Source organism: Heterocephalus glaber, unplaced genomic scaffold (genome assembly GCF_053883595.1).
Source record: "Heterocephalus glaber isolate CG9 unplaced genomic scaffold, H.glaber_assembly_v1.0 deba00000071, whole genome shotgun sequence".
NCBI lineage: Eukaryota > Metazoa > Chordata > Mammalia > Rodentia > Bathyergidae > Heterocephalus > Heterocephalus glaber.
Genome location: NW_028258137.1, coordinates 18,148,983 through 18,284,469, shown reverse-complemented (window position 1 = coordinate 18,284,469; position 135,487 = coordinate 18,148,983). Strand labels below are relative to the sequence as shown.

The 135,487-nt window shown below is 48.9% G+C and overlaps 10 protein-coding genes and 2 long non-coding RNA genes across 20 annotated transcripts; 6 read left to right on the top strand and 6 right to left on the bottom strand.

Moving 5' to 3' along the window:
* Positions 1-9,697: 9,697 nt before the first annotated feature.
* On the top strand, positions 9,698-15,466 carry Nutf2 (nuclear transport factor 2). The gene is made up of 4 exons (XM_004843009.3): positions 9,698-9,825; positions 12,797-12,868; positions 12,954-13,052; positions 14,958-15,466. Exons 1-4 carry the CDS (start codon positions 9,727-9,729, stop codon positions 15,069-15,071), a joined length of 384 nt encoding a protein of 127 aa, XP_004843066.1. The 5' UTR covers positions 9,698-9,726; the 3' UTR covers positions 15,072-15,466.
* A 1,718-nt stretch (positions 15,467-17,184) lies between these two features.
* On the top strand, positions 17,185-28,912 carry Edc4 (enhancer of mRNA decapping 4). Of its 3 annotated transcripts, none has more exons than XM_004843003.4 (29): positions 17,185-17,464; positions 20,255-20,411; positions 20,796-20,907; positions 21,179-21,278; positions 21,630-21,819; positions 21,918-22,065; positions 22,151-22,255; positions 22,527-22,636; positions 22,723-22,806; positions 22,899-22,994; positions 23,094-23,196; positions 23,315-23,495; positions 23,607-23,679; positions 23,781-23,872; positions 23,951-24,138; positions 24,225-24,370; positions 24,458-24,614; positions 24,942-25,375; positions 25,458-25,562; positions 25,645-25,797; positions 25,879-25,915; positions 26,044-26,221; positions 26,336-26,491; positions 26,606-26,721; positions 26,807-26,972; positions 27,059-27,245; positions 27,334-27,553; positions 27,953-28,116; positions 28,349-28,912. In XM_004843003.4, the coding sequence occupies exons 1-29, from the start codon at positions 17,383-17,385 to the stop codon at positions 28,539-28,541; spliced, it is 4,233 nt and encodes a 1,410-aa protein (XP_004843060.1). In that variant the 5' UTR covers positions 17,185-17,382; the 3' UTR covers positions 28,542-28,912. The 3 variants fall into 3 exon arrangements, with proteins under 3 accessions (XP_004843060.1, XP_021112490.1, XP_087061225.1); XM_021256831.2 differs by having other exon boundaries at positions 23,939-24,138; XM_087205099.1 differs by having other exon boundaries at positions 26,044-26,491.
* Positions 28,913-29,094: 182 nt separating this feature from the next.
* On the top strand, positions 29,095-32,241 carry Nrn1l (neuritin 1 like). Its single transcript, XM_004843002.3, has 3 exons — positions 29,095-29,343; positions 30,064-30,196; positions 30,347-32,241. Exons 1-3 carry the CDS (start codon positions 29,268-29,270, stop codon positions 30,630-30,632), a joined length of 495 nt encoding a protein of 164 aa, XP_004843059.1. The 5' UTR covers positions 29,095-29,267; the 3' UTR covers positions 30,633-32,241.
* A 4,009-nt stretch (positions 32,242-36,250) lies between these two features.
* On the top strand, positions 36,251-85,165 carry Pskh1 (protein serine kinase H1). 2 transcript variants are annotated; one of them, XM_087205126.1, is made up of 4 exons: positions 36,251-36,386; positions 54,233-55,259; positions 56,157-56,265; positions 68,882-85,165. In XM_087205126.1, exons 2-4 carry the CDS (start codon positions 54,294-54,296, stop codon positions 68,890-68,892), a joined length of 1,086 nt encoding a protein of 361 aa, XP_087061252.1. In that variant the 5' UTR covers positions 36,251-36,386; positions 54,233-54,293; the 3' UTR covers positions 68,893-85,165. The 2 variants fall into 2 exon arrangements, with proteins under 2 accessions (XP_087061252.1, XP_004843058.1); XM_004843001.4 differs by lacking the exon at positions 56,157-56,265 and having other exon boundaries at positions 36,253-36,386.
* On the bottom strand, positions 71,532-73,528 carry Ctrl (chymotrypsin like). The gene is made up of 7 exons (XM_004843000.3): positions 73,477-73,528; positions 72,655-72,758; positions 72,484-72,563; positions 72,290-72,371; positions 71,990-72,170; positions 71,780-71,913; positions 71,532-71,693 (listed from the first exon to the last, which is right to left on the bottom strand). The coding sequence occupies exons 1-7, from the start codon at positions 73,526-73,528 to the stop codon at positions 71,532-71,534; spliced, it is 795 nt and encodes a 264-aa protein (XP_004843057.1).
* On the bottom strand, positions 75,635-78,502 carry Psmb10 (proteasome 20S subunit beta 10). Its single transcript, XM_004842999.4, has 8 exons — positions 78,326-78,502; positions 77,922-78,009; positions 77,736-77,833; positions 77,483-77,623; positions 77,116-77,231; positions 76,950-77,008; positions 75,926-76,077; positions 75,635-75,809 (listed from the first exon to the last, which is right to left on the bottom strand). Exons 1-8 carry the CDS (start codon positions 78,379-78,381, stop codon positions 75,698-75,700), a joined length of 822 nt encoding a protein of 273 aa, XP_004843056.1. The 5' UTR covers positions 78,382-78,502; the 3' UTR covers positions 75,635-75,697.
* On the bottom strand, positions 79,717-82,906 carry Lcat (lecithin-cholesterol acyltransferase). Of its 2 annotated transcripts, XM_004842998.4 has the most exons (6): positions 82,726-82,906; positions 81,890-82,046; positions 81,700-81,815; positions 81,503-81,598; positions 81,196-81,420; positions 79,717-80,310 (listed from the first exon to the last, which is right to left on the bottom strand). In XM_004842998.4, the coding sequence occupies exons 1-6, from the start codon at positions 82,871-82,873 to the stop codon at positions 79,736-79,738; spliced, it is 1,317 nt and encodes a 438-aa protein (XP_004843055.1). In that variant the 5' UTR covers positions 82,874-82,906; the 3' UTR covers positions 79,717-79,735. The 2 variants fall into 2 exon arrangements, with proteins under 2 accessions (XP_004843055.1, XP_021112488.1); XM_021256829.2 differs by lacking the exon at positions 81,890-82,046 and having other exon boundaries at positions 81,700-81,865; positions 82,726-82,877.
* On the bottom strand, positions 83,089-106,506 carry Slc12a4 (solute carrier family 12 member 4). Of its 5 annotated transcripts, none has more exons than XM_004842992.3 (24): positions 106,312-106,502; positions 101,240-101,334; positions 99,570-99,701; positions 95,632-95,778; positions 95,479-95,533; positions 93,998-94,128; positions 91,556-91,797; positions 91,157-91,371; positions 90,488-90,652; positions 90,306-90,404; positions 90,012-90,069; positions 89,496-89,670; positions 89,093-89,211; positions 86,932-87,030; positions 86,556-86,675; positions 86,125-86,229; positions 85,709-85,877; positions 85,283-85,478; positions 84,995-85,164; positions 84,776-84,907; positions 84,588-84,695; positions 84,064-84,248; positions 83,805-83,938; positions 83,089-83,667 (listed from the first exon to the last, which is right to left on the bottom strand). In XM_004842992.3, the coding sequence occupies exons 1-24, from the start codon at positions 106,424-106,426 to the stop codon at positions 83,576-83,578; spliced, it is 3,258 nt and encodes a 1,085-aa protein (XP_004843049.1). In that variant the 5' UTR covers positions 106,427-106,502; the 3' UTR covers positions 83,089-83,575. The 5 variants fall into 5 exon arrangements, with proteins under 5 accessions (XP_004843049.1, XP_004843053.1, XP_021112487.1 ...); XM_004842996.4 differs by lacking the exon at positions 106,312-106,502 and adding an exon at positions 104,842-105,052; XM_021256828.2 differs by lacking the exon at positions 106,312-106,502 and adding an exon at positions 101,840-104,497.
* LOC147830638 (uncharacterized) lies at positions 106,504-109,821 on the top strand. The gene is made up of 3 exons (XR_015448889.1): positions 106,504-106,712; positions 108,616-109,189; positions 109,710-109,821. It is a non-coding gene; the product is annotated as an uncharacterized LOC147830638 (long non-coding RNA).
* Dpep3 (dipeptidase 3) lies at positions 109,286-113,643 on the bottom strand. The gene is made up of 10 exons (XM_021256824.2): positions 113,350-113,643; positions 112,675-112,801; positions 112,086-112,215; positions 111,849-111,990; positions 111,518-111,587; positions 111,238-111,414; positions 110,854-110,938; positions 110,291-110,366; positions 109,720-109,855; positions 109,286-109,617 (listed from the first exon to the last, which is right to left on the bottom strand). Exons 1-10 carry the CDS (start codon positions 113,616-113,618, stop codon positions 109,390-109,392), a joined length of 1,440 nt encoding a protein of 479 aa, XP_021112483.2. The 5' UTR covers positions 113,619-113,643; the 3' UTR covers positions 109,286-109,389.
* Positions 113,644-113,773: 130 nt separating this feature from the next.
* On the top strand, positions 113,774-135,001 carry LOC110348784 (uncharacterized). The gene is made up of 4 exons (XR_002394326.2): positions 113,774-113,954; positions 117,286-117,431; positions 120,989-121,100; positions 127,070-135,001. It is a non-coding gene; the product is annotated as an uncharacterized LOC110348784 (long non-coding RNA).
* On the bottom strand, positions 120,595-124,208 carry LOC101699075 (dipeptidase 2). The gene is given in 9 exon segments (XM_021256826.2): positions 120,595-120,904; positions 120,999-121,134; positions 121,673-121,748; positions 122,330-122,414; positions 122,750-122,926; positions 123,037-123,106; positions 123,484-123,625; positions 123,710-123,839; positions 124,084-124,208. Coding segments are annotated over 8 exon segments (966 nt in total). The 5' UTR covers positions 123,756-123,839; positions 124,084-124,208; the 3' UTR covers positions 120,595-120,670.
* Positions 135,002-135,487: the final 486 nt, after the last annotated feature.

Below are 135,487 nucleotides of genomic sequence, written 5' to 3'. Positions count from 1 at the left end.
GCCAGCCTGGGCTACGTAGTGAGTTCACGGCCAGGCTGAACTACATAGTGAGACTGTCTCACAAAATAAAAAACCAATTCAGCTCATTTTCACCAAGGCCTCTAGCACTGGAAAGGAGATCCAAAAAGTTTTTCATAAGGGCTGGGGATGTAGCTCAGTAATAGAGTGCTTCCCTAGTATGCATGGGGTCCTGGGTTCAAGCCCCAGTACTACAAAATAAAATAAAATAAAAATTAAGCTCTGTTTGGTGGCACATAACTATTGTCCTAGCACTTGGTAGGAGGATTGCCATTTTGAGCCCTTCCTGGGCAGTTTTACAAAACCCTGTCTGAAAATAAAAAATATCCAAAAACCGCTGGGGATTTAGCACAGTGGTAGAGTGCCCCTGGGTTTGGTTGCCAGTACCACACACACACACACACACAGGCAGGATTTCTTTGGCTGATTTGAGCCTGAAAGTTGTGCTGGACCTTTTGTTTTGTTATGCTGGACTTTTTGTTATGTTAATTTTTCAGATGGGCCACTAGAGGATGAAATTTGTATGTTTGGAGTCCAGTTTGAGCTACCTGTTGCCCAGCTTGAGAGTTCTGGGATTCTTGTTTCCATCATATGTGGTAGGAATTCTTGAACCCTTCCTGGAAGAGTGACTTCCAGGCCGTGTAAATGATTATTTTGGTCAGCGCCCTGGCCATCAGGCCTGTGTGGCACCGTTTCCCTTCTCTGTCAGCTAGAGTGTGTTCTGGGCAGAAAGCTTTGCCCAGGTCTGGCTGTGACTGGGGAAGTAAGTGTCTTTAGCAGCACAAAAGGCAGACTCAAAGACCAGGGGTAGCCTTACTTATAGGTAGATGTGGATGAGAACTCGTTTCACTGCCCTTGGTCTTACTCCTTATAGTTGCTGGTACCTGTTTATGTTCCAACTCCATAAGTCCCCAGGCTGGAGATAGTGCTACTGTAGAGATGGAGAATCCCTTCCATTAGAGGGTGTGTCTTCTCTTTTTTTTTTTTTTTGTACCAGGATCGAACTCGGGTCCTTGTGCTTTCGGAGCAGGCGGCGGCACCACTGAGCTAAATCCCCAGTCCTTAGAGGGTGTGTCTTGAGTGCCTGGGAGCTGAGGGTTGTCAGACTCAGTATCCTCAGTAAACTGAAGAGAGGGAGACTGGAATTGGGAGAGTGGTCTTGTCATAACTTGCTGCTTAGGCTGGCCTCAAGCTTGTGATCCTCCTGCCTCAGCCTACCAAGTAGCAGAGATTACAGGCATGCACCATGAATGTTTTTTTCATTAAAGTCACATATATTCCCATCAGCCACTGGGCCTCACCAGGGTAGAGACCTGAAAGCCTGCTGCCCTCTGGAAGGATCTCTATAGAGCCATTCAGCTGGCAGGTAGTTCAGGTCTAGGAGAATGTAAGTCATCAGTTGTGTTGTCCTTGGGGTAAACCTGCTGACCATCTGCTTAGATAATTTGCATCTTGCGGTGCATGGAGCTTGCTGTTTTCAGAGGGGAAGGAAAGGCTTGAACTCTGGTTCCTCAACACCTATTTTTGCCAGCTACTGAATTTCTGCTATTCCACATTGGCTCTCAGCTGTTCCAGCCCTTTTGTTTTGTTGGTGGTGGTTTTCTGGGGTTTTTGTTTTTTTCTTCTCTAGTACAAGGGATTGAACCTAGGGCCTTTGCACTGAACTCCTAGCCCCTTTTTATTTTGTATTTTGAGACAGTGTCTCCCTAGAATTGTATTTCTACTGCCTCAGCTTTCCAGAGGAAAGCTGGAATTTCAGACATATGCCACCACACCCAACTCAGTCCTGGTCACCTTACTGGACGTTCTAATGCTGGCTGTACCAGGGGCCTTGAATGTGTGTTCTTGAATTCCTTTTCTTTTAAAATTTTTTTGTTGATCCCATGAAAGGGATGGAACCCATGGCCATGCACATGCTAAACAAGCCCTTTCCAGATGAGCTGCATTCTCAGTCCTTGAATTCTGTCTAACTCAGGACCTTGTGCTTGTGAGGCAGGCGTGGTGCCACTGAGCTAAATTCCCAGCCCCCTTGAATTCTGTCTTAACCACTTGGAGCATTGGCTTCCTCATTTACTAAGTGAAGGTAATCATACCAGTTTTACAGGGCTTGGTTTCAAGACTTATATAGTGAGAGGACCTGTAGAAATGTTTTGAGTCACAGGAAGCATTCTCTCACCCTCTGTGAACTCTGTTAGTGAGCTCCTGTGTTAGAATAATACATTTAAAAAGGACTGGGGATGTAGCTTTTGTTCCTCTACTCTCTGTCACATTGGCCCAGTATGGTGGTGGCAGACCACAGGAGTGGTTGGCCACTTAGGGGGTCTCAGACCCCTACAAGGAAAATGAAATCCCTATGTACCTGACCAGCAAGTTCATGGCTTGAGGCTCAGTTCACAAATGGTAGCTATTTAGAATTACTTGGGCCCCAGAGATCTTGTAAGCCACCTGGGAAAGGGAGGTTACTGAGGAAGCAAATACAGAGCTAGAGTGGAGAGACCAGAATGCAGGTCTCAGGATTTAGCTTCCAGGTTAGTCAGCACACTAACCTAATGGCTCTGAAGGGGGCGTATGATGTAGGGGTGATATAGGGCTTCCAAATAATCCAAATAATATGAAGGAAATATAACTCACCCTGTTAATGTCTTATATGCCGAATTCATGTTCTCTAAAATTGAAGAATGAATTCTAGGAACAATGGAGGTTAAGAGTAGAAATATTAAATATTGAGAGGGAGAGGTACAGCTCCTGCCTGAGAGGGACTAGAGGGGACACCTGGAAAGTGGGTTGCCCATGGACCCCACTTCTCAAGTTTTATAGAGCAAAACCGCAAGGTGAAGTGGGTATAAGGTAGAAGAAAACTATGGTCAACCAAAAAGTTCATGAGTGTAGTCAGTTAGGTAATATTGATCAAATGGGGAAGCAAGTCATGTCATAAGGGAACACTGAAAAAAAAAAAAAGGATTTTCCAGGACAGAATGGGCTAGGGAAGTTTTGATCCCCCACCCAAGATGATTGATGCATGTTTAGAATATCAAATACTGCTGCTCATCCTTAGGGGAAATATGTGGGTGTAGTTACTTCTCTTTGTCTTCAAGCCTGACCTTCAAGGAATGCACCTCCAGCCACAGTTGTAATTCAGTAAGTTCTTATCTTCTGCATTGACTCCAGGGCCCAGCCCTGTCTGACTGCCTATAATATTTTAACTTATCTGTCTATAATAATTCTTGTAGTCTTCAGATATCAGCCCCAGGAAAAGGTTCTATCCTAATCAGCCGTCTGATGTCTCTCCAGAATTAGGCAGAGGAGTGGAGGACTGTGTATGCCCTCCCTGCAGGAATCTGAGGTACCCACCTTCTTCCTAGTGTTGACTAGTATTCAACTGGGAACTGACAATAACTCCTTACAGCTGGATCCTGCTCTTGATGCTCACTTCATTTCCCCTGAACATGTCCACAGTTACTGATGAGACAGAGGTCATACCAGAAGGGAGGTTTAGCAGGCTAAAGGCCAGGTCTTCCAGGGTGTGACTGCTTACTGAGAGTGGGTTTAGGCCAAGCCTCACTTGCTGTACATCACAGGCAGACAACTAGGTGAGTGACAAAGGGTTGTTTCCTGGCAACTTGGATAGAAGGTGGGTGGAGAGGAAGTAGGTCACCGGGCCACTTAAATTGAGCAAATTTTGTTTAGAGCTGACTCCTCTTCTAGAAAAGAAGGGGTGACCTTTTGGCCAGGCTCCCACACATTGATGCACTTAATAAAAAGTTATCAAGGTGGGCCCGGGGATTTAGCTCAGTGGTCCCGCCGCCTGCCTCGAAAGCGCAAAGTTTTGAGTTTGATCCCCAGTACCAAAAAAAAAAAAAAGTTATTAAGGGCTGGGCCAAGCACCATGGAAACAGGGATGACTAAAGGATGCCCTGCTCAGGGAGAATGACCATAAACAAATGTGTGAATGTGACAGTCTCACATGGTGATGAGTGCTGAGGAAACAATACAGGATGTAAAATGAATAACTGGACAGCTAGCTGAGAGTGCTTATGAGAGATGTTGGTGAGAGGTGACATTTGAGCTGACCTATATGACGAGGTCTAGAAGGAACAGTGATCCAGGTAGAAGTAATAGTTACAAAACACTCAGGTGAGAAATAAGCTCATGATGTTCCAGAAACAGTAAAATGGCCAGTATGGATGGCGTAGGAGGGCCAAGTTACTTAGGATCTTGAAGGCAAGATGAGTGATTGAGACTTTGTTCCCAGTACCAGGGGAAATCACTGGAGGGCCATGGAACAGGATACACAACTTCTCTCTCCTTGGACCATGAAATCAGAGAGGCATTTTTTTTCCTGAACGATAGGCATCCTGCAGTATCTTCCTGTCTTATGTTGCTGTCCTTCTGTACAACATTTCCTATGCTTTAGTCTTGGGCCTCAGGGGCTTAAGCTAGGTTGGTTCTCAGTCCCACCATTAGAGGAGTCCTTCCTAGGCTCTGTGCTTCTGGGCTATGTTTGGTGCCCTGCAGACAGTGAATAAGGGAAATGGCCATGACTGGTACCCAATTTCAAGGGCTCCACTGCATGCTTGGCTTGTGTAGCATTCATTCCCCATGGGCCTTGGTGATGGGCCCTCAAACATGATCATCTTTCTGCATGCTGTTCTGGTTGCAGTGATATCATACTGTGCCCCTGTGCTTGCCCAAAGTCCAGCTAGGTCAGTCTCTTCTTTGTTGAGGTGGTAGAATAGGGTGGTTACTTTGAAGGCCTGTGAAGACTGAGGTCATTCTCCTTTAATAACACTTATTTGGACTTTTGGGTTTGATTGTGGAAAGTTTTTTGCCCTTGATATGGAAATCTTGTTTGGAGGTGGAAGCCCCAGTTCAAGCCTACCTTGTCCCTCTGTGAGAGAACTAAGCTCAGGGGTTGGAGTTTTGCAGGGTTTTAGCCCAGTGTGCCTAGGAACAACTCTGATCCAGACCTAGGTTGTGGCTAGGAGTCCTCGCTCTGGAATCCATTAAACATGGTCACCCGGGCCAGGGATTTAGCTCAGTGGTTCCGGCACCTGCTTCACAAGGATAAGGCCCTGAGTTGGATCCCTGGTACCAAAAAAACCAAAAAAAACCAAAACATGGTCACTCAATTCTACCACCTGTCAGCTGCAGACTTTGAGTTGGGGAACCTTCCTGAGTCTCAGTTTGCTCATCTCTGAAGGAATATTGACTCATAGGTAAAGTTAAGAACAAATGTGCATAAAGCTCTCTGTATATTTCTACACCTAATATACATTAGTAAAAAATAATTTTTAGCTGGAAGCTGCCATTTTGTGTTTTTTCTTTGGAAAAGTCTAAAATTTGCTAGGCATGGTGGTGCAAGCCTATAGTCCCAGCACTCAGGAGGCTGAGGCAGGAGGTTCACTGAAAGTTCAAGGCCAGCCTGGACTACATAGTTGAGACCCTGTCTCAAAAAAGCTGAAAATTTGAGCATAAATATAGTTTTTCTGTTGCTTAATGGAACTTCTTCTTTTTTTTTTCCTTTGTACCGGGGATCGAACTCAGGACCTTGCGCTGCGAGGCAGGCACGGCGCCACTAAGCTAAATTCCTGGCCCCTTAATGGAACTTCTTGAGCCAGGACTTTTGTCTTTTTTTTTTTTCTCAGAAGAGCTGTAGGAGAAGCCATCGGGATGAAGGTCAGTCTCCAATCTGATGTGAGGCTGCCTCTGAGCCTTGGCATTTTGTTTCTTTCCAGACTGTTATTTCCGCAATAAATATGTTGGGAACAAGTTGAGGCCTTGCTGGCTATTCTCCTTCCTATCCTGGCTTGGACCCTTCCCCTGTAGTGTGTGGGGATGGGAGGGAGACTGCATTCTGCTTGTTTTGTTTTTAAACACGGTCTCACTATGTAGCCCAGGCTGGCCTCGACTCACAGCAATCCTCCTGCCTGCCTTAACCTCCTGAGTGCTGGGATTACAGGCGGGAGCTACCACATCCAGCTTGGACTTTGCTACTTTTTGGACTCAGGAATGCTGCCTCCCAGCCATGAGTTGTAAGCTTTATGGGGGGTTTAGAATAAAAAACTATAAAGTATATGGTTTGCTATATTACATTTTGTGCTGGGAGATGGAGTGTGTGTGTGTGTGTGTGTGTAAGAAATGCCCTACAACCTCTAAAGCTCAGAGCCATGGTGATTTGGGCAGCAGAGCAGAGCCTGGGTGAGTTGGTGGGGGTTTGCATATGGGGTGAGGGTCAACCCTAGAGTCAGAGAAGGAGTCCCCAAATGGGTGGGGACTTGGAAGGAAAGCAAGAACTGATGAAGTAGGTGAGGATATCCTAACAGGGATTCACCCTGGTGAGCAAGCACAGGACAAGTTGTGGTTGTGTGTGTATCCCTGGATCTAAGGAGAGGGAAATGGCTGGTGAGATGGGGACAAATATGGATGGCCACTCATGGAACTCTTAGGCAAGGGTGTTGTAGGGAAAAGACATGACCAGTTTTATGGTTTAGAGTTCAGGAATGGAACTCCCCCCCATCCACATAGATGTGAAGGTTCCTTTTAACGCTTTCTGGATGCCCCTGAGCTGTCATCTTCCTCAGAAACCTCACTGTGCTTCCCTGGACCTTCTATTCCTTTATTCCTCCACTACTGCTTCAGCCAGATAGCTGTGTTTGTGGTACTGGAGATGGAACCCAGGGACTTCACATTGAACTATACCTGCAGCCTTTTTTATTTTTTACTGTATTTTGAGTTAGTCTTACTAAATCACTAAGTTGCCCAGGCTTGGCTTGAACTTGCCTTTCTCCTGCTTCAGCCTCCCAGATTGCTAGGATTACAGATTGGTGCCACTATCCCCAGCTAAGCCAACTAGTTTTTGTATTAGAAAGTTATCATGCCATTAAGAAAATACTGCCAGGTGTGGTGGTGCCTGCCTGTAATCCCAGCACTGGGGAGGCTGAGGCAGGAGGATTGCCAAGAGTTTGAGGCCAGCCGAGACTACATAATGAGTTCAAGGTCAGCCTGAACTACATAGTGAGACCCTGTCTACATGTCTGCAGTACATAATGATTACATTCATCATGGGAAGTTCATACATGTACATAACACATTTTAATTCTTTCTACTTCTCTTTGTTTTCGTGCTCTCTGACATCTACTAGTGCATACTTACAGTGGTGGCGAACATGTGGCACACATGTTATTTTTCTTTTAAGGCAAAAGATGTTAATATATAAATTTTATAAGTTAATATATAAGTTTTTTCTAAACTAAGACCTCAGTATTCTGGACTTTTGGGGAGGTATGTTGTTGTTGGTTTGAGACAGGGTCTTGCTATGTAGTCCAAGCTGTCCTTGAACTCACTATGTATCCCAGGCTGGCCTTGAACTTGCAGAAATCCTCCTGCCTCAGCCTCCCAGAGTGCTGGCATCACAGAAGTGAACCACCACACCTGGAAGTATGCAGGGTTTTTTTTGGGGGGGGGGCACCGGGGATCGAACTCGGGACCTTGTGCTTGCAAGGCAGGCGCCGGAACCACTGAGCTAAATCCCCGGCCCCAATGCAGGTTTAATTACAGTATTGGCACTGTGATAAATGAGTGAGTTTGAGGTTGTAGTTTGGGCACTTGTCTCTAAAAGTTTGCCTGTCACTGGGAGCCTAAGACATTCCCTGATGGGTGCCCCACCTTGCTATGGGCTGAAGAGGTGGCCCTCACAAATTCCTACAGCTTTCCCCCTGCCTCAAGCACTCTCAGGGCCTGGGCCAGGCATGGAGGGGGTGTGGATTTGACACATTTAGTGAGCTGAGCACAGTGTGTAAGAGGGTAGAAGGGGCAGAGACTCAGGGTTGGGGACCTGTGTTCTGCCTCAGGTACTCCATATTTGTGTGGGGGTACAGCCAGCCTAACTCTTTGGAAAAGTGACTGAGACAGCAGCTGAAGCTAGACGTGGGTCCTGAACTTTTCCCGGTTGTTAATTTGTTTCTTGGCAAAGTGTGACCTGCTATACACTTGTTTTCCTATGTATAAACATAGCTGGATCCATGCTTTCTCCTCTGCTTGTTTTAGACTTTCCTGGACGTTTCTTAGTCATCCCAGCAATGAGCTTCTATTTTTAGTGCCACTACCTCCAAGGAGACCTAAAATAAAGTTGGCTTAGTTTCCTGGCCCTTCATTGGCTGGACTGTTGGTCATAGGCTGGGGGATTGGCTATCCTCTACACTGCCCCTCCCCAGTGGCTGCTCTGGTGTAGAGTTAGGCCACAGAAATGGAGTGAGTTAGCACTTAACCATATAGAGCAAGGACTTCACCTGGTTCTTTTAGTGCCTATACAATCTTAGGCAACATCATCAGGGTTAGAGTCCCTATTTTACAGAAGGAGGAGGCTGAGGAGGGGGTCCCTTTAGGCAGTGACCTACAACAGATTCAACCACTGCTAAACCTACCTCCTCACTGCTTTAGCTCAGAACAGAGCAGGGTGTGTGTTCCTCTATACTAGAGACAACTACAAAACAAGCAGTACTGAGTCCTCAGGGAAATACAGGCCTCTCTTTCTGGGAAGGGCCTAGCAAAACCAGAATGGCTCTCACCTGTGAGTAAGGGTTTGCACTGAGTTCTTGGAGTCTTGGTCTCTAGCTGGCATAGGGACTCCTCTCAGAGAGCCTGTGGCAATGAAGGTAGTACTAGGATGGAGGATGTGGTGAAGAAATGACATATTTCATTTCCCCACATCTCTCAGCTGTACTCATCTCCCCAGCTCTGCAGTAGGGAGGGGTCATCCTCATCAATGAAGAAATGTCCCAGAAAGGGCCAAGTCAAGTATCACCTGACCTCAGAGATGTCAACTGCCTTCTTGAGACTAAGGGAGCCACTGACTGTCAGAAGTGGGAACTTGAGGATTGAGGATGTAGCTCAGTGGTAAAAAACACTTGCCTAGCTTATGCAAGGCTCTGGGTTCAATCACCATCCCCCCCCCCCCCCAATGAGGCCCTGAGCCTTGACCTGTCAACAGAGACCTTGGACAGTGTTGGGAATCCAAGGGCTAGAATAGAAATCAGTAGTTTTCTAATCTACAAAGTGGGAAGAATAACAATAACTGGCCTTGCAGGTCGTTGAGAGAATTAAATGAAAAAAAAATCTGGCTGGGGCAAGTGCTTAACTCTTCCTTCAAGGCCCTTCTTATTGGACATTGTAGGGCCTGCTCTGATTTTCTTTTGTCACAGCTCCACCCTTAGCACCCATCCTGTATCCTTCGAAACCTTGGCACTCCTCTATCTCATGGACCAGGAGCTCCTCAAAGGAAGGGCTGAATCTGATCCTCTGCTTCCCAGAACTGTTTCAGCTCCGGCACCAGCCAGGTGTGGTGTTGCATACCTGTAATCTAGAATCTGAGCATTTGGGAAGCTTTGGCAGGATTGCCACGAGTTTGAGGCCACCCTGGGCTACATAGTGAGTTCAAGGCCAGCATGAACTACATAGTGAGATCCTGTCTGAAAAACAAACAGAAAAAAGAAAGAAAGAAAGAAAGACCCATTTAAAAAAGACTCCTACCAGATCCCCAGGGCCTGTCCCTGTTCCTGAGACAACAGACCTGAGCAAAGGACCCCTGAGCCTAGAGGTCAGGAAATAGTAGGAGTCAGTGGGTGCTATCTCCTGTTCTGCAGTACCAATGCTTTCCTCTCTTGTCTCCCTGGTTTTACAGGTCTCAGTGACACCGGGTGACACTCCAGAATGGGAGACAAGCCAATTTGGGAGCAGATTGGATCCAGCTTCATTCAACATTACTACCAGTTATTTGATAACGACAGAAGCCAACTAGGCGCAATTTATGTAAGTCTCTACCACTAGGGTCAAAATGGGACCCTGGAGCATAAATTCAGATGTTGAGCTGCTGTATCCAGTTCACAAGTTCTGGCTGTCCTTGCAGGATTGACTGTGCCCCTCTACCTGAGTTTCTGTCCACAGGACAGGGGACTGAGGCCTGAGCCAACTACTGTACTTTTCCACGCATTTCCTTCTATCATTTTCTAGAATAGGCATTCTGGTATCCTGAATGGAGAGTTCTGGACCTGCTATTATATGCAGCCTGAACCTTATCAGAATACATGGTTCTAGCTGGGTATGGTGGTGCACACTTACAATCCCAGCACTTGGGAGGCTGAGGGAGGAGAATCTCAAATTCATGTCTAGCCTGAGCAACTTAGTGAGACCCATCTCAAAATTTTTAAAAGGGCTGAGAATGCTGTTCAGTGGTAGAACATTTGTCCAGTATGTGGGAGGCCCTGGGTTCAATCTCCAGTACTACCAAAAAAAAGAAAAGAAAAGCCACTTAAAAAAAAGGAATCTTATTAATGAAAGACCTAATCTAGCACAAGTAGGGCTGGGGATTTAGCTCAGTGGTTTTGCCGCCTGCTGCACAAGCGCAAGGACCCGAGTTTGATCCCCGGTACCAAAAACAAAAACAAACAAACAAAAAAAATCTTGACACATTTCGCCGCCTGCTGCACAAGTATTATTTGATTGTTGTTATGAGTAGATTTTTCCAGTGCTTGGCTTCATGTATACAAGGAAAACAAGCAACCACTGAGCTATACCCCCAGCCCCTCTCATATTCACACACACATCCCCATTATGGAGAATTGAACTCAGTGCCTCATACATGCTAGGCAAGTGCTGTAACATCAAGCTACCCCAGCCCTATTTGTTTGTTTAGCAGTACTGGGCATTAAACCCAGGACCTTTGCATTGGCTACATCCTAATAATTTAAAAATTATTTTTATTTTGAGACAGTTTCATTACATTGCCAAGGCTGTGTTCAAACTTGGCAATCCTATCTCAGCCTCCCAAAGTGCTGAGATTACTATATTACTATGGTCTCTTTTTTTTTTTTTTCTTTTGAGACAGGGTCTCACTATATTCTAGGCTGGCCTTGAACTCTTGGCAGTCCTCCTGCCTCAACCACCCAAGTGTGGGGATTATAGGTGTGCACCACCACATCCAGCTATGATTATCTCTTAAAGCAAGCCTAATTCGGAGAAGGAAGTTAGTAAGGTCCTGAAAGAGCATTTTGTATTGTTTCACAATCCTCAGCATATTTTGTCTTTGAAGATTAGGAAACAGACTCAAAAATAAGTAATTTGCCTAATGTCATCACTGGAAGTAGTAGAGGCTCTTGTTTTGTTTTGTTTTGTATTGTTGACTCAGGGTCTCGCTGTCCAGTCTGGCCTCCTCATGGTTATCCTCCTGCCTTAGTCTCTGGAGTGCTAGGATTACAGGCGTCCACCACCATGCCTAACTGTAGAGACTTTTAAAGAGTTCTGTCCCTGAATGCTGTAGAAGGGAAGATTTGGGGGGCCAAAGAGCTAAGCTAATGGGTTGCATGTACAATCTTGTCTGGTGGTAGGAAGGCCCCAGACTAGGCATGGGGGGTTGGGGGTTGACAGCTTTCATCCATCCCTAATTTCGTGGGTACCTAGAAGGACCACAGTAGATCTCAGCCACAGCCTTGAAGATGGTAACAAATTTTTTTGCTTTTTGAGACAGGTCTCCTTATGTAGTTCAGAGTGGCCTTAACTCTCACTTTGTAGCCTGAACTGGCTTTAAACTCATCCTGCCTCAGCCTCCTGAGTGGTGGCCTTACAGGTGTGCACCATCACACCCAGCCCATTATTTCTAATGATGTCTCTGGAACTAATGCCTACTATGCAACAGGATAGGATGTCTTTTGGCTGAACCCTGGCCATATTGGACCCTTCTTGGGCCCATGCATATAAGAAGCCATATGGTGAATAACAATGGGAAAAGAATCTGGGTGTGGTAACACCCCACTTGCAGGACTCTGGAAGGCTGAAACAGGAGGATCACAAGTTCAAACGCAACCTGGGCAAATAAGCAACTTAGTGAGAACTTATCTCAAAACAGAAAATAAAAAGGACTGTGGATGTAGCTGAGTACCTAGGTCTTGGGTTCAATCCCATATAATGCAAAGGGAAAAAAAAGGAAATGAGCCAGGAGTATCAGTGCATACTTGCAATCCCAGGTGATTGGGAGGCTGAGGCAGGAGGATCTCAAGTTCCAGGTTAGCCTAGGCAACTTAGTGAGACCCTGTCCCCCAAAATAAAAGGGTTGGGGATGTAGCTGAGTGGTAGAGTGCCCCTGTAGTTTTAATCCCCAGTACCCCCCCCCCCAAAAAGACAGGGTTGAGGGGGTTAAGCTTGTTAAGTGTATTTTATTAAATAGTCTTTCAGAGCCTGGACTCATGGAACAATGGGGTGTAATTAGAAAGTTGTTGATAATGTAAAGTTTGAGAGCTACCTTTAGTCCCCCTGTTTACAAACAGGGAAACTGAGGTGTTGTATTGGCCACTTTTCCATCTCTGGAACAAAATACCTGATATCCACAGCTTAAAGAGGTTTATTTGGCTCATGGTTTTCAGAGGATTCAGTCCATGGTTGGATGATTCCAAGGCAGAAAGCCATGGTGGAAGGGTAATGGCAGATGACAGCTGCCCCATCCCATGGCAGCCAGGAAGCAGAACAGGAGGTGCTGGGAACAAGAATACACCCTTCCAGGTCACAACCCCAGTGACCCACCTTTGAGCAAGCCCCAACTCCTGATAGCACGTTTAGCTACCCCATGATCCAATCCCCTTCCAAACACTTGGAACATTGTTTTAGGGGACATTTTGGATCTAAACCATAACAGATATAGACTCATTTTCCCAAGAATGTCTCTTTTCAGAGCCTTAAAGATAATCCTTGTGGTGAGGGTCTGATCCTGGGTTTTCTGTACATTTTTCAGATTGATGCATCATGCCTTACTTGGGAAGGGCAGCAGTTCCAAGGAAAAGCTGCTATTGTGGAGAAGTTGTCTGTAAGTAAGGGCCAGAGCTAGGGTGTGGGCTGCTTCTTGCTCACCTTTTCTGACCTCAGCCCACTGCCCACTTTTTCTTTTGCAGAGCCTTCCTTTCCAGAAAATCCAGCACAACATCACAGCGCAGGACCATCAGCCCACACCAGATAGCTGCATCATCAGCATGGTCGTAGGCCAGCTCAAGGTAATAGTGCTGGGGAGGAATGGGTAGGTGGGGCAGCACCCTAGGCTCCTTCCTTCCCTGTGGATGTGACATGCTTATCAAGGGACACCCAAAATGACTATCTAGACCTTCATGCTGCAGTATAATAGCCTTTACTCACTTGAGGCTTTTTGTTTGTTTGCTGTGCTAGGATTGGACCCAGGACCTTGCACATGCTAAGCAAGGACTTTATCATCAAGCTATACCCCCAGCCCTGCAATTTTTAATTATATTAATTAAAATTAAAATTTAGTTCCTCAGTTGTACTAGGTACACTTATTAAGTGCTCATGGTCTAGTATATGTGGATACTTATTGGGCAGCACAGATACAGAACATTTCTGTGACTGCAGAAAGTGCTAATGGAAAACTCGGGTTTAGATCCTTTATGGAAAAAGGATAAGAGGCTGGGGATTTAGCTCAGTGCCACAGAGCCTGCCTCGCAAGCAAAAGGTCCTGAGAAAAAGGGGGATAAGAGGTATAGGAGGAGGATTTGGCTGTGGTCCCAAACGCTTAGGCCCCCATTCTGCCCTGAGGGACAGTCCCCTCCTGAAGCCCATGCTGTCACTCCTCAAGCTGGCTCCTCATCTGCCAAAGAAAAATTTTTGAACTCCTGTCTTTCCTTGCATTTTTCTTTCTTCTTTTCAAGACCTGTCATCCTCAAAACCTTTCTGTGGCCCCTCAGAGCCCCCAAAACTCTCAAACATGCTGTGCTCCAGCAGATTAAAGCCAGATTCTGTTTACGAAAAGCCTCTCTTTCTTCCCAAAGTAGGAAACATTGGCTTTCCCCTTAGATAGGGCTCAGCATCCTGGGAATATATCACAGCAACAAGATTCACGTGCTTTCTCTCTAGGCTAGCTGGGATAGGGCTTCCTGCATTCAATGTGAGCACGGAGGGAGGGTCACCCTAGACCCCTGAAGTGGACCCAGAGGGACCTACTTTCTGGCCTGGACTTCTCTTACCAGTTTTCTTCTGCCTATTCAAGATGCTTTGTCTAGATAGAGCCTATGCCCAGTAGGCCCTTAGGATTGAGTAGATCTCTCAACTTTCTTAGGCTGGAGTAGTAAGCAGTGCTTTTTTCCACCTGGTTTTAGGTTCTTCCTGGTATTTGCATCGAGGCTAGAGCTCAAACAACTCATTTGGCTCCTTGCTGACATTAATTCCCAGAAAAAAAAAAGTAACAGTGGAGACAGTTAGCTGGGATTCTGCTTCAACTAGGCCTCATTCTTGTTTACTTTTCCTTTCTTTTTTTAAGGAGAGACTTATTGTACCTCAAGCTGTCCTTGTTTCCTGCATTTGGGCGGGAGGCTTTTTGCCTTTCTTTTTTCATTGCAATAATGTATATTGTACAACAGGAAACAGATTATTCAATATTATGCTGTTTTTTCCCTTGTAAAATTGTGATCCCATTGTGAACTCAGTTTTGAGCCTTTCCTCACTTATTGGCCAGTCAGCATTAGCAGTAGCTTCTTTTGATTGGACTGACTGGCATCAAACACTAAGATTGTTTACAGTTTTTTATATTGTACATTACATGGTAAGTATTACAGGATACTTTTAGAATTTTGATCACATGTGCCCAGCGACATGGGTTCAAAGGCAGGCATATCCTCTTCTCTGTTGCTATAGCAAACTGGTGAATTATGTTTTAAGCGTATAGGCAGAGCAAGCTGCCACCTGTTGGTCTCTATATGCCCAGTGTAGTGTTTCATACATAATATCAATTCACACTCACAAGTACCCTTGTGGGTTCTGTACTGGATGTACTGGGATTGAATCCAGGACAGAGCCTGATCCCAAACTGCATTCTCTGCCTCATTCCCCTTCCAGTGAACTCTTTCCTATTCCTTGGCCCCCTTGCTGAATCATTTTCTCTCTCTTCACAGGCCGATGAAGACCCCATCATGGGATTCCACCAGATGTTCCTATTAAAGAACATCAACGATGCTTGGGTTTGCACCAATGATATGTTCAGGCTTGCCCTGCACAACTTCGGCTGACCTCCTCCCAGCCAGGCACTCATGCTGTTTCCTCCTCCCTCCTCTTCCTGATACTATCACACTCCTCCAGATGCTTCAAATATCATACACAAGTGAGCAGGGCCGTGGTGGAAGTAGGTGCAGTGCGCTGCTGCTGCCACGGTGTTGTGCATGATGTTTGGACACTAGACTAGTTGCATCTGACAGGAGAAGTTTGTGTTGTACCAGCGCATGCCTTGGAAAGACTTAAGTAATGCAAAAGGTTGTCCTTTTTTTTTTTTTTAAATCTACTGACAAGTTGCTCTAGTAACCCAAAGAAGTGAAGGAGAAAGCAGCTGCCTCACCACCCAAATATTGGTTTGTTCAGATGTTTCAATGCCTCATGATACAATAAAACCACAAAAATTTTCTTAACAGTTTAAATTGTTTTAATTAGTTTAATAGTTGGATGGACATCAATAAGTACCCTGCCCAATTCTCTCATGTCTCACCCCCCACCTCTACCCCAATTCAGCAATACCTGCTTCAAGGAGAAAAGTGGCTGAAGCACCTACCAGCTAGCTTCCCTCAAGCCCAGTAGGGCAGAGTTCTCCCCAGGCTAGCTGGTCTTGGAAGAATAGACAAGGAAAGCTCAGGTTTGGCCTGAATCTTCCCTTGCATCGAAGCCTCTCTGCAGTTCTGATGCCTCCTGCAACCTCTGCCCTGGGGAGGATCAGGGCTCTAGTAACAGTGATGATTATAAATCCTGTTGCAGTTGGAGAAGTCTGGGTAAACATAGCCCAACAGATTTGGGCTCACTGAGTCTGATGGAGGAACCCAGTTTATCCTTAGAAGGGTCAGGATTATATCCAAGGTGCCCTACATTCCCTAAGCCAAGCAGAGGGCAGCTCAGACTCTCTACTACCTGCTTGGGATATGATTGCCTAAAGAGCAAACCTCTGTTGGATTTGGGTATGGACGATTTGAATCTATGGATGTCAGGAGTATGAGAGATTTCATGCTGTAGGAGTTCACACCCCTCAGCCCTCAGCAGGACATGTCTAGTCCTCCCTCCCTTTGCTTCTCACCACATACAACTATACTGTCTTTAAATCCCAGGAAGTCTTAACTATTAGGGCAGTTTCTCCTCCTCAGTTTTGGGGACAAAGACCTTGCCCAATACAGATACAGCCCCTCAACCTTGAGACCTCTGGATGGTAAAACAAGCCAAGTAGCAACTGCAGGCCAGAACCAAACCCAGGATTTGGGCTAATTAGAGGTTTTAGGATTGGTGAGGGCACCCCAGCTCAGGCTAATCTGTACCCTCCTGTTTCCCACTATGAGGAAAGGGTACGGGTTTTTTCAGACCCCACAGGTTGCCTGTCTTTACTGGGCACAGGGCTGGATGACGTGCTGTTTGGGAGGACAGCATAGTCAGATTTCAGTGGAACTGATATCTAAGCTGCTGTGTGTTTGGGGTGGGGGAGAGGTAGATGCTTGCTGCCTCTTAAACCACCCTGTATAAAAATCTGCAATATAGCTTCTTCCATGTACCTATGCCTGAAATGTCTGCAATAAAGAGGTGTTTGTAAACTGTGGTTTCTTTCTTCCTAACCTGACGGTGCTGTGGTGGGACAAGGGGATGCTGGGGGCCAGTAGGGAACAATGACTGATACTTGTGAGAACATCTCCCCTTGGAATTCCTGGGGCCTTCGCAGTCCTTTTTCCAAAGGGGAGATAAGCTACCAGTTCAGCTTATTCCTGCCAGTCTTAGTTACGGCATCTTGGTTGATTGCATTCTAGGACTGTTGAGAATTTATCATAGAGGGTCAGGGATTTAGCTCAGTGGTTTCGCCACCTGCTGTGCAAGCGCAAGGACCCAAGTTCGATCCCCAGTACCAAAAAAAAAAAAAGAATTTATCATAGAGTGGATAGGGACTGGGTGGGATCTCTGGAGACGGGTACAGTTTTAGGTGTCCCATTCCTGAGCACAGAAGGCATTTGCTCTGCCTGTCTTGTGAAACTGCCCTGACCCTGTGGGCACGCGCAGGACCACGAAGGAAGGGAGAAGGGACAGGATCCGGGCAGGAGTCATTCACTCCCAGCCCGGAACCTTTCTCCTCCGGCCTTCGCAGGTTCCGGGAGTGCAGGCTCGTGGGGCCGGAAGTGGAGGCGGTTGGTGGGGTTGGCCCGGCTCAGGGACTCGGCACAGGCAGCAGTTTGCAATCAGTCTGTGCACCCTGTGTGGTGACCCGCGTCCGGCTGTCTGGAGGGTCGCGGCTGGCTGAGGCTGGGCGGTGCGCGGCAACCGCAGAAAGAACGCAGTGCGGGCAGGGCGCCCGCGGCCAAGCCCATGGCCTCCTGCGCGAGCATCGACATCGAGGACGCCACGCAGCACCTGCGGGACATCCTCAAGCTGGACCGGCCCGCGGCGGGTGAGCGGGGATAGCCCGGGTGGGCCCTCGGCAAGCAAAAAGAGGGGTGGTGTGGATTTGAGCCGTCGTTAGGGCCTGCAGATCTCTGCTCGCGGCTGGTGAGGGCGAACACAGGAATCGTAGATCCTTGAGCATACTTCACGAATGGCGCAGACCCCTGGGTGTGACCCCTCCCCATTCTGGCGCCGGACCGTTCTGTCTTGTCCTTCAGGGTCTCCGCTGGAGGTGAGGCCCCTTTTCTGAATCCTCCAGGTTCTCATGGTTTTCTAGTCCCAAACACCCAGTGTTCCTGGAACTGGCCCAGCGCCACTATCCTTTCGCCATGGTTCACACGCCCGGCGCGGGCTTTTTTTTTTTTTTAACTAGTTCTGGGCCTAGAGTTTAAGCGCAGTGCTGAAAAGCATCCTGTCCCTCTCTACAACTTGCACTTTCCACTGGAATGCAGACTCCAGGCCTACTGTTGTTTCGAGATGGTTTTTCTGAGGAAGGGATCCCTCTCCTATTCTGTATTCTTTCTGAGATGAAGACAAATCACAGACTGCACGGCCATGATTGGATTAATCTTCAAATATTTGCAAGCCTAATTTGTTCCCATTCAAATTTTACTTGGGCTCTTAGTGATACCCTAAAGCTGCTTTTGCTGGCAGGATACAGAGATAACAGCGTTGTAACATAATATTATCGTTGTAAAAGAGGATTGTTTTGGTACTATGATAAGGGGGTGGATATTGCGGGGCGCGGGGGGGAGGACTGGAAATGCAGAATACAGGACCAAGAGAGGAGGCTGTTTAGGCTAGGTCTCAATACGGACAGCAGTTAGGTGTCAAGAAAACCACCTAAGGCACCTATGTAGAAGCCATATAGTATGAAGACTAAATAGCACATGTCAAGGCACTTAAGAGTCTCCTGGCAGATTAAGCCCAACATGAAAAGTGGTAGTGGTTGAAGGGCTTGCTTGTGGTGATGTGAGTGTGGCCACAGCTGAGAATTAATGTTTCCTCACAACTTTTGGGTTTTTTTGGTACCGGGGATCGAACTCAGGACCTTGCACTTGCCAGGCAAGCGCTGTGCTGCTGGGCTAAGTAAATCCTTGACGGGCCTTCACAACTTTTCTTAAACCTACTGGGAGACCCAGATTGTCTGCTTCTGAAGCAGGCATTGCTGCTCACTCTGAGTGGAAATAACTAACCCATACTCTTTGAGAAAATCCATCTATTCTTTGACACCATGGACCCTTTTCCCACACCTGGAATGTGTGCTCCCTTAACTTATCAGTGTGGCTTCACTCTTCTTCCCATTGTCTGTTGAGCAGACTACACACGAGCATCTAGCATGGGCAACCATGTACACTCTGAGCCTGCTGTTTGTTTATCCTCATAGTAGGCTTCCTGGAGGGGAGAGGATGTCAGCTTATTTTTGAGCACCTAAGTTGGCTATGACCCTAACAAGTGGCCTAGAGGCTTTCCTCAAAACACCTTTGTTTATTGATTGGCACTTGATTCTCTTTTACTGCATAGGTCTTGTTCGTCTTCTCTCACTGAAGAACCAAATCAGATCTCATACTGTTTTTTTCTTAACACTGTTTTATGACTGCAAACTTTCTATGTTCCTAAAGCCCTAGCCTCCATGCTACCTGCAAGTTTGCACAGTGGTTTCTGAGCCAATGAGAATGTTTGAAACCCAGCCATTGGAAACAACTGAAATCCAACGTTTCCTAACTTCACACCCTACTCTGTAGTTTCTCTCTTCTTTGTCCAGCTTCTTCATGTGCATTTCTTCTGAGTTTACCTGCCCAACATGGCTTCTTCTGAGCCATTTCTGTGTGAGGCAGGTCCCTTCCTTTCTTATTTCCCCATCTTATCTGTGCCTTTTCATGCCTTAGGAGCCCCTCTTCTCTCCAGGCTGTTACTACCATGGTCTAGGTCCTGAGATCTCTCTCTCAAATTCTCAGATATTCTGTATGCTGCCTTAGAGCAGTCAGTCCACTCACCAGAGCTGACCATGTCACCTCCTTTAAAACTCCTTTGTGAGGCTTAGGGGTGTAGCTCAGTAGAAGAGCATTTGCCTACCATGTGCAAGGCCCTTGGTTTGATCTGTAGCACAACAACGACAACAAAGAAAGAAAGAAAAAGAGAGAGAGAGAGAGAGAGAGAGAGAGAGAGAGAGAGAGAGAGAGAGAAAGAAAGAGAAAGAAAGAAAGAAGGAAGAAAGCAAGAACTATCATGGATTGCAATATCCACAGGGAGAGTTTCAGCATCATACCTGAGGCCTCTGCAGCTTTGTTTTCCCTCCATTCTTTCTGTATTTGTGTGTTGTAAATACAGTGCCTATGATGGTGTCTCTTTTTTGAAAGCTTTCCTGACTCTTTCTATGCCCTCCCTCAAGTACACAGAGTTCCTCTTTGCTCATCTGTGGTATTAACAGGCCTCAGAGGGGCTTTTTTTTTTTTAGTGCTAGAAATCGAACCCAGGGCCTCATGCATGCTAACCAGGCAGTCTACCACCAAGCTATATCCCCAGTCCCATCAGATTATCATTCATGGCTTGTACCGCTCTCCCAGGTAGAAGAGCTTCATGCTTATGTTTGGTCCTAACATATATCAACATTTATGGAATGAGAGATAAACAAAGGACCCTCCTCCCCACAGATATACCATGCTCAGTTGAATGTTTCTCGAGCATCTCATGGTCTGAAAGGAAGCCCTGAAGGAGGAGAGCCTAGGGGACAGGTGAAACAACCTTGGCAGGTGGTGACATCCTTGTCAAGATGTCTCTCTCTCTGTGTCTCCAGGCTCCAGTGTTGAGAGCCGGCGGCAATCCAGTGCCTATAATGGGGATCTCAATGGGCTCCTGGTCCCAGACCCACTCTGCTCAGGTGATGGTACCTCAGCAAACAAGCCTAGTCTTCGGACCATGCCACCAATTAACCTACAGGAGAAGCAGGTCATGTGAGTATCTGGGAGATTGCATTGGTGGTAATAGTGTCTTTGGGGCATATGCTAGCCGAAGGCATGAGATGAGGGGTGAGAGGAGCCAATACCCTCTGCTTTTCTCCCTCTGGATGACCTGGGGCAAAGTACTTTTAACCACACTGAGCTTGCATTAGAATGAGAGGTGAGGACTACCTAAGTGTTTGGCTGGGTGCCTGATGCAGAATGGAAGTAGGCTTATTCCTAAGCAGAAAGGTGTGCAAGGATAGCTGGGAACTGGACCAAGCAAAATTGGGCTTCTGGGACTACATATCCTTACCAAATGGGTATGTCTTCTCTTCTATTCCTGTCATTGAGCCTTTGGATGAAAAAGAGATAACGTTTATGCACCCCTCTCTCCAGCTGCCTCCCTGGAGATGACAGCTCTACCTGCATTGGTATTTTGGCCAAGGAGGTGGAGATTGTGGCCAGCAGTGACTCCAGCATTTCAAGCAAGGCTCGGGGGAGCAACAAGGTAGGTACCAGAATGTCGTGGCCTGTATAGTGTATGGGAGCACACCTAATTTCTCTCATGCTGCCAGGTCCATGTCACAAGTAGTGTGCCTCAGTTTTAGGAAGCCAGGGTTGGCTGGCAGGCCTCTGTGGGAATCTGGTCCAGGAGATTGCCATGAGTGCCTGGGCTTGCGCCTGGGACCTCTCCTATCCCTGGGGTTGTTGGAGATTTCCTAAGCCTTAGGAAGTTACCTCAGTCTACTTCTTCACCCTTCCTTACTCTGGGTTCTCAGGTGAAAATCCAGCCTGTTGCCAAGTATGACTGGGAGCAGAAGTACTACTATGGCAACCTGATTGCTGTGTCTAATTCCTTCTTGGCCTATGCCATTCGAGGTGAGTAGGGGCAGGATGGCGCAGGAAATGTTCTATATTAGAAGCCCCAAAGATTCAGATCCAGTGGTGGTCCACTTAGCCCACTCAGACCTTAGAGGTGCAACAGAAATCTTATCTGGACTTCTCCACCCTCTGCCAGGTCTGGTGGTAGCAGTGAGGCAGGGAAGGGCAGGGCCTGTCCTGACTGGACCTGGCTGCCTACTCATGGCCCCATACTCCTTTTTTTAAAAAAATTTATTTATTTTTTTTCTTTTTGGTACTGGGGATCGAACTCGGGTCCTTGCACTTGGGCAGCAGGCAGCGAAACCACTGAGCCAAATCCCCGGTCCCCCCATACTCTTCTCATTCCAGCTGCCAATAATGGCTCAGCGATGGTGCGAGTGATTAGTGTCAGCACTTCGGAACGGATTCTGCTCAAGGGCTTCACAGGCAGTGTGGCTGATCTGGCCTTTGCACACCTCAACTCTCCACAGCTGGCCTGCCTGGATGAGGCAGGCAACCTGTTTGTGTGGCGCTTGGCTCTGGTTAATGGCAAAATTCAGTATCCATTCCTGGGGATGGGAACTGAAAAATGGTGGGCAAAGCAGGGGCTGCCAGACATACCTTATCTATCTATCTAGCCCTTAACATCCTGCTCAGAGAAGAAATCTTAGTCCATATCCGGCAGCCAGAGGGCACAACACTAAACCACTTCCGAAGGATCATTTGGTGCCCCTTCATTCCTGAGGAAAGTGAGGACTGCTGTGAGGAAAGCAGCCCAACGGTGGCCCTGCTGCATGAAGACCGGGTAAGGAGGCTGGACACGGTGGAAGAAGCAATAGAGCAACCATACTGTATGCTTGGGCTGAATACTCACCTCCGTGTTCCTCTAGGCTGAGGTGTGGGACCTGGATATGCTCCGTTCTAACCACAGCACCTGGCCTGTGGATGCCAGCCAAATCAAGCAGGGCTTCATTGTGGTAAAAGGCCACAGCACGGTAGGCCTAGAGCTGAGTGCCTCTCTGCCCTCCCTTTCTTCTTTGTGCCCCTCATCTATTCCTTATATCTACTTAGCACAAAATGGCCCTTTCCTGTGGAACTCACTCCTAACCTAGTTGTGCCTTGCAAGTTTGGTCTTCTCTTACTCATTCAGTTAGTCATGCAAATGTGTGAGTCCACTGTGGTCAGCCCAGCTTATTACCATCTTCATTTGGGAAGAGTTTGTCCCCCACTCTAGTCAGGTAGTAAAACTCTTTGGGTTCTTCTCAGTGCCTAAGTGAAGGAGCCCTCTCCCCCGATGGGACTGTCCTGGCTACTGCGAGTCATGATGGCTATGTCAAGTTCTGGCAGATCTACATTGAGGGACAGGATGAACCAAGGTAAGCCAAGGGCTGAAGGACCCAGATCCACCCAGAAAGGAGACCAAATAGATCACTCTCTCAAGCCCTTCATCTGCTGCTTGTAGGTGTCTCCATGAGTGGAAACCTCATGATGGAAGGCCCCTCTCCTGCCTCCTGTTCTGTGACAACCATAAGAAACAGGACCCTGAGTGAGTGAGTGGGCAGGCAAGTGGGTGCTAGGTGGACCATGGGGTCCTAGCTGGGGGTCTAGCCAACCACTCAATGACTTACTGCCTTGCAGAGTCCCTTTCTGGAGGTTCCTCATTACTGGTGCTGACCAGAATCAGGAGCTGAAGATGTGGTGCACAGTATCCTGGACCTGCCTGCAGACCATTCGGTAAGCAGTGGCTGGGGGATTGAGAGGGGATGTGGTGGGTGTGGCGATATTGCTTCTTTGAATTCTTAGCCTCATTTAGTCTGCCTCTTGGCTCCCTAGCTTTTCCCCAGATATCTTCAGCTCAGTGAGTGTGCCCCCCAGCCTCAAAGTTTGCTTGGATCTCTCAGCAGAATACCTCATTCTCAGCGATGTACAACGGAAGGTAGGCTTCCATGGGGCATGCTGGGCAAACCCAGTGTCATTGGAAAAAGTTGGAATGTGTAATATATCTGCAGCCCTCACAGCCTTTGAGCTCAGGTAGGAATGTGCCACCTGTACAGGTCCTCTATGTGATGGAGCTGCTACAGAACCAGGAGGAAGGCCGTGCCTGCTTCAGCTCCATCTCAGAGTTCCTGCTCACCCATCCTGTGTTAAGCTTTGGCATCCAGGTTGTAAGTCGCTGCCGGCTGCGGGACACTGAGGTGCTGCCTGCTGAGGAGGAGAATGACAGCCTGGGGCCTGGTAAGCTACCTTAGGGTCAGGACTGTAAATTATTATGTGTGGGTGTGTGTGTGGGGGGGTGCTGAGACACAAAGTGGGCTAGGGACTTAATTATCCATGCTGTCCTTTCAGAGGGCTCCCATGGAGCTGGTGCCATGGAGTCTGCAGCTGGTGTGCTCATCAAGCTCTTCTGTGTACATACTAAGTGAGTGTGTTGGGGAGGCCTTGCACACTCTCTGTCCCTCCCCTACTCTACTGACCCTGGCCCCTTTGAGCACTCTATTCTCCTTACTTCTGTTTCTGTAGGGCACTGCAAGATGTTCAGATCCGCTTCCAGCCACAGTTGAACCCTGATGTGGTGGCCCCACTCCCCACTCACACTGCCCATGAGGACTTTGGTGAGTAAGGGGTGTGAGGAAAGCAGGTTGGACTGAGTGAGGTTAGAGATCTGAGTCAAGTGGCAGCTTTCCTCACAGCCTTTGGAGAGTCTCGGCCTGAACTAGGATCTGAGGGCCTGGGGTCAACCACTCATGGCTCTCAGCCTGACCTCCGACGAATTGTGGAGCTGCCTGTACCCGCTGACTTCCTGAGCCTGAGCAGTGAGACCAAGCCCAAGTTGATGACCCCTGATGCCTTCATGACACCCACTGCCTCTCTGCAGCAGGTACTCCCCACACCCCCACCCGCTGTGGGGGGACTTGAGAATGCCTTCCCCACAGGCCACAATGCTCATTCTCTGCATCTCCCCAGATCACTGCATCTCCTAGCAGCAGCAGCAGTAGCAGCAACAGCAGCAGCAGCAGCAGCAGCAACAGCAGCAGCAGCAGCAGCAGCAGCTCTCTTACAGCTGTGTCTGCCGTGAGCAGCACCTCAGCTGTGGACCCCCCTTTGCCCAGGTGAGGGTCAAAGCTGGGGAATAGCAGAGACTAGTGCCAGGTGATGCCAAGCTCTGGCTGCTGACTTCTCAGCCTTCCCACCACCAGACCACCTGAGGATCTGACCTTGAGCCCAAAGCTGCAGCTGGATGGAGGTCTGACAATGAGCAGCAGCAGCAGCAGCTTGCAGGGAAGCCCACGCAGCCTCCTGCCTAGCTTGCTCCCAGGTCCAGCTGACAAATTGACTTCTAAGGGGTCTGGACAGGTATGTGTGTACATGTATGTGAAGTGCTGGGTAGCTGGTGGGTGGCAGCAGGGAAGGTTGGTAGCATTTTCCTCCCACTCACTTTTTCTGCTGACCCTTCTCTGCCTCAGATGCTCCATGTTTCCCCAGAGGTCATGTCAGCCTTCCATGATTCCTGGAGGGTACATCCTCAGCCTCCCCATCCCCACCTTCTGTCATGGGCTGTGGCCTTGTTTTTGACCTGCATCTCCTGGCCACTATCTCATATCTCATCACGAATAATATCAGTGCTTTATCTCTGGCCCCCTACCTCCTAATACCTAAGCCCCTGTCTTTGGCCCACCTCAGGTATCTACTACTGCCTCTGCACTGTCCCTGGAGCTGCAGGAAGTGGAGCCCCTGGGGCTCCCTCAGGCCTCCCCCAGTCGCACTCGCTCCCCTGATGTTATCTCCTCGGCTTCCACTGCCCTGTCCCAGGATATCCCTGAGATTGCATCTGAGGCCTTGTCCCGTGGCTTTGGTTCCTCTGCTCCTGAGGGCCTTGAGCCAGACAGTATGGCTTCAGCTGCCTCGGCACTACACCTGTTGTCTCCACGGCCCCGGCCAGGGCCCGAGCTTGGCCCTCAGCTTGGCCTGGATGGCGGCCCTGGGGATGGGGATCGGCATAGTACGCCCTCCCTCCTGGAGGCAGCCTTGACCCAGGAGGCTGCAACCTCTGATAGTCAGGTCTGGCCTACAGCACCTGACATTACTCGTGAGACCTGTAGCACCCTGGCAGAGAGGTGAGGAACTTAGGAGGGAGAAAGTGTGCTGGTGGGAGGGGGCCTCAGAATCATCCGATGCTGAGTTGACCTGTCCCCTCAGCCCCAGGAATGGCCTTCAGGAAAAACACAAAAGCTTGGCTTTCCACCGACCACCTTACCATCTGCTGCAGCAACATGACAGCCAGGACACCAGTGCTGAGCAAAGGTGGGCACCACCTCATATGAGTTCCTTCACAAGAGAGGGTCAGCAAGTGGATGGGCTTACTCCCTTTCTCCCCTTCTCACAGTGACCATGATGATGAGGTGGCCAGCCTTGCCTCTGCCTCAGCAGGCTTTGGAACCAAAATTCCCACTCCCCGGCTGCCTGCTAAGGACTGGAAGACCAAGGGATCTCCTCGTACCTCACCCAAGCTCAAAAGGAAAAGCAAGAAGGATGATGGGTATGGGGGTTTCTGGGGCCAGGGACAGGGGTGGTGTCTAGGCTGCCTGACATGGCCTAAGGTTCCTCTTGCCCATGGCAGGGATTCAGCTGTAGGATCCCGGCTCACAGAGCACAAGGTAAACAAACACCTTTCTACCCCTGGGACTCTACCTTGTGAGGGTGGGAGGGGCTCTGGGCCATTCCTTTGTCTAGTGGCTGGGGATGGGCAGGTTGGCTATCATGTGACTGTCAGTGCTACTGACAGGTGGCAGAGGTCCCTGAGGACTGGCCAGCACTAATTTGGCAGCAGCAGAGAGAGCTGGCAGAGCTACGCCACAGCCAAGAAGAGCTACTACAGCGTTTGTGTACCCAACTTGAAGGCCTGCAGAGTACTGTTACAGGCCATGTAGAACGTGCTCTTGAGACACGGCATGAGCAGGAACGTATCCTTCAGGGTGATGGCAGAGCATGGCAGAGAGGCAGGGACATTCTTGGAAAGGGCATACCAGGAAGGGGTAGGGGAGATGCTTCAGGCCTGTTCCTTAGCTATAATGCAGAGAGGCGGCTGGAGCGGGCACTGGCTGAGGGGCAGCAGCGGGGTGGGCAGCTACAGGAGCAGCTGACACAGCAGCTATCCCAGGCACTGTCTTCAGCTGTAGCTGGGCGGCTGGAGCGTAGCATACGGGATGAGATCAAGAAGACCGTTCCTCCATGTGAGTTTTTTGTGAAGACTTCGTTTGGGTGGGGTGGGTGGGCCAGGTGGGAGAAGGGGGTACCTGTCAAGCTTCCTTTTCTAAGTGTGCCTTCCTCTCCTCCCCCTGCCCCAGGTGTCTCCAGGAGTCTGGAGCCCGTGGCTGGCCAATTGAACAATTCAGTGGCTACCAAGCTCACAGCCGTGGAAGGTAGTATGAAAGAGAACATCTCCAAGCTGCTCAAGTCCAAGGTGCTATAGGGGCTCAGAATTGGAGGGGAGGGGGTTGTTGTCAGGTCAGGTTGGGCTTTCAACTAGGACTCTCCCTTTACCCCAGAACTTGACAGATGCCATTGCCCGAGCTGCTGCAGACACATTACAGGGGCCAATGCAAGCTGCCTACCGTGAAGCCTTTCAGAGTGTGGTGCTGCCAGCCTTTGAGAAGAGCTGTCAAGCCATGTTCCAGCAGATCAATGATAGCTTTCGGCTGGGCACCCAGGAATGTGAGTAGGGTCATATGACCCAAGGTAGGAAGGGCTATCCTCTTCTACTACCATCCCTCTTATGGTCTCCATGATCACCCACTTAGACTTACAGCAGCTAGAGAGCCACATGAAAAGCCGGAAGGTACGGGAACAGGAGGCCAGGGAGCCTGTGCTGGCCCAGCTTCGGGGCCTGGTCAGCACACTGCAGAGTGCCACAGAGCAGATGGCAGCCACTGTGTCCAGCAGTGTTCGGGCTGAGGTGCAGCACCAGCTGCACGTAGCTGTGGGCAGGTGTGTGGGCAAGGCTCTGGACAAGGTGGTGGGTTTGGGAAGAGCCAGGCTAGTATTCCTACCCATTTCTGCCTTCCTTTCTTTGCAGCCTGCAGGAGTCAATTTTAGCACAGGTACAGCGCATTGTTAAGGGTGAAGTAAGTGTGGCGCTCAAGGAGCAGCAGGCTGCCGTCACCTCCAGCATTATGCAGGCCATGCGCTCAGCTGCTGGCACACCTGTCCCTTCTTCCCACCTTGACTGCCACACCCAGCAAGCTCATATCCTGCAGCTGCTACAACAGGGCCACCTCAATCAGGCCTTCCAGCAGGTATGACCATGTTTTTTTGCTAGTAAGGGTCAAGTGTCTCTTGACAAGACCCACACACCATATATTCCACACTCTCCACCAGGCTCTGGGCTGTCTAGCAGACTGTTTCTGGTACTCTTTGGTTTCCAAGCCATTACCTGTATTGCTACTTTGAGATAGACTTCTTCAACTCACTTTCCCTTCCTCAGGAGGGCACCCTCCTCAGGAAACCTTTTCTGATCATTTGATCTTCTAGGGTACCATATAGCCCTCTGGTACTCTCACTGGGTCCCTGAACATCTCCTGCTGGAGCTCTCAGCACGCTACTCTGTGGTTTTCCTCCCCCAAGCCACATACCAGACAAGCAGGCATTGCATCCTGATATTAGCTATAAATGCTGCTGCCCTTTTCTGCCCTCAGGCACTGACAGCTGCTGACCTGAACCTGGTGCTGTATGTGTGTGAAACTGTGGACCCAGCCCAGGTTTTTGGGCAGCCACCCTGCCCACTCTCCCAGCCTGTGCTCCTTTCCCTCATCCAGCAGCTGGCATCTGATCTTGGGACTAGAACTGACCTCAAGCTCAGGTAAGTGAGGGTAGTCAGGCATTAGGAGATGAGCTGGGGAGTGGAGATGGGGAAGGAGCAGTTCCAAGCAGAGTTACCTACTGCTCCTGACAGCCCTCCTTAATTTTCTCCACCCATCTCTACCTCTATCCATCTGAGGTTTAGAGGCTTCTGTTACCACCAATCCCTCTTTGTCTCATTGCCACCAGGAGGCATTTCTATCTGTAGCATGTCCTTTTTAACCTACCCCCAGCTATCTGGAAGAGGCTGTGATGCACCTGGACCACAGCGACCCCATCACTCGAGACCATATGGGCTCAGTCATGGGCCAGGTTCGACAGAAACTCTTCCAGTTCCTGCAGGCTGAGCCACACAACTCACTTGGCAAAGCAGCCCGGCGTCTCAGCCTGATACTACATGGCCTTGTGACCCCCAGCCTCCCTTAGCATCTAAGCTTGCCTTGTGCTGGAGTGGGGTGGGACTAAAGGCCAGCAGACAGGCCTAGCCCAAGGCAGGGTTGGGGTTGTGTCTGCTGTTTACCTGCTCAGGCCTCCACCTCGGGTGTTTGGGGGTGGGGGACAGGGTGCAGTGGCTGTGGTCTGCAGACTGTGGTAGCCATCAGGGTTAGGCTGGGCCCAGGGCAAGTACTGTGCCTTCTTGGGTTCTCCCGTGTCTGGAGCATGACCCCGAGATTGTGACACCACTTGAGTTGAGTTTTCATGTTCCTTTTTACCTCTGATTTGGATTTTTTTGTTTTTGAAAAACATTGAGAAATTCAATTAAATGCTTTTTGAATAAAATGGAGTATGTGTGTGAATTTGGTGTGTCTTTGATATAACAGAAATTGCCTTCTCTCGGGAGGTCTATATACACCAAACCACCCATTGGGCATAATTACTCACTCATCTGCTCAACTTCCTTCTGAGATAACCCACTCAGACTCTGGGGCAAGGGACCTAAGGCTACTCATCACCCTGTGTGCCTCTGGGCATTTCTGCTTTATGAGGTCCAACAGATCTGTGCCAATCTAGGTACTGCAGGTGGAGCCTTCAGCTGGCTTCAGGCCCCGCCCCAGCCTCCCATCCAATCATGGTCCCTCCCTCCGGGGGCTGGGCTGACAGGCTGCTCTCCAGCATCGGGTAGCTCCCTCACTAGGCTCCCAGCCAGGGACAATGCGCGGCTGCCGCTATTGCTGCTGCTGGAGGCAGCCACCCCGTGCCCTGAGGCTGTTGGTGTTGGTGCCATTTGGTGAGTATGGGGGTCGTGGACCTGGTCCAGCCTGCACCTCTCTTACAGGTTCCCTGCCAGGCTGGGCACAGGGTATGTGTGGGAGCTGGGAGCCAAGGTGAAGAGGAGTTATGAGAGTTCTGGGAATGTGTGACAGTGGCTTCAGAATTAAAAGTGAGGCAGGAAATGAGCTCTGGCTGAGGGAGGACCCTGAAATTCTGCAGCCCCTCTTCTGATAAAGGGAGCCTGTGGCTACTGACAGAATTCCTGGACCAGCCATGGGATCCCTGAGGTTCTTTATGAGGGTCTAGCCTGGATCCTGACCTCTCTATCCTGCTCAGCCTCATCTGAGACATAACCTATCTCTGAGGAGGTAGAAGGTTAAACAAAGCTCATGGGGGCAATCAAGAGACTGTCCCATCTGTGTGTGGTCCCATACTTCTGGATCCTTAACCCCTCCACGCTATCTGAACTCCTCATGCACCATCATCACCTGACCTAGAGCTCCAGAAGCTCAGAGGAGGAACCTACTTAACTCCTGGGACCAATGGTCTCCCTACCCTTGCATCCCAATCTGGGTCCTGCCTTGAAGGGGACCAAGGCAGTTGATCCCTAGACATGCTGCTCAGTTCCCTAGGGTGCCCTTTTCACGCTGAGTCACATCTCCAGAACACTACCAGGTAAACAAGCCCCTGGGGGCTGGGGGCAGGCTGGCTCATCCTATCACCCCCCCCCCCCCAGTTCTTGTACCTCCCCTAGCAGCAGCCACAGAGGGTCCAAATCGTTGTGATACCATATACCAGGGCTTCGCAGAGTGTCTCATCCGCCTGGGGGATGGCATGGGCCACGGAGGCGAGCTGGAGACTATCTGCAGGTACCAGCAGCGGGGAGGCAGTGGGCAGGGGGGAGGCAGTGGACACGTGGGAGGCACAGCCTGATCTGCGCCACCTTCAGGGCATGAACCTCTTCTTAACCACTTCCAAACCTGGTCCCCCCTAACCTCCCTAATCCCACTCCTTAACAGGTCCTGGAATGACTTCCATGCCTGTGCCTCTCGGGTCCTGTTGGGGTGCCCAGAGGAGGCAGCTGCTGTGTGGGAGTCACTACAGCAAGAAGCTCGTCGGGCCCCGAACCCGGATAACTTACACACTCTATGTGGTGCCCCAGTGCGTGTTCGGGAGCGTGATGCAGGCCCAGAAACCAACCAGGAGACGTTAAGGGTGACAGGGCCTGCACCTGCCCCAGCCCCCCTGCCTTCCCTGTTGGCTGCTGCTTTGGCCCTAGCTTGTCTCCTGGGGCCCCTGGCCTAGCAGGTAGGGGCTGGTGGCAGCAACCACACCTCCAACCCTGGCTCTGCAGAGCATGAAAGGCTTTCATTAAAGGTATTTATATTTGCACTAGCTCCTTCCTTTTTCCCAGCTGCGCAGGCCGCCTGGCTTGGGCAGGGGCCCCAGAAGCTGATCCTCAGCATGGTATGGGCGGGGCCTAAAGCCACCACTGGGGACTCAATCTCCCTGCTTACAAACATTTCATTTTGCCTGCTGCAGCACAGAACTTTCCATTACGCGCAGGTCCCAAGAGTTCTGGTGGAGACCCAAAATCTGCTGGAATGCCTAGCCATTCTCTGCCTTCCTGGGGTGGAGGATCAGATTGTGGGCAGGATTCTCAGGCCCACACTCTTGGTCCTACCTTCCCCTCCTATGGGTGGTCCCTGTAGAGGTGGTAGCCTGCCTTTAATGTAGGGTCTCTCCCCAGCCTCCTTTCTGCCTCCAGGCCCCTGACATCTCAGTTCCTCTTCCCTCTGGTGAACTAGCACCTCAGCCATCAAGACACACGCAGATTCTATGCTCAGTCCCTTCCTCCTCTTGGTCCAGGGAGGCCTGTTCTAGAAGGTGCAACCACCTGTCAGAGTCCATATTCAAGCCCTTACAGGATCTGAAGCTGTAGAAACTGGGGTTATAATGAGGGATCCTCTGGCTCCTGCTCTCCACAAGCTTGTTCTTTGAGAAGTATGCCACATGGAATCAAAACAAATCTCATAAGGGGCCAGGGATTTAGCTCAGTGGTGCTACCACCTGCCTCACAAGTGCAAGGTCCTGAGTTCAATCCCAGGTACCAAAAAAACAAAAACAAAAAAACCCAATCTTGGGGGGAAAAATGTCAGACGTGGTGGCCCATCTCTGTGATCCTAGCCCTCTGGAGGCTAAGGCAGGAGGATCGAGAGTTCAAGGTCAGCCTGGGCTACACAGTGAGTCCCAGTCTTGGGGGAAAAAAAGACTTTCGGAAACTTTGGAAAGAGTGTATGGTATATATGGAGTCCCTTTTCATTCTAGTGGAAAGGAAGGAGAAAAATTAGCATGGGCAGAAGCTGAGGCAAGAGAAGGCCTCAGAGGGAAAAGTAACCCTATTCCATTCCATGACTTGTGTGAGCACTACCATGGTCTCAATGGTTTCTATTATCATTCCTTCCACTTTATTCTCTACTTTCTAAATTGAAAAACTGATGCCTGTGGACCGTAAACTCCTTTCCCTGTCTATAAGATGCCACATTAGCTTACATCTGCCCACTCCTGCAGCCCCTCTATGTAGCAGCAAGAAGGAGCTACCTGCTCAGTCCTTGGGGACAAGGGAGGCTTCAGAGAAGCAAAGCAGCATGCACATAGGGGGTAACAGGTGACCTAAGTGATGCAGAAAAGGTGGGCTGAAATAGAGATGGCATTAGGAGACCTAAAGCAATCGGGTAGGAAAGAGGGAGCCATGGGATCCCAGAGTTCAGCAAGCCAGGCTTACACTGGAGTCTATGCTGGGAGGCTGTTACTCCTCAGGACAGAGTCAGGCCTGATGAGATCCTTGCTTAGGCTCCTGACTGGCAGATGTCTCCAGAGATCTCCACACAGGTATGTAGGAATCCTATGTCATCCATACTTTCTAAACAGCCTCCCATTTTAAGTTTTTTTTTTTTTTTTTTTGGTACTGGGGATCAAACTCCCGTCCTTGGGCTTGTGCAGCAGGTGGTGAACCCACTGAGCTAAATTCCCAGCCCCATCCTCCCATTTTGATGTCTAGCTTGATGCCTCAATTAACTCCTTCTCTTCCCTGACTTTCCCTTTGTTCCTGTACTTCATTCATTGACTTTTGTTTCATTTTTTTTTGGTACAGGGGATCGAACTCGGGACCTTATGCTTGCGAAGCAGGCAGTGGAACCACTGAGCTAAATCCCCAGCCCCATTCATTGACTTTTATCCCCATTTCTATTAACCGGTCATTCCCCATCCTTTTTTTTTTTTTCTCTGTACCAGGGATTGAACTCAGGACCTTGCGCTTATGAGGCAGGCATGCTACATTCCCCGCCCTTGCCCATCTTCTTATATCACCCAAAGGAAAAGCTTCAAGAAAAAAATCCTCCCCAGACTTCCCCTTCCCCTTGACCACTAGAATTGTCCAGAAGGAAAAATAGGGCTTTCATTCTTCTGGGTCTTCGTACATCTATCCTTTTAATTCAGAATACCCTTCCCCATTTCCTCCTGGGGAATGCCTCCTTATTCAATATCACCTCCAGGAAGTACCCCCTAAACCTGACTGCAAGCTGAATTAAAGCCACCTTTAAATCTATGCAGCCCCTGGGAAACTTCTGCCCCAGTACTGACAGTACTGGCTTGTTATTGTCTAGGTCCAGGTCAGAATTCCTCACTGTGGACTCCTCAAGGGTAAAGTGTCCTCTTTGTGTCTACAGCTAACTAGGGCTGGTATAAAAGATGTACTTGGGCTGGGGATTTAGCTCAGTGGTTCCACCATCTGCCTCGCAAGCGCAAGGTCCCGAGTTCAATCCCCGGTACCAAAATAATAATAATAATAATAATAATAATAATAATAATAATAATAGGTGTACTTGTGGAGTGTGTAGAATGAAAGATTGAATCTCTAAGTCCAGCATGGGGACTATTACAGTTATTGAGAACTTGGAGTGGAACTGACCCCAGTATAGAAGATGTGCCATCTTGGGGCAGACCCCTCAGCTTGAACATACTGCTGGGAGGGATGCTGTGGGACTTCAGAGCTCCCAGTGTCTTTCAGAGCCAGTCTTGGTGGAAGGCAGAAACAGCCTGTCTGCTGCAGGGCCTGGCTGCTTTGGCCAGCCACTGGGGGGGATTACCATCCTCCTTACTGTGACCTGCTTTCCCCCCAATTTTTGCTAAGTCCCTACTTTTCCATGGAGTGATTGCATGGGAGGGTAGGTGATGGGGGGAAGAATCTGCTCTCTGGCCAGGGGCTTAAGGGCTTTGTGTGTTTTATCCCAGAGCTAGAGGAGAGGGATAGGCTGGTGGCCAAGCTTTCTGGGCTCTGGGCACAGCTGCCCAGGCCAGAACATCATTGTGACAGTGTTATCACAATTGTAGCTATATGGATGAGGAGTAGCTTATTGTTCAGGGAGTCTGGGGGTTGAATGTTGTAGGTGTAGTCACCTCTGCTTCAACATGTCCTGACTACAGAGCCTTGTGCTCTTCCCCAAAGCTCAGATCAGCACCTGCACAGGGTTCAATAAAATTTATGTTAATTAATTTGCCTAGTATCTGTAAAATGGAGGTGTTGTGTGGATTTCTGAGGGTCATCGACTTGAATTCTATATTTTTAATCCTATGTGAGGTCAGCATTATGATCCCCATTACATAGATAGAAAAGTGAGGCTTAAGGAGGGAAGATGTTGTCCCTAAGAACACATAGCTGTGGAAATGTCAGAGCTGGGATCTGATCTCAGGTTTGTTTGGCCTTAAATTCCATGCTGTTAATAATTCCACTAGACTTCTGGAAATATTTATTTACAATTTTTCAGTACTGGAGATTGAACCTAGGGCCTTTGTACTGAGCTACATCTCTGGTCCTTTACTTTTATTAGTATGAACCTGTTTACAGTATATAAAGATTATATTCATCATGGGGAGTTGGTACAAGTACATAATAATACATCTTCATACTTTTTACTTCCCCTGACTCTCCCCTCCCCCCTTCCTCTCCTATGCTTTTTTATTTTTTGAGATAGGGTCTCAATAAGTTGCTAAATTGCCTAGGCCTCCCAGAGTGCTGGGGTTATAGGAATGTGTTGCCATGCCCACTGGAAATAATTTTTTAAAGTTTTTCTTATTTATTTTTGTTTTTTTGAGACAAGCTCTTGCCGTATAGTCTAGGCTGGTTTTGAACTCACCTGTAGTTCAGGCTGGCCTTGAATTTATGGTAATCTTCCTGCCTCAGCCTTCCAAGTGCTGGGATTACAGAATTTAGACCACCAAGCCTGGCTAAGTTTTTCTTTCTTTTTTTTTTTTTGGTACTGGGGATCACACTCGGGACCTTGCACCTTCGAGGCAGGCGCCAGAACCACTGAGCTAAATCCCCAGCCCTGCTAAGTTTTTCTTTAAATGAAATCTTGTATGAACCCCAACTATATAAAATAGACAAAATGATATTTTACAGGGATTAGTTAATAAATTAATTGCTTCTTGTGGTACTGGAGACTGAACCCAAGACCTCTGCACTTAATTACATTCCTAGCCCTTAAAAAAAATTTTTTTTAGGTCTGGGGATTTAGCTCAGTGGCACTGTGCCTGCCTTGCAAGCGCAAGGTCTTGAGTTTGATCCCTGGTACCAAAAAAAATTTTTTTTTAAATTTTGAACAAGGTGTGGTGACATGTCTTATAATCCCAGGACTCGGGAGGCTGCCACAAGTTCCAGGCCAGCCTGGGGTACATAGTTCAAGGCCAGCCTGAACTATATAGTGAGACCCTGTCTGAAACAAAAACAAATCAACAACAACAACAACAAAAGACGAGTAAACGAAGGACTGAAAAGGAGAAGATAAAAGGAAGTTACAAAATGAAAAAATGGAAACAAAGTCTTTTAAATAAGGAGGGATGGAGGGGTTGAAGGGAGGGCAGGGGAAGGGGGAAAAATAAGAACCAAGAGAGATTATGTAACGGTGCAAATTTCCAATGATGAATGTCATTATATTGTATACCTAAAATGTACCAATAAAATAGAATTTTAAAAAAAAAAAAAAAGGAAGTTACAATGACATCACCTGTAGCATCTTTTCCCTGGCAATTTGAATTTATTGTAAAGTAGTGAAACAACTCTTCATAAAAGTCATTGTGAATAGTGACAAAGAAATCTGCTTGCTTTAGCCTCATGATACATTTAAATGTAAAAATAATAAAACTAAGTTGTTGCTGTAGAAGTTGGTCCAACCCTGACTTCACCAATTCAAAGTTAACTATGTGCAATTCTGCTGTGACGGAAGACAAATTAAACATATTTGGGTGTCCGAAATTATTTTTTTGTCCGAAATTATTTTAATCGTAGTTTTAAAAATAGATTCTGGCCGGACGTGGGGTGCACACCTGAAATCCCAGTCCTTGGGAGGGTGAGGCAGGAGGATGGCCGAGAGTTCGAGGCCAGCCTGGGCTACACAGCAAGTTCAAGAACAGCCTGAAGTACACAGCGAGACCTGTCTCAAACAAAACAAAACAACGAAACAACAACAAAACAAAAATAAAAACAGATTTCGTTGATGAAATTTAAGTCAACACTTTGCGTAGATCAAGAGGCAGTTCAGTTCTAGAAACCTGTTTGAAACTCACTGCATTTCCAGCCTCGCTCTTCAAAGGTCTTTTTTCCCAATCAGAAACTTCAAAGTTTCTCTGTACCTCCGGCGCCCCCAGCCTTTTTCTAGCACAGACGACTCCAGCAGCCTGCGGATCCAGCCGTTTTGGGCGACAACAGATCCTGCCCCAAAAAGAGAGCCCGGCCCCGCCCTCACGGGGTTGATTGGCAGGCAGCTCTCCAGTGTGCCCAATAGCCCAGTCGGTCCTTCATAGTGTCCGCCTCCGCCCCATCGCCTCGTAGGCGGCCGGGGTTTGTTTTGGCGTCAAGCGCGCGCTATGATGACGTCACGGCGCTGACCCAGGAGGATGATGGCGACTGCGATGGCGGCGGCGGCGGCAGCAGCAGTGGCCGCGGCCGGGATACGGTTCGCAGAGCCGCCGAGACGCCGAAGAGCCCGCCGCCCGCGCGAGGTGAGGCAATGTGTCTCAGGGCGGCGGCTGGTGGCCGGCGGGCGGGAGGGGCTAACGAGCTGCAGTCGCGATCGTTTCCTGGAGCACAGGGGCCTGCTTTTACGCAACCAGGAGCCCTCCGCCCTTAAGCACAGAGGGCTGGAGAACCCGAGAGCAGGTCGGGCGATGGCTCCTCGGGGTCCCCGGTGTCCAAGACTGGCTTGGCTCTGAAAAGGGCTGCCATGCTGGGAAGCCCTACTCTAGTGGGCCTGGTGAAAGTGGTCAGCTGTCCTGCCTGCAGTTTAGCCGTCCCGCGACCAGCGCGGGTCAGGTTGACCTAACCTGGTGACGAATCTTTGCCTGTTTGCGTCCAGCGCCTGCTGCACACCCTTCCTTTGCAGCTGAACACCAGAGTCTGATGGGGCGACTGATTGCTTCCTTACACTGGCTGGAATAAAGCAGGCCTGGGTCCAGCGTAGTTGCCTTCCTGCAAATCTGTCATCCTTGCAAGGGGAAGCCTAGCTCAGTCATTGTTCTTCAGTGAAGCTACCGACGTTTTAATTCCCACTTGAAAATCGAAATAACCCCTTCATTACCTCTGTTTAAAGCTTAACCCTACAGTCAACACTTGGGGACCTTCCCCCTCAATACTGGAGATTGAACCAGGACCTGCACACTGAGCTACACCCCCAGCCCTTTATTTTAAAAAATTATTTATTTACTTACGTATTTATTTATTTATTTTGGTACCGGGGATCGAACTTGGGTCCTTTCGCTTGCGACACAGGCTGTGGAACCACTGAGCTAAATCCCTGGCCCCTCGGCCCTTTATTTTTAAATTTTGAGACAGGGTCTCGCTAAGTCTCCCAGGTTAGGCTAAAACTTTCGATCCTCCTACCTCAGCCTCTGAGAGTCCTAGGATTGCAGGCATGTGTCACCTCACTTTTGTACTCCCATTAGATAGTTTGTGGTTGAGGAGTGTGAGTCTCCTGTTAGTTCTGTGGTTTTATTCCCTTGTGCTTTAGATATGTTTGTAATACTCTTATACTCTGTCCCTATGGGAAACGTACATGTGCCCTTTAAAGTCCACCTGAAATATTATTTCCTTGGAAAAACCTCCTTTGATTAACATGTGAACATTGACTCCCCTGTGCACCATGCTACTACTTCTGAGTATATCATGTCACATGATGCTTTTACTTTTACATCTATCTGGCTCTGTACTTGGAATAAAGTGGGGGCTCTAGGCTGTCGTGGCTTTCCTTATCATAGCCTGCCTGCTTTCTCCAGGGTGTTCTTTTGTTTTTGTTTTTGTGGTACTGGGGATCGAACTTGGGACCTTGCCCTTGCTTGCAAAGCAGGCAGTGGCACCACTGAGCTAAATCCCCAGCCCTCCAGGGTGTTCTTTTATCTTACTTTTTCCCCTTTTACTCAGTCCAAGCTTATTCTGTAGAGCCAGTTTAACCCCTACTCTTCATTTTTACTTTCTAGAAAAAACTTCCTTACTGTTTAAAAAAAATGTAGGGACTCCAGTAGCTGTAGCATTTGCCGAATCTATTGGAATGGGTTACCTATGTATGAATGGATGCACATTCAGCTATAATAATGAGCACTTATCAGGGCCAAGAACTGGGATAACCACAGCAAACACCTGTGTGTAGGTGCTGCAGCCTCTACCCTGATGGTCTAAAATCTATTGAAGTAGTTTTTCAAGGTATAGACTTGAAGAGTTTCTTTGTAAGATTTTTTTCTTTTTCTTTTTTCTTTTGGTTATATAGATAAATAGGTTTCATTTTGGCATATTTGTACATGCACATGACATACTTTGATCATTCTCACCCATCTTCTGTCCTATTTTTTCTTTTCTTTCTCCCCCCCCCCCCCTTCTCCTCCCCTCCCTCTTCTGTTTTTTTTGTGCTGGAGTTTGAACCCAGGGCCCTGTGCTCTGCCCTTGCTTTCTAAGATTTTGATTCAGAAGATCTGGGATAGATGTCTACATTCTTTTTTTTTTGAGATACGGTCTTGCTATTAGTTCAGGCTGGCCTTAGCACACGCTAGCCTCAAATTCATGGCAGTCCCAGCCTCCCAACTGCTGCCACTACACCTAGGATGAAATTTACATTTTGAAAGAAAACCCAAACCAAGTGACTACATTGGGTTTCTTGGTTGAAGATCTGCATCATTGCAGCAGGAAACTCTTGTCTCTTTCGTCCAGTGGGAAAGGGTAGCTGTGCCTTTTGGACTCCAGTTGTGGTCTCATTCTCTATACCTTGGAACAGAGTATAGTTTGTTGGTTAGAAGTGTGAGCTTTAGAATCAGAAAGGCCTAGACTTAGTTTCTGGCTTTTCTGAGATTTTTTTTTTAATAGCAAACATTTATTAGTACATTAAATTAATTAATATATATTTTGGGTGCATTTTAGACATACATAATGATAACACTCATCTAGCTTTTCTGAGATCTTGAGGCTCTTTGAGTCCTAATTCTTTTTTTTTTTTTAAGACAGGGGTCTTGCTGTGTCCCTCAGGCTGACCTTGAATTTAAGGTGTAGCTCAGGCTGGCTTCAAATTCATGACCATCTCCTGCCTCAGGCTCTGAATGCTGGGATTACAGGCATGCACCACCATGCTTGGCTAATTTCCTTCTAAAATAGAAATAATCATGCCTCCTTCGTGGGGATAGAGTACATATGAGACTCTGTAAATGGAAGTATTGGCCATTCTTCCCAGAGTGTCCCTTGTTAAAAGAAAATCTTGAGGGCTGGGGATTTAGCCAGTAGTTCCGCCGCCTGCCTCACAAGTACAAGGTCCTGAGTTTGATCCCTGGTACTAAAAAAAGAAAAAAAGAAAATCTCTTATTTTTGTGGTGCTGGGGATTTAACCCAGGTCCCTGCACATGCTAGGCAGATGTGTGCTGCCACTGAGCTACATTCTTAGTCACAGAAAAATCTCATCTTTTGTGTGTGGGGGGTGGGGCAGGTACTAGAGATAGAACCCACCTACCTCTCCAGTTCTTTTTTTCTCTTTTCTTTTGAGATTATCTCAATAAGTTGCCCAGCCTGGGTTTGAGTTTGTGATCCTCCTGCCTCAGCATCTCAAGAGTGCTCAGATTAAAGGCAGGTGCCACCATGGTTGGCTTGTTTTTTTATTCTTTTTTGTTTTTGTTTTTGTTTCGGTACCGGGGATCGAACTCAGGTCCTTGCGCTTGCGCAGCAGGCAGCCGAAACCACTGAGCTAAATTCCCGGCCCTTTTTTTTGTTTTGTTTTGTTTTTTTGTACCGGGGATAGAACTTGGGTCTTTGCGCTTGCGCAGCAGTCAGTGAAACCTCTGAGCTAAATCCCTGGCCCTGTTTTTTATTTTTTGGCACAGGGTCTTGCTATATAGCCTGGGCTGGCCTGTTTTGAACTCTTGGTCCTGCTGCTTTAGGCTCTCAAGTGTTGGGATTACAGGCATGTGTCACAGGATGCCTGGCAAAATCTCATCTTAATAAGTGTTTTGCTTTTCAGACTGAACTTTAAGTAGGAAGCTGCCTTGTGTTATGTGACTTCTTCAGGGTCATTTCTGGTTATCAGAGGAAGGTCTAACAACACTGCTTGCTTGTCATCAAGATAAACGCAGTTGGCCATTCTCCTAGAAGAGAATTGGAATGCTAACTCACTAGAAGGTGGGATTGCTGAATAAGCATCTTGTCTGGGTCTAATTGCAATTCTGTACTTAAGTTATATAAATGAGCTAGAGAAAGTGCAGCCTTCAGGAAAATTATTAGAATGACCTTATAGGTTCTGGTGTCTGTAGAATCTGAATATAGAAATAGATGCTGGGATTCTTTTTCAGTCACAAGTTCTTAGTGAAGTGAGTGGGACTTTAGTTTGGCCTTCCATTTTTGTTTTAAGTGTGAACATATTATATGGGCAACTGTGATCCTCTTCACAGATTCCCATCTATATGGTGATGTGAATATTACTCTATAGGTATGCTAAAATATTGTCCCATTAAACTTCAGGATAGCTGAGAACAGCTGTTTCCATTGATGAAGGATCTTATAGAGTAGTGTATCGTTCTCTGTATATATCTTGGCACATGGAGAAAATTTGAGAAGTACAGCTTTGGGAGAAGGTAAGCAGTTCTGCTTATTGACAGCTGGAGAGAGACAATTTATTTGAACTCGAGGTGTTGACTAGGTCATCAGGAATTCTTGGTATAGCACTCAGTTGTCATGTTTGATGTGAGACTAAGGTAAACAATTGGATTTTCATTTTCTGGGAGAAAATTTATCTCCCAGATGGGTGTGGAACCATTTGGGGTGTTTCTTTAGAACAGAGACTAGGGCTGATTTCTTTTTGTCTGTCACAGTCCATGGCAGAGTTCCTGGCCCATAGCAGGAGCTTAGTAGGTCTTTGTCAGCTGAATTTTGGAAGTCTGAAAGAATTCTAGGTATATTAACAGGGTCTGTATTTCTGTTGGTGGGATGTCTTAAATGGAGTTGTGGGTCATGGTAAAATTAGAAGCCCATAGCAAACTTGTGAATGTTTCTCCCTGTTTCAGCCCTAAGACGGGGGTCTCTGCTTACCAGCTAGTACCATGTAGAGCAGTATGTTCAACTGGAGTCCTTGAGAAGTAAGGATCCAAATTCCAAGTTACTGTTTTGTTTTCTTTTGCTCATTTTTTTTTTCCTCTCCGTCAGTACTGGGGATTGAACCTAGGACCTTTGCATTGACATATATCCACAGCTCTGTTTTTAGTTTTATTTTGAGACATCTTGGTCAGTCAGGTTGCCTGGGCTGAACTTTTGAACTTTTGAACTTGCAATATTCCTGCATGCCTCAGTCTCCCAAGTGTTGGGATTATAGGTGTGTGCTATCATGCCTGGCTTCCAGTCCCCGCCCCCCTTTTAAGTATATCCTTTTATTGGTATATTTTAGGTATATAATATAATGACATTCATCATTGGAAATTTGCACCTTTACATACTCTCTTGGTTCTTATTTTTTCCCCCTTCCCCTGGCCTCCCTTCAACCCCTCCATCCCTCCCTATTTACAAAGATTTTGTTTCCATTTTTTCATTTCCTCATATTAATTCCATTCCCTCCTTTCCTTTCCCCTACCTCTCCCACTTCCCCTTCCCCTTTGCCCCTTTTCTTCCTATTTCACATTATCTATTATACCTTTTAGTCCTTATTTACACTTTCAGTTTCTCACACTAGAGAACTATTTGGTATTTACACATGTGTCTCTTATTTATTTCACTTAAAAGTATCACCTCAGTGTTCATCCATTTAGCAATAAATGTCTAATTTCTCATTTTTTATGGCTGAGTAGTACTCCATTTTATTGAAAAACCCACATTTTCTTTATCCAGTCTCCAGTTGATGGGGATTTGGGCTGTTTCCAGGTTTTAGCTATTACAAACTGTGCTGCTATGAACATGGGTGCACATATATCACTGTGGTATGATTCTTTTAATTCTTTGGGGAAGATCCCCAGCAGGGGAATAGCTGGGTCAAATGGGACTTCCAGTTCTAGTTCTTTGAGGTATCTCCATACTGATTTCCACAGTGGTTGCACCAGTCTACACTCCCACAAGCAGAAGAGCAGGGTTCCTCTTTCCCCACAGCCCCGCCAACATTTGTTATTGGTTGATTTCTTGATAGCAGCCATTCTTTCTGGGGTGAGGAGGAATCTCAGTGTTGTTTTCATTTGCATCTCTCGAATGACCAGTGATGTTGAACATTTTTTCATACGTTTATTTGCCATTTCTACTTCTTTGTGTGAGAAATGTCTGTTCATTTCAGATGTCCATTTTTGGATTGGGTCTTTAAATTTGGGAGGTCTGATCTTTTTAAGTTCTTTATAGAGTCGAGATAGTAGACCTTTGTCTGAGGAACCGCTGGTGAAAATTTTTTCCCACATTGTGAGTTGTCTCTTCACACTGCTGGTGGTTTCTCTTGTTGTGCAGAAGCTTTTTAGTAAGAAGAGATCCCACTTGTTGATTGTGCTAGTTCACAGGCAACTGAGGTTTTGTTCATAAAATCTTTTCCTACACCAATGTCTTCCAGAACTCTACTTAACCTCTGATCCAGCCAGTTCAGCGTTTCTGTTTTAATATTTAGATCTTTAACCCATTTCAATTTTAGTTGAGTGCATGGTGAGAGACATAGGTCTAGTTTTAATCTTTGGCAAGTTGAAACCCAATTTCTCCAGCACCATTTATTAAAGAGGCTATCTTTCCTCCAGTGAGTGTGTTTGGCTCCTTTGTCAAAGATGAGGTGGCTGAGTGTGTCTGGAGTTGTTTCTGCTTCTTCTAATCTGTTCCACTGGTCCTCCAGTCTGTTTCTTTGCCAGTACCATGCTTTTTTTATCACAGTAGCTTTGTAGCATAGTTTCAAGTTGGGGGTTGTAATACCCCCTGCCATGTCTCTGTTACCTAGAATTGCTTTTGCTATTCTGGGTCTCTTTTTGTTCCAAATGAATGTTTGGATTATTTTTTCAAGGTCCATGAAGTATGCTGCTGGGATTTCAGTTGGGATTGCATTGAATCTATATAGCAGTTTTGGAAGTATGACCATTTTCACTATGTTGATCCTTCCTACCCAGGAGCAAGGGATGTCTTTCCATTTTCTGATATCCCCTTCACTATCTCTTTTCAAAGTGCTATACTTTTCAGAGAAGAGGTCTTTGATTTCTTTTGTTAGGTTGATTCCTAGGTATTTCAGTTTTTTGGATGCTATTGTGAAAGAAGTTGTTTGCCCTGTTTCTCTCTCAGTGAGTCTGTTGTTTGTGTAGAAGAAAGCTATTGATTTTTATGTGTTGACCTTGTATCCAGCTACTTGACTGAATTTGGTTATTAAGTCTAGAAGATTTTTGGTGGAGTTCTTCGGGTTTTCTATATAGAGTATCATGTCATCTGCAAATAATGACAATTTGACTTCTTCATATCCTATCTTTATTCCTTTTATTTCTTTCTCTTGTCTAATTGCCATGGCTAATGTTTCCAAAACTATATTGAACAGGAGTGGTGATAGTGGACATCCTTGTCTTGTTCCTGATTTTAGTGTGAAGGATTTCAGTTTCTGTCCATTTAATATGATATTGGCTGTTAGTTTTTCATAGATGGCTTTTATCAGATTGAGGTAGAGACCGTCTATTCTAATTTTTTGTAGGGTTTTTATCATAAATCCAGCCCCTTCTTTAAAAATTATTTTTTGAGACAATCTTACTCCCCCAGTTCTAGGGTTACAGGTGTGCACCTTTATGCCTGGGTCCGAGTTAATGGTATTAGTTTCTGAAAAGGAGTCATAGCTGCGCATGGTGGCAGTTACCTGTAGTTTCAGCTACTTGGAAGGCTGGGCAGGAGGATCACTTGGACACAGAGTTCAAAGACAATCTGGGCAACATAGCTAGACCTAGTCTAAAAAAAAAAGTTTAGAAGGAGTCATAACAGAGTGTGGTAGTACATGCCTATAATCTCAGCCACACAGGATGCTGAGAAGGGAGGATCCTAAGTTCAAAGATAGCCTGGGCAATTTAGCAAGATTCTGTCTCAAAATAAAAAAGAGTCTGGGGTTGATGTAGCTTAGCAGTAGAGCATTTACCAAGGATATATGAGATCCTGGGTACAATCTTCAGTACTGCCTCCCCCCAGGAGGTACATCAGTTGTTAGGTGGGTGTGGTGGCACATGTCTGTAATCCCAGCACTTGGGAGGTTAGGGCAGGAGGATCGCCACAGAAGGCCAGACTGGGCTACATAGTGAGTTCAAGGCCAGCCTGAACTACTTAAGACCTTGTCTCAAAAAAAAAAAATCCCAAAATGTTGTTATTATGAAATAATATTAAAAGTTTAAACATTATAAGAATTAATAATACATAAAATGTCTTTAGGCATAAATACTGTAATCATTTGATATACATTCCTTTAACTTTTTTCCTCATGTATTAGTATATATATTCTGTACTACATACCAAAATATTTTATTTATTTAATTTATAGTATTGGGGATTGAACCTAGGGCCTTTGTTCTGAGCTACATCCTTAGCTCTTTTTATTTTTAAAAATTAAATTAAATTATCTTTTTAAATTTTATTTTTTTATGTTGAGATAGGATCTTGCTAAGTTGTCCAGGTGGGACTCAAAGTTGGAATCCTCCTAGCTCCCAAGTGGTGAGATTACAAATATGTATGCACCTGGGTTCAAAATAACTTTTAAATTATAATATCTGATAATGGTTTTAAAATAAAGAAACAACAGAGAAATGTGTTAAGTGAGAAGTAAAAATCTCCATTTTTTTCTTTCTTCTGCCCATCCCTTTCATATTTGTATATCTCCAGAGGCAATTACTTTTTTTTTTTTTTTTAGCTGAGTCAAATAGAAACTTTATTTTTAGTTTTTTGAGGAATCTCCATACTGTTTTCCATAGTACTTATACCAATTTACACTCCTACCAGCAATGGAGAAGAGTTCCTTTTCCCCCACATCCTCACTAGCGTTTCTTATATACAATAAACAATGCGTAAATAATAAAATACTACTTTGCCACAAATAAGGATAAACTTCAGACATTTTTAGGTAAATTGATGCATCTCAAAACCTAGGATAGGGTACAATTATAATGTACTGTCAGTTATTCAGAATTGATGGATAAAGTCATAAATTGTCCCTGAGAGAAAAATTACTCTGAACAGACTGAATCAGTAATAAAAAACTTTTTGATTGGCAATAAGCTAAAGACCTGAGAGCTTTGCCAATGAATTCTACCAAACATATAAAGAAATTTTATTGTCTTTTATTTTTACAGTACTAAGGATTGAACCCAGGGTTTTCACACTGAATTAAATCCAGCCTTTTAAATATTTTTTTTTAATTAAATTCTTTTATTGGTTGTAGGTATACAACACAATTACATTTCTTATTGGGAATTGTACCTTTACATAATGCATCTTGGTTCTTACTTTTTCCCCATTCCTAGCCCTCCCTTCACGCCCTCCACCCTTCCCTATTTACAAAGACTTTATTTCCATATTTTCCATTTCTCATCATTTTTCCTTTCCCTTCTTTCCTTTCCCCTGCCCCTGCCCCTCCCACTACCCCTACCCCTTTGGACCTTTTCTTCCTATTTTACATTATCGATTATTCATTCTAATCATTGGTACATTTTAGGTATACAATATAATGACATTCATCATTGGAAATTTGCACCTTTACATAGTCTCTCTTGGTTCTTATTTTTCACCCTTGCCAAGCCCTCCCTTCAACCCCTCCAGTCCTCCCTATTTACAAAGATTTTGTTCCTATTTTTCCATTTTCTCATATTAACCCATTCCCTTCCATCCTTTCCCCTAGCCCTCCCACTTCCTTCCCCTTTGCCCCTTTTCTTCCTATTTCACATTACCTATTATACATTTAGTCCTTATTTACACTTTTAGTTTCTCACACCAGAGAAACTATTCGGTATTTACACATGTGTGTCCTATTTATTTCACTTAAGAGTATCGCCTCAATGTGCATCCACTTAGCTATAAATGTCTCTAATTTCTCATTTTTTATGGCTGAGTAGTACTCCATTTTATAAAAAAACCACATTTTCTTTATCCAGTCTCCAGTTGATGGGCATTTGGGCTGTTTCCAAGTTTTAGCTATCACAAACTGTGCTGCTGTGAACATGGGTGCACATATATCACTGTGGTATGATTCTTTTAATTCTTTGGGGAAGATCCCCAGCAGTGGAATAGCAGGGTCAAATGGGACTTCCAGTCCTAGTTCTTTGAGGTATCTCCATACTGATTTCCACAGTGGTTGCACCAGTCTACACTCCCACCAGCAGTGGAGCAGGGTTCCTCTTTCCCCACAGCCCTGCCAGCATTTGTTATTGGTTGATTTCATGATAGCATCCATTCTTTCTGGAGTGAAGTGGAATCTCAGCGTTGTTTTCATTTACATCCCTTGAATGACCAGTGATGTTGAACATTTTTTCATGTATTTATTTGCTATTTCTTTTTCTTTGTGTGAGAAATGTCTGTTCATTTCAGATGCCCATTTTTGGATTGGGTCTTTAAATTTGGGAGGTCTGATCTTTTTAAGTTCTTTATAGATTCGAGATAGTAGACCTTTGTCTGAGGAAGAACAGGTGAAGATTTTTTCCCACATTGTGAGTTGTCTCTTCACACTGCTGGTGGTTTCTCTTGCTGTGCAGAAGCCTTTTAATAAGAAGAGATCCCATTTGTTGATTGTTTGTGCTAGTTCATGGGCAACTGAGGTTTTGTTCATAAAATCTTTTCCTACACCGATGTCTTCAAGGGTTCTACCTAACCTCTGTTCCAACTGGTTCAGAGTTTCTATTTTAATATTTAGATCTTTAATCCATTTTGATTTTAGTTTAGTGCATGGTGAGAGATACAAGTCTAGTTTTAATCTTTGGCAAGTTGAAACCCAATTTTTCCAGCACCATTTATTAAAGAGACTATCTTTCCTCCAGTGAGGGTGTTTGGCTCCTTTGTCGAAGATGAGATGGCTGAGTGTGTCTGGTGTTGTTTCTGCATCTTCTAATCTGTTCCACTGGTCCTCCAGTCTGTTTCTTTGCCAGTACCATGCTGTTTTTATCACAGTAGCTTTGTAGTATAGTTGCAGGTTGGGGATTGTGATACCCCCAGCCATGTCTCTGTTACCTAGAATTGCTTTTGCTATTCTGGGTCTCTTCTTGTTCCAAATGAATTTTTGGATTGTTTTCTCAAGGCCTATGAAGTATGCTGCTGGGATCTCAATTGGAATTGCATTAAATCTATATAGCAGTTTTGGAAGTATGGCCATTTTCACTATATTAATCCTTCCTAACCAGGAGCAGGGGATGTCTGTCCATTTTCTGATATCATCTTCAATCTCTCTTTTCAGAGTGCCATAGTTTTCAGAGAAGAGGTCTTTGATTTCTTTCCTTAGGTTGATTCCTAGGTATTTCAGTTTTTTGGATGCTATTGTGAAAGGAATTATTTGCCCTATTTCTCTCTCAGTGAGTCTGTCATTGGTGTAGAGGAAAGCTATTGATTTTTGTGTGTTGACCTTGTAACCAGCTACTTGACTGAATTTGGTTATTAAGTCTAGAAGACTTTTGGTGGAGTTCTTGGGGTCTTCTATATGGAGTATCATGTCATCTGCAAATAATGACAATTTGACTTCTTCATTACCTATCTTTATTCCTTTTATTTCTTTCTTTTGTCTAATGAGGCAGTTACTTTTAATAATTTCTCTTCTACCCCCTATATATGGCTGTAACTTTTAAAAATCTTTCATTGGAGAAAAAATAAACTTTACAACAACCTGTAAAAAAAAAAAATCTTTCATTGGACATACCTACATTTCCAGACCTTTTAAAACATCATTGTTTATTTGTTTTGTTGTTGTTTGGTACTGGGGATCGAACTCGGGACCTTGCCCTTGCAAGGCAGGTGGTGGAAGCAGTGAGCTAAATCTCCAGCTCCTAAAATATTTTTTATTTTTTATTATTTTGGGTACTGGGGATCGAACTCGAGACCTTGTGCTGAAGGCAGCTGGTGGCAGCACTGAGCTAAATCCCCAGCCCCTGAAACATTTTAAAAAAAAAAATTTTTTTTTTAAATTTTGTGACGGGGTCTTGCTCAAGTGCTAAGTTGACTAAGATGTGCTTGAGCTTGCAATCCTCCTGCCTTACAGGCATGTGCCACCATGGGCCATTTACCTAGTCTTTTAAAACTTTAACAGAGTGTCACAGATATGGATTTTGCACATAACCACTTAATAAAATTGAATGTTGAATGACTGCTATCATTTTCTTTGTCAATATAGACTCCTCCCCCCATAGTCCTGGGGATTGAACCTCGGTCCTTGCATTTGCTGGGCAATCACTCTACCAGAGCCATGCCCCTAGCTCTAATTTACCTCATTTTTTTTTTTGGTACCAGAGATCGAACTCAGTTCTTTGCTCTTGCGAGGCAGGCGACAGAACCACTGAGCTAAATCCCCCGCCCTTTTACCTCATTTTTTTTCAGCAGCTGCAGAGCATTCCATTGTATTTACATGTCTTAATTTAATTATCCATTTAATGGCTATTAGATTGCCTTGGTTGTTTTTTCTTTTCTTTGTGCTGAGGAATCAACCCAGGGCCCTGTGCTTGCTAGACAGGCATTCTTACCACTGAGCTAAATCCCCAACCTTGGATAATTGGGGTATTTCCAATTTTTTATTTAAAAATTTTCCTTTTTATTTTGCTGTTCTAGGGATTGAACCCAGGGCTTCACACATGCAAGGCAAGTGTTCTATCACAGAGCTATAATTCCAGCCCCCAATTTTTGTTTTATTTTTTAAGATAGAGTCTGGCTATGTAGTTCAGGCTTGTCTTGAACTCATTATGTAGCCCAGGCTGGCTTCAAACTGGCTGTGATCCTCTTGCCTCAGCCTTCCAAGGGCTGGGATTACATGCGCCATGACTACGTGCCCCCCACCCACTAGGGATCAAACTCCGGACCTTGCAGGCATAACTGAGCTACATCCCTAGCCCATTATGTGTAGAAGTGGAGTTGCTGGGTCAGTTTCTTTCTTTCTTTTTTTTTTTTTTGGTACCCGTGATCGAACTCGGGTCCTTGCACTTGCAAGGCAGGCAGCGGAACCACTGAGCTAAATCCCTGGCCCAGTTTCTTTATTATAGAAAGAAATATGGCAAATGCACTAATCCCCACACTCAAGAAGCTAGGATAGGAGGAATGTGAGTTTGAGGCCAGCCTGGACTACATACCAAGGCTCTGTCTCATAAAACTAAACAAAGGAAAAAGAAAGAATCATAGGGCCGAGGATTTAGCTCAGTGGTTCTGCCGCCTGCCTCACAAGTGCAAGGATCCGAGTTTGATCCCTTTTACCAAAACAAAAAAAAGAAATAATCATATAGTTCTGCCTAAGTATACAGACAACCTTGTTAAGGAGATTTTGTCTATAGTGACAGGATTTTTTTTGCCTGTATTTCTTCTTATGATAGTTAGAAGTACCACTTAGCAGTCACTTATGTCTGTCTGGGAATACTGAGAGATTTCTACCTACTTGATTTTGGTAGACAGTCTTCTAAAACACAGAAGCAAAATATAGAGATACTTGTAGGCGAAAGGTTGTGAAGCTTTTCTGTGGAGAAAAATCTCAGGAGCTGGTATTGGAGAGGGATAGGTGCCTATGGTTCACTGCTGTCCCTGGCCTTCCTTATAAGTGGAGTTAAGTCTGGAAGCTTGAGGACAAATTTACTTTGGGATTGAAATAGTCTGTAAAACCTAAACAGGCTTCATTCATTTTTTATTTTTTATTTTATTTTATTTATTTATTTATTTGGTACTGGGGATCGAACTTGGGTCCTTGCCCTTGTGCAGCAGGCGGTGAAACCACTGAGCTAAATCCCTGGCCCAAGGCTTCATTCATCTTTGAGGAAGGACATTTATATTGGTCCCCAGAGAATATGGCTTTGGTTAAACACTGACCTGTACTCTTCTTGGCCCTTGAAAATTTCTGAGGTTTTGGAGTTATGGCCTCATAGTTAATAGAAATCCAAGAGGAGACCACATTTTATTCATTGTTGACAAACAGTGAATGTGTACCATGAGCTCAGCACTTTGTTAGGTACCAAGGGTGTTCTTCAAACCCTAGAAGTGGCCCCTTTTTCAAGGGGTTGACAACTGTATCAATTAAAGGCAGTCTAGAGTAGAGCAATGAGCAGCAGGACCCAGATCATAGTTGGAATTGAGATTTCTGAAGACAGGCCCTTCAGAAAAGGTAATTTGCAAAAAAAAAACACAACAAAAAACGGTGCTTTGTAGAGTTGTGTTGATATACCAGCTCAGTGGTGTAGGGAAGGGGAGACCAAAGTTTTGTTGGCCCCAGGCACTTCTGATGTCTTTCCTGTGTGATGAAAGGAGCCCTGAATAGGGAACCAGGAGTCTTGGGTCCATGCTTCGCCACCACTATCTAGTGGCTTTGAACAGGTCTCCCTGCCTCATTTGGCCTGCTGTTTCTGTTCAGTGCCTGTGAGGACAGTAGTGCTGAATGGTCATCTCTACTGGCACTGTCTGGTATGCTTGCTTTCCTGAAGAGTGCTTCACATCAGGCTGTTAAGTTGAAGGTATAGAGCAGACTATAGATTTCGTTTGCTGCCACACCTGGTGACTTTTTTTTATGGACTAGGAGGTCTCTAATCCTGCCCACTCAACATTCACCTGGTGACTGTGCTGGGGCATACGCAAGAGAGTTGTTTCCCATGAGTTGTACAGTCACTACCCTTGATGCGATGTCTGCATTTTCACCCAACCAATGTGGGAAGAAGTTACCAGATGTGAGTGAAGTGTGGAACAGCTGTGATCACCTGGAGGCTTTTGTTTCCCCCCTTCAGAGCTAGCACCTTTTCTCTGCTTTCAGTCTCTGTAGTTGGGATGGGAGAGTATCAGCAGTAGTTCACCTGTGAAGTGTTTCTAATAGGAATGAATGTAGCTCTCTTACTGTTAACTTTAGGTCCCTGTACAGGCTTTGTTTAAATTGAAAAATCAGGCCTTTTCTTTTGAAAACCTTAGTTTTTTTCATTAGGTCTGCACATTTCAACCAAAAAAGCCAATGTGTGTACCTGAAGATACATTTGTTTGTGAGTCTAGAGTCCTGCTTCCTCACTAGGAAGAAATGACATCTGAGTGGCTGTGCTGGGTCATGCATGCATTTTGTCCTCCCTGTCAGTGGTGGTCAGTGTTGCTTACCTAGTGGCCTTGGGGGTCAGGGGCCAGGGACCTGTGTTCTGCCTCAGGATACTGCCCAAAGAGCAACCCCTTACTATGTTGAGGTCTTGTGTTTTCCTGAAGGAAGAGATAAATCTGCAAAATTCCAAAGTCCATAGTTCTAATCTTTGGCCGCTGTGAAAGGAAACTTCTTTTCTAAATGCTTTTGTTTAAACTTTATTTCTTAAATTTCCATGTGAGTCCACTTTGGGTAGGAACTGTAGCAAATACTGAAGAGCTTGTGCTGGTGGAGGAATCGTTCCCATTTGTGTGAAGAAAGATAAATATTATTCTGCTGTACTGACACACTGATTAAAAAACCTGTGGCTCCAGAAGTCTCTTGTTTGAAGGATTTATAATCAAGGTCTTACATATGTTTCATCAATGAACTTGTTCCTTTAAAGAGTTGGCCTTATTGGTCAGGACTGGCCACACCACGTTGAATTCGGGCCCTTAACTCGCTGTAATCTGATGGTATCTCTGGGTTCTTCATGATCTCAAAGTGCCACAGTAAAACCTGCCTCAGGCCTCCTTTGCTGCCACTGATGGGATTGTCTGCCTGTTTTACAAGGGAGTGAAGAGATGTACTTGTTGCTCCTCAGCTCCAAGCACTGACTTTGGGCGGTCACAGAGTCCCCAGTACTGACCAGCTCTTTTCACATGTCAAATTCTACATCCAGTGACCCACGGAAAAGTGTCACAAGGATGTACAACATGTACTACAGCGTATCTAAAACTGAGCTCTTCCCATTGCTTCTCAAACTGTGTCTCTTGCTGCATTACTGATCCTTTACCCAAGCACTGAGGGAGGAACTGAAATGCTACCCTGACTTCTTCCCCCTTATTTTCAGCCTCTAGCCTCTGTGTTGTGTTGACATCTCTCAATTCCACTTCATTCTCTGGGGCACCACGTTCTCATTGGCCTTTTTAGTGTACTTTGGCCCTCTTCTAGCCCACATACTTCTTTCTAAACTTAGATTAGATTGCTTCTGTTTCTGTATGAGCCCTTTTGGAGTGCTCAGACATTTCTCAAGAAGGCCCTGGTCTTCACCAGGATTTGTACTGCCTTCCGTAATTGTTTCTGCTAACTTTCCAAAAACTTCAGCCCCAGCCCTGGCTTTGCGCCACTGTACTTCCCATTCCCATGCATATGCTGAGCTTCTGGGCCTTGGAGTGTGCTGTTCTCTCTGCCTGAATCACTACTCCCACTCTGCTTACCTGACTCATTCTTGCTTCAGAATTCAGTGTGGGGATGACCTCCTTTTGGAAACCTTCCCTAACCCCAGTGTCATTCTACATGGGACTACTCTTGTTTCTTGAATTTAACACCTTGGTCTATTGAAATTATGTTTTTCCCCCGCTTTGGAAGTGGTGATGATGCCAAGGATTGAATTCAGGGCTTCATACATGTTTAGGAAGTGTTCTACCACTAAGTCACACTTCTAGTCCAAAGTATCTGTTTTTATGCTTTCACTTAGACTGTAAGTTTATTGACCTTTTTTTTTTTTCTTTTTGTGTGGTGGTGGTACTGGGGACTGAACCCAGTGCCTTTGCACTGAGTTACATCCCCAGCTGTTTTTTAGTTTTATTTTGAGATAGAATCTTTTTTCTGATTTGTTTTTTTTTGTTGCTTTTTGGGGTTTTTTTTGGTATTTTTGAGACAGGATCTCACTATGCAGTTCAGGCTGGCCTTGAACTCACTATGTAGCCCAAGTTGGCCTTGCACTGGCAACAATCCTCCTGCTTTAGCCTCTGGAGAGCTGGGATTACAGGTGTGTGCTACCATGCCTGGCTGTGAAGCAGAATCTTGCGAAGTCACTAAGTTGCCCAGACAGGGCTTGAACGTGCAGTCCTTCTGCCTCAGCCTCCCAGAATGGTGGGATTACAGTGCTGTGCGACCATGCCCAGCTGTGTGTGTGTGTGTGTGTGTGTTAACATATAACCTACATTAAATCACGTCTTACTCCTATATTCTTGTCACTTAATAGATATTGAATAAGTGTTTGATCTGAATTGATCATTTCATTCTCAGTTCTGTATGTTATAATTAATAGGAAATTCTCAGCTCTCTTCATCCTATGGGCCCCTCAGATAGACTTAGAGATGGCAGTCTAGGTAGAAAGGCAGTGACCTCTGGAAAGCAGTAACTTCAGCACCTCATTTTATCCCCCCCCGCCAAGTGTTAATAGCCAAATATCTCTGTCTGGGAAATAAATGGGGAGAGTTCCTGGATCCTCATGCCAAGGAAGCAGAGTGCCCTGATCTATAGCCTGGATCCCATCGTGCTGGAAGTGCTGGTGTTTTCTCTGAACTCAAATCCTCTGCTGCCTCATAATGAAGTCTAGGCTAGTTTTGCAGCTACCTGGTGGTAGTGTGCTGAGGCTTATGGTCCTAAATTCACTGGGATGAATTTTAGCTAACTCTGGCCCTTGCATAGGATTCCAGCTGCTAGTGAGCTTGGGAATGAAGAGACTCCTGAACAGGGTGTTCAACACTCAGGGAGGATTGCACATGAGCAAAGCAGTTGAAACTGTCCAGGAAAGAGTGAGGTGAATGCCGAGACCAGGGTAGTGGTTTCATGTTTGTTGCACAGGGCACCAAGCCCTGTAAGAAGGCTGGGAAAGTTCTCCATGAGGGAGGCCTTGGAGAAGCAGCTTTCTGGGCCCTGGTGAATGATGTTGTTGGAGGAGGCCTCCAGTACCCCACGCTCCCATTTCAGAAAAGATGAGTCAGAGTAGTAATAAGAGTGATTTTTAACATTTACGAAATATGAGACTTCAGCTAGGAGAAGGGACCCAGGCAAAGGAAAGAGGAAGGTGGGGGTGACAACTGAGCCTGGTACATGTTCCTGCCCTCTGTCAGGTTGGACAAGCAGTGTGAGACTGAGACCCAGAGATACATAAGCCGTGGCCGTGGAGCTTGCACCCAGCCTGTCACCTACACCCTCTATTGAGCCTGGACCAAGGGCTTAGGGGCTAAAGTCATCCTTCCTTCCAGGGAACCATATTAGGGCCTGGTGTTGTCTTAAATAGACTTAAGAGGGTAGGGGGAGAATGGCTGGTGTCAGGTTTCCTCAGGTATGCTGACTTTCCCTCTTCTGTCTGGATAGGTGTAGACGGGGCACTGCCTGCAGAGCAGGTCCTGTCAGCTTTTCTGGAGAGGATGCCCCCATGTCCGTGATGGGCTGTGGGACAAGCAAGGTCCTTCCTGAGCCACCCAAGGATGTCCAGCTGGATCTGGTCAAGAAGGTAGAACCCTTCAGTGGCGCTAAGAATGATGTGTACAAGCACTTCATCACAGAGGTGGACAATGTTGGCCCTCTCAAGGCTTCGTTTCCAGCTGCTAGTCAGTATACATCCCTTGGCACTGGTGCCCCCACTACTGGCCACACAGAGCCTCCTTCAGAACCACCACGAAGGGCCAGGGTGGCAAAGTACAGGGCCAAGTTTGACCCACGTGTGACAGCTAAATATGACATCAAGGCTCTGATTGGTCGAGGCAGCTTCAGCCGAGTGGTACGAGTGGAACACCGGGCAACCCGCCAGCCATATGCCATCAAGATGATTGAGACCAAGTACCGAGAGGGACGGGAGGTGTGTGAGTCTGAGCTTCGTGTCCTGCGCCGGGTGCGCCACGCCAACATCATCCAGCTGGTAGAAGTGTTTGAAACACAGGAGCGTGTGTACATGGTGATGGAGCTAGCCACCGGTGGTGAGCTCTTTGACCGCATCATTGCTAAGGGTTCCTTCACTGAGCGCGATGCCACAAGGGTGCTGCAGATGGTGCTGGATGGCGTCCGATATCTGCATGCACTAGGCATCACACACCGTGACCTCAAGCCTGAGAATCTGCTCTACTACCACCCAGGCACTGACTCCAAGATTATCATCACTGACTTTGGCCTGGCCAGTGCCCGCAAGAAGGGTGATGACTGCCTCATGAAGACCACCTGTGGCACACCTGAGTACATTGCTCCCGAGGTCCTGGTCCGAAAGCCCTACACCAACTCTGTGGACATGTGGGCACTGGGTGTCATTGCCTACATCTTGCTCAGTGGTACCATGCCTTTTGAGGATGACAACCGCACCCGGCTGTACCGGCAGATCCTCAGGGGCAAGTACAGTTACTTGGGGGAGGTATGTCCATTTTGCCACTGCCCCAGGGATGCTGGGGAGGTAGGGTGTAAAACTGGCAGCTCTTGGTTAGATGGATGTGCTCTGAGAGCCAGGCAAGTAATGTAAAAATGACAGAGAGACTAACAGTGTCTTAGTTTGGGTTCCCTTGAAAGTGAGCCCTGAGACAAGGACTTGGAAGCAGATAATTTATGTAGGCAGTGATTCTAGTAACAGCAAGTGAAGAATTGGGCAAAGTGAGGCAGGAAAGGGAGGAAGGCAGGAATAGGTACTTGAAAAAGTGGGTTGCCCCCGTGGGCTACTGGAACTCAGTCCTTTTGGGCATCGTGTGAATAATCACTTGGCACATGCCTTAGAATTGTAGCACTGAAGGCCAGGGAAGTGTGCTTTTTGTTTGTTTGTTTTTCAGTGCACTGACTCTGTACCTCATAGGTTGAGAATTTCTTTGGGGGCATTAAATGTCTGGTGCTGGGTTGGAGAATGTATCTCAGTTTGCACAAGGCCCTGGGTTCAGTCCCCAGTACTGGGGGAAAAAAATCCCTGATGTTTCTGGGCTATCCTGAATGCCAGTTAGTACTGGAGAAAATTCTCAGGCCAGAGAAGCAGGGAGATGTAGGCTTTAGCAGTGGAAAGCTGTGACCAAGCATGGCAGCTGCCAAGTGAGCTCAGAGGTGGGGTGAGGTGATATGGGACAGGGCCTTCCCAGCATCTTCTCTATGGGCTTCTGGGTAAGCTAGAGTGAACATGCCTTAGCTCAGGCAGCAGTTGCTTCTCTTCTATCCAGTTTTGCCAGGTGACAGTTGTTGGGAGCTGATCAGACCCCCGAATACCTGTAGGGAGGACGATGGGGAATAAAAGAAAGAGAGAGACAATATTTAATATGCTTTAATACACTTTTAGGAGAACCTTTTTTTTTTTTTGGTACCGGGGATCGAACTTGGACCTTTTGCTTGCAAGGCAGGCGGCGGAACCACTGAGCTAAATCCCTGGCCCAACTTTTGGGAGAGAGGTAGGTGGCATTGAGGCTATTGGTGACTATTTATACCAGCAGCTGTGACCTCTGGGTTCTGAGTGAAGTGGTCAACCTCATGGAAATCTCAGCCTACCTATCACGACCATATTTTAAATGGACTGGAGATGCCATAGAAAATTTGGCTTTCACATATCTGCTGATCTAAGCAGTAAATGGAACCATACAGGTACTGAACTGTAGAGGATGGGGTGTGAGATGGTTGTCTCCCAATACTTAATTATAAGCTAGAAGTGCCCAACGTGGGAGCACTCTGGTCTAATTAGATTTGATTTAAGGCTCAGTTAGAGCTTTAGGTTTGGTTTCTCAGGGAAAGTGTGGGGTTTTGGTATTTATACAGGGGAGTAGGAAGAGGCATGGGTGGTGGCAGAGGGAACAGTTTGGACATGAACTAACTGCTTGATGCTCAGTGGTCTCATCTGAGCAGAGTTTTTTTATTTTTATTTTTATTTTGTTTTTGGTACCGGGGATTGAACTCGGGTCCTTGTGCCTTTGCAGCAGGTGGCAAAACCACTGAGCTAAATCCCCAGCCCTCAGAGTGGTCTCATCTGTAGCACTGAGGTAATTCCCTGATGTTCACTTGGTTCTCAAATAGGGCTTGGCCATCAGGGTGGCACAATTCTGTAGGTATAAAGTGACAGTTAGAGCCTTGCCCAGCGTCCCAGGACAGAGCTGTAAAAGCCTGCTAGAGCACTGCCAGCAGGGACTTGAAGTTGGTGCTACCTATTCTTCTGAGGAGGCCACCTGGCTGTGAAGTGAGTAACTGGAAGGGGTGATTCTCTGTCCCATTCCATTTGTGCCCATTCTTACCTCCATGTAGAAAAGTAGAGAGAAACCAAGACTTTGCTGGGAAGAAGTAGAAGCCAGTGCTTCTCACACTTTAATATCCATGCAAATCCTTGGGATCTTGTTAAAATGCAGGTTTTGACTTAGTAGGTCCTGGTGGGGCCTGAGAACATACATTTTTGTCAAGCACCCAGATGATGTTGATGCTACTGGCCTGCAGGCCACACTTTGAGGAGCAAGTATTTAGACAGATGCTATAAAAATGGGCTGGAGTGGTCATGAGTGGCTGTGGAGAAGGTGGGACATGGTTTTGGAGAATGGCCAAGCGGAGTGAGACTGGGCAAAAGGGAATGGCATACACAAAAGTGTGGGGAAGTAGCTGGGTGTTGTGGTGCCTACCCATAATCCCAGTAGTCTCAGGGGCTGAGGCAGGTGGATGGCAAGTTCAAGCCAGCCTGGGCAATTTAGTGATTTAGGAAGACTCTGTCTCAAAACAAAACAAAACCCAACCCAATCCCACCGCACCCCACCATACCCCACCCAAACCCAACCACACCAAACACCATCAGTTTTGGGGGAGTGGGGTAAAGTGCAGAAGTAGGCATGTTGGAGGTAGTGGCCTGCGGGGTAGGTTCTCTGTACCTGAGATTAGACAGAGGATCTTATAGGGGCATTTGGGAAGTTCATTTGTCTGGATAGGAGGCTCTGGAGAACCATATGAGGTTGCAGTCGAATTTTAAAAAAGATCTGTGAATGCTTGAAGATTGAGAAGTTGGTTATGTTCTGGGAACTGTAGCCCTTGGCACTCTGCATGGTGCCGGGCTGTTTAGGGTCCAGCTGGCAGAGGAGTACCCAGCTTAGCTAAAGCAGGGAGGCAGAAAGAGAAGGTTTCCTAAGAGCTGCTGATAAAGGAAAGACTCTTTTTAAAAGTCTGTAGGTTTATCCAAGAATTCCTGATTCTGTCAGTTGTTGATCAGGCATTTTATCTAATTGGAGCTTGCACAGTCTAGCTAACTAGCTATTGATTGTCTCAGGATAGGGAGTGATAAATGAATGGGATAGGGAATGAACTCTGCTTCCTGCTCCTACTGGAGCCAGAAGACTGGGTCCTAAGCTTCTGAATCCTGCTCTACTGCAGTAATGAGACACGAGCTGGGTGTGTGTGTGTGTGTGTGTGTGTGTGTGTGTGTGTGTGTGTACTGCCCAGCCTTTCCCCATCCTTTGCCTGGAGCTGAAAGCATCGGTTCCCAGTTCCAGAGTCAAATTCCTGCTGAGCCCTGGTGATACTTGTTTGATTTGAAGAACTTGACTGACTATACAAACAGATTCCATCCCTTCTGTGAGGAGCTCTGGGTTTGGAGGAATTTGTCTGGGTGTTTTCTGGGGTAGGTGGCTGCTTCACTAGATCAGACTCTCTATGCTGGAGACCAATCTGTCTGGTTTTTTTCTTTTCTATTTTCGGTACCAGGGATCAAACTAAGGACCTTGCACTTTCGAGGCAGACACAGTGCTGCTGAGCTAAATCCCGGCCCACCAATCTGTCTTTTTGTCATGCTGGTCACTGCCTCCTACCCATAAGCACATCTGGAAAAAATACACCAGAGACATCAAGCCATCCTCATGGAAGTGCAGATTGCCTGGGGAAAAGAAGCTAGAATAGGAAATGGCCCCAAGATGAACCCTTGTTAGCAGGCACATGGCAGCACAGGCTTGGTATAGAGCCATTGGGCCTGGCCAACCTGAAATGTGAATTGTGGGGCTCAGGTCAGATGGCTGGGCTCTCCCCCTTTCTTCCAGCCTTCTGTCTTGTACTGTGTGATAGGCATTTGCTCTCCTGAAGGCCATGTATATGAGCAAGGCCTGCCAGAGAAACCTCTCTGGTTGTTGGGATGTAAGGTACAAGTGAAGTACCTCCCACTCTGTGCTCAGCAAGGTATGGAGAGAAGCATTTCCTCACAAGGGAGTAAGTTCTGTGGTTCTTGGTGCCTTCTAGGGCACTTTTCCAGTCTCCTGTCCCCTTACAGGGGTATCTCCCAGGCTGCCTGGTATGTTTATTGCCTGTGGAATTCTTCTGAGGTCTGAACTCTGGAATAAAGCAGAGACCCTGCAGGCAATGTACCTAGGAAGCTGCTGGCCAGAGCTGTCTGTGGGCACTGACAAGGGAAGGATGTGAAGACCCCAGGACTGCATGTGCTCTCCACTTATTAGGGCAGATACAAGACTCCTGTAAGAAGAGATGATGTGGAAGGAGATGACTTTGAGAGGAGAAATCTGAGTTTTCATCTGGTGTCCAGGTGCTAGAGTGGAGAGAGCACATTCAAAGTCGGGGAGACACATGTTGCCAGATGTGAGGGCGGCCTGTGTGAGGATGAGAGCAGTCTGAAGACACACAGCCACCTTGAGAGGTGAGCGTCCTGTCACAGAAGTCCCAGAGAAGCTTGAAGGAGCTATTTCTAAAGAGTGACACAAAAGGTGCGTCATCACCTGTAGATACATACTGGGAGATTTTAGGATCCTCTCACGAAGAGCTGCTGTGCTTCCCTTGACATGAAAGGTCACATTCTTGGCCTGATGTCATTACTTTTGTCAAGAGTTCTATTCTCAGAGGCAGGATGTATGTATGAAGAGGCTCTTGGAAGATTGATGGCAGAGTGATGCATCAGCAGTAGTCCTGTCTGCCTAGTTCATCTGACTGAATTGTCACCCTCCTCCACTTGGGCAGTCTCTGAGCTGTGGGCGAGCCTGGGTGACTGCACAGGAACAGGTGGGCTTGGGAAGAGGCTCTCATGGTGCCTTATTCCAGAGACTAAGTGCTGCCAGGCAAGTGCAGTGCTGGTGAGAAAGGAAGCCCACTGTGTCACTACCTGGGTGACAAGGACTGGTGAAAAGTGGCCTCCCAGGGATGGGTCTCTGGGCTGCAGGCTGGCTACTCATCCACTTGGGCCCAAAAGGTACTTGAGGAGCAGTAAGGTGGGCTACTACCACGTAGTTCTGGTTCTGATTGCCCTGTATTAGGATGAGTGCCCAAGGCCAGAGTTGAAAACATTTATGTTTTCATTGTGTTGCCCTGAGTCTCTCTTCACCTCCTTCTCTTATCTCCAACTTGAACTACTACTTCAACTTCTCTTATCTCCATCTTTTACTCCTACTGCTGCCTCTTCTCCCTCACCCCTTCTTCTTTGGCTTAAACCACAGGAATTTATTTTTAAAAGTTTTTTTAAAAGATCTCACTGTGTAGTTCAGGTTAGCTTTGAGCTCACTATGTAGCCAAGACCAGCCTGGAGCTCACAGTGATCCTTCTGCCTCAGCCTCATAAGTGCTGGGATCACAGGTGTGTGCCACCACAGCAGGGTTTGTCTGTTTGTTTTTAATTACCACAGGAATTTAAATAAAAATAGTTCTAGGTTTGTTTTGGTTTGTTTTTTTTTTTTGGTACTGGGGATTGAACTCAGGACCTTGCACTTGCCAGGCAGGCAGCGGTACTACTGAGCTAAATCCCTGGCCCTAGGTTGTTTTTCATTCTGGTACTGGGGATCGAACTCAGGACCTTTCACTTTCGAGGTATGCTTGGCACCACTGAGGTAAATCTCCGGCCCTGTTTTTGTTTTTGTTTTGGTACTGGGGATCGAACTCAGGACCTTGCGGATCGAACTCAGGACCTTGCGCTTGCGAGGCAGGCACTGGAACTACTGAGCCAAATCCCCGGCCCGTTTTTGTTTTTTTTTTAGATAGGGTCTTGCTATGTGTAGTTCAGGCCAGCCTTGAACTGTGTTGCCCAGGCCTGCCTCATGGCAATCTTCCTGCCTCAGCCTCCCAAGTGCTGGGATTACAGTTTGTGTTTTTTCTTTTTCTTTTCTTTTCTTTTTTTTGGTACCAGGGATCGAACTCAGGACCTTGTGCTTTCGAGGCGGGTGCCGGAACCACTGAGCTAAATCCCCGGCCCACAGTTTGTGTTTTTCAAGAGACATGTCTCAGCTGGATGTGGTGGTGCAGGCCTGTGATCCCAACACTCTGGGAGGCTGAGGTAGTAGGATCACAAGTTGGAGCCCATCCTGGACAATTTAGCAACTTAATGAGACCCTGTCTCAAGAAAAAAAGGGCAAGAGATGTAGCTCAGTTCATTCCCCAGAAACCCCCGCCCCCATATGTACACCCATAACCCCACATCAGAGAAAGAGACAAAGACAGACACCAGTCTTGCTGATCCTGAACTCTGAACTCCTGGGCCCAAGCAATCCTCTTGCCTCAGCCTCCTGAATAACTGATTCCTTTCTCCTTTTTTAATTTTTTAAAAAAATTTCAAGGTAGAATCTTGCTGTGTATTCCACGCCAGCCTTGAACTTGCTATGTAGCCTAGGCTACCCTCAACTCATAATCCCCTTGAGGGCCGGGGATTTAGTTCAGTGGTTCCAGTGCCTGGCTTGCAAGCAAAAGGTCCTGAGTTCGATCCCCGGTGCCAAAAGCAAACAAACATAATCCCCTTGAACTTTAGCCTCCTAATTGCTGGGACTACAGGATGCGCTATTAAGACTGGCTTCTGTGTCTCTTTTCTTCTTTTTTTTGGTACCGGGGATCGAACTCGGGACCTTACCTCTTTTGAGGCAGGCGATGGAACCACTGAGCTAAATCCCTGGCCCATTCTTTACTTTTTTTTTGAGACAAGGTCTTGCTATGTAGTCCAGGCTAGTCTTGAACTTGCAGTGATTCTCCTGCCTCAACCTCCTGAGTGCTGAGATTAGCACCACCACGTCTAGCCTTGGCTCCTACTTTTTAAAGTCACTCTAACACTTGGCCTGGGATGTTGATGATAAAACGAGATGTTTGTTTGCAAGGATCCCATGAGGACAAGCAGATACCCCCATACTTGTTTGGAAGGGATCCCTTGGGAATAGTCATTTCTGTCTCTCCAAAGCTTTGAGTTGTTGTTGTTGGTTTTTTTTTTCAAGTATTTTATTATTTTATTCTACTTTATATACAGGTCATAAAAGGCCACAGCAGTTTTTCAGTATATAAACCCTTTAAAAGCAGAGGGCACTAGGAAGGACAGACAAGTATCAAAATGAAGTCCTGTAATAAGGGCATACACACAGTGCAGTATTTCTGAGGAGTAACAAGCAGATACCAGGTCATCCACATTTAGTTTGCAGCTATTCCATAGTTTTAGAATCCTCTTTGAGATTTGTTCATACACCAGTTGTGGCAAGCTGTCATTTATTTAAAAACAAAAATTAAAAAATGAAACCAGAATAAAACTATGAACTCAGAGGGCACCCTTTATAGTCCTAGTCATCTGTAGCTCTCCATGAAGGAAAGCCTCAGTTCTTCATCCCCTTCCCACCTCCCTGCCATCAAGGGTAGGACAGAGAAATGGAAGAAAAAGCTAACTATTCCAAATTCTCCTGCTGCTTACAGCTTTCCTTTTCTGTAGGGGTTTCTTCAAAGTATACTTCAGGCCTTTTAAGAATTAGCTTCCAATTCCTGAACACATAATACTGCAACATCCTTCAAAAGTAACTCAAAAACATTAGTTTCCACTCTGCGAAAATACAGTCTTTAAACCTATAACTGGTATCAGCAGATCAATATAAAAAATACAGTACCAAGCTACACTGGTATATTTCCATATTAAGAACTTCAAAATATACTTATCACTGAGACCGTAGTCCTTGCATTAGTTTTCAGTCCACTATGAACAAATTATCTGCTGCATGTAAACATGTCTAACTATAGATAAAATACATCAATCATAAATTTCTGTAAAAAATAATAAAATATCTTCTTTAAAAAACAAAACAAGCTATTACTGCATTGTTTCCAATTTTATGAAAATGGAACAACCACATGGTTGTTGCCAGTCCTGAGTTCATTGTATTAAATATGGCCCTAGTTCCTGGTTAAAGTCAGCAACCAATCCATTCTCTTCAATAGATGTCTTCTAGTACTGTAGGCAAGATTTTTTAGGTGGTATTCTGTCCATTAATAAAGTTATATACCAGAAACTGCCCCGTGCCACAGTACTGTGTTGCAAACAGTTTTCCATCAGGAGTGGGATCTGAGAAAGCAATTTCTTCTTTACTCAAATATGAGCCATATATAAAGTTACTCCTCAGGCATTTGATCATACGAGATACTATCTTCTGGCGGCGCATCATGCTGAACACCCATATCCGGCTGATCCCACATATTGCAGGCTCTGGTAATGTTGAGCAGCACCAAGCTTTTTGCCTTTCAAATCTGACTTTTTCTTCTTCTGACCCAATAACGGGAAGTTTCTCTTCTGTGACTCTGTAGCCCCATTGGATATGTTCTGCAATTAAGCAGCCAACTACTTTTTTGTCATTAGAAATAAAGAGAAGGGTTTTAGTTCTGGAATAGCAAAAGCTTTGAGTTTTAAAAGGTAGAGCCTCTCTCCTTCACTAGAGCAGATGCCCTCAGACTGGATCCCTGACTGGTCACTGGGAGGTGGCATGGATTGGGTCACTGGCTGTGGCAGCAGACTCTCACTGGTCACTGTGGTTGTAGACCTGCCTTTGGTTAGAGATTCTGAGGAGGGCAGGAATAACTCTCTCCATGTTGGGGCAGGAGGCAGTCTCTGAGTGGAGAGGAACAGAGCCCCCTCATTTGCCAACTCTGGGCCATCACTAGTCTCCCCAGAGTCCCATCCTCTAGGCATTCTTCTGTTTTGGCTGCCCTGGTTACACACACCCCAGGGAGCACGATCTCTCTGTGGTGGCAGAAGCAGATGCCATCCACCCACACTGCTGCATTCAGCCTTTCCTACAGAAAGCCCTTCCTCTGACCCCCTCAGCAGCTCGGTCATTCCAGGTCAGAGCTGCCTTTCATCACTGTCATTTTCCACCCCCAGCCCTTGAGACCTGTCCAATAAAAAGGGTTGTCATCTATCCCCCCCTCCTTCTCCTGCTCTTTTCACTGCCTGTCTCCACCTAGATAGCACTGCCCTCTCACAGGCTCTCTCACTTCTAGGCCCTTGAGTTCCTCTGAGAACTGCCAGGCTATTGTCTCTCCCACATTCTGACCTCTTCATATTGCTCATGGCCTTCCACGTTCCTCCCCTCTGCCCCACACTGAGGTGGGAGCCAACTCTCTATTGGATGAAATGGTTAATAATGATCTGGTCCAACCATCCCCAATGGCTGTGCCTTTCCACACGCTCCTGCCCCAGTTAGTCCTTCCATCATATAAGGTCACCCTTCTTCATGCCTGATGTGCCTCAGGTCATCTGTCTCCCAGTGCACACATGGTGCCTACAACTCAGCTCTGCTTCAGTATGGCTAGCTGGCTTGTAGCAGAAGGCTAAGTCACGTTCATTTCTTCACTCATTCTGCCATCTTCAGTTGACCAAGAGTAGGCTCTGAACCATGCCTTTTGTGCCTGGGGTCCTAAAGGACACAAACCTTAAGGGACAGAGACCATAGTATGACTGTGACCACCACTGGGACTCCAGACTTTATAGAGTTGGAGGAAAGTTTAAAACAAAACAAAACAAGATCCAGGTTGAGTCTTGGAAACTAGCTGGCCTCAACAGAAGCCTTAAATGGAAATTAAAGATCATGATGTAGCTGTCTTCCTGATCCACAGCCTTGCCCCAGGACCTTGGCAAAAGCAGACACTGCTAAGTTGCTGGCACAGGCTACTGACATCCTCCTAATTACAAACCGAGCAAGCAGCAGTCTGTGGCTCTTTGAGCTGTGCCTACTCCTTCTTTAGTCTTTCCCCTTCACCTCAGGGGCTCTGGGTAGGTACAAGTGGGGCACAAGATTGCATTTTGTTATTTGTCTCAGAACACGGCCTTACTAACCTTTAGGTTACCATGTCTTTTCTCATATTTTTAAAATCGTTTTTTGTGTGTATGTGTGTGTGTGTATGTACTGCTAAAGATGGAACCCAGGGGCTCATACATGCTAAATTAGACAAGGCCTTGCCACTAGGCTATACCCTCAGCCCTACCTCTTTTTTTTTTGTTTTTATACTGGGGATCAAACTCGGGTCCTTGCGCTTACGCAGCAGGCAGCGAAACCACTGAGCTAAGTCCCCGGCAGCCCTACCTCTTTTTAAAGCCCATTGTCTAATCCTCATACTCAGGAGACTGAGGAAGGAGAATTGTCTGGGCCAGCCTGGGCTACATAGTGAGTTCAAGGCCAGCCTGAACAACATAGCAAGACCTTATATCAAAAAACTGAACCAAACCGAAAATAATTCTCTTCCTTCTTTTTCTCCTCAGGCCCTCCCCAACCCCTCTCTCAATGAGTATCTTCATCTCAGTGAATATCTTGACCAGAGGAGGGGATGCTGGCTTTACTGCTACCCAGTGTCTAATCCTGCTGAATTTTTCAAAATGCTTATCCTGATGGGCAGTATTAGAGTATACTGTCTTTGACATACTGAGAGTTCTGCTGTCCTTAGTAAACCTAAAACTCCATTTCCCAGAATTTTCTCTGTGACCTTTTCTCTGCTCTCATGTAGGCCCACATACATACAGAAAGGAGGCCTTTGAGAGTAAGAATATTGGAGCTGAAAATAAAAAAATACATCTTGAGACAAAGCTGAGGGAAGAACTGAGTCATGGTAGTGAAGCCCAACTTCATCCCTCCCCTCCTTTCCCTGGCAGTTCTGTGGTGAGGCTGCATTTTCGGAGCCAGGTATAGTGGGGAACAGCTGTTATCCCTGCTACCAGAGAGGCTAAGTCAGGAGGCTTGCAATATTGAGGCCAGCCTGGGCAACTTAGTGAGATCCTGTTCTTCCTCCTAGAGCTCCCCTAACCAAAAGAGCTAATGGAGGTCAGGAGGTCTGCTGAAATGTCAGATGGTGTGCTCTGTGGCTCACATGTAGCCAAGAGAGGAGAAAAAATGTTTTTTAGAACATCTGTGTTCTTAGATCCTAGGACATTATGGTCTGGGAGAGACTTAGAATTCATTGCACTGACCCTTCAGATAAAAGTGAGGAGCTGTGATTTCTCTCCTTTTGCACAGAGAAGGTACAATTAGAATGCATGTTGCTGTGCTTGCAGCCTCATACATATTTTACCTTTTTTCCCCTCTATACAGTGCTGGGGAATGAACCCAGGGCCTGGCACATGTGAGGCAGACACTCTACCACTGGGCTACATCCCTGGCTCCTCCGTCTTACACTTTAATCTATCACCCAGATGCCATTCAGAAGAGACCTGGATCTTTCATTCATGTCCTAACTTGCTGGTGGTTAGCCTACTGCCAGAGGAAAGTTAGGGCAGCCTGTGAGTAGGGTTTGCTGCACCCCCTCACAGAAAGAAGTAGCTTCCTTCTCTCTGCAAGAAAGAAGCAGCTTGGTTGGAGAGCTGGCTCCTTTCTTTGTTCCCTTAGCTCTTGTGCTCAAGGTGAGAACACCACTAGTGGCTTAGAAAATGTTCTTACCAGATCCCTGTGATATTAGAGCTACGGCAAGTAGAGGGAACAGGGAGGAGGGAGACAAGTCCTCTGAGGTGGAGCAGAATGCCTTTCATTTGGGTGCCTTTGCCTCCACTGGGAGATCAGGACTCCACTGCTGAGGAATGGCTTTGATACAGCAGAAGTGGGAGGAAGGGGTGAAGTTGGTGAGGAAATGCTCATGGGAGTTTTTGCCTCCTTTCCGCTCTTTGCTGTTACACATCAGAAATAGATACCCTAACTGCAAGGGTTCCCTGGACTTGGAAGAAAAGTAACCAGCTTGATGGTCAGAGTCAGAATAAAAGTGATATCCTCCTCCCACAGCAGTACCCAGCCCCTCACCTACACAGCTCCAGAGACTTGGGGATAGTGTAGATGGGGACCTGGTTTTGTGGTTTGTATCTAGGTGTCATGCTCAGAGGTGGGGCTTTTCAGAGGTGGCTGGTTCTAGGGTGTGTGATGCTGGGATTAAGAGTGCCCCACCCTGGGTGGGGCCCTTAGGGCCTAGATGGAATATAAGGAACAGAAAGAGGGCTATTGCTGCTGGTTTGCTACCTCATCACTTGCTACTTCCCTGCTTTGCTGCCTTCTGCCTACTCTGCCATACCATGGACTATTTCTCCTCTTTGATGTCCCTCTGCCATGCTATCCTGCCTTGGAGCCAGCTGACTATGAACTGAAGCCTCTACAAACTGTGAGCTGAAATAAACCTTTCCTTTTTTAACTTTAAGTATCAGGTATTTTGTCTCAACGAGAAAAGTAATTAAGACACTGGGTATACAAGCTGTCCTCTGATCCCAGAGCACAGGCCTGAGCGTCTAAGAGGCAAAGTCAGTTGACCTCAATATTTCCTGCTAGGCCCCATGCTCCATATGAGTCCAGAAGTAGGTAAAAATCTCTGGGAGACTAACCAGGTAGTCTTTGGGACCTGTCCCATCTGTCACTTGAGGCACATGTGTATCCCTGGTCTGGCCCCCAGTATATATACTGAGGCCAGAGTTGTATCCTTCACCAGGGCAAGCAATTAGAGCTATGGAAACTAAAGAACATGACTGTTTATCATTTTCCTTTTTCTCATGCTCACAAGCAGTCATAGGCTGATAGACATACTTAAGCTCCAGAGGCCAAGTGTGTTGGGGAAGTATGTGAGTTGGGCTGTGGTGGTTGAATGCATTTTTAGGAGGTGCTAAATTGGACTTGAAGCCTGAAGTATGGCTATGGGAGAGTATAGAAGCCCTTGCTTTTCTGAGCCCTGTTGGAGGCCTTGGAGGCGCTTCAAGGAGCTGCTATTCTGGAGGTCAACTTAAACCCTGTCTTACTGTCAGCAGGGTAAATGAGGACCACCTCCCTGTGTTCAGCCTGCCTTGACTTCCCTCTGCAAGTTTGTTAGTGCACAAGGGGTATGCTGGAGGCCATTGGTCAGGATCACATTGGCTTGGGGAGCCACCCTACTCCATCCTGGCACCACTGCTCCCAGCCCTTCAAACATGGGGAGTGCTGGGGCTGCCAGAAAGAACTGGGCTGGTCCTCAGACAAATTAGTCTATCAGCATTCTGCACACAGCCACACATACACAGTAATTGACGAGGCGAGAGTCTGGGGGAACAGAAGGGGTGGATCAGTCTGGCTCTCTGGTACTGACGGGCTGGGTGCTTGACAAGCAGCAGGGGTTGGTGCCTGGTGTGAGCCTGTGCCTGTCTGAAGATGGAGATGCTTAAGTCCATAGGGGAGGTCTGGTGAGAGGCCCTTCTAGGACTGCCTCAGACTGGTTGGAAGCTACGGGGTTCCATGGTTTGGCTGGGTGTGCATGTGAAGTGGGGAAGCCTCTGATCCATCTGTGTTCAGGTTCCTCGCTTGTGAGTCCAACTTTATTTTTACTCCTGAGAAGGACTGTGGTTTCTGTCTGGCCTGGAGAATCCCTGTTCTATCAGCAGATTGAGAAATCTAGATGCTCTGAATTGTTTCCTTTTCTCCTCGTGGCTGGGACTACAAAATTCCCCTCTAAGGGGCCTGGTCTGGGCATCCATGGATTGGAACTTAAGTCTGACTCAAGATGTGATGGGAAAGTTTGGGTCCTTATTAAGATCTCCCTGAGTTATGGTAGTCTTCAGGAAGGTTGGGGGTCTTCAGTCTCAGTTAGGCTGTGAGTACTTAAAAGGCTTCAGAGTGCTTAAAAGAGCTCCCTAGGAAAGAAGACAGGTTCTTTTCTTCCTTGTCTTACATCTCATCACTAGAGAGCAGCTCCTGCTCAGCAGCCTGGGCCAGTGTTGGGTGCATAGGGGAGGCCCAGGATGCTACATGGGTGCCAGTGCTATGGTGGCAGCATCATCTAGATAATGAGAGTGGTTTTAGGTGCTGTCATTCTAATATTTGTCTTTGTCCTCTAGCCCTGGCCTAGTATATCCAATCTGGCCAAGGATTTCATTGACCGCCTGCTGACTGTGGACCCTGGAGCCCGAATGACTGCACTGCAGGCCTTGAGGCACCCATGGGTGGTGAGCATGGCAGCTTCTTCATCTATGAAGAATCTGCACCGCTCTATCTCCCAGAACCTCCTCAAGCGTGCCTCCTCACGCTGCCAAAGCACCAAGTCTGCCCAGTCTACACGTTCCAGCCGCTCCACACGCTCCAACAAGTCGCGCCGTGTGCGGGAGCGGGAACTGCGGGAGCTCAACCTGCGATATCAGCAGCAGTACAATGGCTGAGCCGCCAGCTGTGGCACAGACATGCTGTGGTCCCAGCTTGGCTGTGCTCTTCTGTGCCATCTGGGCCCAATACCCTCTTTTGAAATAGGCCTCATGGCTAGTGGTATGTGGAGAATACCTGACCCCCAGCACCTTCTCTGTGCCTTCAGCAGCCCCTGTTCACAATGGGTCTGGGTTTGGTATGATGTAGTGGAGATGGCCCAGGAGGCTGAGAACCCCTTATCTGAGAGCCTGGCCTGGCACTGATACCTTTTTTGGTGGGAAGCTGCTCTGTATGAGTTAGGGGGAGGGACAGGTCCTAGCTTTCATTGTCTTGCTCATCCTTTGGCTCTTCCTCAGACCAAAGGGGCCTGCAGTACTGGGTAGAGGGTGTCCTATGGCCCAAGACCCTTTGGAACAGTTACTTCTGACACTCCTTTCATCCACAGAGCCTTCCTCCCTAGCTCCCCACATTCTTTGCCATTCTAATCTTTAAGATTAGGCTCCAGTGGCAGGCCTAACTTTGGCTTAGTCAAAGACTGTAGGACCCAGGTGCCTTGACTGGACCAAGAGCTTCTGGTTAGATCGAAGCCCCTATCTACCATCCAAAATCTGTCTTGCTTTGTGGTGCTGCCAGAGACCCCTCCTGACCCCAAGACTTGCCAGGACCTCCAGAAGCAGTGCCATGGCATGGACCTTAGCCTTGGTGGTGTAGGCCCACCCCAGCTCCAATTGAACTGAGAAAGTTTCTTTTACCACTCTCAGTTTCTTCTTTGCAGAGACTTCCATTGCCTCCCTCTCCCCTTGGATGCCCATTTCATTCCCTGGGTGCCTCCTTCCCAACTGTAGGGGTTAAAGGGAGCCCTACTGCTGCTACCTGAGGAATGGGGGCACCTGGGCCAAGGCAGAGGGTTCCCCCTTAGGATCTCATTGTCAGCTCTAGTGCCATTTTTTGGCACTGACTACTCATTGCCTCTTCCCTTCAGTGCCACTTTGCCCTCCTCTGCAACTTTCCGAAGGCGCCACCTTCTGTCTGGCCTGGGAATAGGCAGCCAGAGGTGAGCAATGGATCTCCATATTGCATACCCAGTCTTCCAAAAGGAAGTGAAAAGAAAGGAGCTGCTGCTTTGCAAGAGGGTCCTGGACTGCTCAGCTACCTTTCTCAGCTTCTGTGCACCTTTCCCTGGAACTTAGCCATACTGTGTGACCTGTCTCTGAACCCTGGGTGCCTGGGGTACTGGCCTTGCTGAGAGAACTGCCCTTGTCCTTTCCACCCTGTGCCCACTTCCTTTCATAGCATTAACCTTCCAGTTGGGCCCCATCGAGTCTCAGGCTAGAGGGAGCCCTTGTGGAAGGTGTGTGGGAGGGTTTGGGGGCTCCTTTCCCAGAGGCCTGAGCCAGAATTGTACCAGTGGCTGTCATGGTGTCTCCGTGCCGCCGCCACCACCAACCATGCTGAAGCCCAAGGCTTCTCCCTCCACAGCTGCTTTCAGTGGGTAAGAAGGGGGCAGGGCCGAGCCTCTGCCTTACCTAGGGCCCTGCTAGCTGGGAGAGTTTGGCACCCACTCAGCTGTTCGCAGTGGGCAGCCTTGGGTCACATTCTCCTCTTTCTGTATGTGCCACCTCCAGTGGGTACCAAACCAAAGAGACCACTCTGTGCCAAGCTGACTGTGCCTTATACACCCCTCCTCTATCCCTACTGTTCTGGGCAAGAGGGAATGGAAAGGCCAAGCCCCACAGCCTCAGAATTTTCTGCCACTTTCCCAAATATCTCTAGGGTCCTGAAGCCCTGGGGATTTATTTCCTCTCTTGCCCAGGGTAGGCCTGGTCCAAAGAGTAGGACAAGAAAATTTGGAGTCTTGGGCCTTCATCCCATGGACCCTGGATGGAGAATGTGCAGTTATTTATTTTGTGTACTCAGTTTGTAAATGTATCCTCTGTATTCAATAAACAGGCTGCCCTCCCCAGGGACGGCTGCCTATTCACTCCAACAGCCCTAGCTCTATGTCTTGGGACCAAGGGATTGCCCCAGAGGAGGAAGGATGGGGCTCCATCTGAGATGGCTACTGTAGGAAGATCCTGACCTCTCAGCCCCTCTGGGTCAGAAGATAAAGTTTAGGGCCGGGGATTTAGCCCAGTGGTTCCGTTGCCTGCCTCGAAAGCCCAAGGACCGGAGTTCGATCCCCGGTACCAAAAAAAAAAAAAAAAAAGAAGATAAAGTTTAAGTGGGGGTGGGTAGGACCTCCAAGAGCTTCTCCTTTTCCGTGAGCCAGGAGAAAGACAAGGGTACACAAGAGGACAGAGGTTGGGGGTCTTTATTAGGTTGGGATGGGGGAGAAAGCCTGTAGTAGGCTCAGTTGGAGGCTATGACCTGGTTAATCCAGCTGTTGAACTTGCTAACCCGAGTGTAGATAGCAGGTGCTTGCACATTGCAGTTATCAGTCCCCCAGGAGACAACACCAATAAGCACCCATGTGCTCCCTTTCTGGCAGACAAGAGGGCCTCCCGAGTCACCCTGATGGGGTAAAAGAGGGGAGAGGTCAGCCTGGCAGGTTAGGGGGGATAAGCTGTGGCCAGTGCAGAGGTGGTGCCTGTGCTCACCTGGCATGAGGAGACACCTGAGGCACCTGCACAGACCATGGAGGCAGTGATTTGTGAGCCCCAATATTGTCGGCACTGATTCACAGTGACCAGGGGCAGAACTGCCTGTTGGAGGCGTGCTGGTGTCACATTGCCTGTGGGCCCGGAAGAGATAGTCAGACTGGCTCAGAGCTTATTACCCACTCCCCCAGCTCAGGCCTGAGTTCCTACCCACGCCACTGAGGCGGCCCCAGCCAGTGGTGACACACTTGAGGCCATCATAGAGTGCTTCATTTGAGGAAGCCAGGCAGACAGGTGAGATGCGTGCTGTATACTGGACTGGTGAGGCAAGCTTCAGGAGCGTCAGGTCATTGTTCAGAGTGGTGGGGTTCCAGCTTGGGTGTGTAATGGCCTATGGGGCCAGGAAAGGGATAATATAGGACCAAGGTGGGCACAGGCACCCAGAGTTGGTGAGGTGGGTGAGCCAGGGCATGCCTGCATGCCATCCCACATATGTAGCCAAGCACTCACCTTTGAGATGGACCGCACCTGCACAGGCTCAGCGTTGGATGATAGATCATACTCGCCCAGGACGACAGAGTGGCTGCCAGGACTTCAGTGAGAGTGGCGTTGGACAGCCACTCAGTGCAGAACAAGAAGGGGGCATCTTTGGGAAGGAGGTGGGAAGAGGTAGGCTGAGCAACGCACACAGAATGCACACTCACCTAACTTGGCAGTGGGCAGCAGTGACCACCCAATTCGTGCTGATGAGAGAACCACCACAGAAGTGGAAGCCGTTTCTGTCCTGGGATCAAGGGTTAGAGAGATGGGAAGACTCAGGCAACAGTAGGCATGAAGCACCTAGGACCCTTGCCCTGCCCTTAGGGTGCATGTACCTGCAGGGACACTTGCCAGGGCCAGGAGCCTGATGCTGCATTCTCCCCGTTGACAATCCTCTGGCTGAAGCTCAGTGCTGGTCTGATGGCAGGAACGCCACAGCCTGGCCATTGGGCTGATGAGGATCCATACCCCAGCCCACTCCTCCCCACCTCCTCCTGGGTGCCCCCAGGCTATGCCCCCAGCAGTATCCAAATTGAGTGTTTTCGGGCCAGGGATTTAGCTCAGTGGTTTTGCCGCCTGCTGCGCAAGCGCAAGGACCTGAGTTCGATCCCCACTACCAAAAAAACCCCCCAAAAAACAAATTGAGTGCTTTACACTAGCTCTGTTCCCAGTACCTAATGGGCCACCACAGCTGTCACATTTAGCCCATTTACCACATCCAGCCTCCCCCCAAATCTTACCCATCCTCCAACATCTCTCCAACCTAGCCCCTACAGTTCCTCGACTGCACTCCTGCCCTTCAACCCAGGCCACTTTTCTATTTGACTCCTGTGAGTCTCCTTCCTCTCTACCCCTGAACAGTTCATACCCTTCATGCAGCCAGAGAGCTCTTTCTAAACTAAGCACCCATTTTCACAGCTCAACTTCCTAAGGTCTCCCTCAAGCTCCTTTCCCTTTTGTGAGACAGGCCCCTGTCTACCTTTTGGCCCTTCATAGCCCCACAGACCCTTTCCTGCTTCTCTGCTCTGGCACATCCTTTTTCCGTTTTGATGCTGTTCAGCTGCTTCCCTTCCAGCCAGACTGTTCTCTTCCCTGGCTGGTGCTGGGAGCTGAGTTGCACCAGGCTGTTCATTCAGGGCTAATTTTGACCCACTCACCCCAGGAGGAGCCTAGGAGAACCAAGGTAAAGGTTAGGCTGAGCAGTAGCATTGTGGCAGGTATTAGGGTAACTGCTGGGTCTGGCTTTATTTATGGGCATCCTTGTCCTTGGGACAAAGTCCCAGGCCAGCTGTGTAGGCTTAGCCCCTTCCCATACTCCACTCAGGAGGAGTCTCTTTAGGCCAAGTTCCCCTGACGTACATCTGTTCTTAACAGACAGCCCAGGTGTGAGGTTCTCACCTCCACCGCCCCCAAATCCTGGCATCTGATTGGCTCCCTGAATTACCTCATACCCTAAGTGCTAGATACTGGGTATCAAGGAGATATAGTTACATTAGGTCTGCAATGTCAACCTGGTGACTGGCATCAAGGAAGTCTTCTAAGGCTATCAGGCACATTGGGCTCTCAGAGAATACTGCTCAGAATCCAAGAGTGGCGGAGGAACCACCAGGTGCACCCAGTCTTCTGTGAAAGGCTAGCGGGTGGAGGTTCTGGCTAGTTGCTAATCCTAACACATCATCTTGGGGATTCATGAATTTGGAACACAGGTTTTCTCAGAGATAGTGACTCTTCCATTGTGAAGTAGGGTGGGACACAAACCCTCATGTCTGGCTCTGAACCCCACATTCTTCGCTAAGTGTGAGCTGAGCCCTCAGTGAATGGCACTCTGTACTGAGGTTGCAGGGTGACAGCCATCAAACATCTGAACAGCTTGCCCTAGTGTCTACAGCTCCAGGCTGAGCTTGAACTGAGAAAAGACACTCTCCAAAGTGACAACAGGTGAGTGAGAAACTGAAAGTGTAAATAAGGATGAAAATGATTAAAACGAATAATTGATAATTTGAAATAGGAAAAGGTCCAAAGGTGGAGGGGTGGCGGGAGGGGAAGGGGAAAGGGAAGAAAGGAAAGGAAAAAGTATGAGAAAGAAAAAAAAAAAAAAATCTGTGTAAATAAGGAAAGGTGGTGGGGGTGAAGGGTGCATAGATAATGGGGAAAAAAATAAGAACTAAGATACATCATGTTCAGGTACAAACACCCAATGATAAATGTAAATGTATTGTATACCAAAGTTACAACAGGTGAGTTGGCTGGTCTCCTACTAGGGGGGTGGGGCTCTACTGACTCAGAAACACCTTAGTCCGAGCCAGGCGTGGTGGCAGACACCTGTAATCTCAGCCCTTGGGAGGTTGAGGCAGGTGGATCACTGTGAGTTCAAGGCTAACCTGGGCTACACAGTGAGTTCAAGGCCAGCCTGCCCTATAAGTGAGACCCTATCTCAAAACAAAACAAAATACCTTACTCCAAAAGTGAGATGAGTGAATGGTGTATAGAGGCATGGATGATAGATGATCATAATCAGGGGCCCAGGGCGATCCAGCCTGGAGTAGACCCTCCCTAAAGGTGGGTAGACTCTCCCTAACAGTTTTTTTTTTTTTTTTTGGTACCGGGGATTGAACTCAGGACCTTCCCTTACAAAGCAGGTGGCAGAACCACTGAGCTAAATCCCGGCCCTCTCCCTAACAGTTCTGAAGCCCCAGTGGAGCTCAGTCACTCAGTGGCTGCTCAGCAAGTTTCTTGGATAAATGTCTTATCCTCTCATGAGTCCTATAATACCTGTCAGCCAGAAAAATGAGTTGACCTGCCTAATCATGGCCCAGCATGTTCAGACAAAGCCCAGCTTTGTCTAAATGGCTCAGGTGGGTCTGGTCATCTGAGGGGTGTCACAGGTAAAGGTGAGGTAGGAGTGCAGAACACTCGGTGGAAACTTGCCCTTGGAGTTAGGGAGCAGCTCCTCTATCAGCACATTAGCCCTCAGGGCAGGCCTGACTGTGAGATGTGTGGGCTTTGTCCTGGGTCACTTGCACTGATGAATGAAGAAAAGCTCTGGGACTGGGCTGCCCACGGACCTTATGGGATTTACAACAGTGGACTAGAGGGTAAGAACAAGGAAGGGGAGTGTTGGGGGGAGCTGGCATGGAGTCAGATGAAGTTTTCGATGGGAGACAGGATGAAAGCTGTCTACCTTGACCCTGCAATCCTGGTTATTATGTTGGATTCAGGAGGTGATTGGTGATTAGGTGACAGGTGATTTAGCTACAGAGCCCTGCTGGCAGCCTGCCCTACTCCATCCAAGATATAAAATAATCTAGCCATCTGTTTAGGTGTTTGTGTTTTCCAGGTTTATTTCACTCATTTGGAGTTCTAAAGCCTCAGGTGACTTCACTCCACCTCCATGGCCTGAACAGTTTCCTCCAGGAGGTCCAGGTTCAGTGGCTTCACCATCTGGGTCAGGATTGCTGTGGTTCCAGGTGACAATCGGTAATGGCCAAGCCTGGGAAAGGGGAGGGGGAGCCTTTCACTATGTGACTTGTCTTTTTGCAGCCCCCTATTTCTGTCCCCAGCTATGGCCCCATTTTCCCTATGGTTCCCCCTTTCCCCTGCTCCCACCTCTCCACAGGGTCTGTAGGTGAGCTCAGAGTCCGAAGCAGCTTGGAGCCCATTGCAGTGATCACACATGCATCTACGCTGCCCCCAGAACCTAGGTCACCCAGGATCCCTGCGGTGATGGCTTCCACCAGCAGCCCCTGCGCAGCCTCCAGCTGAAATGATGTGCATGTGAGGTGTAATGGACCCTCTGGTGTTACCTCAGGCTCCAGCCTCGGACCTTAGTTAATTTTTTTTTTTTTGAGACAGGGTCTCGCTATATAGTTCAGGCTGGTCTTGAACTCGAAGCAATTCTCCTGCCTCAGCCTCCCAAGTGTTGGGATTACAGGCATAGGCCACCATGCCTGGCATCCTTTGTTAATCTTGAAGCCAAGACTCTACCTTTTTTTGGGGGGAGGTACCGGGTATTGAACTTGGGACCTTGAGCTTGCGAGGCAGGTGGCGGAACCACTAAGCTAAATCCCCAGCACCCCCCCCCCCTTAAGACTGTACCTTTTGTCTGCGCTCAACCTCTTCTCTGCCCCTCCACCCCAACTTTCCTCCCCAGGTCTCTGCCTGCCTCCCTCCCAAGACCCTATGTTCCCTCCACTCACTTTCCTCTGCACAAACTTAGTCACCTACACTGTGGCCCCCTTTCCAGAAGTCTGCCCAACCACCCAGTCTTGTCTTGGTTCCCAACCTCTGGCTCACTGCATTTATCTCTGGGTCTTGGCCATCTCTGAAAGCCACATAGTCACCCATCTTCATCCCTCTCCAAAGTCCAGACTTTGGGCCTCATACAGGACACACCACACTTCTCTTCTCTTGGCTCCTAATGAGCCTCTGTGAACTTCAACATCTGCCCTGGAAGCTTTGGTACTGTGAGGACTACACTCCACCTTCCCTCCACTCAGTCGTCCCTTCTCTCCTTCCTCCTCCTTCCTTTCCTTCCCTGCCTTGCATACTGGGCCAGGGTCCCTCTGCACTTCCTTAGCTCCCGGGTGCTTTCCCACCAGTGACCATGTAGTAGGGGACAGAGATTGCTCACTGTCATGTTAGGCCGGAACCGGTCCTCCAGCACAGCCAGGGCCGCATCCTGCCCAGATCCTGCAAGCAGGAGGGGCATCTGAGGTCAGTTGTGGCCGCCTAGTCTGGGGGACAAACGTGAGGCTAAGGGTTGTTGGCCAGGGTCTGTGAAGAAGAGGCGGAAGTACCCTGCGCCGTGAAGGGCAGGCGGGTGTAGGACCCGTGGGGATGCAAGCCATACAGCTGCGGTCCCATCGGGTCTATGCCACCCACAATCAGGGACGCTGCCACGTGGCCTTGGAACCTGTTTGCAGGGGGCGTGGTTATCTAAAAGGTGGATCCAGGCCCCGCCCCGGCGCCGCCAACCCTGGACTGGAGCCCTGCCCCTTCCCATGGTTTGGCGGCCCGCGATGACATCACCCTTTCCTGTTGTTCAGCTCTTAGGCCGGCCTCTTCCTCTTGACTGGCCCGTCACAGTCTCCCTTTCTACTTTCCCTCCTAACAGCTCCTTCCCCGCAATTCCCCTCCCAGGGTCATTTAGTCTGGCTATCACACCGGAACAGAGTCTGGCGGAGGATCCGGGTGACCGTGGCTACGCGAGGCTCGCGGCCCGTGGACAGTGCGTGTAGCTCCATGTTAGACGACGCCATCCGCGTGGTCATCTCAGCATCCGCGGCTACTCCAGCCCCACAACAGCTGAGGGCCAAGGGAGAATGGGTGTGGGCAGGGCTAGGAAGTGCGGGGCCTGGGGTGGGATCGAGGGGGTGGTTGTTTCTTGCATGCAGGAACTGGGCTTGGGGATTCTCACTAGATTTTGGGGGCGATGTAGTGAATCTTCTCGCAGTTCTTGTCTGCTACGACCATATCGTCAGTGGCGCGCGTATCTGCTCCCAGGATGACACCGTCCTGTGGACGGGGAGGGGCCGCTTAGTGCCCATCTGTTCCTCCCACCTCGGCTGTTCCTCTAGTCCCCCAGTACCAAGCCCCTGCTCACTCGGAACACCAGGCCCGCAATAGTGGTCCCAGTCTTGCGTGCATGAGGGGCCCGGAGCCCCGGAAAGGCGCGTTCCAAGGATGCATTTCTAGAAAGGGAGGAGGGTGGTTCAGGTTTCAGTTCGGCTTCCAAGGCCCCTGTCGCATTCTCCAACCGTCTAACCCGTCCCAATCTCCCTGATCTTCCAAATCTCCCAGGTAAACCTACAATTTAAATCTTTTTTGGGCGGGGGTACCGGGGATCGAACTCGGGTCCTTGCGCTTGCGCAGCAGGTGGCAGAACTACTGAGCTAAATCCCCGGCCCAACAACTCAAATTTTAACACAGGCTTCTTGTATCCCCAGGCGGAAAAAGAAGGCCCATGGCATAGCCCAGGCAGATCGGGACACCCCAACCCCCTTTCACCTCTGACAGCTCTCGAAGCAGAAGCCCCCTTGGGGCGCCAGCGCAGGCTTCAGCATCTAGCGTCAGGCAGGGCCGATGGGTCATTCGGATGACTGGGTTCAGGCAACAGAAAAGCCTCAGCCTCAGCTTCTGTAGGGCTTTATAGCTGAAGCTGAGCTTGCTTTCGCTTTCGCATCCACTCCCCTCCAGAGGCCGTTTTTTGCGTTTTCTTTCACTTTCACCTGTGGTCCGAGGTAGCTTGGAAAGGGGGTGATGTCCTCTGCCAACCCTTCATGCCATTCCCTGAACCCCGTATCTGGAACAGGGGGACGACAGCTCTTTCCCCTCTGGCCATTCTTACCCTAACCCCAACTCCAGCCTCAGGTGTCAGTGCACTGAAGTGGAGCCTGTGGCTAGGTCTCTGTTGGCGTTACTGCCTCTCAATGTATCAGACCTGGTTGACGTTTGTCCTTTTCACCCTTCTTCCAATTCCTGCCTTTTTTGCCTCTGCGCCCTCCTGGAAACCTCAAACAATAAAGCTCAGTCCTCAGCCACAGTGATGCTGGTCCTTCCATTTTCCCTTTTCCCCTCTCAAGGGGGTACTGTACACTGCAGGTGTAGCTCAGTGGTACAGCACTTGCCTAGCATGCATGAGGCCCTGGGTTTCAGCCTCAACACTATAAATAAAACCATTATAGAATGATCTGATTAATAGCTGTCACTGCCCTGGATTTTTTTGTTTGTTTTTGTTTTGAGACAGGGTCTCCCTATATAGTTCAGGCCGACTTTACATTCCTTTTGTGGCCCAGGCTGGCCTCAAACTCACACCAATCCTTTTGCCTCAGCCTCTACAGAATGCTAGCATTACTGGTATGTGCCATTAAGCCCAACTCCTCCAGATTCTAAACTTTGTTTTTTGAGACAGGGTCTAGCTATGTAGTCCAGGCTGGCCTTGAACTCTCGGTGATCTTCCTGTCTCAGCCCCCTCAAGTGCTGAGATCATAGGCATGTGCCACCACACTTGGCTAAACTTAGTTTTTTGGTGCTGGGGGTGGAATACAGGGCTTTGTATTCACTGGGCTACACCCTCAGCCCCTAGATTCTGCACTTGTACATCTGCTACCCACCCAGCACTTTTCAAAGGGCCATGAGGAGCTGGGACAAACAGCTCAGATCATCCTTTGTGTCCCCAAACTACAGCTGTGGGTACAGCCAACTCCAGTGCCTACATCCTGCACAGAAGCAGGCTGCCTGAGCAGCTTAACCAGAATGGGAAGCCACACATCCCAGGATCCAGCGCAATCTCAGGCCTTAGCAGGGCCTATCTTGCCTCATGTTCCTGAGCCCTGGGCCTGATGCACGAATCCTAGATGTGGGGACCCCAACAGTACCTCCTTCTTAACAGACAGGGCTTACAGCAGGAAAGGTCTTTTATTCAGGGGGCAGGGGCCCTGGGCTGGCAGTTGGGGGTGCAGGGGTGCCCTGGCGGTAGGCACCCAGTAGGATGGCATTGATGTACTCCAGTGTCTGGTTGCTGAACACCATATTGAGGTGCTGTGTCCCATTCATGGGCAGCAAGTATACAGACTGTGGTTGGCGGCCCTGCCAGAGGCCACAGAGCTCACTGCTGCGTGTGGCCACTGTGTCATCACCGTCTTCATAAATCACATTCACGGGGTCTGAGTAGGGGAAGCCGTGGTCATAGATGTAGGTGCTGGGGGTAGATAGCCCCACACCGTATAGACAGTATACTTCCACACCAGGTGCTGGGAGGCCTGCCAGCAGGTCACGTGACTGTAGCCACATGTACCAGCCATCCTCAAAATGCAGGTCAGCAAAGAAGCGCTGGAAGTCACGGCCTGTGTAGTTGAAGCTTGGTGTGGAAATGAACACATGGCCCTCAGGCCACACCTGGTAGGAGGGAAACATCCAGGGGGAAGTCGTCGTTATTCGCTGTTCCTCTCTCAGCTTGATGCTGGACATGAGCGGGATGCCTTGGTTGTTACCTGTGAACACAGAGCAAGGTAGGACAGGAAGCTGGGCCTGGCTACCTCTGGCCCACAATTTGCCCCTAGTCTAAGCTCAGTTGGATGCTCAGGATTGTCCCTGGCCTGAATTAGCTTGCTAAGACTAGAGCAGGCATGGTTTTCAGTAGGTGCTCAATGTGTGCTTATTAAATGAAAAGCCATGAATTATGGTATCTCTATAAGACAGATCTGTAGGGCCTCAAGGTGGTGGTGGGGGATGCTTCCTGAGGATGGGCTGTGTGAATGGTGTGGGGGTTGCTGGCTTTTCTTTCTCAGGCTCTGTGTAAGGCCTATGCTGCACAGGGGCCACAGGATTGTTTGGGGAAGGATGAAAAAAGATGGCCCTCCACTTAACTGGTGTATTCTGTGTTTTTATCACCTGAGTGTGAGCTTCTAGGGGGAAAACCAAGGCTGGCTGGGTCCAGCATACAGTGGGTTCTCAACAGGTGGTATCTGTGTCTGCTGGGTCTCCAATCTACCCCTCAGGGAAGGGCAGGAAGGGCAGGAAGGGCTCCTGGGTCTACCCCTGGCTGTGGAGGATCTGTCCTCAATAAGGCAAATGCCTGGGCACAGGGGCTCCTGGGAGCAAAAGGTAGCTGAAAGTGGACAGGACCTGGGACCACAAGGAACAAACTGTTGAGTCAGATTGCTGGGATTCACTTCCTGTTTACTTCTTCTTTGTCATTACTATACAGACTTTGGGAGGGACCATCCTAATGGCCCTGCCAAGGCTATTGTTCTTGGGGAACTAATGACAGCAGGCATACCCAGGAGTGGTAACTAAAAGCCCCAGATGCCAGCTCCATGGTTGCTTTATTTTACCCCCACCACTCACAGGTCACAGGTGATCAGAGGCCCTCTTACCTGTGGCCAAAACCAGCATTGGCTTGGTAGAACCGCCCCAGGGAGCCCCAAGTGAGATGAAGCCATCAATGAAGTGGTCCTTCCATGACTGGGGCTGACGCAGCAAAAAATAGAGTAATTGAAGGCAGCCAAGGCTGTGCCCAATGAGGAAGACAGGCTTCCCATAAGCAGCATACATCTCCTCCACGAGCCTGGCCAGCTTCTGGTAGTACTCCTCCTGCTGGCCTGCAGGGGGGTGGATGATGGGTCAGGGCAGTAGATTCAGGGACCACTTGCCTTGCCCCAGGTCCATCACCTGGACACTTACTGGGCTCCAGGCGCCAGTCATAGGGGGCAGCCCGCACTGTCTCATCCCGCACATACCCATTGTTGACCAGATTCTGTACCAGGGTGTGCATGTAACCTGGAGGCAGAAGCAATGGAGCTCTGGTTATGACACCTGCAAGCCAACCCTGCTGGCTCATCACGGCCCAGAGCCCCTAGCCTTTCTTCCAGTCTACACACCTGCTAGCTTGTTGCTGTCCAAGTACTCAACAGAGTAGGTCTTGCCAAAGCCAGGGACACGGATCTCTACACCAGGGGCATTAGACACACGTCCAGAACTTCGGTTGTAGACAACCCTGGGGGTATTAGGACATTCAGCAGCCAGTAGCCAAGGGGCAATGTGAGGCTGGGAAAAGCAAATAGCACATACCTGGTATTATCAATCCAGCAGTCCACCCCAAAGGGTAGAAACATATTGAGATCCAGCCAGATGGTAAAGAAGTCCTCTGTCTTGCGGTAGCACATCCAGTTCACCACATCCGGTTTATCCAGCTTGGCTTCTAGCTGATTCCCCAGGCAGCCAGGCACTGTGGGCACCGGCTCTCACTCTGGACTCCTTGGTTTCCCCACCATGATCCCACCCTTCCACCTCCCTCACCCTCAACTCCCAGGCATTAACAACATGTATCCTCTCCTGATCACACCCCCTTCCTCTCCCACCCCTCCCCCTCACCTTAGTAGCCCAAAGCCCAAGCTCCCCATAGGCAGGGAAGGTGCAGGAGCTAAGGCCACTGACCACTAACCCCACAAAGCAAACATCCAGCCTGGCTTTCTATTATTGCCAAAGTCCAAGGTTTGGTGTTGTGGGGGCTGGGCCTAGAGCAGGGGGCAGGCTTTCATGGGCTTCTCCTGCTGCCCGGCCTTGGGCTGGGCATCTTGTTTTTGGTGGGGTAGGGGCCAAGGAAGAAGTGGTGGGGCTTGACCCAGAGTCTAATGTGGCCACTGCTGACTACAGCTTGTAATGTCCTAGCCAAGACATCAGGTACCCCCGTACCCTGTCTTGCCCTCCTGGAATAGACAATCCGGAGACACAGAAAAGTGTGGTAAACGAAAGGATAATTTCTCTGCAGGAGAGTCCTTGGTCCCTCCCCATAGTGGGGCAGGCACCAGGGCTAATGCAAGGGCAGAGCCTTGGCAGTGTCTGCTGCCCAGGGCTAGGGCTCCAGGCTCCCCAGCTGGTGCATCAGGGGCCTGGTGGGGGCTTACCGAGGATGACTGGCCGTGTGTGGTTACTGAGTTCAGCCTTAGGCGTGGTGTGCGGGGGGAAGAGCACATTGAGGAGCCAGAAAGGGGAAGCAGGGGGGAGCAGCAGTAGCAGCAGCACCCATTGCCATGGGGAGCCGGGCGGCCCCATTCCAGCCCAGTGCCTACTCCAGATGAAGCAGCCTTGGGCTGGCCTTATCTGGTATGAGAGTGGGAGGGGCCCCAGGGCTGGTGGGAGGGACAGCCTGGTCAATGGGGGTGGCCATTGCCAGGAAGGGGCACAGCCTCAGGGAGCCGGCTCTGGGCCTGGGTTCAGTTCTGCCTTCTTCCCTTGGCGCCAGAGGAAACAGCCAGGGCAGCAGGAGGCCCAGAAGTACACAATGTTTTATTGAAAAAAGTCAGGCCTCAGCTCAGCCAGATCCATTCTGCTTGGCTTGGTGGGGGTCCCTGTACACAATAGCCCAAGCCAGGTCTTCCTGCAGGCAGGCTGGGCTTGACCCCCTCCCTTACTGCCTTTCCCTTCTCTCTGATGGTGACATACAAACAATAAATATACAATAAATAGTGTTGCAGGGCCGGGCTGGGCCTCCAAACTCCACATTAGCCCCTACCAGTCTTCTCTAGCAGGGCAAGACTACTGGGGTCCCGGAGGCCAAGTCAATCCCCAAACCTCCCAGGGTCCTACAGGACATCAGATCCATCTCCATTGCCAGGCCCAGGCCTGGTTTTCCGGGAGACCTAGCAAAGCCGGTCCAAGGCAAGGCTGGGTGAAGCAGAGCTGGCAAGTAAGTGCTGGGGGAGGAGAGCTGTTGCCCTGGACACCCCCACTCCAGGTCACAAGACTACACTGGGCTCAGGAGTAGATGGTGATGACTTCACGGCCACCGCCACGCACCAACAACACCCGCTCAAGGCCCTCAGTCAGCACCTCAAGGAACTCCATGTCTGCAGGGCATCAGGTCAAGGAGGCAACAGCAAGACCAAGGGGCAACCAGGCCACCCCCACCCAGAGGAAGCCAGGGAACTTGACCTGACTTTAAGTTGTCCATCCCCCACTGTCTGCCTCTCCAAAAAAGGGATACAGTTCTCATCACCCTCGCTGTTTTTGGGTGGGCCAGGCATGTTCAGTAGGACCAGGCGGGCATCGTGGGATCGTGTGACAATGACTTCATTGAGCTTTACAGCAGTGTGCATGCGTCGCACATTGGACTGGTCCCTGTAGGTAATGCATCTGATCAATGGAAACCATCTAGCAAGGAGGCCTCCCACACAGCCTGTCTGAACCCTCCTTGCATCTACCTGAGACCCCAGTGTAGCTGAGTCTGATTTTACTGCACTCACGGCTTAATATGCACCAGCTCCCGGAAGTTGTCAGGGGCATGGCTGGGGTCCCAGGGCTCAGTCATGTGCTTGTCTCGGGTCCATGTCATTTGGATCTTGTCAGCCCCTGCTGCAGACTCGTCTTCCTCGTCTGAGTACAGGCTTTCCAGACGCAAAGCTGAGTGCCTATCCTTGACCAGTTGTGCCTGGGGACAATCAGAGCAGGTAGCCGAGGGCCCCTGGGAAAAGGGGGTCCTGGCTGGTGGGTCATAACCACTCTGCCTCCAGGAAATAAGCACTGGCTCAGGAGGGGCTAGGGTGAGTCATTCTTTTTCCTTTCCCCCCTTTCTCCTTTTCTCAATCTTAATCTCAATCTCTCAGTCTCTCCCTTTCTCTTCCTACTTCAGCCTCTCAAGAGGGCTAGGATTAAAGGTGTACACCACAATGAGGCTTAGGGTGAGTCTTTCTTATGCCCCCACCTAATAGTGTCTCCAGAGGCCTGCTTCTGCCACCCGCCTCCAACCTGAACCAAAGCAACCACTGACTTCTCGCTCCCGCTCAGTCTTGGTCAGCCGCATCTGCCGCAGCATCTGGGACCGCTGTTCCATCATCAGTGTGCGTTCGTAGGTGTAGGCAGATATGTCGCTGTTATGCTGGGGAGAGGGGAAGCTGTGAGGATTGGACTGCATGGTCCTCCACATTGTCAGGGCTAGGCTGGGGAAGGGCAGCTCACCATCTCCACCACCTCCACCTCTGCCTCAAGGCGGAGGTGGTAGAGGAAGATGGCCAAATCCTTCTTCATCTGGATGCTATTGTCATCCATCTGGGCCACTGTGAAGATTCGCATCCGGCACTTCCTCCAAACCTGTGGCAAAGGAGCAAGGGGCTGATTCAATCACACCTGATACTCCGAGTGGCCAGCCACTCCCCCATGCCCATTTGCCCAACCCACCTTATGCTGGCGGAGCAGGAAGGGCAAAAGCATGAGCATGCCACCATCGTGCACGATCCACCATACATCAATGTGGCCCTCCAGGTAGCGCTCATGGTTGCTGGGGTAGAAGGCGATGTTCTTGGGCACCAGCAGGGCCAGATGGGCAGCTGTGGTGCAGCGCACAGTGTCTGGGGAGGAGGGACATGGCTGACTGCCAGCCTGTGGCCTTTTGGCTTCTGCCACCTCACATGACCCTGGCCCCTGGCCCCTGGCCCCTGGCCCACCTGGCCCATCCCCCTCACACACCAATAAAGGTCTTCCAGGCACGGGGGTCCTCACTCTGTCGCCAGCCATAGGGCCAGCCCAGCACCACGGAGTTATGCCTCATGCCGCCTAGGCCGCAAGACTGGATGAGGTGAGCCAGTCCCTCACGCACCTTGCTGGCCACCACTACCTGGCAGAAGCCTTTTACTTTCTCAATCTCCATCATGTTCTTGATTGTCTGTGGGGAATACACCAGCATCAGAAAGCAAGGCCACCAGCACCTCCCTCTGTCGGGGTCCCTTCCAGAGTCCTAGGGCAATAACTATTTAGGGGTGGGAGAGGCCTGAACAAGCTGCTCACACTTTCAAGATGGGGTAGCTATAACTCTTTGTTCCAGCTCATTACATGCCAGCTACAGCCCAGATACCATTGGTCTCACTCAGCTCCTTCCAACCCCCCAGCAGGCACCTGCTCAGCAGCCTGGGCCTCGCCATAGCTCTCCAAGAAGCTGCCCTGGATGACAGAGCCAACAATTGTCAGGCCCTTGCCTGCCTTAAGCTGGGAGGCAAAGGTGAGGAGCCGGGGGTACTTCACATGAAGGTCCTCGTCTAGCTTCAGGAGCACCAGGAGCTGAGGCCTGCAGCGGGCAGAATGAGACCAGCAGGCTTCAGGGACTCCTTCCACTCCTTCCCTTCTCAGAACATGGCCCCCACAGGTTTGGGTAGTGTGGACCCAAGGGCTTGGCAAGTAGGAGGGTGTCTCTGGCAATGCCAGGACAGGTAACCTGGACTAGAGTGGGAGCCAGCACCTCCTGACCCTCCCATCCTCACAGCACTCCCTAAGGACCTTGAGATGGCCCTTTGCCATTCTGGTAGTGAACTCACCGCCAGTTCTTGGTGTGAGGAGGGCCCTCCTCTAGCCGTAACAGTGCATAGCGGGCAGCGCTCAGGGATAGGCCTCGAATACCATCACCCCACTCCTTCTCAGCCCTGTAGATACCACCACAAGCTGGTGAGTCCCTGGTTCCAGTTAGAAATTTCTTTTTCTTTTTTGTGGTGCTGGGGACTGAACTAGGGCCTCACATGTTAAGTAAGTGCTTTACTGCTGAGCCACACCCCCCAGCCCCTCTTCTAGGGTTTTTGTCTATGTGAATGTGGGATGGAAGGGGTCCAGGCCCTGAGTCACAGCTTCTCAGTCCTACCACCCATGATGGACGGCAAAGGTGGCCCAGCTCCCTCCACAACCCAACATTGAGACCATCTGCTCAGTGTTGTATGGGCTGTTAATGAAGGCCAGGTAGCAGCCCTTCACTCACCCTTGGTACTCGATGTACTTGTAGATCATGCCCGCAATGAGCATGGCGACCAGGGCATAGTACCAGGAGGAGACAAACATAAGGGCCAGGCAGAGGCTCATGCCCAAGAAGGACAGCGCCCTAGGCCAGAGTGGAGGAAAGGTAGGAATCAGAGCAAGACCAATGGGGGCCCTGGGACATGGCCCATCCTATGTCCTAGAAGCCCTGTCAGGTTCCAGGTCACAAACTAGGTGCAGCTTCATAGTCTCCCTCTTCATAGCATTTTATTAAGATCAGTTACTACCTAGGAAATTCAAACCGTATCACAATGGGGCTCCTACACTCCCCAATACCTCCCATGTTGGGAACTTGGCTCTAGGGTCCAGGGGCTACTTACCAGTGATAATATTTGAACCGAGGCCGCCAGTTGGGGGTCCTCAAGAGTGTCTGGACAGCACAGGCCAGGTTCACAAAGAGGTAACACATCAGAAAGAACCTGCAGCACAGGGAGGCAGCTTCCTTATTACTTCCAGGTGCCTCATGTCAGGCTGGCCCTGGACCAGAAACTGGGCCACGTCATATCCCATCCTGCATGGGCTCAGTTGCATTTTCTCTACCTCATAGCACCCATTCCCATGGCCTGATGCAGGTGGAGCTACTCTCGAGGTGTCCTCACAGCCAAATGGAAAGAGAATGGGCAAGTGTTCACCAGCAGAGGGGCTGGGGAGGGGACACAGGCCAGGGAATAGCTGGGACAGGATGGCATTGAGGAGTGGTGGGGAGAGCTCAGTGGAAATCGCTAGACAATATTCAGGCCTCTGATCTAGACAACTAGTTGGATAAGGGGGTGTCATGGATGTGGGGAAGAGAAGCAGGTCAAGAAGACAATGAGGAGCTGGGCACAGTGGTGCATGCTTGTAATCCAAGCATTTGGGAGACTGAGGCAGAGTTCCTCAAGTGCCCGGCCAAGTTGAGCTACACAGTGAGTTCAAGGCCAGCCTGGGCTACATAGTAAGACCCTGTCTCAAAAGAAGAGAAAAAGAAAAAAAGAAGATAACAAGGAAGACAAGGAAGCCAGGTGTGGTGGCACATGCGCATAATCTCAAAGCTCTGGGAGGCTGAGGCAAAAGGATGGCAAGTTTTAGCTCAACCTAAGCAATTTAGCTAAGTGACTTAGAGTGACTCTGTCTCAAAAAAAAAAAAGGCTTGGGTGGGGGAGGTAGCTCAGTGTGAAGGCCCTGGGTTCAATCACTAGTTGTGTTTTGTTTTGTTTTGTTTTTAGTACTGGGGATCGAACTCAGGACCTTGTGCTTGCGAGGCAGGTGCGCCACCACTGAGCTAAATCCCCAGCCCCAATTCAATCACTAGTAACTGCAAAAAAGATGACAAGGACTACGTGAAAGCACTGAGTTAGAGACATACAAGACACTGCAGTGGGTGTTGGGGTTGGAGACATGGGCAAGGGCTGCTGCATGACGCCCCCTGGGAAGGCAGCCAAGGAGCAGCGGGCTGAGAGGTGGGGGTACCAACCTCCACTGTCGGCTGACAAAGGAAGAGTGACAAGAAGGCAGAAGGACTCCTGAGAGGTCTGCAATGAGAGGTAACTCTCATCAATGGTTACTAGCAAGAGCCTCATGATAAAGGCTGAGCTCTGTCCTCTGGCTTGCACAAGAGGAGTCACCACTCAAGATAACTGTGGCAAGAACACTTTGAGGTCTCCACTGAGGGACGGGGTGTGCTGAGGGGACAAGAAATGGCATGTCTGGCTGTGGTCCAGGTGGATGCTGCTGGCGGTGAGGAGAATAGGCAGTGAGGGGTAGGTCCTTCATAACTGCACAAGCAAAGGCCACATGCCATGGAGCAGAATGCACAAGGACCCCAACAAAGGCAGGGCTAAACACAGCATCTGAAAAAGTTCTGCCTCAGGGACCCCTGGGAATTGCCATGTGTTGACTACCACCTGCAAGGCACTGGCACTCATTTGCCTAGCTGCTTCCACGTATTTACAAGCAATTAACATTGAAAATGATGGTTAGGCTGGGCATGGAGGCACATGCCTGTAATCCCAGGTACTTGGGAGGCTGAGACAGGACTGCAATTTTGAGCCCAGACTGGGCAACTCAGTGAGACCCCACCTCAAAATAAGTAAAAAAGGCTGGAGATGTAGCTCAGTGGTAGAGTCCCTGCCTAGCATGAACGATGTCCTGATTTCAACCCCCAGTACTGCAGGTGGGAAAAAAATGGATGGGGTAGTGGTAGCTTTATCAAGGTACAAGGGACCAGGGATAGAGGTCTGCTGATCTGCTCTGGGGAGTCTCCCACAGGCGGGTATGAACCTTGTTGGTTTCTTTGTAGCTTCTATATAGATGCCAGGCTAGCTCCTGAATGCAGGAGTAGGCTGAGCCCTGCCAGGCAACATCTCACAGAGCCTGGCAGGTGTCCCAGCCACTCCCTCAACATCAACAGGGTCATGAGGAGCTGCTGGGGGCCCAAGCTGAGGGGTATGGGGGTTCTGGGAGCTTTTCCCAAGACCATCCCTCGCCCCAGTCCCAGCTTACATGGATAGAATGGGGGCCACCATGTCGAGGGAAGCAATAAGGATGCCAAGCTCAGCGATGAGCGCAGTCAGGAGGAGTGCCCAAGTTGGTTCGCCATTCGCCTTTCCGTGGCCAAATACCTGCAGGCACCAGAGAAGTATTTGGTCCTATCTGCCTCCCACACCTGGGTCCACAAGGTGCAGGCCACCCCCAAGTCTATCTATATGAAGGTCACACGTTTCCAGGCTTCTCTGCTCTGGATAAGCCCCAGACAGGCCATAAGGATTCTGGGCCTAAGCAGCTCTGCCAACAGTAGGAAGGGCCAGGGAAACTCTGGTAGCTCGTTAGGGGTGTGCTGCATCTGGATTTCCTCTCTCCCCCAGCCAGTATAAAGCACCAGGAGAAGCCAGGTTGTGGGGCTCACCCGGAGGAAGGGAATGATGTTGTCCTTGGCGATGGCCTGCAACAGGCGTGGTGCCCCAGTGAGGCTCTGGAGGCCAGCGCCACATGTTGAGAAGAAGGAGCCAATAACAATGACCCAGGGCGAAGGCCAGGCCAATGTGCCCACCACCAGGTTCCTGCTGACACCATCCCCATACCTGCAGGGGCCAGGTTCAGACAGTGTTTCAGGTGAGGAGGCCACCCACAGTTACAGATGTCAGGGGTCAGGAAGGAAAGCTCTAGGGGCTGAACTCTGGCCTTTGGTGGAGAAGGCTGGTCACCAGCCCCTATCCTGCATCCCTACCCCTTTCCCCTACCCTGATCCCAATGTCACCATCCTCTCAGAAGCAAAAGTTCTGCAGGGTTCCGAACCCACCTCGTGGCACAGACCACCATGGGCAGCCAGCAGCCTGAGGGGGATGAGGAACATGGCAGGGAGGCTGTGTGAGGGGAGGTAAAAGCTGAGCCAGTGACACAGGAGGGGGTGTGGGTCACTCACTTGTCCCGGAGCACCACACCCTCGATGCAGGCACCAAAGAGAACCACACTGCTGAAGTCTGTACTTCGTCAAGGAAGCTAGGCCTCCACTGCAGCTGCCTGGCTCACTTCTCACAGAGGATCTAAGAGGCCTTCACCTCAGCCTCTGTGCACAGACAGCTGAGGGGTCGGTCTGTGGTATGCAAATGTGTGCGCCTCGAGTGGGTGTGCGTGTGTGTGGGCAGGCATATATGGTTTATCTGCGCATGCTGACTGGCTACTCGCCCCCATGCTGCCCCAGGCCTGGAAAGGATACACACAAGTGAAGTTGTAACGATGGCCAGAATGGTTCCCACCGGGATGGACTTCTGGGCATCACGGAGGTCCCCGGAGCGATTGGAGCCAGCCATGATGCCTCCAAAACACATGAAAGAGACTCCCTCAGGGGGCTGCCCAGGACTGGGGACAGGGGTGGTTGGGCAGGCAAGAGGGGCTCACCTGTTACAGAGGGGAAGAAAATGCCAACCAACACTGTGAAGGATGTGGCAATGTCAGCCATCACGTACTGGGGCAGACTGTCCTTCAGGCTGAGAGTGTCCACGGAGGGCAGCCCATGCTTCTCCACCACCTCGCCCTTCTCCAGGTAGGCACTCCACAGGTTTTCTGTGGGGGGATCAACATTACCATCACAACCCCACTGTCCTCCCCAGGACAGTCTAGGGCAGCCTAGCTGGAGGCTGCAGATATAGAGAAGGTCTGGGGACTTGGGGGACAGCTTCAGTCCAGTGGCTGGTGTCTGCTAGAAGCTGTCGGTTAGAAGTCTGACAAAGGTGGCTGAGCCATCATCGGCCAAAGCCCCACCATTGCCTGCCTCCCAGACAGAGGCCCTTTATGGGTCCTATGGGAACATCCCCAGGCACATCAGAGGCTGGTGGCCAGGGGAAGAGGGGCTGCCAGAATTTTCCAGGGCTGCTGCAGGCCCGGGATGCTAGCCAAACAGCCTCTGTTCACCCGAAACTCAGCTGCCAGGAGCCAGGCTGGGAGGACACTGCTGAGTTGGGAAGGCAGCCAGACTGGCCCCCATTCCTGAGCTGGCCACACAAGGACAGCTCTGTGTTGTGCTCTCCTGTGCAGCCTTCGGGCTCAGGGATAGGAAGGAGGACCTACCCTGGAGCACACCAGCAGCTGCCCCAGGGATGCCAGGGATCTCAGTCACATTGTTGAGCAGGAAGTAGGGGTCACAGGAATCAGTGGTAAGGTTGGGACTGTGGCAGAATAAACTCCACAGGTGGGTGGCCACTGTCTCATTGTCCACCACAGCTGTCTTGGCGCAGATATCAAACTGGTCCCGGGACAGAGTCCTGTTGCCTAGCATGCATACCCTGTGGGGACAGAGGCATCAGCACCTGCTCAGCTGGAGACCCCAGTCTGTCCCAACCCTGCAGTCTTAGGGAACACAGGGCATCAAAGGCTGTCCATGTGGTATATGTGCTGTCAAAGCGAGCACAAGGTTGTCCACTTGGAAAGGATGTCAGTGTAATGCCTGGATAAATGACAGTTACTTACGGAAACACAGGAGGGTCAAAAATAGACTTGATGCCTCCAGCATAGATGGAAAGGATGGAGATGATCACACAGGCCAGGAAGAGTGAAGCGAATTTGTTCACATACTTGACACCAACAAACACCACTAGGGTCATAAATGTCAGAAAAATGGTCCCGTACACACGCATATTGTTCAAGGTGGCATTTGATGTGTCATGAGCACCCAATGGGTAAAAAATGGCAGCTGGTGGGGCAATGTAGGTCTGAAACAAGAAGATAGATGCAGAGTATTCAATCTTCTTATTTTGGTGGTTTGAAGAGCAAAACATGTCATTTTGGTTTTCTTTTTTCTTTTTTTGGTACCAGGAATCAAACTCGACCTTGTGCTTGTGAGGCAGGCTGCAAAACCACTGAGCTAAATCCCCGGTATTTTGGTTTCCTTTTTAAAAGTGTATTTTGGGGCCAGGGATTTAGCTCAGTGGTTCCGCCGCCTGCCTTGCAAGTGGAAGGATCCAAGTTTGATCCCCGGTACCAAAAAAAAAAAAAAAATTAAAAGTGTATTTAAAAGAAGCCAGTCACAAAGGACCATATACTGTATGGATCTGTTTATATGAAATGTTCAAACTGGGAATGGTGGCACACACCTATAATTTCATTCTGGGAGGTTGAGGCAGAAGGATCTCAAGTTTGAGCCTGGGCAAGTTAGTGATCTTGCGAGATCCTGTCTCAAAAGATAAAAACGGGTTGGGGATATAGCTCAGCGTGAAGGCTTTAGGTTTGATCTCCAATACTGGAAATAAAAAGAACAGAAAAGAAAAGTCCAGAAGAGATAAGTCCACAGAGACAGTAAGCAGTCTAGGAGTTGCCAAGGGCTGGTGATGAACAGAGTTAACTAATAAAGAGTTTCCCAAGGACCTGAGTTCAATCCCCAGTACCAAAAAAAAAAAAGTTTCTTAGGGGCGCTGAACATGTTCTAAAATTGATTGTGGTGATGATTGCATCCCTGTGAATATACTAAAAACTAAGTAACTGTACACTTTTTTTTTTGTACTGGAGATTAAACCCAGGGCCTTCACACTGAGCCACATGCCCAGGTCTTTGTTTATTTTTATTTAATCTTTATTAAGTCACTAAATTACCCAGGCTGAGCTTGAACTTGTGATCCTCCCGTCTCAGCCTTCCATACTGCTGGGGTTACAGGTGTGTGCCACCACACCTGGCTTGAAGTGTACACTTTCAATGGGTAGTGAATTGTATGGTATGTGAACCAGCTATTATAGAAAAGAAAAAAGAAAAGAAGAGAGCCAGGTATGGTGGTGCATACCTATAATCCCAACACTCTGGAGGTGGAGGCAGGATTGCAATGAGTTTGAGGCCAGTGTGAACTACATAGCAAGACCTTGTCTCAAGAAAAAGAAAGAAAGAAAGAGAGGGCTGGGGATTTAGCTCAGTGGTTCCGCTGCCTGCCTCGCAAACACAAGGTCCCAAGTTCGATCCCCAGTACCAAAAAAAAAAGAAAGAGAAAGAATGAACAAATGAACACAGAAATGGGTGTCAACCTGAACAGTAGAAGGGCCAAAGTTTGAGTAGCAAAATAAATAACGGTAGTACTGGATTATGACCAATAACCTAGAGAACAAAATAAATATCCAGAAGTCCATATAATTACATAGTTGAATAGACAAATAAATTGGGGAGAAGGGACACATTTCCTTACAGAATTTCAAGTAACAAATGTGTAAGAAGTATGAGAAACAGAAAACAAATTTTTTTTTTTGTATCGGGGATTGAACCTTGCGCTTGTGACACAGAAGCTCTAGGCACAAGTTCCATGCTACAGGTAGAGATGACCAGGAGGTAGGATAGTCAGCCAGTCCTGCTAAATCTCTCCTAAATCTCTAAATATCTCTGGAGCCTTGTGCTCTCCACAGTCCCCCATCTCTTCTCCCATTGGCCTTGGTGGTTCAGTGGGGAGAAGGCTGAGTTTGAGATAGCACCCATGGGTCTCAGGGAGGGGACCCTGACCTCCAGACAGCATCCTGGGGCTGCTCACCCTGACTTAGGGACAAGGAGAAGCTACATATGAAGGGCCTGGGGTGGGGGGGTGGTGACAGAGCTGGCCAGAACTCACACAAGCCCAGGAAGTATTCTCTGTGTCACCTCCAAAATTGGTCACTCATATCTAAATGCAACAGTTGGTGGACTTCCTGCCATGGCTGCAACAGTGCCTGGGCAGATGAGACATCCACAACAAGGCCAGCAGCCAGGACCTTTCCCTGCCTGGCCCAAACTAGCAGGTGATGAAGGGGCCTGAGCAAAGATCCTTCCCTCTCCACGTCTCCCACTGTATAACCCTAGACCCTGGCTGAGAGAGGGAAGCACAAACAGCATGGGCCTTGCGTGTGGAGTCCAAAGGGACTATTTGGACATGTCTGGAACTGACCGGGGCTTAGCCTGACTCACCAGCAAGATCTCGATGGCGCCCAGGATGTACATGGCTGCTGCAAATGTTGTTCCCAGGTAGAAGCATAGGCCTACAGCACCTCCAAATTCTGGTCCCAGTGAGCGGGAGATCATGAAGTAGGAGCCACCAGCTACAGCAGGGAAAGTATACAAAGGTCAAGGCTGGTTCTGGTTTTTTGGGGTTTTTTTGGTACCAGAGATCAAACTCGGGACCCTGTGGTTCCGAGGCAGGCGCCGGAACCACTGAGCTAGATCCCCAGCCCTAAGGCTGGTTCTTTAAGGGGGCTCTCTTTCACAAGCCCTCACAACCATGCAGGACAGGGGCTGCTTTTCTCCTTTACAAACCAGGACAGGATCAGTGTCTTGTCTAGATTTTTGCCCCTGCAGCTCAGCACAGGCCTCCCACCAGTTAAGTGTCCATGGGATGCCCTGAATCTGTGCTTCTGTTAGAGTCTGGCATACTCCCCTGTGAGACTAAGAGTCAAAACTGTGCAGAGACAAGGGTGACCCCAGGTTGATGACTGCAACTGCTCTGATAAAACCTCTCTGGTAAAAATCTGGGAACAGGAATGAAGAAACTTGAAAAAGGGTCAATCCCCTTCATCTTGTAATAACACCTCTAGGACTCTCCTAAAGGAAATGTCAGGGACAAGAACAAAGATTAGTGTTCAAGGCTATTCATGATGAACAGTGTCTATAATGGCAAAAGAGCAGAACTCATAGGCCGGAGAATAATCACATAAATTGAATTCTATCCTCCCACTGAGAACCTTGTTTTTAAATAGGTATTTATTCCTGGGCCGGGGATTTAGCTCAGTGATTCTGTCACCTGCCCCGCAAGCGTAAGGACCTGAGTTCGATCCTCAGTACCAAAAAAAAAAGGTATTCCCAACATTTGGGAAATGCATGGACACATACACATATATAGGAATAGCCAGATGTGGTATGCATGCCTATAGTTCTAGCACTCTGCGAGGCTGAGGCAGGAGGACCACAAATTTGAGCCTAGCCTGGATGACTTAGTGACTTAGTGAGACCATCTCAAAATAAAAAAGTTCTGGGCTGGGGATTTAGCTCAGTGGTTTTGCCGCCTGCTGTGCAAGCGTAAGGACGGGAGTTCGATCCCCGGTACCAAAAAAATAAAATAAAATAAAAAAATAAAAAAGTTCTGGGGAGGGCCGGGGATTTAGCTCAGTGGTTCCGGTGCCTGCCTCAAAAGCGCAAGGTCCTGAGTTCGATCCCCGATACCAAAAAAAAAAAAGAAAAGAAAAAAAAAAAGTCCCTAGGACTCTCCTAAAAAAAAAAGCATATGAATCTATATACATGCATATATCTGAGAAAGAGAAATTTTGTGTGTGTGTGTGTGTGTGTATATATATAGTATATATACATACACATGTGCATGTACATATATATTATATACATCTATACATATACATATATTCCCTCCATCTGGCCTGGGGTGGTGCTCACTCACCCACCTGGAACCACACCATTGGTGGCGATGGCACTCATGGAAATGGCTGTCAGCAAAGTCTGTGGGAAGAAGGGCCTGGATGAGCATCTCGTCTGAGTGGGCTCCATGGGGAGACCATGGCCATGCCTAGCCCATCTCTGGCCCTATGAATACTTACACAGCAGCAGCAGATGAGCACAATGAGGAGCGCCTGCAGCACCCCGGCCATGCCTACCATCCAGGTTAGCCTCAGGAAGAGGATGACTCCGAAGATATTCTGTAAGCAGGGCAGGTACACCCCCATGAGGGTGCCCATGCTGGGTGCCTGTGTGGGCAGGAGGGGAGGGGGCACAGAGTATCAGAGGGGCCTGGATGCACCACAGAGGGGAGCTCTCGGTCACTCAGCAGCCCTGACCTGCAGTGGGGTGCGCAGGAGGTGGGAACCACAGCTGGGACATCTCTATTGACTCATATAAGAAGACAGTCGGGGCTGAGAAGCTATAAAACCTGATTCATTCTAAAACCCATGTGTCAGCTTTTGAAACTTAACTCCTCGAGATACTACTGCTTCTTTCCCTTACTTTCTTCTGTTACACTTCTAGAGAGAGGGGTCTGGCTCAGATCCCTACCTTCTCACTCAGCAGGTCCCAGGAACTCAAACCAAAGTCCTAGAAGTTGGCCCTGTCCTTCCCCTTCTCCAGTCTCCCCACTCTGGTCCAGATGGACAGAGACCTACCCCGTTTGCCTCCCTGCTACCTTGAAGACGGCCTTGTCCCAGCCATAGAACTTGAAAGTGGGGCAGTACACCACTGGATGGTGCCCTCCCATGCCTGCCAAGCTCCACATTCCAGCTCATTCTGCTGCCAGAGGAGATCCCTTTTTGAACCCAATCTCATCACCTCTTTTGAAATCCCTGAGATGTCCTCTAGTCCAGTGCTGGAGTGTGGTGGACTCCTTGGCTTGCACCACTAGATGTGCTCCATCACCTCCCTTGTCAGCCCCAGTTGTGGACCACAGTGCTCCCTCAGCATCTCTGAACCTGGGCATGTGCTGCAATGGCCCTGCTCACTGCCTGGCAGACTCTCTTCAGTGAGGCCTCCAGGAGGTTTAACTGTTACCTCCCCAAGAAGTTCTCCTGGGTTGGAATTGATACTCTCTTGTACTTTTTCAATATCGCTACACCCTTCTATGACATTGGTCATTATAGGTCACTGTAACGAACGGTTTACTAGTATGTCCCATAACCATACTGGCTCATTTACTGGTTTATCACCAGCAGGCCCTGCAGGTCCTCAAAAGATGTTCCTGAACCCAATGAGTGGTACCTGCATATCATATGGGAAAATCCTTCAGATTGGCTGCGGGCAGGCAAGGAAGGCCTAACACGCAGATTCTGCAGGATTTCTCAAGGCAGTAAAGGCAAGGCAGAGCCAGCCAGGGGGCCAGGGCAGAGACTGTGTGCACAGAGGCAGGGCTGGTACAGCCTAGGGCAGTGGGGCTCTAAGAACATCCAATAGAGGCCCACCCAAGCCTTCTCTGTCCAGAGTCTGGGGTGGGAAGTAAGCTAGGTGCCCACAGGAACTCTCCTGCAGGGTCCAGACCTGGGTCAGGATCTGTGTGCAGCCTAAAGGACGTCAGAAGGGCCTGGGCAAGAACAGATGCTCCCTCACACTGTCCTGCACAGGACAGTGTAGGTGACGTGCGTGATCTGTAGCGCATCTGGGGTGTCTGAGCCCTTCTCAGATACTACCCACTGCATAGTGGCAGTGAGGGTTCCCAGTCCCACCCCCATCCTAGGCTGAGTCACTCTAAGAAAAGGGCAGTGTGGGAAAGGGCAGGGCCGGAAATGCTTTCTGCATCCCCAAATAACCTCTGGCAACCCCAGAAGGTCACCGAGCTGAAGCCAAAGTAGTTGCCAGGGAGAGGCTGCTTTTGGGTCTTGGCATGGTCTAATTGGAGGCCCACCCTTCCTGTTTCAATCTTCTTTTCTGAGGTCCCAGCTCAGAGCAGCCACAGATGAGGCACACAGCTCCCTAGCTTCCTACTGACTCCCTGGAGACTTGACCAGACTCCTCCTTCTTCCATGCAAGAGCCACTGGGGCTGCAACCCATAAGCACCTTCTCACATCCTCACCCTAGAGTCCAGTGAGGAGGGCAGCTAAGCCATGGCTGGATCCCAACACCCTCACAGAGTCCCCATTAGGCCAAGGGACCACAGTCCTGCTGAGATGTGCAATAGCCTTCCTTGGGGGTCTTTTCACCCCAGCCAGCATTTCCCTGACTCAGTCTCAAGAGACAGGCATGATGGGGCTCTTACCCATGAATCCTACCACCCACTACAGGCAAGGAGTTGAGACTTTCTCTTGAAAGGCTGGATAGGCGTGGTCTGAGATAGTCAGGGTTCTGTGCTACCTTTAGTCCAGAACATACCAGCAAAATCATAACTAGTTGGAAAGGATAGGGATTGGGTCTGTGGAACCTCAAGACAGCAGCTGTTCTCTCTAAAGAGTGGGCAGATTTGCCTCCTGGAAAGGCAAGGTGAGGTATGCACTTCACCTTGGTCTGCCCTCTCTGCAGGCAGGGCCCATACCAGCAGGGCCAAGATCTCACAAGTGGGCCTGAGGCTGAGGACCTGATTTATTCCTAACAGGAGTTTCTTTTGCTTGTGCTGACCTGCAAGGAAAACACTACAGCCACAACCAAACTCCAGCTCCTTCCAAACAAACCTGCTCTTCCCAAACCTCAGGTAGGCAGGAGGTAGAGAGGAAGGGTCCCTTGCCTCGCCACCAAAATGTATAGGAAATTTAATGCCCTCAGTTAAAGTGAGGGCCACTACACAGAGGAGCTGAGCAAGGATGCAAAAGTCAGCCTAAAGTCAGAAGAGGGCTGAAGCCAGAGCCAGAAAGTGAGCAGGCGATGGGACAGAGAATCCTCCTAGGAAGTACCAGCCTCTTACCACATGTATGTGTTCCCCTCCCCTGGTGCTCAAGGAACCCAGGGGCTGCTAGAGGACTCTACAAGAGGAACCTTGGGGCAACCCGGGTCAGGGCAGGAGGGTTTGTGACTTGCTGTAGGTTTCATAGCTCCCAGGGACAACCAGGTTTCTGGCTAGCCACCCTGATGTGATGCCAGTGATCTGGCATTTCAGTTACATCTCACAGTCAACACATAAATCTTTTTCCAGTATTATGCACTGATCTCAGACAGGTTACTTAAGGCCCTGCCACTCAGTTTCTTCATCTGAAAGATGAAGATGAGCCAGGTATGGTGGGATATAACTAATTCCAGCACTCGGGAGGCTGAGGCAAGAGGAAGGAGAATTCAAGGCCAGCCTGGACTATACAGTGGAACTCTGTCTAAAACAAAACAAAAGAAAATAAACACTAAAAGGTTAGAGATGTAGCTCAGAAGTGGTAGAATGCTTGCCTACCATGTATGAGGCCCTGGGTTCAGCACTGCCAAAAAAAAAAATAAAATAAAATAAAATAAAAAGAAGAGGTGGGGGAGGAAACACAGAGAGAGAGAAACAGAGAGAGAGAGAGAGAGAGGGAGGAGACAGGCAGACAGAGACAGACAGAGACAGAGGCAGACAGGGAGGGAATCCAGGCTTTGTGAGTCAGGAGGCAGGCTTAATAGCTTGGGTGAGCAATGGAAAGCATTTAAAAAAAAAAAAAAAGTGAAGATAATAATAGCATCTACCTCACAACTTTTTGTTTTTGTTTTTGGAGACTGGGTTTTGCTATGTTGTCCTGGCTGATCTCAAACTCCTGGCCTCAAGCCATTCTCCTGCCTAAGCCTCCCCAGCAGCTGGGCCTACAGGCTGGTCTGGCTTCCAGCTCACAGGATGTCTTGTGAGAACCCAAGCCCACTCATAGTATAGTGTCTTACACAGTGTGTGTGGAATGTGATAGGAAGCTCCTCTCACTGTTATTTCTGAGGGCCTCCCTGGCCCTTAGCCCACCCTCTGAAGCCTCACTGAGCACAAGGCTCTCAGTGTTCGTCCTCTCTCTCCATGCCTGGCACCCCCTTCCCTTGGTCTGGTGGGCAAACAGTCACTTCCACGGTGTTCTGGCTCCCCCAGGTGTGGCTCCTCGGTGTTGACCACAACCGGCTCACCTTGGCTGCTCTCCGGCGGGTGCCTTCCCCACTCTCAGCCTCTTCATGCTCCTTGGCACCCTGGGTGAGGTTAGTATAGCTGACGAGTTTGCCCAGAAGTGATGATACCTTTGGGCGGATGTCCAGCTCCTCCTGTAAACAGAGCCACGGGGCAAGATGGCAATGGGCCAGGCTGGTGCCAGGCTACCTGTATGTAGCCAGCAGCCTGGCCCGTGGCCCTGTGCCAAACCCTGAGGCAGGCCTGGACCTGATCCCAGCTCTTGCCTGGGGAAGCCCAGGCCAGCCAAACGGGTAGGTGTGGGGACCACACCCCCGCACGTGCCACTCAAAGGCCCAGCCCAGCAGCTGCTTTTCTCTGCCCCACCTTGGCTGTAATCACTGCCAACCCATTTGTGAAAACTACCCACCTCAAGGGATCGAGGGAACGGCAGGCATGGCTGGCAGGCAGGCAAGCAAATCCCACTTCTTCCTGCCTGCTTTCCTTGGCCACCTCCCAGCTATCACTGGGCCTCTAGGATTCATATCTTGCCCATAAAAAAGCCACCCTAGTTACCTCAGGAAAGCAAGGAAAACAAAAGAGGGACATACAGGACAAGAGGGATTTCTTGTTTGCTCAACCCCAACTTTCCTGGATGGTTTCCCCATAGGCCCTGGATCCCGTGAGTAGCCCCAAAGTGGGATTCTGGTCCCCAGCCTGTCCTGGGGGGAGGGCGGAGATCAAGGGCTTGGTTGCCAAACTTTGCTGCTCTCCCAGGTCAGAGGCCTCCTAAGGCTCAGGATCCTAGACCCCCAGCAGGGCCTGGGCTTTCCCGGCCCCTATGGCCTTCTCAGTGCTAGACCTCCACCTGCCTCTTGCCCACGTTTAGCCTTTTCCTGTTGGTCAGCTCCTTTCTGACCCTAAACATGGTGTGTGTATGTGTGTGGGGGGGATGAGAAGTGAAGATACAGGTCTTTTTCTTTTTTTGGTACCAGGTATCGAACTCAGGTCCTGGCGCTTGCAAGGCAGGCAGAGGAACCACTGAGCTGAATCCCCAGCCCCGAAGATACAGGTAGGTCTTTAGGAAGATTGAGAAGCCTACACTATTTAGCCATGGGGCAGATGACTATATGGATCTGAGTTTAGGAGCCTAAACCACGTCTTAAATCCAAATCTTAGTTCTCAGCTTGAGTCTGGAAAGGATAAAACTCAAGTTCAGAGGCATAAATTTGGGGAATTTTCTAGAGGTGTCTGTTGAGGTTACAGATATAGAGGGTAGGGGCAGATGCAGGAGGAAGGACCAGGCCTCTATAAACTAGAGGAGGACAGAGCTGGAAGAGTCAACCAGGAAACACAAGGAAGAGTCCTTGGGAGAGAGCCAAACCATGGACAAAAGTCCTCTGAGTGGAGTATAAAGAGGAAATTCTGAGAGGGGTGGTCCCTGTGCTGAGGGGCTGAAAGGAAGGCACAGTCATGGAGATGGCAATGGAGATTGGATTTGAGTGGCCTCTGGCAGAGCAGTTTCACTTTGAAGGACAACAGGAATCAGCCTGGCTGCCAAGGGAGCAGGCAGACGAGGAGACTGGAGGAGGAGCCACCATCCAAACTCCCTGCTTAGATGAGAGGCCCCTGTCAGGCCCTTGCCTGCCCATCTGCCCGCCACACCTGTGGCCCGGAATGGCTCCTCAGCTACCTCAAACAGTGCCAGGTTCCTATCATAGTAGTCACTTCCTCTGGAAGCCTCCAAGGGGCAAAGAAAAGGGCTGTTCTCCCTGTGGTTACCCTGTCCTGTGGAGAAAGAGAGAGAAAATCCCAGTTAGTGGCTGCCTCTTAAATCCTCATCTTGTCTTCTACAACAGAAGGACTAGAATCCCTAAAATATGCTCTCTATAAAACACTCTAGAGCTGGGTGTGTTGGGGCATGGCTGTAATTCCAACACTTGGAAGGCTGAGGCAGGATGATCAGGAGTTTGAAGGCAGTCTGGGGCTGCATAGCAAATTCAAGGCTGGCCAGGATACACAGGAAGACCCTGTCTCAGAAACAGACAAAACTATCACACTCTGCTGGCCCCACGGAACAGCCAGGGATAATCGGAGAAGTCAGTAAGCAAAAGCCAGCACATCTTTCTCTGGTCCATAAGGCACCAATGAGAAAGCCCCAGACACACTAGCACAATCATGCGTCAAGGGGAGTGGCCGGTGGCGGGGGTGGGGGGTGGGGGGTGGCGAGCGGGACCTAGCCTCAGCCTGCCCTCAGGCTTCCCCCAATCCTCCCCTTCCTCAACCCGAGCACCCAGTGTGCCCCGCGCCAGAGGTGCGGTGTCTTTAGGAACCAGATAGATGACACGGCACAGTGAACCTTTGGATGGCATGGCTGGCAGGCGGCCTGCTAGCCTTCCCACCATGCTCCGCACGGGGGTGCCCTGGAGGGCAGCCCCGAGGATGCTGGGAGGCTGGACAATTCGAACACTGTGGAGAGGAAAGTGCAAGGAACTGTCTAGGTCAGGATCATCTATGAGAGCCAGGCCGCCTTGGGTGTTGGATTGAGCAGGGTGGAAAAGTTAGGAGTGTGGCTGCTGGCAGGAGCCACGTGTTGGCTTCCTGGTCTCCAGATCGTAGCAGTTTGCCCCAGAACAGGTGAGAGGCAGATGCCAGCCTCCATCCACAACTCAGGCTAGTGAGATTTTGCCTCAACTCCAAGAAAATCTGAGAGAAAGCGGCTAAGTGCACCTTTTTCTGGTAAACCCATCTCAAAGCTTGGCTTTTTCTGGCCTCCCATCATTCACTTTTCTTTGCTTCCCAACCTTTGTCCCTCGTGTGCCTCACCTTACCAGCTTTCCACCAAGCAAGCAGAAGAGGACAAGCACTCTTTCTACTTAATTTTTTTTTTTTGGTACCGGGAATCAAACTCGGGACCTTGCACTTGAGAGGCAGGCAGCGGATCCACTGAGCTAAATCCCTGGCCCAAGCACTCTTTCTAGATGCTGAGTGCCCCTCACCGAAGGGAGCCTGGCAGTTGCAGCCCTGGCTCAAGGTCAGACAGCAATGGGAAGCTGATATTTGAGTTCAAATAAGCCACTTTGGTGTTGAATGGCAGTAGTACGCAGTTTTGAGGGTAGATGGATTGGAGAACAGAAGGGAGTGGTGGCAGAGGCGTCATCACCAACCCAGACTAGTGGTGTAATTGGGCCATGCACTGGCCATGACCACCAATTTTTTGTTTCAATATGCAATTTCTTTCTTATTTGCAGCTGAGAATGTTGACTAATGCATCTTCCTCTATCTGAAACACTCTCTTGCTATTAGCATGTGATTTAACTTGCCCCCTCCAAGCCCATGACCACTTTGTAGGTGCTGCACTATAGATTACCATCAAGACTGACAGGGAAAGTGTGCCCATGACAATTTCTCTGGCAGTCAGCTCCTCCTTCTCTTAGCATGTGAAAGCTGAACATCTGCCTCATCCAGCAACCTGATTAACTAGTGGGCCAAGCAGCTCAGTCCCACATTTGATGATGGCATACTAATCAGTGCCAATGGCATGGTGGACAAAGGCAGCATGAGGCCTACTCAGCCTACCAAGTCATGTCAAAGTTCAGTAGAGTCACATAGCTCCTCAGACACTCTGATATCTTATATTTGCTTATTCAGGATCAGGAGTCTCAAGTCTGAAAACCCAGTAACACTGTCTTTTATATTGATAGCTCTTCAGTGAGAAGCCTCTGAAAATTACTCTTGGATTCTTTGTGACAAAGAAGTGTCTCCCCTAAATAAATCAGATTCTTCATTTTGACAGAAAATGGCAGCTACATGTCTCATTTTACTTCCCTTTCTGCCTTGGCTGCCAGGAATCTCCAGGCTAAATTTACTTAAATATCATCATTTATCTAATCACAGAGTTCTGGTCTCCTGTATTCCTTAGGGAGGCACTTTTATTGCATATTTCTGATCCTTTTGTGGAAATAAGTTGGAAATGAATGATAAATTATTCTAAACTGAGGCACTGCAGCCTGCCCCACCACTGTTACTTTGTCTTGCTGAGGAGTACACACTGGTATCCAGAAAAGGTACAACTGGGCACACAGCAGGTCCTCCAGCTCCAAATGCCTGAAGAAGGTCCTCCAAGACCCAAGTGATACCTTGCCTCTTTAGGCATCACTCCAGGGTGACCTTTCCAAGTGTTACCTCCAGCCAGGCATGGTGGTTCATGCCTGTAATCCCAGCATTTGAGAGCCTGAAACAGGATGATCATAAATTTGAGGCCAGCCTGGGCTACACAGTAAGCTAAAGTCCAGCCTGAATCCCAGAGGGAGATCCTGTCTCGAGAACAAACCAACCATCCAACCAACCAAGAGCTGCTTCTAGTCCTTGCAGCACCATTCCAGTGATCCAGTGTCATTCCAGTGACAAGGAGTGAGGCCCAGAGAGGTTCAGAGGCAAGGCCATACAGTGAGGGGGCCAGATCTAGGTCCAGGGTCCACCAGAGTCAGGTAAGGGCTAAGCTGCAGGTCCCTGTTCCTAGTCCAGACTCCAGTCCATCCAGAATGAACCCCAGAGAGGAGAATAATCCTTTAACTTAGAGAAGAGGTCTAGGGTATACAACTTGGCCAGGGTTTGCATACCCAGCCTCTGGGTGTTCAGATTGTCAGAACCCTGGCTTAGATTCCTAGCTCTTCTGTGTAACCTAGGGTAACTTGCTTACCCTATCTGTGCTGCCTTGTCCACTGTTGCCCTGTCCTGTTATATACAGACAGTGAAACTGATCTTTAAACTGCCCAGGGGCATCAGAAAAGGGACTGTCTATCCCAGACACAGGAGGCACTCCTTGGAGTGTCCCAAAGCCTCATTTTGGGACAGCTCCCATGGGATTGTGGGAATGCAAGAGGGTCTAAGCAGTGGCTCTGTGTTTGTACTGCCCTCAGCTTCAAGCTGCCTGTTCTGCCTTCAGCTATTCCAAAAATTCCAGGGCAGGTCTGGGCACGCCTGCCAGGCCCAAGCTGCTCAGATACCACTTCAGACCCCAGTGAACCTGAGTATGGCGAGCGTCTGTGAAGTTCGAAGTGTGTTCCCACCAGCAACTGTGAAGACATCGGTGACCCTCTTGACCCCCGTGCACAGGAGCATCAGCCTGAGGTGGCCCTGCAGAACTTCCCCATTCCCTGCCAACAGGCTAGCTTGACCCCTCAGAACAGAGGTGGGCCTTGAGCTGAGGGTCTCAGGAGATGGATCTGAAGCTGACTGGTTTTGTGGCCCCCTGAACCTCCATAGTCCCCACCAAGGATCAAAATCACTCACCGGGGTGCAAGGTGTCACCCATCCTGTAGACACAGCCACGGTCTGGTTGAAAAGGAGTTAGAGGAAGGAGGTAGTGGGAGGGGCTGGCCCACTATAGGTGGAGGGATCTGGCAGGTCTCAGCCAATGTGGCTCCAGGTCCCACCAGTCACCCTGTGAGGAGTCAGGGCAGCACCAGAGACTCAGCTCTCTCTGCCCACTGGTCTAGGCTGATCCAAGTCATGCAACCCAGGCCAGCCTCTGGGAACAGAGGGGCTTGGACATCAAGGAAGTTGGCTGCTGCTCTGATACCCTGAACAAGGCTAGGGGCAGACAAGAGCAGGGCAAGGGGCACTCACACAGCTGTCAAGCCTGAAAAACCTCTATGAGGTCCAGCAGCCCGTGTCCGAGCCACTGTCCTGTGGCACATCCACACATGGTCATACCCACACAGCCATCACTAACGTTACACATGCATCTTCTCTGTCAACATCATCTGGATTTGTCACCAATCATCATCATGCTCATCAATGACAACCTGGCAGGAAACTGGCCAAGAGTGCATGCGCTGACCTGAGGGTCCCTTCACCCTGTGATACCCACATCTGCACACCTGCACAGTTACACATGTACACACCACTGCAAAGACACGTGCTTCCAGCGATGTTCACACTACCAGGGTAGGCTCTGGCAAGGTCAGTATTGGGGTGGGGGGAGCCTCCGGGGGGTAGGAGATGGAGAATGGGGAGTGGAGAGAGGAGGAAGACGGGAGGAGGGTCTCACCTCGAGGCCCAGCTCTAACACCTAGGTTAAGAGGTAAGCGGTTCCAATCTCGCCTCTGGGTTTGAATCCCTGGGTGGGTGTGTGTTAGGTAACCCTCCCCGCCTCTCTTCACTGATTCCTAAATTCGAGTTACAGCGCCTGTCCCATGGGGGTGGTTAGGAAGATTAAACGAGTTGATTCAGGTACAGTGCCTAAACAAGCCTGGCCCTGTGGCAGTGCTCCCCACACGCCCGCTGTACCTGCAGATCTGTGCCGGGGCCAACAAAGGTCCCCTCAGCAAGCACATTCGCCTCCTTGCCGGGCCAGAGCAAGGTGACTCAGGGAAGGGAGGGAACCAGAGGGGCCGAGAGGATGGGGGCGGTTCACCAAAGGCGCAGAGGCTTCAGCCGGGTTTCCGCTGTGCTCCAGCAGGCAGGGCCGGAGACCGGGCCTGGGCTCTATCCCGAGCCGAGACGGGCGGCCACGTCTGCAGCCCTCGCCCGCGGCCCGCAGGGGAGGAGCTGGGGAGGGGCGGACGGGCCCGGTACCAGGGCCGAGGAAAACCGAGTCTGCGCGCGCGGAGCCGGGAGTGGCGGCGGCGCAGGGCAGGAAAAGTTGAGCCCGCACCGACATGTGCACGCACGCTGGTCCCGCCAGGAGGAGCGGAAGGGCGCGGGCCCCGCGTGGTCGCCCCGCAGTCCCGCCAGGGCCCCCGCCGGGCGCGCCCTCACCGTCCAACTCTTCCCGCTCGGCGTGCTCCCCGTAGTCCACCCAACTGAGCCCCTCGAGGTTGTCATAGTCGCCGCGTCGCGGCCCGTCCACCGGCACCACGGTGAAGTGAGGCATCGCGCGCGCTCGGCTCCCCACGCCCGCCGTCCCGGCCGCTGCCCGCCGTCCCCGCCACCCCGGCCGGTGCGCCCCGCCCGCTCGCATTCCTCCCCACTGCGCTCACTTCCTCCGCCCGCCCCCCGGGCCGCCTCTCCGGGGCGGGACGCAGGAGGGGCTCGGGTCGGCTCCTCCCCAAGGGGGGCCCCCCCGCTGGCGAGAGGACTTGGGGTGGGAGTACTCCCCCTGGGGGACGTCCCGATTCCTGTGTGACTTTGGGTGAGGGGCTGTCCTCTCGCATCTCCAGGTGCGGTACCTGTAGGAGGAGGGGGCTTTCAAGTTTGGGGGCTAAGGGCCGGGTGAGATGGGGAGCGCCTTGCACTGGTTCTACGGCCTGGGACTGCTCGGTGGCATTTCTGTTACTGAACAGTAAGGATAGGCGGGACCGGCCCAGGACCGCAGAGGCCACTTAGTCCCCATCTTCTCTGCCTCCCGTGTCTTGGCAACCCTGGAAACTGACCCTGGTGCAGGCGGATGGCGATTGTGGGCTCTACTCCGGCTGCTGTCTCCTCTTTAGTGGGGTGGGGTGAAGGTGGGTGGGTGTGTTACCCAACTGGCCGGTCGGGACCGGTTTTCCTGTTTGGGGCGGCACACTGGGTGATTAGTCAAGTTCTTTTATTTCAACTTTTTTACTCTCACCCCCTGGGTCCCTTTACCCAAATCATTTACTCACTTGCTGCCTTTTTTCACTTTCTACCCCATTGCTTCGGATGACTTATCCATTGTGCTTTATGGCTTTACTTTAGCATCTTTATCTTTCTGGGCTGTCCTTTCAGCTTTTTTCTTCTTTCTATCAGAAAACCCCAGGGCCCATCTTAACTTGTCTATCTTCACTCTCTTCCTTTTAGGGTTCAGACGGTTTTAGAATATCGACTGGCTTCAGGCTCCTCTGTTTGTTTGTTTGATTGATTGATTGATTGATTGATTGATTGAGACAGGGTCTGGCTCTGTAATTCAGGCTGGCCTTGAACTCACTGTGTAGGCCAGGTTGGCCTTGAACTTTCGGCGATCCTCCTGCCTCAGCCTCCTGAGTGCTGGAATTACAGGTGTGCACCACCATGCCCAGCTCCAGACTGGTTTATAATACTAATAAAGATGAACATGGCAGGAACACTCACTCTGTCAGATATCAAAACTTATTTTAAAGTTGCCATAATTAAGATATGGTATTGATACAATGAACAAATAGTACAACTATGTGTAACAGAATTAGAAAATAATGTGCAAGACCCTGGGTTCAATCCCTAACAATGTAAAAAAATAAAAATAAATATGGATCCTTGATTTATCAGATAGGTGCACTAAAGTCCTTTTTTCATTTGCATTATTGGGGATTGAACCCAGGGCTTTTACACTGAGATATATCTCCAAACCTTTTAAAATTTTTTTATTTTGAGATGAGGTCTCATTAAGTTGCTAAATTGCCCGGGCTGGACTTGAATTTGTGATCCTCCTGCCTCAGCCTCCCAGGGTGCTGGGATTATAGGCATATGTGCTACTACACTGTGCTTCTTTCAACTTTAAGATCCCATAGAAGGCACTAAGACCTGGCTCTGCCCCAGTTAGAGGAGAAAGTGACCAAAGAAAGGAGATCTGTGTGGGCCAATCTGACAGTAATAGTTTCCATTTTCTTCCCAGTTTTTTTTTTTTCTTTTTAAGACATGGTGACCTCCCTCCCTATTTAAAAGTCAGTTTGACAATTTTATTTTTATTTATTGGTTCTAGGGTTGAAGCCAGGACCTTGTGCATTATTGTTGGTTACAATTATTTGAACTATTTATTGATTGTATCAACCCCAATTTTTTTTTAAAAATTGATTTTCATGGAGCTTGGGGGGGGTAGCTCAGTGATAGTGTGTGTGCTTGGCATGTATGAGGTTCAGTCTCCAGCACCTGCCCCCAATAAATAATTTCAGAGGGCCTTATCTGTAAAAGCTAGAAATCTTACAAATAATTTCTCCCAATAATTCCAAATAACTTCCTGTCTACTGTATAAATACTATTGGCTTCTTAAACAAAATTAACCTTTTCCTGTTGTTGGCCGTGCTGGGGATCAAGTCCAGGGTACTATCTATGCTAGGCAAGTGTTCTACAACTAAGCTCTAGACCCAGCTCCTAACGTTTTCTTTTTTTTTTTTTTCCCTGTTCTAGGGATTGAACTCAGGGCCTCTTGAACACTAGATCAGCACTCTACCACTGAGCTTACACCCCCCTCAGCTCTTTAAAAATTCTTATTTTGAGATAGGGTCTTCCTAAATTGCCCAGGTTGGGCTCTAATTTTCTATCCTCCTGCCCTGGCTTCCCAAGTAGCTGGGATTACACCTGTGCACCACCACACCCATCTCAAATTTAACTTTTCAGAGGAAGACTGAAAGCCACCCATGGTCACAGTCCAGGATGAGATTGACACTGAACTCCATTCCTTCTGTAGCTCTGGGGGCTCAGGCTTTCAGTGTAGGAATCTGGTGAAGCATGTAATCCCAGCACTCTGGGAGGCTGAGGCAGGAGGATCAAAAGTAAAAGCCCAGTTTGGGCAAAGAAGAAGAGGAGGAAGAGGAATAAGAGGAAGAGGAATAAAAGGGAGAGGAGCAGGAGGAAGGGAACGAAGAGGAAGGGGAGGAGGGAGAAGGAAAAGAGAGATAGTGGAGGGGGAGGGGGAGAAGCAGCAGCAGCAGAAGAGAATCTGATGAGCTTCCTCTGCCTTTCCTGAATGCCAAGGCTGAAGGTGAGCAGCTGGGGCTGGGGGCCAAGACCCCTCACCAAACAAGACCCTAACTGACCCCACTCCCACCATGAAGGAGGAAGGACACTCACACTTGGCTCCATGTCTCAAATGTTTATTTTCAACATAGGCTGGGGGCTGGGCCACTAGAAGGGGGACTTTGTGGAACTTTGCCACGGTGGCCTCTTTGGGGATTGACCAGGTCACCAGGAACAGAGGATGAAGACTGGGAGGGTGGCAGCAACCATGATGCTTGGAACAGCACCTGGGGAGCTTTTTGAGGGGCTCTGCAAGACCTGATTGGTTGGCTGGGTCATCCCCTGGTGTTTATTCTGAGGCAGAGGCAGGAGGTGTGGGTGGCAGAACTTTCTCGGCTGCCTGTCTGGAAACTCAGCTTCCACAGGGCTCAGTCCACTGCTTTCTTCTCTCACCTGTGGGTGGGTGGGAGGCAGCAGTTAGATGTCCCTCTAGCAGCCTCCCCTACTGTTCAAACCACTGAAGCAACCATCCTTTTGCTGCCCAGCCCAGCGTACCTGCTCCACTCGCCTGAAGACCCGCAGCAGGTTTCCTCGAAGCACACCTTGAAGCTCCTCCTCACTCCAGCCCCGACTCAGCAGCTCCTCTATCAGCACAGGGTATGTGGACACATCCTCCAGCCCCTCAGGGAACCTGTGTGGCCATCTATTGGCTTGGCCCCGATCCTGGTCTAGGGCCTGCTGGTCCACCAGCCCTAGTCATGTATGACTAAAACTGAAGGCCAAGTGCTTCAGGCTAGGGGATGCGACTTTAGAAATGCTTTGAGGACTGGGCTTCTGTATCACTGGCTGCTGAGCAGATGATCTGATGGGTTGGGAATGGGGTCTAAGCTTGGCTTCCTTCAGGAGGGGAATACTTAGCAAGTGTGACCACTTGGGTCTACTGGGCCACTCAAAGGATAGGAAGAGCCTTGGAAATAGGCCCTGGAAGTGGGGAGATGTCAGGTGGGCTGAACACCAGAGCCTGTGGTCAAGGCCTGAACGATGGGAGGACCCCAGGATGAGGATCTAAGACTAAAGGACTCCCTGCTGTACCCCAGCCCAAGACATGGCCAGGGAAAGCACTCACCGGCCAGATGCGTCATAATTTCCACCAATCCCAATGAACTCTGATCCAATGACTGTCCTTATGTGGTCAAAGTGATCTAGAAGATGGAAGTTGGTTGTGAGTAGCAAGCACAAGGCTGTAGTTAGACCCTGGGACCTGTAGTTAGGCCCTGGTTTGAGGAAGCTCAGCTCTGGCCAATTTCCCTGCCCATAGGACTTCAGGCCATGGCAGCTGCCACAGAGCTCATGGCCAGATACAAATCCTGAAGTGGTTATAGCTCTGGGCCTAAAGAGGACCTCAGAGCCACCCCTTTGAAACTTTTCCTGCCTCTGGGCTCTGCCTGTCCTGTCCAGAGGTATGGGGAATGACAGGTCATTTTGGACTGACAGCAAGAATAAGACTCAGAGGTAGAGATATCAAACTCATCAGTACCTACTGTGGCCTAAGACCTGGGTGGCAGTGGAGAGCTGGGTTGGTGGGAGGTCTGCTACTCCCTAACATGCACTAGGCTGCTGGGGCTCTCCTGAAGGCCTGGCACCCTCAGCCCAAGCCAGAGCTGCACAGAGAGCTGAGGTGGAGCTTACCTGCCACAGTGGACACGTTAGCAAACAGGTTGCAGTGCACCACCCCAATGGACAGGGTCACCATCACGATGCCACCATTATTCTTCTAGAAGAATAGACAAAGGGATATTCAGCTCAGCCCCTCTGGCCTGACGGTGTCCCTCTCATGTTGTGGATGACACTCTGTCTTGGCTTCAGGTGTTGGAAGAGGCCTTCTTCTTTCTGGGTTTGTGGGTCCCTGGGTGAAACTGATTTGGCCATAAGTATCAGAGGTGGAGGACGAGTAGCCAGCCTTGGGCCCAAGGGTGTGTGAGTCTGAGGGCAACGATTTTCTGTGTTCAGGCTCAAGACTCTTAAACTGAAGCAGGCCTAGCCCTGGGTGTGAGGGCTGGGGTGAGTGCTTACCAGAAGCCACAGGATGTCATCAGGAACATTCAGGTAACTGTCACACACACCCCTGGCAGCTGAGTGGGAGAAGATCACAGGAGCCCGAGACACATTCAGTGTCTGCTTCACTAAGTTGTCTGAGGCATGGGACAAGTCTATCATTATGCCTAGGCGGTTCATTTCCTGTACCACTTTCTGCAGGGACAATTAATGTTTGAGAGGAAGCGGGTATCAGGGCACACAGATGTGTGCACATTATCTGTAGGGAACAAGTGGGGTATAGAACAGGAGTCCTTACCTCACCAAAGCTTGTCAACCCGCTGATGTTGGTGTAGGAGTTGTATATTAATTTGGTGGAACTCTCTGCCCTGCAGGACAACCACAGAGGTGCAATTAGCTGGTCACACCTTGATTCTCAGAGCCTAGGGAGCTCTGTCTGTCCATCCATTGCACCTCCAGAACAGGTGAGGACCAAGGCCCAGCAACTTTCTGGGAGTGTAAGAGACTGGCTGGGAGTCCATTCCCTCTGTGGACAGCTTTATCCTCACTTCTGGCCAGGCCCATTCCAGAGGTGGGGCAGTTTCCCCACCATGCTGCCTTCACTTCCCCCTGGTAGGCACTGTGCTCACCAGGGTGTGCTGCAGGTGAAGGTGAGCGCCAGGTAGCGCACTCCCAGCAGATAGAAACTGCGCAGCACAGAGAGGCTGCTGTCCAGTGAGTGACCACCCTCCACACCAATGAGGCAGGCCAGCTTTTGAGTGCTATTCAGACCTAGAAAAGGGTGCAGAGTCAAGTTTCAGAATCCAGGGAAAAACCACTGCAATGAGCTCAGACTGGCGTGCCCCCCCCCCCATTTGCCAGTCCACCTTCAGCTGAGGTCACCAGCTCCAGCTCAGAGTAGGAAGCACACATGCGGCGGATGAGGTCAATCTGCTCCAGGGTGAGGCGCACAGCATCCTGGTCCTGGGTGTTGCATGGGACATAGGCCGACCAGAACTATGGGTGGTTCGGGGGTCCAGAATGAGGCCAAGGTGGTCTCCAACCCCCTAGGCCTTCCAATCCTGCCTCAGCTCCTACAGCAAAGCACTGCATGATCCCATGGTCCCATAAAGACTAGTTTGCTGCCAAACTGTAGATTCAGGACACATCATAGACTGCTGTTTGTCTGTGTGCGATGGGAACGCCCCCGGCCAGATACCACATCCTCTGTGGTTCGAGCAACTCCCACACTCACCACTGTTTTTCTGGTATCTTCCTTACTTGTCTCCACTGAACCTGGGCACCCATGGAGCTTGCCTGTCTTGCCCTCCGAGGCCCCCAACACCCAAAACCTATATGATGCTCCCCAACACCTATATGATGGCACACTGAATGCCCCATGTACCCAGTCACCTGGAGGCTGGCCTAGCCAGCTTCTGTGGCCCCAACATTCCCCAGCATCCATGTTTCTGGTACCTGGGCACCCACAAGACCATCCCTAAGCCTATCCAGGCTGGTCTGGCTGTGGCTGAAATTGCGCAGATTCACATCCTGCAGCCTGTTCTGGAAACGCTGCTTCAGGATCAGAGGCAGGTTGTTGTGGCTGAGGGTGTCAAGAAGATATTAGAGTAGGGATATGGCCTCCACATCAGGCAGGACAGGCCACATGCCTATGCCTACCCTCCCCCACCCACCAAAGATGTTGTCACACACAAAAGGGGGAGTTGGGGCCGTGTTCACCAGCAATGGGGTAATTGTGGGAGGGCACCCACAGAGGAGAGAGGGCATCCAAGGGTGCTGGGAAAAGGCCTCCTCACAAGCTCTGCATACTCAGAACCTCCCGTGGGCCAGGCGTGGTGGCACAAGCCTGTAATTCCAGCACTGAGGAGGCTGAGGCAGGATTGCTGTGAGTTTGAGGCCAGCCTTGGCTACATACTGAGTTCAAGGGCAGCCTGAACTACAAGGGAGACCTTGTCTCAAAAAAAACAAAGCAGGGGCCGGGGATTTAGCTCAGTGGTTTGGCCGCCTGCCTTGCAAGCGCAAGGACCCGAGTTTGATCCCCGGTACCAAAAAAACACCCCCCCCCCAAAACAAAGCAAACCAAACCTCCCCCAGCCAGGAGCAAGCTCATCCCCTTCCACAGCTACGCACCCATCCACTAGCGGGAAGTCACGCATCAAGGCCCTCGCACGACCTTGCAGGCCAAGCGTGGTCGGGGTGCCCGGTATGGTCGGGGAGCCAGGAGTGCCTCCAGTGGTGGGAGCACTGGGGATGCCCGATGACGTCTGGGTGGTGGGGGTGTCCGGCGAGATCTGGGTGTGGATTACCGGCTGCAGCAGCAGGAGTAGAAGCAGGAAAAGCGGACACATCAGAGGCCGCGGGCAGAGCACAAGGGTACCGTCGAGGCCTTCGGGCTGCATGTTACTCGGGCAGGCGGGGTGACGTCACAAGAGCCTGAAAGGGGCAGGCCGTGGGCACGGGTTGACGATAGGGTCCTGACGGTTGATTCAGTTGACCTAGGGCACCGCCTGGCTTGGAAAGTTTTGCATTCGCGCCGCTGATACCGTCGCGCGGGGATCCTTCACGCTGCGCAGTGTAACCGCCAGAGGGCACCACGGCCCTTAAAGTCCTCAGCTAGGAGGGCGCCCCCATCGGCCTGGCGGTGTCGCGTGGTGGGCTCCCTCCGCTCCTACCCTTCTCCTTGCACGTGCCTCTGCTCCTGACTTCGCGTGCCACGGTGCGAGGAGGCCAGTCAGGTAGGGGTAGGAATGCAAGAATCTTCCTGATCTCATGCATTAGCCAGGCCCTAGTGGGGTTTAGCTACCCGGATGTGCCCTGCCCCCAAACGATCAAATAATCCATTAAATCCAAAACGCTGATTTGGAAGAGTGAATTCTTATCTCTCTCTCTCTCTCTCTCTCTCTCTCTCTCTCTCTCTCTCTCTCTCTCTCCTCCCTACATATGCATGTATGTGTATGTATCCATCTATATTCTTTAATTTATTTTTTATTTTATTTATTTATTTATTTATTTTTAAAAATTTTTAAAAATATTCTTTTAAATCTAGATCTGTACTTTTTTTTGGAGACAGGGTCTCGCTATGTAGTTCAGGCTGACCTTAAACTCACTATGTAGCCCAGGCTGGCCTCGAACTCACAGCACTCCTCCTGCTTCTGGAGAGCTGGGATTACAGGTGTGTGCCATCATGCCCGGTGTAGATCTGTATGTTTTGACTGACCAAAAAAAATTCTCTATAGGTTGTGAAAATGAATATGTAATTTAAGGCTGGCGTGGGGGTTACATCTGTAATCACAGTGAAGTAGGAGGTACAGCAAGGACAAGTAAACAAGAGAAAGCTGGACAAGTTGGCCAGCAGCCCAGGAAAAGGACAGCTGTGTTGTCCTGGAGGAGGTCCTCCAAATCATAAAGTGGTGGGACAAGGTCAGGTTAGGGCCCTTGGTACTGAGCAAAAGAGGAGGACAAAAATCCTTAAGAAAAAAAAGAGAGGGTTTCTAGGCTGGCTAGCAGCCTGCATAATATAATTTCTCCATTTCTTGTTGGAAAAGCCCTGGTGCAGGGGAAAGCAACCTCAGAACTGTGTCTGGGTGGCATTTGAGCCTCCTGGATCTGGACCAGGTTGTGCCAAGCTAAGAAGGGCTAAAAATTCAAACTAAATCTGAATTGTTCCCCTTTCTGCAGTTATCTGTGTCCTTTTTTTTTTTTTTTTTGGTACCAGGGATCGAATTCAGGACCTTAAGCTTGCCAGGGAGGCACTGTGCTGCTGAACTAAATCCCCAGCCCTGTGTCCTCTTTTCTACATGGGCTCCCTAAAAAGTACACCTCCCCCTTTCAGACATCTTGAGAAGGGCCTTCGCCTTTTCTGAACATTGCTTTCTGTCCCTCTCTGGGCCTTTTTTGTGCCGTGGGGTTAATGACCAAGTCTAACCCAGCTGCCTCCAGCTTCAGCTTTTCTTGGGAGGCCAGATATTTTTCTGGTCTATCACACAGTGGCTCTAGAGATCTTCATTTAAGTGACTTTGAACAACATAATGAATGACAACTTTGCTAATAGTTTATCAAAACTACAAAAGCAGCCAGATGTGGCAGTCCCTGCCTGTAATCCCAGCTACTGAAGAGGCTGAGGCAGGAGGATGGCAAGTTTGAGGCCAGCCTGGGAAATTTAGCAAACTCTTTGAAAATAAAAAATAAAAAGGGCCAAGGATGTACCTCGGTGGTAGAGCACTCCTGGATGAAATCCCCAGTACTGAAAAAAAAAACAAGTTCAAAAGCATTGTATATAAAACTGTTTCCCATATTAGACTTAGGTGAAGGGAAGAGCATAATATTTACAACTAATTGTTAAAATGTTATGAAATTAATATACAAACAAAGTTTGAAATGTCTGGTTATGCTAGCTGGGCATGGTGGCACATGCCTATAATCCCAGCCCTCTGGGAAACTGAGGCAAGGGGATCACAGGTTTGAGCTCAGCTTGGGAAATTTAGCAATTTAGAGAGACATTGTCTCAGAATTGAAAAAAAAAAAAAAAGACTGAGGATGTAGCTCAATGTGAAGGCCGTAGGTCTAATCGTGAATACCACCTCCACCAAATTCTGGTTGTAGTTGGCTAGGTACATTCCTGCTGATAAAAAGTTTGGCAATATAGGTGTGGGGTATATAGCTCAGTAGTAGGTGCTTACCTAAAGTGCCTGAGGCCCTCCCTAATGTGCCTGGGCCCTGGCTTCAACCCGTAGCACCACCAAACAAACAAACAAAAAACCCCAACAAAAGACAAAACCTCTTGATCCTATCAGAGCATAAGCAAGATATTGAAGAGGGCTGGTGTATAGTAGAAGAGTTGATTTTTTCTTTTTTTTTTTGGTACCAGGGATCAAACTCTGGTCCTTGCACTTGCAAGGCAGGCGGCCGAATCACTGAGCTAAATCCCGGGCCCTGTATTTTCTGTTTTTAATTTTTAACTTTTTTTGGTACCAGGAGTCGAACTCAGGGCCTCACCCTTGTCAGGCAGGTGCTGTGCCGCTGAGCTACAGTCCCCAGCCCAGCTCAATGTTTAACTTTTTTATTTTGTTATGGAGGATCGAACTCAGGGATCTCAAGCTTGCAAGACAAGCACGGTGCCACTGAGCTAAATCCCTGGTCTGATTTTTAACTTTTTTATTTTTTATTTTAATTTTATTTATTTATTTTTGGTACTGGGGATCAAACTTGGGTCCTTGTGCTTGCACAGCAGGTGCTGAAACCACTGAGCTAAATCCCTGGCCCAGCCCAGCCCGATTTTTAACTTTTTAAATGTAGTGTTGGGGCTTGAAGCCAGAGCCTCATGTAAGCCAGGCAAGCGCTCTCTGAGGTATATTCCCTGCCTCCTTAATATATTTTTATTTTTTAAGACAAATTTCTACATAGTCCAAACTGGTCTCAAATTTGCTATTTAGCCTTGGCAGCCTTTGAACTCTAGAGTCTCCTGCCCCAGCCTCAGTTCTGGGATTACAAGTATGTGCCACCATGCCTAGTTTTAATGCATTTTTTAATGGTTAAAATTTGTAGAACATTAAAAAAAATTTATTTTTTGGTACTGGGGATTGAACTCGGGTCCTTGTGCTTGTGAGGCAGGCGGCGGAACAACTGAACTAAATCCCTGGCCCTAAAATTTGTTTTAAAAAATTAAAGAACTGTAAAGCAGACATATTAAAGCCTACTTTTAGGCGTTCCATTTTACATTTACAAATTCCACTTATTTTCAAATCAGAACTTGTAATTTTACTTTCCTCACTTCAATGGAAGAAAACTCATCAACAGTCTTTTCAAAACCTACTTCTTTGCTTATTTCATTTTTGTTTTGTTTTGTTTTGTTAAAACAGGTCTCACTATGTAGTTCAGGCTGGCCTTGAACTCGCTATGTGGCCCCAGGCAGGCCTTGAACTTGCAGTGATCCTTCTGTCTCAGCCTCACTAGTGTTGAGATTACAAGTGTGCGCCACAATGCCCAGCTATGTCATTTTCTATTGATAGATTATATGTATGACAATTTCTCTTGATCAGTTGATCATCTTTTTTTTTTTTTTTTCAGACTGAGGATGGAACCCAGGCATGTGCTACTACAGAGATACATCCACAGTCCTTATAATTTTTGGAGACAGGTCTTGTTAAGTTGCCCAAGTGGGACTCCAATTTGTGAGCCTCCTGCCTCACCCTCCCTCAGTTCTGGGATTACAGGTATGCCCCATTGTTCCTGGCTCCAAGTGGTGATCATTTCTTTTTCTTTCTTTATTTTTTTGAGAGAGGGTCTTACTATGTAGTTCAGATGGATCTTGAATGCACTGTGTATCCCAGACTGGTCTTGAACTCTTGGTGATCCTCCTGCCTCAGCTTCCTGAGTGCTGGAATTACAGACTTGTGTCACCATGCCTGGCATTCCAAGTACTGTAGGGATCTTAAGTAATTTTTAATTTTATTTTTTTGTTGGTGCTGGGGATGGAACCAAAGGCCTTGTGAATGCTAAGCTAGCACTCTACCACTGAGCTGCATTTCCAACCCCTTAATTATTTTAAAATAATTTCCATTTACTGAAACTTCTTTTAAAGAATGCCAATGTAACTGGTATAGTTAAAAATTTTCTCAAGGCCATTTCCAAATTTGGATAAGATTCTACAAAACAAAATTCATGAATCAAGGGCAGGGGATTTAGCTCAGTGGTTCTGCCACCTGCCTCGAAAGCACAAGGACCCAAGTTCGATCCCCGTACCAAAAAACAAACAAACAAACAAAAATTCATGAATCAAGTTTAGAAGATCTAAACACATGATAGGTGCTGTGGTGTACATCTGTAATCTTTGAGGTCCGAGAGGCTGAGGAAGGAGGCAAGTTCAAGCCCCGCCTGAGCAATTAAACCACTGCAAGACACTGTCTCAAAAATAAATAAATAAGGGGCCAGGGATTTAGCTCAGTGGTTCTGCTGCCTGCCTCACAAGTGCAAGGTCCCAAGTTGGATCCCTGGTACCAAAAAAAAAAAAATACTGTCGCAAAATAAAAAGGGCTGGGGATATAGCTCAATGCAAAGGCACTGGGTTCATTCCCCAGTACTGCCGGAAAAAAAAATTCAAACACAATTTTATAGTATAAAAATTGATACTGTGTGTTTAATTAAAGCTATTTCAGATGATATTTCCATAAGACCTAAAATTTCAGAAAATTTAAGAGCCAAGTCAGTGGCTGCTTTTGACAAACTAGCTGTATTCAAAAAATTTCTTTTGTCAGGTTAACAATTCAAAATCTGAATACACTTTGTTTTAATAAACATATCTCTATTTTAAATATGAAGTTAGAGGTGGTTGTAGTAGTGCACATTTGTAATCCTAGCACTCAGGAGGCTGAGGCAGGAGGATCACTGTGAGTTCGAGGCCAGCCTGGGCTACATAGTGTGTTGAAGGCCAGCCTGAACTATATAGTGAGATCCTGTTGCAAAAAACAAAACAAAATGAAATTAATAATTTTAATTTCTATTTGATATGTGCTTTTCAAGAACTATTTTAGGGCTGGGGATTTAGCTCAGTGGTTCCAGCACCTGCCTCACAAGACTAAGGTCCCTAGTTCAATCCCTGGTACCAAAAAAAAAAAAAAGCCGGAAGAAAAAAAAAAAAGAAATGCTGAAATGGCCTAACATTAAAAGAATTCTTGATTATATATATATATATATATATATATATATATATATTTTTTTTTTTTTTTTTTGTGGTACTGGGGATCTAACTCGGGACCTTGAACTTACAAGGATGGCAAGGCACCACTGAGCTAAATCCCTGGCCCCATTTTGGCATTTCTAATTTTTCTCTGCTTTTGTTGATCAGAAAATATATTTATTTTCCTTTTTTTTCCCCAGTATTGAGGATTGAACCTAGAGTCTTCACATTGAGTGACCTACATCCCCACCATTTTTTTTTTTTTTGGTACTAGGGCTCAAACTTAGGACCTTGTGCATGCAAGGCAGGTGTGGTGCCACTGAGATAAATCCCCGGCTCTGATCCCCATCTTTTTTTTTGTTACCAGGGATCGAACTCGGATCCTTGTGCTTGCGGGGCAGGTGGTGGAACCACTGAGCTAAATCCCCGCCCCAATCCTCATCTTTTTTGAGACACAGTCTCTCTAGATGGCTAAGTTGCCCAGGCTGGCCTAAAACTTTTGGTCCTCCTGTCTCCGCCTCCCAGAGCACTGGGATTATAGGTGAGCACCACTACTATTTTCCTTCATCTAAAAAATAATTAATTTTTTTTGTTTTTGTTTTTGTTCTTGAGACAGGGTCTTGCTATGTAGTTCAGGCTGGCCTCAAACTCACAGTGATCCTCCTGCCTCAGCCTTCTGAGTGCTGGGATCACAGGCATGCATGACTATATCTGGCTTTTCCTTTATTTTGAAGACTGTTTTCTTACACAGAATTCAACATTGGTAGTTACTTTCATTCATTTGGTTAAATGTGGGCTTCCATTATTTCTGTTGTGAATTCAGCTATTGTTTTTATTTTCCTCCTCAAGTTGTGATTTTTTAAAAAAAGTTTTCTTTTCTTTTCTTTTTTTTTTTGGTACCAGGGATTGAATTCGGGACCTTGCGCTTGCAAGGCAGGCACCAGAACCACTGAGCTAAATCCCCGGCCCCCAAAAAAGTTTTCTTTTAAGATAATCTTTGAGTCTTTAAAGTTTGATTCTGAAGAGCAGAGTTGGGGTCATTACGAATAGTGCTGCTATCAATCTGATTTCATATGCCTTTTGGGGAACATATGTGTACATTCCCGTTGGATGTATATGCAAGATGAAATTGCTCTGTCACAAGGCTTGCAGAGACCATTACTAACCATTAAATATAAACTTATTCTTATTAGCCATTATCTATTAGCTTCATATGTTATTATAAACTGTCATTATCAGTATTAGCCCTTACAATTAGCTATTATTACTGTATTTGCTACTAGTTACTGTAAGGACTTGTGGGTAAGATGGGGTGGATTCCTAAGTAGCTTGTACCTTTTGGAGAGGAAGTCCCTGGGCTCTGTCTCAAGAGGAATGAAGGCCATTCATGCTGCAGACAGGATCCCTGGGCCGCCCCTAGTGGCAGTCAGTGACTCAGCATGGGACTGAGATGAGTCACTCAGGGGACTTCCAGGCAGGGCCCCTCCTATAGCCAGGTCACCCACTGTCTTCATCCAGTGCTGTGCCCAGCCCCTGGGGTTGCCTCAGGCCTATGCCAACAGGCCCTCCTGAACAACTGGTGGCTGAAATGCCAGGTCTCCCGCTGGCCACCAGCACCAGGAGCCTGTACCGCCAGACTGCACCACAGAAAAAGACAATCGCACCTGCTTCCATGTCCAAAACATTTATTTCCAGGAAATGTTTGTATCTGCACAAGGAGGGACCTTTGTGGGCTGTCCAAGGCTGCCAAAGTGACATCTGGCAGGGCTAACTGGGTCAGAAAATGGTAACCACTGTGAGGCCTGAGACCAGGCTGGGGGAAGATTTTGAGGATGACCACCTGTGAGATAACATAGGCGCTAGATGTGATGGGCTTTTGGTTGGAGTCTGGTTTGGAACCAGTTGTGGTCTCTGATGCTGATGTGGGAGGATAGAGCGGCAACCCCTGTCCAGCTGTTCCTCTGGGACCTTATCCTCCAGTGGGCTTTGCCACTTGTTTTCCTCCCCAACCTAGAGGTAGCACTTGGTGGTCAGTGGTTCTGCCAGAGCCCCCTGATGCACCCACTCAAACCCCTGCACCACTCTCTTGCCCAGCCCAGCGTACCTGCTCCACTCGCCTGAAGACCCGAAGCAGGTTTCCTCAAAGCACACCTTGAAGCTCCTCCTCACTCCAGCCCCGACTCAGCAGCTCCTCTATCAGCACAGGGTATGTGGACACATCCTCCAGCCCCTCAGGGAACCTGTGTGGCCACCAGCAGATGGTTCTCTGAGTTGGTACCCTGATCCCAACTCAGAGTCCCAGCCCTGTGTGTCCTGGTGGTTTGTACTCCAGCCCCCGTCAGATGTGTGAACTGGAGACTTGGAGACAGCAAGTGATTTGCCCCTGCTCTGCACCCTTCAGAGGAGGCTCCAAAACCTCCTTGAATATTTGCCAAAAGTCACTGAACTGCACTTTTAAGATCTATACCTTCCGCTGAATGCACCTCCCCTCCATCTTCAGAACTGGGCAGAGAAGATGGTCAGCTTACACCAGACATTGTTGACAATCTGCTGGGGCTGGGCTGGGTGCATGGACTGGGCAGATGAGTTGTCTGGTGGCTTGGCTAAATATGATGCCTTAGAGTAGGGAGACTGGGCTGAAGGCAGACAGGAGATTGGAGGAAACAGACCCTGAGAATGGGAGATGCTGGGTGGCTAAGGTCTAAAGGCTATGAGGACCATGGTAGGGTGGGTGGTGCCTTCAAAGCAGCCCCAGATAAGCCACAGGGCAGTACTCACTGGCTGGTGCCATCATAATCTCCACCAATCCCGATGAATTTGGACCCGATAACTGCTTTGATGTGGTCAAAGTGATCTGGGAGATGGAGAGTAGTATGGGGTTTCTTGGACAGGGGTGCCCTCAATCTGGACTCTGCTTGTACCCAGCAGGCCAGTTCCTTCATTGCCCATGCCTTGTGTGGCTATCTGAAGTCTCTGAGGTTTGTCTTTAACTGATCCCAGCTAGCTCTAGACTGGACTTCAAGTCTGGAGTGAGCCCATTTAGAATGACAGCCATTGGGGTCATTTCCCCTCCAGATTCACCCTGCCTTCAGTCTCTTTGGGAACTTAGTAGGGCCTCTTTCCAGTTGTGTGGAAGACGAAAGAGGGATAAAAAGTGCAGCTGACAGACTCCAGAGACCTAAGGCGGAGGTAGGGTGCTTTGGTAGCCCCCTAGGGGGCACACGGGGTCAGCACTCAGCTCTATATCGGGCTCCTTTCCCATCCCCATCAGCGTGGCGATGTGGACTCTGTGGCTCTGGTTCTACATAACACCAAGGTGCTCTGTAATGTCTGTCCATCATGAGATTTTTGGTCAGACTCCTGGAGCTGTGCCGAGACCCCCCCACCAAAGCTTCAGGTCCAAATCAGAGCTGTTCAGAGAGCACGAGGGCTCACCTGCTACAGTGGACACATTGGCTAACAGGTTGCACTGCAGCACCCCTACAGACAAGGACACTATCACAATGCCACCGTTCTTCTCCTGCAGGAATAGTCAAATGAACACTCATCTTGGGTCCTTGCCTACCCCCAGAGCCATGTGAGCCCTGATTTTGGAAGCCAGGAGATATTTCACCTTTCTGAGTTTGTGTGAATAGGGGAGTCTCAGGCCAGGTTGGAGGTGTTTGGCTTTGGGTTTGAGAGGTAGAGAAATATTTATCATCTAGAACCACCTCCTTACACCCACTGGATTCAAGGGTTCAGCACTGTGGGTTTGTGGGGCAGAAGATGTTTAGCTGGGGGTCTGAGGAAGTCAAGGGAACAGGAGCTCAAGTTTGAAACTCTTGCTTTAGGTTCTGAGGCTGGGCAGTTTCTCACCAGAAGCTGCAGGATGTCATCAGGAACATTCCGAGTGTTGTTGCACATACCTTGGACAGCTGAGTTTGAGGAGATCACAGGTGCCTGTGACACTTCCAAGGCCCTCCGGGCCACAGGATCAGAAACATGAGACAAGTCTACCATCATGCCCAGGCAATTCATTTCTGTTACCACCTTCTGCAGGGACAGGTTGGGAGGAGGGTGTCAGGGATGCATATGCAGACATCTGCAGGGAGAGGTGGAGCATGAGCATTTTTGTGGGGTGGAGTATGAAGCAGGGTCCTTACCTCCCCAAAGCTGGTCAGCCCACTGACATTGTTGTAGAAGAGGTGCGTGTCCTTAGATGAGCTCTCTGCCCTGCAGAATGGCTAGGGAGCTTGATGATCAGTTCTGGCCTACAGGTCCTATCAAGCCCTCCTTGCAGCCCATAGGGCAAAAGCAAGGTGAGCTATGCCTCACAGAGGGAGGGTACTGTTGGGATCCAGTGTTGCCCTGTGAACCCCAGAATACCAGCCCTCCTTCCCATTCCAGGGTCAGTGCCAGATCCCCTTTTTTTTTTTTTTTTGGTACTGGGGCTCACACTCAGGACCTTTCGCTTGTGAGGCAGGCAGCAGAATCACTGAGCTAAATCCCCAGCAGTGCCAGATTCTAAAGTTAAAGCTTTGTCTGGGCCCATGGTATGATCTTGGACAGATCTCTGCCCTGGTGGGTGCACACCATCTGCACTTGCTCACCAGGGTGTGTTGCAGGTGTGTGTAAGCATGAGGTAGCGCACTCCCAGCACATAGAAGGTATGCAGGATGGAGAGGCTACTGTCCAGCGAGTGGCTACCCTCCACACCAATGAGGCAGGCCAATTTCTGGGTGCTGTTCAGAGCTGGGGACAAGAAGTTTAGGCGATTACTTTCAGGAGCCAGAGTAGCTCAATCAAGTCCCTAACACCCCTCATCAATCCACTTACCTTCAGCTGAGGTCACCAGCTCCCGCTCAGAGTAGGAGGCACACATGCGGCAGATGAGGTCTATCTGCTCCAGGGTGAGGTGCACAGCATCCCAGTTCTGGGTCTGACATGGGACGTAGGCTGACCAGAACTGGGGGGAAAGTCAGGGGTTGGCCTGGCAGGGGCTATTTTGGAATTCCTGGGGCCTCCACAGCTGCCACAGCACCCAGTGGGCCTGGAGGCCACATGTAATGCATTGCTGGTTCTATAGTACTGTCCTGCCCACCAAGCCAGCTGGCTGTAGCCCTCGCTGGTCCAGCATCTTTTCGGGTCATTATTATGGTAAGTGAGTTCCCTGTGGCTAACCACAGTCACCCTCTGTGTCCCTGTAGTACCTGAGCACCCACGAGGCCATCTCTAAGCTTGTCTAGGCTGGTCTGGCCATGGCTGAAATTGCGAAGGTTGACATTCTGTAGTGAATCCTGGTAAAATTGCCTCAGGACCAAGGGCAGGTCTTTGTGGCTGGAAGGATGTTAAGGCAGGGTCAAGGTCAAGGACAAGTGGGCGGGCCCTTTTAGGCTTCCAGGTCTGGCAAGACACATCCCCGGGGACCCCCACTCCACACTGTCACCCAGACTATACTGAGATGCCCTGAGGCCAGGGCTGGGAGGGTTCCCACTGGAGAGGCAGCACTAGAGCTGGGGAAGGGTACCTGTGGATAATGGGAGACGGGGCATCCGAGGGTAGTGTGAAAGAGCCTCCTTGATTGTGGGACTGCATAACTCTGTAATCATAAAACTCCCCTAGCCCCAACTGTAAATGTGAGTAAATAGATAAAGATGCTTGTTAGTTCAGGGACACTAGATAAGATCTGTATCAGCCATAAGGTCCCAAAGTAAATTACTCAACTCTTTGTTCGAAACTGATGTTCCGGACACCGCTATCTATAGAACAATCTACAAACATCTGCTGAGCATCAGTACGTGTCAGCTGACCACTAACCTTTGTTCCTCTTCTGTAAATTTCGCCTGTTAACTTCCCCTGCAACCCCCTATAAAAAGAGCCTCGGACTCTGGGCTAGTCGCCTCTCTAAGCTACTTTGCTTTGGGAGTGCCGTCTGGCCAGACTAAGGTCTGTTTTACTTTCCAACATGTTCAGTGTGTTCCTTCCCGGGTGTTCTTCGCTGCAGTCAGCTCCTCGGAGCGTTTGGTAAGGCCCTCGGTCTTACATTTTGGAGGCCCCTAGGCCCCGCTGGGATCCCCGGGTGTTCTTCGCTGCAGTCAGCTCCTCGGAGCGTTTGGTAAGGCCCTCGGTCTTACATGATAGCCCTGCATGCTTGGAACCCTCTTCTGCCCATTGGAACCCCCATTTGTCCCCACATGACACCTACACACCCACCAGTGGGAAGTCCCGCATCAGGGCCTGAGCACGTTCTCGTAGCCCCAGGACCCTGGAAGTGTGGTCTCAGAGCCAGTGGTGTCTGGTGTGGTCGTGGTGCTGAGGGTGCCCGGTGTGGCTTGGGCACAGGTTACCGGCTGTAGCAGCAGCGCTAGGGAACCCAGCAGAGGCCACTGGCAGAGCGCTCAGGGACCCTCAAGGCCCATGGGCTCCATGTTGTACAGGAACGAGGCGTCGGACAGGAGTGACGGTTGTGAGAACCTGGGAGGGGCAGAAGACGACAATGGAGTTCCAACCTTTAATTCAAGCCATCCAGCAGTGCTGCCTTGAAAGAGAGATTGATGTCACGGTGTAAGACCAAGGGCCTTACCAAACGCTCTGAGGAGCTGACTGCAGCGATGAACACCCGGGAAGGAACACACCGGACAAGTTGGAAAATAAAACAGACCTTTATTAGTCTGGCCAGACGGCACTCCCAAAGCAAAATAGCTAAGAGAGGCAACTGGCTCAGAGTCCGAGGCTGTTTTATAGGCGGTTGAGGGGGAGGTTAACATGTAGATGTACAAAAAAAGGAACAAAGGTTAGTGGTCGACCGTCACGTACTGGTGGTCAGCAGACACCTTGATGGATTGTTCTATCGACGGTGGGTCCGGGAACATTCGTTCTCTGGACAAACAAGGGGTTGAGTAATTTACTTAGGAACTTTGTTTTGCTACAGATTTTATCTACTATCCCAGAACTAACAACCACATTTTAACCATTAATTTTTAAACACAACAGAGGCTAGGGGAGTAATTGAATTTGGAATCATACAGTCCCACAACGGGACCCTGCGACCACCACGCAGAGTGTTGCAAAGTCGCACAGCCGTCGCCAGGGGGCACCACGGCCCTCGTGCCCCTCCTCCTAAAGGCTCCCCCTCAGGCTGGGTGGGCCAACGGAGCACTTGGTGGGCTCCCTTCGCCCCTCCCACTGTCATCCTCTCCACTGCTGAGGTGGGTTGGAGGGCGAACCAGGTGGCTCTCCAGCTGCCTTTAGGGTTTGTTTTCCAAGAGAGCACCAAGGGTGTTTCTCCCACAGCATGGCCTCGGGCCCTGGGTTCTTTCCAGACCACTTCATGTCCCCGGGTTCCTGCAGCCTGCCCTAGCCTCTTTGAGGGCCACATGTGTCTCTGTGACCACAGTTCTCTAAGCTCTGGATTTTTCTGTACTGTCAGGTAGGGTGGGAGGAGACATTTTCTGGAAAGAGGAAGTTAACCTCCTGGACTTTGGATTCAGGAAAGGACCCTCAGACCCTGACGATTCTCTGTTTTATCATGGCCACATGTCCATCCTCTGGGGACTCCACCCAGGACTGGAGACTCCCCCTGGGGACTGTCAGGGGGACCCTCCCCATGATTCCACATCAGCCTCAGGAAAGGGCTTCCATCTCAGAAGACGCTCTACCTGCCTCGGACTCTCATGAAGGAACAGTGGGGATGAGAACTGAGGGAGTGTCTGGAGAGGGCCAGGGAACCCTCACTTAGTAGAGCAGGAACTCTGGCAGCTATTTGGGTAGATGGAAAGGAAGTAATTTCCAATGCAGCAGAGCCCCCACCCCAGCACCTTCCTCCAAGGGCTGCAGGCTGACCTGACGGCCAGATTGTTCCTACCTTAGTGTGGAAGCCAGGTCAGAAGTATGGTTCTTAAGGAAAGGCTTGGACCCAGGGTTCTGTAACTACCCCTGCCTTATCTTGTGGATCTTGTGGCTTTAGCTCTTACAGTAACTCCAAGGGTTTGGTTCCCTTCCTTTTCTGGTAGGCCCCACCCCTTTTCCAGCCCCCCCCCCCCAGCTTCCTCCAGGAACCCTCTCCAACACAGGCACACACGCCCACATACATGGGCACACACACTCTTTGTTGAATTGCCACCAAGAGGCTTTGGGAGCAGTGCCCAAACTCACTCATCCTCAGACTTGTTCCTATTTCCTGTTCTTGCCTCTCAGCTTCTCAAGATTCTGCTCTGAATCCTGATGCTGCAAGAGCAGTGCATGAGGACTTGGAGATTCAAGAAGACCCTCTAAAAAGGAAATGAGCAAACATTTCCAAAGAGACTGGAGGTTCCAAGCTCCTCAGAAGGAAGGATTCCCAGCTTGGATGTATTTAGGAACTGTGCATTTGTTATTGCCTAGTACCTGCTCTCCAGGAGGAAGGCAAATCAACAGAACTGTGCTAGAGGTGGGTCAACTCCTTGCCTACTGCAGTTGGAGGATTCTTTAAGTAGGTACTGCAGAGAGTGAGTGCCCTAGGAATCCACTTCAGATGACACCAGGCTGTGTCCCAGCCCTGGGTGGTTTTGCACTCCAACGTAGACCTGGCTCTCTTCCTTTGCACAACTGGTCAGCAACTCGCACCCTGTCTTATGCTTCTGAGTGACAAGAAGGAGGAGAAATTCTTGGATTTGCTAGTTTCTAGGTTAAAGATGTGGGTTTGGGGGTAAACAGCATGTCTGTTCCACTCCTGATAGCCTGCAGGAATTGGGGGTACAAGGAACAGGGAAGAGATAGACAGGAATAAACAAATAGTAGCTGTTGATAGAGGAGTCGGTGGGAGAATTTAGTTTTTGTTTTTTTGAGGTTTTTAAGCTTTTCTTCAGGGCCTGAATGTCTGATATCTCAGGACTTGGGGAAAACTCTAGCCTGATAGAGAGATGGGCTATGCTGAGTCACTGTCTCTGTAGAAGATTAGTTGTAAGCTGTGTGTGGTGGTACATGCTGGTAATCCCAGCTTCTTGGGAGGCTGAGGCAGGAGAATTGCAAGTTCAAGGCCAGCCTGAGCAACATAGAGACTCTATCTCAAAATCAAGTTAAAAGAGCTGACTGGGGATATAGCTCATTGGCACCACACCCACCTGCCTGGCAAGCTCAAGGTCCTGAGTTCGATGCCTGGTACCACACACACACACACACACACACACAAAGTTAAAAGGACTGGGGATGTAAGTCAGTGGTAGAGTTCTTGTCTAGTATGAGTGAAGCCTTGCGTTCAATTCCCAGTGCCATAAGAAAAAAAACCACAAAATGATTAGTGGCAAAATATAATTTTCCATAACATCCAACTTCAGTCAAACATTGGCCTTGAGGTAACCATACAAAACCAATCATAGAAATCAAACATACCCAGACTCAGGGGCATCTAAACACTCATGCCAAAGTGGTAAGCAGGTTTTAGCCAACAAGGTGGATTATCTGTCCTTAACCTCGCCATTTACAGGGAAATGTGCCCTACCATTTACAGGGAAAAGGATTACATTAATGAAGTCTTGTCTTAGGCTTCCTTCCCCATCTCATAGTCTGAGGGCAGAGGCTACAACATGCTGGCAGTGGGCAGGTTTGGAAGCAAGGTAGAGGCAGAGAACCTCAGGGCCTCACTCCAGATCTGACCCTAAGTGTTGTCTCCAATACCTCCTCATTCCGCACCCTGCTCCCCATCATGGCATTTCCAATTTCTGCTGGCTCAACCTTAAAACATCTCTTGTGTCTCCTCTCTGTTCCTTCTGGCTCATCCCCAGTAACCTTTCCCCACAGAGAAGCCCCCCCCCCCCCGCTTTCTTTTAGTGGTACTAGGGATTGAATTCAGGGCCTTCACACAGAGTTATATTCCCACATGGACAAACACCCTCTCACACCATTTTTTGAGGCAGGGTCTTGTTAAGTTGCCCATGCTGGGCTAAACTTGCAATTCTCCTGCTTCAGCCTCTTAGAGTGCTGGGATTACAGGTGTGCTCCACCAAGCCTGGCTGTATGTATACCTCTTTTTAAAAATTTGTATCAGGGCCAGGGATTTAGCTCAGTGGTTCTGTCACCTGCCTTGCAAGTGCAAGGACCCGAGTTCGATCCCTGGTACCAAAAAAAAAAAAATTTTGTATCAGAGGTGGAGATGTAACTCAGTGGTAGGGTGCATGCTTAGCATGTTCAAGGCCCTGGGTTCCATCTCCAGCACCAAAGCCAGAAACAGGGTCATTTTCTTACCTGAAGTTGTTTATTTGATTTCTCATTGCTCTTGGGATATACCAATTCTTTTCTTTGGCTTTCAGCTGCTGAAGAGTCGCTCCCACCAGCCTCTCCAATCTTATTAAATAGCACAAACAGCTTGCCCTCTAAACTAACTGCCTCCCACCGCAGGAACTTGGCACATGTTAAACCCTCAAGCTCCAACTGGTGGGGCTATTAAGTCAGGGGCAGGACAGGAAATCTTACCACCAAGAAGGGGTGAGTCTCTCCAATTCCTCACCTATACAATGTTGACACAAAACAAGATCTGCAGATGAGGCAGTGGAAGAAATAGGACCAAGGTTAATGCAGTGGCAGAACTGACCCACCCCTGCTAATGTCCAATACATTGCAAAAATATGCAGAAAGTAAAAGTCAGGTTGAGTTATGGGTGCACAGGCCACCTCTCATGCTCAGAGTGCAGGGGTGGGTGGAGGTGGGAGCTTACTTGCTAATTGGAATTGCCCAGATGGTGATCATCTCCATTTGGGGTCCTCAGCCCTGGAGTCTCATGCTGCCCATGCCCTTTTAGAGTGTAGCTCTGGATCTTCTCCCACAATAATGGACATGGTCAAATTCCCAAGAAAACAACGGTCTTTCAAGCCAGAAGATAGATGGCCTCCATAGACACATGTCCTCCAATCACAAAGCTGAAGGCCACCCATTCTGAAATGACAAATAGCACATTTTTCTTCCTCCAAAGGAAGAAAATGTTCGTCTTGCTAGGAGAATTGCAATAACCACTAATGCATCTCCATCCCCTGCTTCCACCCAACCTTCTCTGCAATGTCCACCCTTTGTTCCTCACCCTGGCCAGCCTGTCTGTCCATCAGTCCTGGGCTGCTCTTTGAGGGAGATAACTGGTGACTTGAGTCCCATCTGTACTGCTGAGATCCTCTTGCAGCCAGGCATTGCTTGATTTCAGGCAGTAGAGAGGATCCAGCACACAAGGTGCCCAGAGCAAAGTCACATGTGTCTGACAGGCGTGATACGTTTATCTGAGCTGTTTATGGAGACCATATGTTCTGGTAATTTGCCTGGATCCACAGCCTTAGAACCTTTGTCCTGAGATTGGTTTGCATGTTGACTTGTGTCCTAGGAGACACAGTTTCTGAGGCTCCTTTCCCATAGGCAGTTGGCCAGAATGTGGACTCCTGGACGAGGATGGCTCAGAAAGAATGGCCTAGGTTCCATCTCCATTGGCAGGCAGTGGAGGTCAAAGGAGAAGAGACATTAGGTGTCTCAGGACTTAGGCTGTTCAATGCCCATCCTCTCGACAGAGTGCCTCAGCCAGCAAGGTATTGATGGAGTCTTGTCACTGTTGTTCAAGTGGCAAATTTGGGGGCTAGGGCATCCTAGGTGTGTTGGTTATATTCTACCATCAAGGTCTCTTGGGAGCTGCCTGGATGCTGGGTTCTCTTCTCTGGCCTTAGCTGGGGTGGTGATGGAAGCACCCCCATAAGCCTGGTAGCTGCCAATTAGGCAGTAGGTCTCTCCATGCCAGCCCGCCTGGCTTTCTCTACATTCTAAGGACATGGTTGTAAGCAGGCATAGGAGGAGCTGTGGGCAGCACTGCTGCTAGGAAGAAAACTAGAGCTGATCAGTCACTCCGCCTTTATACACGGTGCTGCCAGGACCTCTCTCTTTCTCTCTCATGTGTCTTCCTGGATGAGGCCTACTGGGATACTACTGGGCATCCCAAACATAGACTTGGCCATCACTTCCATAGTCCCCTTAAAGGGACTTATGCTGTAGTAACTCTTTGGCTTCCATGGAACCAACAGCAGTAAAACAACAACAACAACAAAAACTAAAACAAAACAAAAAAACCAAACCCCAGATCAGCTATCCCCATTCCTACAGAGAATAAGAGAACCTGAAAATAATTGGAAAAGGACCCCCTCAATCTTTGGGTACATAGATTAGGTTTAACATGCCTTCTCAAACCAAGCCAATTTCCTGGGATGCTCTTTCCTCAGATCTCCAGTCTCAGTAGCACTTTATCTCTCTGGAGGCTTTTCTGTCCCAGCTGTATGACACCACCCTTGCCCCAGTCCTCAGCAGCTCAGTCTGGGATGTGTCTGGGGAGCCCATGTGTGTGTCTCAGGCAAGGTAAAGATGCCTGAGTGTCAAAGTGAGGTTCATGAGAGGCTCTTCATCAAACTCTTCCCTTATCACTTGACAATGAAATACACTTGGCTTTTGCTGAGAGTCTAATCAAGACAGGGTCTGAATAAAGCATCTTTATTTATTTATTTATTGCTTTTGGAGATGGGGTCTTAATTTCTTGCTTAGTGTAGTTTCGAACTCATGGGCTAAAGAGGTCCTCCCACCTCAAAGCCTAGTGAATAAATGGATTATAAACACATCCACTGTGCCCAGATGTAATGAAAGCATCTAGTAGCCCGAAGGGGAAGGAGAAATTGATAGGGCTTGGGCCTTTCTAAATGCTTGGTCAGAGATGACATGTTCCTAGACTACGCATTGTGCAGGAAACCATCTGGGTCCCTGAGTTGGCACTAGGCTCTGGTCCTGCTCATGACTGGGGAAGTTTGGAGGTATAGGGGAAGGGACAAAAGGAAGTTGTGATGGCCACTGATGTGTGTACACCAAGACCTTGTGTAGAGATGCCTGGCCTAGGCTTATCTGCTGCACTGCTCTCCCAAGGGACAGTTAACAAGTTAGCCTGGAGGTAGAAGATGCAGTCAGACATTCTCTTCCAAGCAACCAAACAGACTGGTGTTGAATAGAAAACTGATAGGGAAGTTTCTCCATGTTTCAGTAGATTCCCTGACATGGAAACCAGGGGGCCTGTGATGTCATCACTACATACTGGGACACATACGGAATTTGTGAAGCCACGGGCAGGCTTCAGGCTTCAGTGTTTGGTGGAGGAGAACAGAGAGAAGGCCTGGCTCTTCCTGTTTGGCCTCCCTGCCCTTGTCAAGTAGCCACTTCTCGTGGGGCACACCTGTGGATGGACACAGCCTCAGGGGCCACAGCAGGAAAAGAGTATGCAAATTCTAAAATGGGCCACAGTGAAGTAGAAGACTAGGGCATGGCCACATGGCTGGAGCAATTGGGCATTACCTGCCAATTGAAGAGTCTTTTAACCACGGTGCAGAGCAGCAGCTCCCGAGCCTGACGTGAGATCAAGCCGATCCCTGGTGCCTGATATCAATCTTCTGACATGAGAACAAGCCAAGCCTAGCACCTGATGCCAGTCTTCTAGCATGAGATCAAATGGGACCACTGGATCAACTATCAAAGAAGATATAAAAAGATGTCAGTAATTGCCCTCTTGTTCTTGCAGTTGTCTGTTCTGCTTGTAGGATATATCCTCTCTTTTTCCTTCAAAGCACTCTTTTCTCCTTGAGCATAGTTTTTTTCTTTTTGGAGACAGGGTCTCACTATGTAGTTCAGGCTGGCCTCAAACTTGTGAGAATCCTTCTGCTTCAGCCTCCCAAGTGCTAGGATTGCAGGCATGCAGCTGTATGGTGTGCCATGCGCCACCATGCCTGGCCCTCCTTGAGCATTTATTTTGTGCTTCTTTTCCTTTTCCTATTTCTGCCCTAAAATAAACAATAATCTTTCAAATTCATCAATTGTTCTGACCAATTCATGGAACTGAATAAGAACCTGGAAAATAATGCCAGTCCTTACTCCACCCAGTAACAAAATATCAAGATGAAACTAAGATAAAGTTGCCTGGCTCTGATCCTGAGCCTTTAACAGTTTAACAGGCAGAAATTTGGGTGGATTAGGTGATTAAGGAAGGCTCCTCGGAGTAGTTCTGAAGCATAAGTGAGATTTGAATATTTGCTGATGAAAGACGTTTCATTGGAAAAGAATAAAGACAGGCTCTTGAGGTTCTGCAACAACTATACATTGAGAATCTTCATGTTCATAACAACTAAAGTGTTCAAAAGAGCTAAGAGGTTAAAGTGCCTGCCCAAGGTCACACAGGCAGTGAAAAGTTCTGCTCAACAGCAGTGCTTCCTGTTGTTCATTGTGGGCTCCAGTACTGTGGATGATACTAATGTGAGCACAAGGCCATGACATATGAAAGTGACAGACTCTGGGGAGGAGGTTCAAGGTGGTGCAAGGTAAATGAGGTGACTTTACATGGTGGGAGTGACAAGCTCATTGCAACATGAAATTCAAATCACATTCCTGCAAAATGACATAATACAAAATGACATAATTTCATTCCCTACCTGTAAAAAAGGCAAACAATTGGGTTGGGGATAGAGCTCAGTGGTAGAGTGTTTGGCTTGCTTGAAGCCCTGGGTTCCATCCTAGCACTGAAAAAAAAAAAAAGGCAAATGGAGTATGAGTCTTTATAATCTCTGAATCCTACATCAGGGTAATGATTATGAAGTGAGTCCAAGAAAAGATGATTTATTATTAGAAATCACGACATCATTCTAAGTCAAAATACAAAGTCCTCTTTAGTTTTCATGTGACTCCCTCCAATTCTGGACAGCAGCAGTTTTTTTTTTTTTTCAAAGCCAGAAGCAGCTCACCAAACTGTCAGGGAGGCGATAGGGCAGCCAAACACCTCCTACTCACACCGGTGCTCACCCACCCAGGACCCTGAGAAAGAGCCTCGCTGGAGCACCATGTTTATTCCAGTTTTTTCTGTGGCAAAGGGTCTTTCATTAGGATGCTAGTCCTGAAAGCCTTCCCCTTCCCTGTGCTGTCAGTTCAGTCTTCTGAACCAGCTTACGTCCCAGGGATGGGTCAGGAAGCTGCTGACAGTGTCTGGCATCTTCTTGCATGGCCAAACCTCCCAATTCTGTGGATGTTATCTTGCAGGGTCAGGGGGAAACCATAATTGACAACTAGCTCCTCATGTGTGCTCCAGGCCCTATGTCTGTACAGAGAATATGTCTCCCAAGCCCTTCTGGAAGCAGTTAGTTGAAGATAACTTCTCTCATGAAAACTGGCATTTGTCCCTGCGGTGTTAGCTGTTGGATTTTGTCTTTATCCAGGCCAGTTGTCCAGTTGCTTAGTTGCCCATACTAGGCTTTAGATTGTGATCTTCCTGTCTCAGCCTCCAGAGTGCTGAGATTACAGGTATGCCTTCCACACCTGCCTTTCTACTGTGTCCACAAGGTAGTGCAGTTGGGGTGGAGGGAAAATGAGAGAAGCCTTTGATGGAGGAGCTATTTCCTTAAAATGCTCAAGGGTGTTGTGGGTACTCAGAGGCCCTCCTTCAAATTGTGACTCTCAGTTGCTCAGACAATGAAAGGTCATAGAAATTGTGTGAAATCCATGCCCTTTTTGGTGACTGACCTTCTCTACGAACAGGGATACGAGGAAGCCCCTCTGATCCCTCCACATCAGGTTTTGCTGGGAACTCTCCCTCTTTTTCTTTCTCCTCTAAGTAGTCTATACTAGTTTCCCACTGCTGAGTGGGAAATATATGCTGCATGGCCACCATAACTCTATTCTGACACCTGGGACCACACCTTGTTGCACACTGTTACGGCTTGTGACTAGATGTCCCTGCCAAAGCCTCATGCAGTCATAGGTGAGGCTTTTTCAGTGGTGGCTGGATCTAGAGTGTGTGACGCTGAGATTGATTGATGGTGCAATGCAAGGATCAAGGGAATTAGACTAAGGGTGTGAGTGCCACCCATCCTAAGTAGTCTAGATAAAAGGGGCAGAAAGATGCTGTTAAGGCCCCTTGTTGCTTTGCTACCATCTGCCCACCATGGACTGTTTCTCCTCTGCAATGCCTGTCTGCCATCCACTCTGCCTTGGGGCCAGCCGATTATGGACTGAAACCTCTACAAACTGTGAGCTAAATAAACGTTTCTTCCTTTAACTTTGGGTGTTGGGTATTTTGTCTCAGCAACAAGAAAAGTAACTAAGACACATACCAAGCACATAAATGACATTTGTTAGAGACTGAATGCCCTTGTGCTCAGGAGGCTGCTGCCTCCTCTCCCTCATGGGGGCAAGAGCAGGTAGTAAGGGCGAGTATGTGAACAGCAGCAAGTGATTGTGTGCCTAGAGTTGTGCTACCAGTTTAACATGTTTTAGCCCATTCAATCCTGCCCACCAGGGAGAATTTTTCTTTTTCTTTTTTGGTACTGGGGATCGAACTCAGGACCTTGTGCTTACAAGGCAGGCGCCAGAACCACTGAGCTAAATCCCCGGCCCAACCAGGGAGAATTTTTACGGCTTCACTTTGTAGCTGAGAAAAGTATGCTGAAGGGCAGGTGAATGACAACAGTGAAACTCTACTGGCCAAGACAGATGGTGGTTGACAGAATCCCTCCACTTCTTGCTTCTGTCCCTTTTGCCAGGAAGGGCCCCCACTTCCTTCCAACCATCTGTTTGAATAGACATCCTTTGCTGGCC

What these genes read in the sequence shown, in the direction of transcription:
- Slc12a4 (XM_004842992.3), bottom strand. Translation starts at nt 106,426, where the DNA reads ATGCCTCACTTCACCGTGGTGCCGGTGGACGGGCCGCGACGCGGCGAC. An exon ending in CGAGCGGGAAGAGTTGGACG is followed by an intron (nt 101,335 to 106,311) that starts GTGAGGGCGCGC and finishes CTTTCTCCACAG; the next exon opens with GACAGGGTAACCACAGGGAG. An exon ending in CCCGCCGGAGAGCAGCCAAG is followed by an intron (nt 95,779 to 99,569) that starts GTGAGCCGGTTG and finishes CTGCCCACACAG; the next exon opens with GCACCCAGCATGGGCACCCT.
- Psmb10 (XM_004842999.4), bottom strand. Translation starts at nt 78,381, where the DNA reads ATGCTGAAGCCTGCGCTGGCGCCCCAAGGGGGCTTCTGCTTCGAGAGC. An exon ending in TACATCGCCCCCAAAATCTA is followed by an intron (nt 77,624 to 77,735) that starts GTGAGAATCCCC and finishes CTTGGCCCTCAG; the next exon opens with CTGTTGTGGGGCTGGAGTAG. An exon ending in CCTGCCCTTCACGGCGCAGG is followed by an intron (nt 77,009 to 77,115) that starts GTACTTCCGCCT and finishes TCCTGCTTGCAG; the next exon opens with GATCTGGGCAGGATGCGGCC.
- Nutf2 (XM_004843009.3), top strand. Translation starts at nt 9,727, where the DNA reads ATGGGAGACAAGCCAATTTGGGAGCAGATTGGATCCAGCTTCATTCAA. An exon ending in CTATTGTGGAGAAGTTGTCT is followed by an intron (nt 12,869 to 12,953) that starts GTAAGTAAGGGC and finishes TTTCTTTTGCAG; the next exon opens with AGCCTTCCTTTCCAGAAAAT. An exon ending in TGGTCGTAGGCCAGCTCAAG is followed by an intron (nt 13,053 to 14,957) that starts GTAATAGTGCTG and finishes CTCTCTTCACAG; the next exon opens with GCCGATGAAGACCCCATCAT.
- Lcat (XM_004842998.4), bottom strand. Translation starts at nt 82,873, where the DNA reads ATGGGGCCGCCCGGCTCCCCATGGCAATGGGTGCTGCTGCTACTGCTG. An exon ending in GGACAGCAACAAGCTAGCAG is followed by an intron (nt 81,599 to 81,699) that starts GTGTGTAGACTG and finishes TTCTGCCTCCAG; the next exon opens with GTTACATGCACACCCTGGTA. An exon ending in TGACTGGCGCCTGGAGCCCA is followed by an intron (nt 81,421 to 81,502) that starts GTAAGTGTCCAG and finishes ACCCCCCTGCAG; the next exon opens with GCCAGCAGGAGGAGTACTAC.
- Edc4 (XM_087205099.1), top strand. Translation starts at nt 17,383, where the DNA reads ATGGCCTCCTGCGCGAGCATCGACATCGAGGACGCCACGCAGCACCTG. An exon ending in ACCTGCCTGCAGACCATTCG is followed by an intron (nt 22,995 to 23,093) that starts GTAAGCAGTGGC and finishes TTGGCTCCCTAG; the next exon opens with CTTTTCCCCAGATATCTTCA. An exon ending in GACACCAGTGCTGAGCAAAG is followed by an intron (nt 25,563 to 25,644) that starts GTGGGCACCACC and finishes CCCTTCTCACAG; the next exon opens with TGACCATGATGATGAGGTGG.
- Dpep3 (XM_021256824.2), bottom strand. Translation starts at nt 113,618, where the DNA reads ATGCAGCCCGAAGGCCTCGACGGTACCCTTGTGCTCTGCCCGCGGCCT. An exon ending in GGTTGACAAGCTTTGGTGAG is followed by an intron (nt 111,415 to 111,517) that starts GTAAGGACTCCT and finishes TTGTCCCTGCAG; the next exon opens with AAAGTGGTACAGGAAATGAA. An exon ending in TAACGTGTCCACTGTGGCAG is followed by an intron (nt 110,367 to 110,853) that starts GTAAGCTCCACC and finishes TCCATCTTCTAG; the next exon opens with ATCACTTTGACCACATAAGG.
- Pskh1 (XM_004843001.4), top strand. Translation starts at nt 54,294, where the DNA reads ATGTCCGTGATGGGCTGTGGGACAAGCAAGGTCCTTCCTGAGCCACCC. An exon ending in AGTACAGTTACTTGGGGGAG is followed by an intron (nt 55,260 to 68,881) that starts GTATGTCCATTT and finishes TTTGTCCTCTAG; the next exon opens with CCCTGGCCTAGTATATCCAA.
- Nrn1l (XM_004843002.3), top strand. Translation starts at nt 29,268, where the DNA reads ATGCGCGGCTGCCGCTATTGCTGCTGCTGGAGGCAGCCACCCCGTGCC. An exon ending in GTTGGTGTTGGTGCCATTTG is followed by an intron (nt 29,344 to 30,063) that starts GTGAGTATGGGG and finishes CCCCCCCCCCAG; the next exon opens with TTCTTGTACCTCCCCTAGCA. An exon ending in GAGCTGGAGACTATCTGCAG is followed by an intron (nt 30,197 to 30,346) that starts GTACCAGCAGCG and finishes ACTCCTTAACAG; the next exon opens with GTCCTGGAATGACTTCCATG.
- Ctrl (XM_004843000.3), bottom strand. Translation starts at nt 73,528, where the DNA reads ATGCTACTGCTCAGCCTAACCTTTACCTTGGTTCTCCTAGGCTCCTCC. An exon ending in TCTCCTAGGCTCCTCCTGGG is followed by an intron (nt 72,759 to 73,476) that starts GTGAGTGGGTCA and finishes CCCAATGGCCAG; the next exon opens with GCTGTGGCGTTCCTGCCATC. An exon ending in AGGTGCGGTCCATCTCAAAG is followed by an intron (nt 72,171 to 72,289) that starts GTGAGTGCTTGG and finishes CTGGCCCCATAG; the next exon opens with GCCATTACACACCCAAGCTG.